Source organism: Thermobia domestica, chromosome 13 (assembly GCF_964235325.1).
Source record: "Thermobia domestica chromosome 13, izTheDome1.hap1.1, whole genome shotgun sequence".
NCBI classification, from domain to species: domain Eukaryota; kingdom Metazoa; phylum Arthropoda; class Insecta; order Zygentoma; family Lepismatidae; genus Thermobia; species Thermobia domestica.
The window spans coordinates 180122820-180240728 of NC_137466.1; the positions used below are offsets into that span (position 1 = coordinate 180122820).

General features: G+C 35.5%; 1 protein-coding gene across 1 annotated transcript; it reads left to right on the forward strand.

Moving 5' to 3' along the window:
• The first annotated feature begins 15365 nt into the window (after window positions 1–15365).
• Window positions 15366–93244, forward strand: Vps11 (vacuolar protein sorting 11). The gene is made up of 21 exons (XM_081736999.1): window positions 15366–15522; window positions 22951–23019; window positions 24903–25076; window positions 26321–26519; window positions 32247–32410; window positions 34608–34697; window positions 37563–37720; window positions 39465–39686; window positions 40588–40741; window positions 42161–42307; window positions 44380–44568; window positions 46405–46527; window positions 47030–47146; window positions 52045–52268; window positions 55054–55226; window positions 64387–64585; window positions 66272–66367; window positions 68493–68580; window positions 70429–70573; window positions 74935–75021; window positions 90389–93244. The coding sequence occupies exons 1-21, from the start codon at window positions 15508–15510 to the stop codon at window positions 90853–90855; spliced, it is 3300 nt and encodes a 1099-aa protein (XP_081593125.1). The 5' UTR covers window positions 15366–15507; the 3' UTR covers window positions 90856–93244.
• Window positions 93245–117909: the final 24665 nt, after the last annotated feature.

Sequence of the window (117909 nt, forward strand, 5' to 3'; positions counted from 1 at the left end):
TATCAAGTAAACTTCAGCATACTCCGAAAAAAGAAGTCAAGGGGAGGAAGGTATAGCGAACGAGGGAACCACTCTATATGACCTCCCATTCCAGTGAGGAATATTGTCATTCAACCAATCCCTTAACAGCTGCAGCAAAATGGGCAGGGACCCCATCTGGCGAAATCAGTCTGGAAGCCCCTCACCCAACACTCAATTTGGGGTTCAATTTGTCTCAGTATGTTCAGATAAGTCTCACCCATTACATGTTCATCAAAGAAGAAAGGTCCTAGCACATGAGCTTTCCATAAACCACACCACACCATCACTTTTTGGCAGCCCTGCTATTTGGATAAACTCATCCAATGTGGATTGCCTTGAGACCAATATCGAAAATTTTGTCTCTTCATTTCACCATTGACATAAAACACAGCTTCATCACTGAACAACACACAGTCTAGTAAAATTGATATTTTCATCCAATTTATCTGCAAATCATTCACATCTGGATGTGTCTATCGGTGTCATCTTCACTTAAGTGATGCAATATCTATAACTTGTACGGATGAAACTTCTCCTCTGCCAGGATTTTGTGGATGATTGACCTTGGAACACCCGACTCCGTGGATGTCCGACGAAGCGATTTCTTTGGGCCAGCATAAACCTTAGCCAAGACAGACTCTTTCGTTTCGTCTGAAGTCTTTGGTCGTCCGGAACGGGGTTTGTCCAATACACTGTCTGTTTCTTTAAACTTGGTGATTAATTTCCCTACGGCAGTAAAACAGGTTGACAATAAGGATATCGAAGGTTAAATTGTTCCGCAATTTTGCGATGCGACCATCCTTGTCCACTTAAGAGTACCAACTCGACTCGTTCTTCTTTAGACAGAGCTATTCAATCTGGAAAAACAAAAATTATTAGAATTCCCTATGTACCCAGACTTTATGGCCACACTGTATACTGGACATCTACTATTCTTTATTTCTTAGAAACCCTTTCAGAACATATTTTAGTGAAATGTGTTCCAGGAGGTCAATAAACCGAAGGGAGAAAAAGGAAAACTTGTCAATTGGAAGTAACTTCTCCCAAAATTCAAGCAGCAGTCGTACTCTGTATTGTTTATTACTAGTGTCGGTAAGTGTATCAATAGATCAGTGCCGTTAAGGCTTCGTATTCATGTTCTTTACTACAAGACAATTTCGTAGTTCAATCTAGACGGGTTTAGATGTGCTTTTGGTTTCGTCACGTCTTCATTTTTTTCCTTTGAGAAGCTTGCAAGAAATATAGGACGAAAAATAAAAAATATTAAAAAGAAAGACGCCTAAACATAATACCTAGGTAGACTAAGAGTTTTTGCTTGTTGGTCAACAACCATATTGGAAATGCATAATCGGTCGCTTTCGGTGTTTCACTGCTATGAGCGGCAGGCAAAGAGTGTTTTCTGGAACCGACATTTTACCTTCTCGTACTTATGGCCATAGGTGGAAAAGAGAAAAGAAGAAAGCAATGTGTCGTAGCATCTTGGAGCTAATTAGCATGTTCAATTTACATAGTCTTCGTACGAAGATCTAAAACAGATGGCCTACTTATTTAATAGGATAATTTTATCTTCCAGAAACACATAGATAATAATCAGTAGCAGCATTAGAAGTGGTTATTACGGTTTTTGTTTCAAAAATCTTATTTTCTGTAAGTTGGTCACTTTGCACTGGAACCGATGGTGGCTAATATATGCGGGTTTCACTGTACTTCTGAATCATCTTCGCAAGGTAAATATATGTGAAACTGCTTTCTCATCTCGCTTGTAGAAAGTTTATATACAGTGAAACCTGTCTTTAGCGGAATCGAACGGGACTTGCAAAAATTTCCGCTAAAGTCAGGTTTCCGCTTAGTGGAGGTAGACCTTTCCTCTTAAAAAAAAAAAATACATGCTTATAAAGGGGCATACTGAGAAAATATATTGCTCTACGTACATTGTTCGATTACAGTACTTCTTTCTTCTACGAATAAATACACAAAAAAAATTAAAATGAATACAAAATATACTCTGCACACGTTTTCTTTATTCTTCTAATAGCCAAGCCGGGTTTTCTGTGTACATTGCTGCTTGGCTGCTTGACTTTTCGCATACACTTTAGCCTGAGAAATTATACTAAGTGAATCAGAATCATTTTTCCGTAAGACAAATTTTTCAGTTCCTTTAAACTTCTGAGAGCATCTTGATATGTATTTATTCTACACTCTTCTTTGAACTCGGTATCGTATTCCTCTTCTTCCTCTATCTCGTTTTCTTCTTTCCGACATTCCGTATGATTTTTGATTAAGTTGCGGGGATTAAGGACAATTTGTGGGGTTGAATATGAGTAGTGGTTGGGGAAGGTAAACACTGTCCAGAAATATTTAACAAAAGAACTAACATTTTATCGCAGACAGTGTAATGTATATATATATCTCACAAAATGTCTAAACATCTTCTAAACGCTGTAGTCCGGAACTCAGAATTTTCCGTTAAATGTTTATTTTTCTTTCCGTTGTCCGCGTAACACAGTTTCCGCTTAATGAAGGGACTTTTTACACGTTTTGTTCTCCAAAATTCATGGGACCGTGAAATATTTCCGTTTAAGACAGTTTTCCGTTTAATAAAGGGTCCGTTGAAGACAGGTTTTACTGTATTTTCGTTTTATTCAAAATGAACAATATTGTGATCAGTTTTTGAAAGGATGAGCTCTGCAAGCAAAGAAAGGACAAGACCAGACAGACAAGGTAAAAATTGGGAATGTTACATAAGGTATTACACATTGAAGGGAATGAAAGTTTTTGTTTGTTTGTTTGTGTTTGTGTTTGTGTGTGTGTGTAAGTAAGTAAGTACGTACGTAAGAGAAAGAAAGAAAAAATGAATGAATGTGTCTCAGTGTACAGATAAAAGCATTGTTCTCAACGTTTATAGAGCATTTTTAACAGCGTACTCTGACTGGAAATCGAATTCGGACGTCTTGGTGGGCATCTACCAGATGAATATGCTTCGATACTTTAACTAAACTAATAGAGCACTAGCAGGCAGTCAGTCTTCCGATCAAAATACTGAGAATTCTATGCATTTCCCAATAATAATACGGATCGGCAGTAGCTCAGCCTGTAGACCGTAGACTTCGCATTCAGATCATGTGATCATATCTCGTGGCAGGTTATCTTGAATTTTTTTTTCCTCATTAACACCAAATGAATACTGGGACAGTACTTTAAAATATAGACCCTGGCATTGGCGCCGAAAGAAAATTTTCTAGAGAGCATCTCCATGGTTGCAGCGTGCATATTAGTCTGGTATTTAATATAATGGTTTGCTATAGACTATTACGTTTACATTTCGAGGGCCAGAGGGGTCCGGACCCCTGCCCCTCCCGTTCGAGCGCCCATGTAACCTGGGCTACATTACGAAAAATGAATGGATATTTGTAATTGGACATCTGAAGTCAGTTTCGGAATGTTCAAAGAAATTTATCTTGCATGTATTTATGTTGAATGAATTCTACTGAAGTGTTGGCTGAAAGAAAATATCTCGTTTTTTTGCCTCAAAATGGATTTCATTCTCCCTTTTACAGAAAGCGAATGAAATGTACGGATATGGGCAAACACTATGACGTGTTAAAAAACAGATCAGATTTAATTAAACTTATGCATCGTGGAAAAGGGAATTGTTGGACGAGTGTGGTGACGTTGGAAAGGTCGGGAACGTCTGGGTACAGCGGTAATGTCAGAAATGGAGCCCTGACCTCGGAGTTTCAGAAATAGGGTCCCGGAGTTTTGGGCTCGAATCCTTTCTATTTCTTTTTTAAAATGTTGTTGTTGAACACGGGTGGTGGTGTTCAAAAGGTCCGGGTGCCAAGAGCACAGTGATGTGTCAGAAATCGAGCCCAGGCATTGAAGCCCCCAAAATGGGGTTACCTCAAAAATTCTTTGGTGTGTCTACAACTCACAGTCGAAACGTGAAGTTGTTGGCTGCCATACAAAGACCAAAATAAATAAATAAAATCTAATCGTACACACGAAATTTTGATATTTTTTGCGCCTCGGAAGCAAAAATCAACAGTTGTGCAGGAGCTGAAGCTTCTCTAATAATTACTTCTATAGGACAAAGATGAGGTTTTCAGATACTGCTACGTTTGTTCCAATGTACCCAACAAGAGGGAAGATGGGAAATTTTCCGAAATTTTAATTAAAATCAAAAATTAAAATTGTCTGTGGCTAGAAACACTGCTATCAGACAGATACAACCTATCTTAAACTTTGGTATCCCACTAATATAGTGTAGAAGTCTCATGATGATATTTAATAAACTAAGCATGTAATTAAAGAAATATCTCATTCTACCTTAAAAATTCAAAATTATATTTCCACTTACGTTAGAAAACAAGGTCTACTGTAAATCTCAACTATACTTCCCCTAATTCTCCAAGTGAAACTTTCTATGGAGCGTTGTGTAGGCCGAAGAAGAGGCTTTCAGATACTGGTACTTTTGTTACAATGTAGCCAACAAGAGCGGAAAATTGGATATTTTTCGAATTTCCCCCCTAAAATAAGGAATTAAAATTTTCTATGGCTTGAAATACTGCCACCAGACAGACGCGAACTATCTTAAAATAAACTTTGGTATCCCACTAATATATCACAGAAGAACCATGTCGATATCTAAGAAGCGAAGCTTGTAATTTAAAAAAATGATTGTCATAAACAGAAAAGTTATAAAATGAAGTTTTAGAACCTATATTCGAATTTTTCGTTCGTCTAGTGGCTGACTTACCATTAAGCACACTAGGCATGTGCCTAGGGGCGGCAGTCGGAAGAAGTGTTTTTTACCGGTAAATTATAGGAACATTGATACAGTTTATCAATGTGATGCTCAATTTAATTTCATTGGGAGGGTTTTTTTTTTTAATTCATTAATGAAATATTCTGTGCTAGCCTTTAATATATTAATATTCTATAGCATAGCCTTCTATATAGTTCCTAGCCACAAAGTGAATTGGGCAACGTCGCATTTTGTGACGTAGCCTAAGTAGTCAGATGGTTTTACTGCCTAGTAGTTGTAGTCTACTATGAGTCTGCAGAAACCACAATAAAGTTGTAAAATTTATCAGTCTTACTGCACAGTTTGTGATGTTTTGTGATTATTTACGATTTTATTTCTTTGAAACATATACTTTTGGAAAATAATAGGAGCGTGAAGTGTAGGAATATTAAAAATTTACTTGTAGAATACATGGACTCCCTTGGTGATATGTTTGACGTATACGAGAAGGCAGTGGATCGATGCATGGGCGACCGAAGAATTTCTAGGGGGGGGGCTCAAATCCCTGGTTGCTATATTACATTTGGAATTTTTTTATTTGTATTAAGAAAATCTTATGAAATTTAATACATGTTTGTGAGCCAGAGGGGAGACTGGGGCCCCCACCTTACCCTCCCAGTCGGGCGCCCATGGATCGATGTGAATGTTGTGATAGTGATTATAACACTTCGTTTAAACGCTTGCAGAAGATAAAACATTCTCCAGATGAAGAGGGTGGAAATGAAGTCATTCTTAAAGGAGAGAAAAGTTTAAAAGTGGAAATCTTTTAAGTTATTATTGACAGAATTAAAAGTGAACTACTAAAAAAAGAAGAAGAAGAAGGAGCATATTCTATAGTGGCTGATAGATTTTCAGTCTTTTCTGACCTTTCAGACACGCAATCATCAGTAATTTTAGAACACGCAGCAGAACTCCGAAACCTTTATAATACTAATCTAGAGTCATCATTTGGAAGTGAATGCGTGCATTTATCAAAGTTAATGAAGTGTAATAATATCAAATGCACACCTCTTTCTATGAGCAAGTTCTTCAGACAAGAGAACTTGTAGGGTACATTTCCTAAAGTAGATATAAGTCTGAGAATGTATTTGTGTGCTGCGGTTAGCAACTGTTCCGCAGAAAGATCATTTTTGTCATTAAAGAGGATTAAGTCATATCTACGTTCAACCCTAAAGGAAGACAAATTGAATTCTCTTGCAATTCTTATCACTGAAGCCGAGATCCTCAATGGCGAAAAATTTAAATTAGAAAAGTTTATAGAGTTTTCTGTTATGAAAGCAAGGTGTAAACATTTATAGTTCAGTGCAATTAGACCAAAAAAGGCCAAATCCGAACATTCAAAAAAGAAAGAAAGAAAAAGAAAGAAAAGTAAAAAGCCGAAACCTTTTCTAAAATGATCATGATACTCTGTACAGTAACTCAAAGAAAGTCGCAAAAAATCCCGCGAGCCTAACCATATTGGATAGGCTATTTCCAATAACAAAGGTTTTCGAGGAGACTTAGCACTCATTTTAACTGACTAAAATACAGGTTGAAAACACAGCAGAGGTATGAACCATACCTCGTTGAAAAGATATTTAATTAGTTGTTCTTATTGTGTAAAGATTTTGGAAATTTACATTTTCCCGACAGGGAAATTTTACAAAATTTCCCAGAACAGAAGTGAAAATTTGAGTTTTGAGATTTTTATTACAACATTGTAGGGAGAAGAAACAAAAAAACAATCCAAAACCTTTTCTAAAATCATCATGATACTCTATTCAGTAACTCAGAGGAAGTCAAAAAAAAAAAAAAAAAAAAAAAAACGCGTCGGGTTTGGTCACTATAGCCGGCATATTGCTTAGCCTATTTCCAATGCCAAAGTTTTCGTGAAAACCATAGCATACACTTCAACTGACTATAGTACAGGTTGTAAACACAGTAGACACATAAACCATACCTCATTAAAAAGATAATTAATTAGTAATTCTTATTGTGTAAAAATTGAGGGTATTTACATTTTTCGGAAAAGGAAAGAAAGGGAAATTCTACGAAAATCCCCAGAACAGAAGTGAAAAACTGAGTTTTGAGATTTTTATTACAACATTGTGGGGAGAAGAAATAAAAAAAAAAAACAATCCCAAACCTTTTCTAAAATCATTATGATACTCTATTCAGTAACTCAGAGAAAGTTTAAAAAAAAAAATCCGTGTCGGGTTTGGTCACTATGGCCGGCATATTGGGTAGCCTATTTCCAATGCCAAAGTTTTTGTGAAAACCATAGCATACACTTTAACTGACTATAATATAGGTTGTAAACACAGTTGAGATATGAACCATACCTCATTGAAAACATATTTAATTAGTTGTTCTTATTGTGTAAACATTTTGGAAATTTACATTTTCCCGAAAGGGAAATTCAACAAAATTTCCCAGAACAGAAGTGAAATTTTGAGTTTTGAGATTTTTATTACAACATTGTAGGGAGAAGAAACAAAAAAAAAGAAAGAAAAAAGAAAAGAAAAAGAAAAAAGAAAGAAAGAAAAAGAAAAAACAATCCAAAACCTTTTCTAAAATGATCATGATACTCTATTCAGTAACTCAGAAGAAGTCCCAAAAAATCCCGCGTCGGGTTTGGTCATTATGGCAGGCATATTGCTTAGCCTATTTCCAATGCCAAAGTTTTCGAGGAGACCTAGCATTCACTTTAACTGACTATAATACAGATTGTAAACACAGTTGAGATATGAACCATACCTCGTTGAAAACATATTTAATTAGTTGTTTTCGTGTAAAAATTGAGGAAATTTACATATTCCCAAAAGGAAAGAAAGGTTAAATTCAACAAAATTTCCCAGAACAAAAGTGAAAAATTGAGTTTTTGGATTTTTATTACAACATTATAGGAAGAAGAAACATAAAATATATACAAAATTGTTGGCTACACCTTTCTTAGTAAAACATTAAAAATATATAATATAATGTCTCCTAAAAGCTGAGATTTTGAAGATTCATGTAATGCATTAAATTCTCTCTTGATCCATATTGTAAGATTTTCACCTTTGCATACACAAGTTTTGAGTGAAGTTATCAGTGGGTAGGTATTTGCAGAGACTTCAATAACCTCTACAAACTTAAACATTAGCTTGTTTGGAGAAATGAAGAACAGGAAATTTCCGATAATTTGGGGGAAATTTTAATATATACGTATATAGCCCTTGCATGTAGGAATAGTCGGAAGAAATTAACATGTATCCGCAAGCATTGGTTAATTCTTCTTTAGTCAGAAAGTCAATCCAATTCCCAGGTTGAAACTTTTTCTAGTGGTTGTAATATTAATTACATTTTTAAATAGCACATACTTATTCATCCACTTAGTTGTCATCGTCCTATGGAAGGCAATGGCAAACTACCATGGGTTTACTTTGTCCTTGGAACCTTCGGGTCAAAGACCTGCATTCAAGCAGAACACTACATTATCGTTATCATCAATTCGCCAACTAGATAGTGTCTGATGAAGCCAAAATGTTAGTTGGCGAAACTGTAACACCCATGTAGTTTTTTATGTGAATATATTGTTTTGCTCAGCAAATAGTTTGTTTGGGTTTCAAAATAAGAAAGTTTCCTCTTCTGGGGGGCGATCGCCCCGATCGCCCCTGCTTCATAGTTAGACAAAGTGAAAAGTTTTGGTGCGGAATTTGGAGTGACCTGACAATTGAACAGACTTTGATGAGAGCTATGAAAAGTAGTGGTAGCCTCATGTGTGTGTGTGTGGGGGGGGGGGGGGATTTTGCTTCAACTACATGAGTTCCGTGGCTGCATATTCAAGAATAGTGGAAGCTGTGGAGAAATCCACTGCTGTTCCCCCGCCTCCTCCAAAAAACGTGTTGACTTGCGAGAGTCTCATCAAATTCGTGACGCCGAAGATATGTCTGTTTTATCAACCGGCTTCGAGAACATAAACCATTCGAAAATCATCCCAACTTACATCAATATTTACTGATTTGCTAGCTGATGAAAATATAAATTGTGCAAAGCATTAGAAGTTAAACTTGCTGTGATGAAGAAGATTAAGAAATTCAGTGAAATTCATCTGAAACGCAAGTCAAGTGTGAAGTTTTTGGGCAGCTTAACAAGATCAGTAACTGTGCGTAATGAAGCAATGTGTATAAACCCAAACAAGCTTCTGCACTCCATGGTATGCAAAGTTAGCTCTGAAGAACAGTTGTCTGAGATCTTCAAATATGAACTATCTGCGTATCCTCTCTCCTTATTTTATGAAGTAGGTCTAATGAGAAAAGGTAGAAAATCATTGACAATATCCGTTTTGTCCTGAACTTCGACCCAGAAAACAACAAGTGGTGACGCAAAAGAGAGTGTATCCCACATAGTTGATGGTGGGCATCTCTTGCATCGTGTTGTATTGCAGTGTCCAGCCACGTTCAAAGAAATATGTCAGCAATATACTGGATGCATTGTTGCACATTGCGGAAAAAGCCTCGTCGTTTTGATGGAAATAACGAAGGTATAAGGACAAAAGATGAGGAGCATCTGTGACGTGCAGGAAAGACTTGCCACGTAGACATAGAATTAGAAGATAATATTACTGTTATTGAAGGGCAGACTGAATTTCTCCTATATCACAGCAACAAAATGAGATTCAGCCATCTTTGGAGTAAGCATCTCCACAAATCAGGATACAAGGTACTCCAGGTCAAGGTAGATGTTGATATGCTATTATGGAGGCCAAGAAAGGCCTTAGAGTTATTTTGATTGATGAAGACAAAGATTTATTAGTTCTAGTTGCCCTTGCTTCACCAGACACATCTTTAAAAATGATTATGCCAGTCCAAGATTTGTCCAGACAAGATTCACCATATTGGAACTATTCAAGATGATATAGGTGATATGCAGGACTTTCTTCTAATTGCACACGGCTTCACAGGATGCGATTCAGTTTCGTCAATTTATCGAAAAGGCAAAATCTCTGCTTACAAAAAGTTAGAGTAATAAGAAACCTAGAGAGAAACTAAGTATTTTTAATAATTTTCGAATGTCAGCTGAAACTGTGGCTTAAGCTGGTGAATCTTTTTTTCTGTCACTGTATGCTTCAAAAGATATCGGGAACTTGGACGTTTTATGCCACCAACTATATGAGAAGACAATTGCCAAATAGCCTATACATGTGCAGTTTAACTTAGCTGTGCTTCCTATAACAGGAGCCGCTTGTGATCATTCACTCCGAGTCTTTTGTCAAGTGCAGCAATGGCGTGGTGTTAACATGAACACTTTACGCTAGGGTTTGAAGATAGTCAATAGTTATCTATATCCCATACCAACTTCGAAGTCCGCTGCTCCTGAAGACTTATTACATCTTACCTCATGTTCCTTACACCAACGACTGTGAATGTAATTCTGAGTACTGGAGAGGGATGTTAAAATGCTCAATCATGTATATGTACTTCGTAAGGTATGGACGTACCAACTGAAACATAGAAGATGAAGTGGAAATGGATGGAAATTTGCTAGTTCCCGAAAAGGATATCGAAGAAGAGACATTCCAAGATGCCAAATATCCTCGTCTGGAATAGATCCAAATAAATGTAAGTTACTTTCAAATCAAAATTATCTAAGTTGGAAACCTTTACATAATAAAAAATTACTTTTTATGCCTTTTTCTAACCTCAAACATTACGATTTTTTATACGTTACTAAACATGATTTTTTCAACAATTTGGTACACATGTCGAATTCTTCCGACTAATCTGGAATGCTAAGAATAAAGCATTTTTCAAAAATCCCTCAAATTATTGGATTTTTCCCTTTTTTCCCTTCCCCAAACAGTCAACATCGGGTTTTGTAAGACATATTGCAGCTTTTTCAAATGCCTATCCATTGATAACTTCAGTCAAAATTTGTGGATGCACAGGTGAAAATTTTACAATATTTGGACAAGAGTGAAATTTAACGTGAATCTAAGTTTAAAATCCCAGCTTTAGAAGGCAATTATGTTGTGTATTTTTAATTTTTTTTACTGAGAAAGGTTTAGCCAACAATTTGCACATATTTTATGTTTCTTATCCCTACCATATTGTATTATAATAAGGGTCAAAAAACAAAAATTTTCACTTATGTTTTGAGAAAGTTTGTGGAATTTCCCTTTTTCCCTCTAGGGAAGTGAAATGAAAAATGAAATGAAATCTTTGAGTTTTACGTCCCACGATTATGCCGGTTAGGCTAAAGGAGACGGTGATCATGAGTAATGAATGAAATGGTGGAATGAAGAAAGTGGGAGGAAACGGGAGAACCCCGAGAAAATCCACGCACACTGTGTTTGTCCACCACAAAGTTCACTTGGCGGGGGCTCGGATCGAACCCGCGACCCCAAGCACCAGAGGTGAACGCTCTACCACTGAGCCACCGCGGCCCTGTATAGGGAAAGTGAAAATTTCCTCAATTTTCATACAATTAGAACAACTAGTTAAATATATTTTCAATGAGGTATAGTTGATTTATCTTCTGTGTTTACAACGTGTATTATAGTGAATTAAAGTGAATGCTAGGTCTCCTCAAAAACTTTTGGCTTTGGAAATTGGCCATCCAATATGCCGGCCATAGTGACCAAACCCAACGCGGGATTTTTTTGACTTTCTCTGAGTTACTGAAGAGAGTATCATGATCATTTTAGAAAAGGTCTCGGATTGTTTCCATGTTTCTTCTCCCTACAATGTTGTAATAAAAAGCCTAAAAACTCAATTTTTCAGTTCTGTTCGGAGTAATTTTGTAGAATTTCCCCCTTTTCCCTTTCGGGAAAATGTAAATTTCCTCAATTTTTACACAATAAGAACAACTAATTAAATATGTTTTCAATGAGGTATGGTTCATATTTTTACTGTGTTTACAACCTGTATTATAGCCAGTTAAACTGAATGCTATGATTTCCACGAAAATTTTTGGTGTTGGAAATAGACTATCCAATATGGCGGCCATAGTGACCAAACCCGACGCGGGATCTTTTTGGACTTTCTCTGAGTTACTGTATAGAGTATCATGATCATTTTAGAAAAGGTTTCGGCTTGTTTTTTTGAATGTCCGAGTTCAGTCCTAATCGCACTGTACTATTAATGTAACAATTGATTTTCATAATACCTTAACAGTTTTGTTTTAGTAGTAACTATTAAAGAACACTTTATGTTCTACATACAAAGAATATTAATGATAATTTTTACACTATCATTATAAACAATTAATGTTATATCAAAAGGGGAAAATTATGAGTTTAAGTTAATTTCTCCTGTTTGTGTTTTAAAAAGTAGGCCTATCACTTCTAAGCAAATTTTAATGGAATTTTGCAAAGAACGGTATTGCGTCTAGCGATTAATTTATTCATATTTACTCTCGCCTAAATGACAAAATATTGTTTTCATCTAAAAAAGTATTATTACAAATTCAAAACAATTTATTTCACTATGTCTATCTTGGACAAACCCATGAATAAAAGCGTGCCAATGACGGAAAATTAAAAATCGCCTATTACGTTGAGACGTTTCTTACACGAACACAAAAAGGGTGACCGGCCCAATCGTGCCTAGGGACGGCACCATAGGTAAGTGCCACTGCGTTCGTCCCCATATTACCCGATTGTAACGATCTGTACTTGCTTTTGTTTAGTAAGGACTGATATTCGACTATCGTAAGTTGACCTGCGTTCGTTCGTACGTTTAGGTACGGATCTATAAATATAAATTTTGACAATTTCGATTTTTCTTTACCGAAAATAGGAAAATTTTAATTTCTCTAGTTGGTAACACTGATTGTGAATTGGTCATATTGGTCTAAAAATTAGGTATCCATGTGAGGTATATGCCTGGCAGGTCCTAAGAAGATCTCTCTAAAACGAAGGCAGTTATATTTAAAAAAAAGAAAGAAACTAAAAAACTAAATTCGACAATTCACGATTTGTTTGAGAAGGAAATTCGACACTCAGAAAAAAAAAAAAAACAGTCAGGATAAACTATGGACCAACCATATTTGACACAGGAAAAATCACCCCGATATCTTAATTAAGGTTCACACAGCCGAGGATTAAATGACAGACCCGAATGTGTCACTTTTGCCATTAGGTCTCGAAATGGTTAGACATTGAGTTGTTGAACGCAGGAATGTATCGGATGAGTATTTTTCAATTGGCAAAATTTATTTTCCTAATAACTCAACAATAAATTAACATTTTAGAGTACCGATTTTGGCAAGCTATCAAATTATAACTATTCAAAGGATAACAACAAAAATATCCATATTGTAGAGGTATATGGTTTTGGGTTATGTTATTTTGGGTGATGGAAAATCACATTTATTCAAAGTTAAATTAAAAGACTGAATTATAGCAATAATGAAATATTGTCATGTTGTACAAACACGTGCGTTTGTTTATTTGTTGACTTACGTCAATAATTTGTAAATGTGTTAAATGTAGTGAGTGAATAAGAGTGAACCATAGTGAGTGAATAAGACGATGAGCAACCTGCTCAGCCCATTCCTAAACCAATTGAACCTCATGTGGGTGATTTCTCAGCGAGCCGCAAAGTTCTAGTCATTCATCATGCACATTCGGATGCTAGGTTCGAAGCAATAACCAAAAGTCACTGTTTCCCTTGTCCAACGAATGCTGGTTTTTGTTGATTATCGCTTCTTTGTGAATTACGATTCGCTCATCTACTTCTCGCAAAGGACATCATGAACTGGAGCCAACTCATTACTGGCTCATATAGGCGACCAACTCAGCCAGCAAGATCTCCTGGCCATGAACAAACTTCATTGCTATTATTTTTTTTTCTGTATCATGTACTTATAAGCCAGGGGCAGGAAGTGCTAACTCGATGTTGATCTCAAGCATGGGCGGAGTTAGGAATTGTCTTCTGGGGGCAGACTTTTTGTCTGCTGGGGGCACGGTAAATGCAAATGAGAACTGAAGGATCTTATAGCTGGCATTTTTAATTTTTGTCAAAAAGTTGGGGGGTTGCCTCCTATTCCCCACTATAGCTCCGCCTATGATCTCAAGGATGATGAAACTTGTGAAATCTGCTCAAGGCTCAGTTTTAGGATATCTTAGAAAGATATCGCCCCTCATTGCATCCGCCGCCTGCTAGTTGTGTTCCTATGCAAGATCAGGACTGCCCCCGCTAACAGAAACCAGGTTTCTTGTGGGCTTAAAGTGGCAGTGGTGGGTCGGGAATTTTGTGCGGCAATCGCTACGATGCGCGAAGTGATGGTTGAGCTATACAATACACCTGATCGAACAACATTGCTTGGGAAAAACCAGCATCCATGTCCAACTTCTGTTTCAAATCAGTAAACATCGGCTGCTAGTTATTGCGAATAGTGAATATCGAGAATGCGAGAGCTCGGAAAAGTAAGCCTTTCAGAGCAAAACCTGGTCCGTGTAGAAAAAGTGCAGCTTAAAAAAGTTTATGACATTTATCCTATCTAACCAGCGACTGGTGGTTTTGCTTTGCCTTTATCCTTCAACTCAGAATGATACCTCTATTCTCAATAATATTCACCCGAAAATCCACCCGCCTTTCAACTGGCTTTCGGGATACCAGGACAAGTGTACTTCGAATTGGTTTGTACACAATTGATGTTAGATGTCATTGCACCAAACCCAAATCTTCGAAACACCATTTCTGGGACCTCCGAGACCGATTACTGACAATATTGCTGTGCTCAGGGTACCCAGACCTTTCCAACGTTCCCACCCTCGTTCAGCAACTTCATGTTTAATAGGAAAATAGAAGGGGCCCGAGTCAAAAGCTTTGGAACCCCATTTCTGGGGTCTCGGGACTCGAACCCAATTTTTGACATCATCGATGTACTCAAGGTACGTGGATCTTTCCAACACCATCATTCGGGTCAAACAATTTCATATTTAATAATCAAATAGAAGGAATCCGAGCCCAAAACAATCAGGATTCCACTTATGTGCCCAGGCTCGATTCCTGACCACCATTGCGCTTAGCGGATCCACACTTTTCCAACGCCACCATTCTCACCCAACAACTCCATGTTTAATAGGAAAATAGATAGAGTTCGAGCCAAAAGCTTTGGAAGCATCTAATTTCTCTTGCGGTGCTGCCTTGGTTTCACCCACCAGCACTATGTCATCCGCAAATAGCATAAGGTTAGTAACTAAGAAATTTAATGCGAAACATTTCACCTACAAGGGAAGAAGGAGGTAAGTCAGTGAAAAACATGGCAATTATGTAAAATTATAACAAACTGATTTGCCTCCTTTCCCCCCCTGTAATCTTCAATTGCAAAAAGGTATGGTCAAAGACTAGCTCCCTAACTCTTCTGGTATTTCGCAAGCGTTCTTCACTCCTGTCCTACCTCCATTATACGCATCTTGAATTATAGAGATGTATGTGTTCGGAACAAACTTGCCCACCAAACAAGATCCCGTGACACTCAATCATATGCTCTCTAGGTCGATGAAAACCTTATGAAGATCCTGGAATCCTAGAGCAAATATTGCATTCATTGTCGTTGGTCCTGGCATGGTTATTTTTAATTTTATGTCTGGTACTATTGGAAACAATAGAGTGCTAAAATTCGCATCGCTTATGCTAGAGAGATTTTCGTGGATAAATATGCAGAAAATTGTTATTTGATGAAATTTTTTTCAGATAAAAAAGTAATAGGAAATGGCCTTTTTAGAGGTATGGTTTACAAGTAATTTTTGTGCTACTATATGAAGGTTTGCATCTTAGTTTTAACTAATATTGTATATTTAAGGTAAAAAATAAGTTGTAGAAACATATCGCAATAGTGTAAATAGTGATAACGCCTCATATATTGTCATAGATTTACCACGTTATATTCATTGAGTTAGATGTTTACATTTGTAATCAAATATATGTCTGAATAAGAAAAAAAAATATTTAAGTAATAGTAGTAATAATGACTGCTTATATATTCAATTAGTTCAAATTACACGAGTTTAATGACGTTATCGGCAAGTTTTATGAATGTTTACATGTAATAATTTTCGAGCAGTTCTACGAGATGTCCAAGAAAAAGTGAACTTCACAGTGCCTTCCAGAGATGAGAAATTACACTCGATAAATTTTAACAAAATGGGTCCAAAGTTAATCCGACCCTATTTATCCCTACCCGATTGTAGACGATTCTCTTTATTGATGTACAGATGGAGCGTAAGTTTAGCCCCTCCCCCAAATTAAGTTGTAATTTCACGATTAAAATGACTGAGTGCCTATGAGAGGAGTGTATAAGATTAATTTCCACCGGCACTGTTTTTCCATAAAACCGGACTACTGTACCATAAAGAAAAAAGGGCAAATTTTTACTTTGAGCCAAACAGTGACTTCAACCGATTCATGTGATCCGATTCCGGGAGCAGTTTAGGAATCATTCCTAAACTGCTCCCGGAACCGGATCACATGAATCGATTACGATTACTAACACAGTGAAAGTAATGTACGATGTTAAGAATTATACTATAAGTACAAGGGCCACAATGTTACTATACAATGTTAAGAATTATACTATAAGTACAAGGGCCACAATGTTACTATACGATGTTAAGAATTATACTATAAGTACAAGGGCCACAATGTTACTAAACATCAATTCAGGTGAAGCGGTGGATATGAATTTTCAGATCAAAATGGGGGGGGGCCACCGGCCCCCAAACCCCCCGCTCAAGTACCATAAAAACATCCAAAATAATAATGAATAAGGCATTTATTCCGAAGTTGGGCGTCCGCTTTCGATACGTTTTTTCGGTGTTATCTCCTTTACACACATTTTACAATTTGTTATTAAGTTCATTAATCCGTGCTCTTCACAAACTTTTAAAAGATTTTGCTCGTTATCAACGTATTGCTTCACAAATGTTAAAACTGTTAGTTCATTGTCCTTGTACATTCGCCATGTTGATAGCATAAATGCTCGTTTCTTTCCCACAATGCAACTGTTCGGTTACCTTGCGCCAAGTAGTTCCCTCTGCTCGCCGTATAGTCTCATGTTTATAACCGCTTATATATAACAAATAAACCGATTTTTCGATACTCTTATATATTATCAAGCACACAAACGATCAAAATATTCATATCTTTCCTGTAAATTTTTAAAATTTTGCTGGAAATGGACGCCCAACTTTGGAACTTAACCCATAAATAATCACACCACTACTATAAAGCTAAGATAAGAAGGGAAAAATTAAAAAAAAAAAAAACACTCGTTTCTAATCATAAATCAGTGCATGACAAAGAAAAAAAAAATACATCTCAACAAGACAATAGGACAAGCAGCAGCAAACCAAATACTTTGCCTAATACTTAAATGCAAAACAAATCAAGAATAAAAATAATATGAATTAAAAAAAGAAAACACTCACCATTTCGCCATAGGAGAACACTCATGAATAATGAACTCATAACTGCTGATTCCACACACGAAAAAATAAGATACCAAGAACACATGCGCAATACTCAACATTACTCAAAAATGTTCCTTTCCGCACACACGTCGTTTTATTAAACCGAGCACACTTGCTATTATTACAAACAAGAAACCAATAAACGTCCACTTTCACAATAGGTCGAAAATATCTTCAGCTTTAGACCACAACTATGATAGGTTTTCTCTAACTCAATTCAACCAATTCAATTACGCGCTTCCCGCATGCAGCACACACATGCATGCACACAGAACATGTGACCACAGATCACATAGCATGTGACATCACACTAACAAACTACCATATGACTACACAAACACCTAGTGGGAAAAATATTAACTAAGACGTCACACCAAAGGCACGAACAGATCCAACAAGTGACTCACGCACATACAGTTCCAGGAAGTAACTGAACCTATAAGAACCGATTAAAGTCACAGTTGGAGTCAAAGTAAAGACTTACCGAAAAAAGAGATATTGAAGATGTTACGGTTGATCTGTGGAGTTATTTATGAATGTTTCAAATTAAGCAAATATTATTGCGTAGCTTATATCGCAATTCATATCTACCAATGTAATAAAGGGACTAAATACATTATTTCTGTTCTCATTTGCAGTAAATTAGTTTGACGTGTCGAATATTTATTGTTGCCAAACTAGGATATAGTACAGATTTACAGTAGGAGTCCCAGCCTTTGTGCAACAGAGTAAGTCCAGGATAAGGCTTAGGTTAACTTACGGTATTCTGGGGCATTTAACCCGGCTCCCACTACAGATTCACGGCACGGTTCTAGAACACAGGTCCCCCTTCTCATCTAGCTATAATAAAGACAGAAAACAACGTGCCCTGCGGGGCTCTAACCCACCTTCACTCGCTCGGCAATACTATGTGAATCAAATATTAAACTTCGGTACAGAAAGGAACTGACCTAGCTACTAACCTATATGGGGGGACCTGTGCTAGAACCTTCCCCAGATTCACTATATATATATATATACTCTTCCTTTTTAGCATAATCGACTCTTAGTACCTTCAGAAATTGTATTTTATAGGTGACATATTCCTCGGTGCATGTTAACTGTAAGGGGGAACATCTGTTACAACTATAAATAAAGCGTATTTTATATATAAAAATATGTTCGTCGACCATACGCGTCAATTAGAAATTCATTACAAAAAAAAAAAAAAAAGTACTGAAAACTAGCACCAACCTGTGCTTAGGTGGTTACTACAAGCCAGATTTGTATATATTTAGATTCAGAGCAGGGCGAAGATGTTGGCCAACGCAAAGACGGGTGAATACAGTAGTATTGACATCGTTACATGAGATGTAGACCTGTAGTCGTAGTGGAATCCGAAAACCCATAATACATTCAAGTTTCAATGCTCTCCCACCGGAAATCAAACCGGGGACCACGTGTACCGAGGGCGACTCTAACCTCTAGACAAGCAGGGAAAGTTTTGCGAATGATGCTGCATATATATATATATATACGAGGTGGTACTGGTATCAAAAAGTTACGAGACTAGTTCTGTTTAAAGAAAATACTACTTTATTCGTGAACGTTTACACACTATCACCTTTAGAATTGTCATCTTGTACAGTAATACAGCGCTCCCAGCGTTTCTACCACTGCTGGAATGTGATGTGTCTTGGAAGTCTTCGAAGCGTGTCAAGCACCTTCTGCGATTTGTGCTGGATTTCCGCAGTGGTGTCCCAACTGTGACCCTTGAGCTAGATCTTCAACTTCGGGAAGATGGCTAAGTCCACAGGAGCGAAATCTGGCGAGTAGGGTGAGTGCGAAACAGGGTGGAAAAAAATCATGATTTTTTTCAAAAAAATCATTTTTGTTGATTTTTTTTTATTTAAATCGATTTTTTTGATTTAAATCAAATCTTTTTCTTCGTATGATACAAGTCGCGAACTGAAGAAAAAACATTAGGAATTAGTATTAAATGTTAATTATGTCATTTAAGTGAAAGTACCGGTATTGAGTTTTAATTTTGAATTAAACCTCAATCGTTAACCTATTTCAATCCCAAACAATGTTTCTTAAGCATTAAGGAAAAAGTACAGCAATGTATATCAACATGACACTTTTCTTTTCACGAAAGTTACTGACATTTGGCAGGGACATATTTTTAAACAATTGGAACTAGCTAGCGGCAGAAATACATATAAAGTATTAATACATAAATTTCGCCTAAAATTAACTAACTCACTCTATGACCTATGGAACCCGGAGGTTCAATGCCATGTTCACAAAAGTTCTCCTGACTTCTATCCTTAGTCAACTGAATCCAGTTTCTATTTTGTATTCTTATTTCTGCGAGATCCATCTTAATATTGCCCTCCCATGTGCGACTAGGTCTTCCTAATGGTCGTTTTCCGATTGGACTTCCAGTTAAAACTTTGAAAGCGTTCCTACTTTCTTCCATTCTCGCTACAGTCCTGCCCACCTGAACCTCCAAGATTTGATGACCCTAACAATGTTTGGTGAATGGTATAAATTATGCAGTTTCTCATCATGAAGTTTTCGCCATTTCTCATTTCCGTTCCTTTTGGTTCCGAATATTCGTTTCAGGATTTTATTCTCAAATACTTTCAGTCTGCGTTCTTCCCTCAGCGTAAGCGACCATGTTTCACAACCATACAGCACAACAGGCATAATTATCGTTTTATATATTTTAAAGCTTCAAATTCCTCGACACAATTCGCGATGATAAGAGATTTTGAACTGAATAATAACACGAATTCCCTGCAGGAATTCCAAAATAAAAAAAATTAAGATGATCAGTTCCAGAAGAAGAAACACTTGTGATTGTTAAAAATATGCTTTATGTGACGTGAAAAACAGTTCAAATGCGAGTTGTCCGTGCATTTAAGACATCTATACATAGCAGGCACGTTTTTATACTTTTCTGTTGGCTATTTTATTTACTCTTACAATTCTTCCTGCACAGGCGCGGCAGATTTTCTGCGATCACATCGCAGATCGCGGCATGTTCTGCAATGGGGTCAAGTATCCACTTTATCAAAAGTATTATTCGATATTTTAACGCATCCAAAATTTGTCGTATTACGATCCCGAGGAACTTCTATGTATTTAGTACATAAATTTCGCCCAAAATTTTAAAATCTAATTTTTTTTTCTGTTTCGGAGAGGGGATCGAACCCTCTAAATACGCCCCTATTATCTGGAAACAAACAAATAGACATGAACACAAAAGAGCTTTCATCTTAAATGTCCATGGTGATTTCCCCGTTGGAACAGAAATTTTAAAACCCTGTGTTACAAAGAGAAGAAAGCAGGGTTCACCCGTAACCCGTTCAAACGGGATTTTCCCTGATAGTTCCCACATGATACTCGTTTCATGCTGTGCTTACATACATTTGAGTCTCACTGTATTATGATTATTATTTTCCATAATCGGAATAACAGAAGAGAAACGGGATTTTACTTAGTTTCACTTTAAATTAATTCATTTCGGAATTTGATTTAAATCAACGATTTTTATTAAAAAAATCAAGTGATTTAAATCTTGATTAAAATCGTGATTTAAATCAGACTGATTTAAATCAATCCACCCTGGTGCGAAAGTACGGTCACCTCATTTATGGTGAAAAACTCACATGTGAAGAGAGCACGGTAACAGTGTGCATTATCATCGTGGAGCAGCCAGTTTTTCACACACCATAGATCCAGTCGCATTCGCCGAATAGGGCCTACCCTCTCTCAGTCACTTTAAAACCTGGCAGTAGAACTCGCTGTGGATCGTGTGGCAATTGGGGACAAATTCATGATGCAGAGTACTGCAAATGTTGTAAAAAGATGATGAATATGCACTTGATCAAGCTCCAGACCTACTTCACTTTCTTCGGTCGTGAAAATGATAGGCTCTTCCACTGTGTAGACTGTTGCTGTGTCTCAGGGTCGTACCCGTACACCCAAGTTTCGTCATCGGTGATCATCGTCAACATGGAGGACGGTTCATTCACGGTACGCTGACGGAGTTCTTGGCAGACTTCCACGCGGTGTTCCTTCTGCTCCTGGGTCAGCAGCCTGGGAACGAACTTGGCAGCAATACAGCGCATGTTCAAATCACATTTGAGGATTGCTTACACTGTTCCGTATGGCATACCGACAATAGCAACAATATTGTGGATTGTTCTCTCGACGATCCCCGTGCATATATTGCCGAATGGTTTCGACATTTACAGGTGTTGTGTTCGTTGAAGAAGGTCTTCCTGATCTCTCGTCCTTTTCCAGTGATGTTCCTTCGCTTTTTGAGCGGATGTGTCACTCGCATCACTCCGAACGACTCATTGCAGCATCGCTGTACACTTGCCGAATCATATCACGTGTCCCTGTGACGAATTTACCTTGCTTCACTCAGGATTTCACGTTCGTTCGTTGTTCTAACTTGGTTTTATGATGAAATCACAAGACGTGGAAACGCATGGGTCAGAATAGCACCAGCTGCACAGTTCCCGATGTACACAGAATGCTGCCTCTTAGCACGCTGACTTATGAAGGTCGGTGCTCCCTGTGTCTGTGCGTGCAGCCTTGCGCTGCCTTCTGTTAATATGTTACAGAACTAGTCTCGAAACTTTTTGATACCACCTCGTATATATTTGATTTTGACATAATAACACGCGTATATACATTTTGTTGCTTTCTAATTATTCCTTCTGCTTCGGTTTTAAATCGATCGAAATAGTATCGTGTCTTTAACTTCATGGTCTTCCCGTTTTTAGAAACATTCCGCGATAACTCATAAAAATTACTGCATGATAGTGCTTATACTGTTTAAAGTTTTCACACAATCCTAATTACTTATGATTGGGAGGATAGGGGGGTAGGAGTGAATTACCCCTTTCCTCCCGATTTAAAAATATGTTTTGAAATAATTTTAGTTTCAGGTGATAACAACATTTAATTGAGAAAGAATGCTTCGCTTGCACAACATCACTAATAGGATAATAATTTTAAATTCATTTGGAGCTGATCGCTTATGTACAGCCATCGTGACGGGTCTCTTTTGTTCAACACTCAGTTCCGGAAACAATAATCCTTTGTGTCGCGTGAAGATCATCAAATGGAAAAGGCGATTAAAATTATTATGTACCGTAGGTGCATGAGGAGAAGATTCAAAATAACAAAAGAAAAAAAAGTTATCAATAAATCCTCCCGTGGGGAAACTAAACACTTTCTATACGTAGCGGAAAAGACGATTACTTACTTCTTAAAGGAATATTTCGACAAAATCTATTGTTCCGCTGCATTGATGAACGCCTTCGGAATTTGCGTCAATGTTATAAGTAATAGACCTGATTGACATGTTTCATTTTGACGAAGTGAGATTCGTTTAAATAGAGTTGAAAAGGAAACCAGTAAAATCGTTGTGGATTTCAAAGGAAAATGAAAATATCTTCTCCATATATTTAAAAAAAAAAAATCCTTAACGTTGAAAAGATGTTAGAAAACAAATTTCTCCCTCTTAGGGAACTGACAAAGAGAAGCGTGAACGGTACAAAGACCCATTTTGAAAGGAACTTACACTGTACATAAGCTGTATTTGCTTTGATGTCTTGGAAAACTCATTGTTTGTGAATCGCGGAATTCAGCTTTAGATTTCTGTAAATATTCCTTTTTCTTCCAGTGGAGGCGATTCAACTTTTTTGAATTGAACAAGGATGTGGATGGTGGACAGATAGCATCTGCGTTGAAGGTAAGACTTATTTAATTTGTTTTAATGATATTTTTATGTCGCCTTGAAAATTAACTAATTCAATGAAAGTTTCATAAATTTGCAGAAACTATGGAATTAATTCTGTTCAACAGCAGAAACTAATAAAACTGATATAGCTGAGTGCTATGATCTAGTTGGAATAAGTTCTGATTTTATCAGTTCATAAATGCCCCTATAGTTTGAAATGTCGCAAAGACTTAATAGTCGCGAATGGTTTCGAGGCAATTCTTGCCTTCTTCTCAGCGCATCTAAGGAAAACTTCTTGATACATAAAAGTTACGACACATTCAGGCTCGCCCTTACTAGTCTGAATGAGACTCACACTATCTCAGGCCAACACTCGCTCAAGCTCAGGCTCACTCTTTCGTGTCTGTTTACCTCATTGGACTCGCGCTCGTTCGAACTTAGACTTTGGCTCCGCTATTAGTGAACTCTAGGTTGATTGAACCCGAGAACTTGATTCTGGAACTTGAACAGCTGTTACTTTGATATCTAGCTTTAAAAAAAAAAAAAAAAAAAAAAAAAAAAAAAAAAAAAAAAAAAAAAAAAAATAAGTGTACGTTAACCTTTTATTTTTATTATTTTCTCAAAGAAAAGTGCTTGTAAAATGTGCGACAACGCCAGTGTCAACATTAAGTATTTGTGCTATCGAGTGTAGTCACTTAGAACTTGTGATTAATTGCTCACTGGTAAAGCAGCCATCATTAATTGTAAAATAAAGTTCAGTATTAGTGAGCCATGTTTTGGGATATTATTCTTCAAGGACTCTTCTTAATCAAAAATGTCTTTATCCATAAGAGCTTCGCGAAGTCCCAATTCAATAAAAGATATAAGTATTTGAAACTACTTCTGTAAACCATTCATGCCTGAAAAGGAAAACATAAATCTGGTCTTGAGTAGGTTTCATCTAAAAGGTTGAACATCCATCTTTAATGAGTTTTCATGGTTAGTTACCACCTCCAGTGAGGTTCTGTAAAATTAATATAGAGCTGCATAGTTCGTAGGTAGTGTGTGTCTAGGTGGCTTTCGGCTATAAGAGATTATATTGCCTCATATACCAGAGAAATATTAAGAAAAGTATGCAAGAGAATGTCTCTACAGCATAATAAAGCCATGATTACTGAGTTTCTGTCGTATGTTTCATCTTAAATCTTACTGTTAGTTTGTTTCCTCACTCCAGTACCTATTTCCCAGTTTTCCCATACAGGCTTTTCAGCAATAGAGGGAGGAACTAGCCTCTCCACATGATTCTTTGCTTCTCCTACCTACTTCCGTTAAATGCTTCGGTTACAATGCTTAGAGAACAAAGTAACAGTTTAGTATTTTCGTTAGTCATATTGAAAGTCGACTTGCACTGCTCCCCTGAATACGCTTCTTTGGTGAAAAACGCATGCGAGATCAGTGCGTTTTCCTGTGCTTATTTTGCAGGAAACAAAGTTTACAATGAACAATAAATACTTATTGATGGAGAAACCTTTACCTACCTTTTTGGTTGCTTGATTTGAAGTTTAGGGTCCTGCTCAGCACCGAGACCGTACGAGACATACACCTACAGCTTGACGGATACGAATCACATGTACTTCCGCCGGAAATCAAACCCGGATTTCCCGCGCCTGGCGCGAATGCTAACCGGGGCTCATCTATCCTTTTGTATATAAGGAGATACAGACGTTCTGCTGAAGAAGCTGGTGATTGTACGAGTGTATAGATTATTGGGGTAAACTAAATAAACGCAAAGTGTAAAACATTCTGAAATATATGTTATTTAAAATAGTTGACAATAATCGCCTGGAAGGTTTAAAACAATATTTAACGTTAATGGTATTCTTGTAATATATGGGTGTTCTCATTCTTGTTTTCAGGAGGCCAAAGTAACAGCTGCGACTAGCGGACGAGGTCAGTTGGTGTTTGGAGATTCCGAGGGCAATATTCACCTGATCAGTCGCCAGTATCAAATCACAACTTTTCGTGCATATGAGCTTCATGTTACGTTGGCTGAACAGTTGAGACAGGCTGCCTTATTAATTACAATTGGTGTAAGTGAATGAACTTGGGTGTATTGTTATTTTTATAACGTCTTACAAATATGATGATTGTTTTGCAACTAATTGTAACTAGGATCAAAAATTGAACCAAAAAAAAAAAAAAAAAAAAAAAAAAAAAAATTGAGGGTCTGTTGCCTAATTACAATCTTCATTCAAATATCTCTCTACATGTTTGTTATTGATGTAAGCGTTTAATTTCCTTCAAGTTTTATCGTGTTTAATTACGTTGCGAGTAATCGACCATCTACCAATTATCTTGTCATTCACATTACTTTTTTAAAATACCATGATAGGGTTCTTACAAAAGTAGGGACAGGATAAAATCTGGAAAAATCAAGGAAAGTGGTATTTAAACTGGAAATCGCGGAAAATTTGGAAATTTTTGCTTAGGAAATGAAAAAAAAAATCCGTTTTGCTTATTTCTTGAGATAAGCCGATGATTCAAACGCAGGGGGTTGGGGGGTCAGTGCTAGAGCGTTCACCTCTTGTGGGTCCCTGGTTCGATCCCAGCTCGCGCCAAGTGAACTTTGTGATGAACAAACACCGTGTGCGTGGATTTTCTCAGGGTTCTTCCGTTTCCTCCCACTTTCTTCATTCCACCGTTTCCTTCATTTATCATCATCACTGTCTCCTTAGCTAACTGACATATCCGTAAGACGTAAAACTCAAAGATTTCATTTCATTTTCAAACGCGGGGGCCTGTTCAAGCAAACTGAGAGCAAACTGCTTCAGTGTGCCGTAACACACACTGTTGTTAGCGTTTTCTGTCAGGAGCTCCTTTTTCCTGATCCGAATTTCCAATATATTATATCGTGATATTAAGATGGTAACTTATAGTATCGTTTAGGTATCATGTTCCTTAGTGACAGAACCTGATAGCATCACAACACAGATTTACAGCAGATAGATAAAGGAGTTGCTAAAATTAACTTTTTGTTTTGAATTTTCCAATTAATTGTATTTTTCCAAAATATGTAGTATACATAATAACATTTCCATTTAATTATGGATTACTTTACAAGTTTAGTTCTGATGCCAATTATATCTAGAAATTCTCTTGATACTCCTACATTATAAGAAAATTACAATTACAAACTAAAGAGTTTAAGAGAGAAATTGAAATGTAAATGATTTCAATCGATCATTGAATAAATTTGAACATTGTTAAATACATAAGATGCTAATTTTGAGGGCTTATTGTGATTTTTGTCCAATGTATTAATCTCGTTTTGTAGGAAGACGAACCAGGAATTAATCCAGTTATCAAAGTCTGGAATCTCGAAAAGCCTGATAAGAATGGCCATCCAATGTGTGTCAGAATTTCCAGAGCCATTCCTGGAAATAAACCAACTCACGCAACAGCTTTGTGTGTTCATGAAAACTTAAATGTAATGGCAGTTGGGTTTGCCAATGGAGCTATTGTTCTTTATCGAGGTAAGTTCCTGCACATTTCAGTCTGACATGTCTTGGTTGTCAATATTATTATTAAAAATAAAATTTGAGTTTCTTAACAGAATTTTCTCGCTCTTTCAAAATATCCTAAAAATCTATGTTTATTTGTATTTCTGGAATTTGTGCTGCAGTGAATCACTAAAGGAGTTTTTTTTTTTTTTTTTTAAAAAAAAAAAAGAAGTGTAACAGATCATGATAATGGTGTAATTGAAAGTGGGAGAACCCTGAGAAAACTCATGTACACGTGTTTGTTCTCCATAAAGTACACTTGGATGAGATAGAACCAGGAACTCTACGCGTCAGAAATTCTCTACTACTGAGCTACAACTAACCTTATCGATAGGTCGTATTAAGTGAACAAAATTATATGAGTGAGTAAAAGCTCATGTGTGATTGGAAAATATTAAATTTCTTCGTAAACCTAAAAATTGATGCTGTAATGCTGCCTGTAGACGATCCAAGAAAGCTTGAACAAGACCATTCAATACCTCAAATTTACACGTTCAAAGGATTATTGTTCGAGACACTTGAACAAGAGTCTCGAACGGACTTGAAACACCTTTTACACGATCATCGAGGTATTGAATCTGTTTTATATTCTTGTTAATAGATGGCAGTCCAAAACGAGAGACTGTAACTATGAAAACAAATGAAAGCGAAACTGCGAACTGATTTAGTTCAGACCTGCGCATGAATAGCTATAATATTAGCATGTTTTTCGTAACTTTCTGCAGGCATTTGTAATTTAATAGATTATATTAAATAATTTAGAAAACAGGTCAATTGATTTTGCACCAATCCCATCGAATTTTCACTAAGTAGTTTGTCCCTTTTACATTAAATGCGAGTTACGTTAGGTGACGTTAAAAAAAAGTAAAGTGCTGCTTAGGTATAAAATCGTTCCCTATACTAAGCTTTATTTTTTTTTTTAAAAAAAATCTGATTCTTCAAATGGCGTGCTGATGACAGAACCACACTCAAAAAGAAAAAAAAATCGAATTGTTTCCTAAAATTGTGTGTATCACGAGGCAATGACTGCCTTTCGATGTTATTTATGCTTTGGCATCGAAGACTTTTTAAAGAAAAGGCTGAAATCACAGAAAACCAAACGAAACAATGATAATATTTTTCAGCTACAGGACTTACCGCCCATATCTGCATCAGACTTTCTTCACATAGCTATCCCTGTTTTGGTACTGGTTAAGAATAATCCGTCAAACGAATAGTAATTTTACTGTTGAAATGTGTGAGTGTGTATGGAGGAGAATTATCTGAGGTACCGTAATAATTCCCACTGTCGAAACATGCCTGCATAATGCAGGAAACCAGTATTTTATGTTTAGAAGTTTAATGTTACCAGTATCAAATTATTACAAGAGTATAGTTCAGTTCAAATGACTGAATACGATGTCAAGAGTTTGTTGCACTATTCTAATTTATACATGATTCTTATTCTTGTACTATAACCTCCGTCGATGACGCCCTGCTCCGTACGGACTACTTTCCCATGGACCCCCTTCAATGCTCCTGCCCCGACACTGTTAAATAGCATCTCGATTTCATTTATTATTATTTGCACAGTCTTGTATATAGCATATGTTAGGATGCACATTTGTACCTTACGGGAAAGCACTAGTAAAATTAATCTGCACACGTGAAAGCAACCTCAACCTTAAGAAATAACTTCTCAGATAATACGTGTGGATTTCGTGATAAAATAATTAGATTACAGTAGGATAACATGTATTCTGTTTGCGAGCATATTATCAATCTGTACGCAATTATTTGATATTATCAGAGATTAATAACAGTACAAAACGTATTATTAAATCAAGAAAAGTCAGTTATATATATATATATATATATATATATATATATATATATATATATATATATGGGCATGCAAGGATTATAACTATATAAATCGTGAATATTATTAAAAAAATACTAGCAATATCATCTGGCGGAAATATTAGCTTTGTTTATTATAATGCACACTTAGAATATCAGATAATTATGGAAAAGTGCAACGAAAAGATATTTATTCAACTGCAGCTCTGTCTCACGACGCCATAATACTTGTTTTGTATTTTCCTGCATTCAAACTCGAACGGTGATTGGCTGTTGAATGCTCTTGAATTGGATTGTTTAGAACAGGACCGAAACGAAATTTCTTGAACGAAATTATTGAATTCAAGACAAAAATGACGTCAGTGCTGACGTCTTTTTCATCAAATAGTCTTGAATGGTCTTGAACAAGAGTCTTGTTCAAGCTTTCTTGGATCGTCTACAAGCAGTATAAGAGGAACCATGCTACTTAATGAGACATGATATTAAAATACGCCATCATTATGCTCTAAAAAGGAACCAAAGTAGTATCAAATAAACATACGGAAAACGTGAAATATTGCAATTTACTTATTACATTCTTTCCTTTACATATTTAAGAACAGGTATTGAAAAAGTTTAAGCATTGAATGTGATAAAATATACAAAATACACTTAATTTTGAGTTGACGGAAACAACAAATTTTACGTTATCTCCTTTACAGTTCCAAGGACGTCATTTTGTGGCAGTGTTCGCAAAAATTGCGGAGCACAACGCAATCCAATATATGCACAAATCAGTTATAACTACTATACTCATTATTACAAACAAAAGCAGAGATTTTTTGTTGCGCTGGTGCAAACTGTTACCGAATGGGGCCCCAAGTATTTTCCAGGTGCCATCTCTATACGATTAAGCAGAAAGCTTGGAAGTTCTCGCACATGCAAACATTTATCGGGAAACTCGCCTGCTTCTCAACGTCGTTTTTCCATAGCTCGTGCATTGGTACGGATAGGAGGTTGCTCGCCGTGTTGTAGCGATATACTTGGATGTTTTGTTTTATCCGCAAGTCGGTGCTGATGCTGTTTGTCTTGGACTGAAGCACAAAGGCAAGATGGAAATGTTTAAGCTGTATTTTGAGGAATTTGCATAACAAACGCGTTAACATATAGAAATCGTCACTGGTTCCATGCTCTATTTGTCATTTTTTTAAAAAAAAGCCTGTTTTTTTAGGATAAATAATATCGATTTTTGAAAATAATATCCACCATTACTACTTCTCCTCCTTCTCTAACTCTGAAGTCAATCTTTTTATACGTTGTAGCGCAAAGTAGTTATAGATGCGATAATCTACAATATCAGGTAATCTAAAAACTAGTAAACCTGAGTCGCAGTAGGTCCGGCCTAAATAATTTGACAGCTGACAGTTGAAGCTAGTAGATGTGCAAAAAAATATTGGGAATTCTTATAATTAGACGTAACGTATTTCGCTCTGAAAATAAGTGAACTATCCGCAAAACTGTGCTACATTTTATAATTTTATTTCAATAAAAATGCGAATGCTATGCAGGTATGTAAAGAAATTTGAACTATGTATGGGCAAGATGCGTTATCAAAAGCAACAGTCAAAGGATTTTTCGGGCACTATCGTTGTGGAAATGTCGATGTCCAAGATGTTCCTCGCAGTGGGTGACCAATCACAGCAAAGTGGGCGATATTCTGGGAAAAGTCGAGCAAGACCGGGATATGAGCAGTCAGACATCGCCAATAACCTAAACATCCATCAACAAACAATGTTAAACCATTTAGAGAAAGCTGGCTATAAAATGAAGCTCGACGTTTGGGTGCTACATGATCTGATTTAAAAATAAACTAGGAATGCAATGGATATACCCGATTGCAATGAAATGAGCTGAGCGAGCTTAAACTACGTAATCAGGAAGCGTTTTTCGGTGATTATTCCTCGATGGTACATCGGATTTTTGATTTCGACCTATGTTGTCACTCAGCACGACATACTCTATCAGCGTGCTAAGTTTGGTTGAGATCGGCCAAACGGTCTAGGAGGAAGCGTTTTTCGGTGATTATTCCTCGATGGTACATCGGATTTTTGATTTCGACCTATGTTGTCACTCAGCACGACATACTCTATCAGCGTGCTAAGTTTGGTTGAGATCGGCCAAACGGTCTAGGAGGAGTTCGCGGACAACCAAACGGCTAACCCGAGTATAAGAGCTTCGCTTCGCTCAGCTCAATAAATACTCGATCGCAATGCTGTTTGCGAATCTCTACGGAAAGGTAACGAACTCGAACCATTTCTGAAGCGGTTGATCACGAGCGTTGAAAAGTGGATAACCTACAATAACAGTGTGCGAGAAAGATTATGCTTACAACGAGGAAAGCATGAAAGAACGTCTTGCATCGCGAGCCATTGCTCCCGAGCAAAATGACAAACTCAGACTTGTACTTTCGACAATTAGCGCGAATGTACCTAGCATTTCAAAAGAAACTGCCCGAACCGCTCAATAAAAAGAGTCTCGCATATCACGCTGAGAAAACCGGACCGTATACACCTTTAGCGAACCGTTAGAGATTGACGGAACTTGGCTGGCTGGGATGTTTTACGGCATCCACCGGATAGCGCGGACCTGGGACCATCCAATTTGTTTCGGTCTTTACAGAGCTCGATGAAAGGCGTTTAGTTAATATCAAAAAAGGCCTGTAGAAACAATATATTGCAAATTTTTTGATCAGAAACCACGTAAGTTCTATAACGACTTGATTTTGACAGAAAAATGATAAAAGGTCATGAAAGAAAATAGTTCGTATATGGTTTTATAATGTTATTTTCATATAACAGTAAATGTATTCTCAATTTTAACCTTCAAAAGCTCAACACGTTTTAGACAACCTGATGTAAATGGATTGAGATATTAAATATGCGAGTTAAGCTCCTGGTTATACTTATTCAAATCTTGATTATTTTACTCGTTTTGCTTGACGAGGTTGATTATGTATAAAATAAATATAGGGTTTACACAAAAAAGAACTTTAAAATGAAACAGAATGGAAACTACAGTGATAATAAAATAATTCTTGTTTCATTGTGAAAAGCAACAATGGCATTATGTTTTAAAGATAATGTCGTTCAAATGTTTTCCTTGACTTCAGGGAATGGTGGCTTCGTGATAGAGCGCTTGCTTCTGGTGCGTGATGTTCCTGGCTCGATCCCCATCCAAGTAAGTTTGTGGTGGACATTCTGTTCGTGGGTTTTCTCGGATATTCCCGTTTCCTCCCACTTTCTCATTCCACCATTATTCACTGGCTTTACTCATCGTCTCCTTTAGCTGAAAAAAGGCATAATCGTGGGACGTTAAGCTGAAAGATTAATTTCATTTCATTTTTTTCTTCTTCAGTGGGTGGAATGGAGTCTGAGGATTCAATTTTAAACCATTCTTCTGTGGTAAATTTGCAGTGGTACATTGAATGTTTCTTTCAGTTTACGAAGTGTTCGTGACATTCCCATAGACCTTAGATTTTAGATAATCCCAGAGGAAAAGAATCCATGGGAATAGAAATAAAACGTCAGCTCACATCACTAATTCTCGACAGAATGCGAGCGATTCTGTTGCATTTTGATGGTAAATTTGTATAATTTCTGTGCGTTGTTGGATTGCGTATCTGCCCATCCTAATTTTCCACAGACTACTGCACATTGTGTCACAGTTTAGTCTCGCTAATACAGTCAGTGTTGTCAGATCACGATTTCAAAGTTCTGTAGTTTTTATTAGTAAACCTTATAAAACTAGTTATTTCGTTTGTTATTATTCTTTAATTTTCTGACGTGATTAACTCATTTGTTTTTAAAATTTCTGTTATAGGTGACATAACAAGAGAACGAACAGTGAAGCAAAAGTTGTTGAAAGAGGAGAGTTCGATTGTTACTGGCCTGGCATTTAGTGCAGGGAAACCGGCTCATCTCTTTGTGTCTACTAAGAAAAATGTTTTCCTTTACAACATTGCTGTTAAAGATAAGGAACGTAAGGTACGGTCTGTTTTATTGTTCTTGTGTCATTATGCAAATAAAGATTACCTTCTTTGGTGTATGATAATTCTTTATGAACGATATGAAAATAAAATGTCAGGAATTTTTTCTGCGTCCATAGCTCAAGAAGAACTTCATTTTTATTGTGTTATACACTTTTCTAGATAGCGCGTGTGTGCTAGTAACTTGAAGTAGGTCACTTAGGAGCAACCTGTTAAATAATAACCATACCAATTTACTTATAGAAGCTATGTAAGATGTATATTGAATATTAGAGGACAAAAAACATTTCTTACGTTATGTATATTGAATATTTAGAGGAGAAAAACATTTCTTATGTTGCGTAATTGAAAATTTAGAGGAGGAAAATATTTCTTAGTTATGTATATTGAATATTTGGAGGAGACGAACATTTCTTACGTTACATCCATGAAATGACAATATCATAACAGATGGTTTCAAAGTATCACGGTCCCTTTCTCAATACGCTCTCAGGACATGGTTATGGCTATTTTCCTTCCGTAAAATTCCATACTTCAAAAATACGTTGATTAAAGATGTGGACACTACATCAATAGAAATCTGTTACTACATACTAAGGTAGTTCCACATTTCGATGTTAAAAAATTTTCTTGCGATTAATAGTGAAATGTCAGTGTAGAACGTGTTGTCACCAACAAGGTTAGATTATCAAGTTTGTTCTGTTATATTTACAATTTGAGCTTAGGAATAAGAAATCAACAGTAGTAGATGTGCAACAGTTTGGTACGTTAGGATAAGATTTGTTTTTGGTTGACGAAATCCTTAGTTCAAATTCTGCCTGAAACAGTTTGTAATAGCGGTCAATTCAAGTAAAATAAATAAATAAAAGATATCAAATATACATAGTGATGCCGGATAAAGATAAAAATTGCTTTAATATAGAAATGAATTTTAAAAATTTTACTAATAATGGAGTTATGTATTTATTTATGTAGTGTGAAGTATATTTTACTCTAACAAAAAGTCACAAGTAATGACGATGAGAGAAAAATGCTGACTATACATCACTCAAAGCCGTCCGGTCGCCGTGCATTGTAAAGTCATGTGACATATACGTTGACAAATCTTAGAGCTGATAATCTTATATATAAAAGAGAACGCACAAATCCTTTGTTCCCTCATCACGCTAATACGGCTGAACCAATTTCTTTCATTTTTGGGGGGTTATTAGGATTTGGACCCTAGATGGTTTTTATCATATCACTTTAATTTTTAATTACCAGTGTCTTGAGATAATTGACCATTCAAGTGTCCATAACGTACAAATCCTTTGTTAGTTCATCATAGGTAAAAATAAACGCATTTATATGCAACCCGCATGACCGTGTCACTCGGCGGGTTAACATAAATGACAGGCGATATAATGTTAACATTTACTGCAATCTTCTATGGTTTTTATCATATCACTTGAAAGCGAAAAAGTAAAAATTATCTAAGTAACAAAGTTTATTGCGTTCCGGGGTGACCGCAGCGAAGCGGGGTGAACGCTGCTAGTGTGAAATAAAGTATTTCACCGGAAAATTGCAAAAGCTGAAATGATTCTAAATATGCTTCAAACTGTATCTTAGGTTTACATATTAAGGATGCAAAAATAAAATAATGGGAACTCATTTCGTGTTCGTGATCAAGGTTGAAGATTTTCAACGAAATATTGAAGTAGATACTTTACTCACATGCAGAAGATAAAGTGAAGTAAGAGTATTTACTTATGGAAAACATAGGATGCATATCTACTATTCATCGTCTTAATATTATAAATTTCTTTTCTAAATATGAAGACTCATGATTGCAAATATTCATTTGGATATGTCTATCATATGAGAATTCCCATTAAAAATTTCAGCAATGACAGACATATACCAAGATTAGTCTAAATGAATGCAAGAATGTATTAAGTAAGGATGTTTTAATGACTAATATTATTGTGATTTTCTTTTTTACTTTACTTTACAAGTAATTATTTTTGAGCTGTATATTAACTAAATATGTAGGTAAAAAAAAATCGTTGTAAAGTTAATGTAAATTCGTAGTTTTAAAGCTCCAAATCATAGCCGCAAGGAGGAATTTTAAGACTGATTCAAGTGAATGATAGGAACTCAATTATCTGCAAATGTTTGTTTCTTTGTAAGTTTTAGAAGATGCTTTTTATCCTCAGGTTGACCTAGATAGCATGGGCTGTTCTCCTGGTTGCTTCGTCCTGGCAGACTCCATTCCTGATAGCCATTTTATGATAGGAAGAAATGATGTAAGTTTCGTCCACTTTTTTCTTCTTCATTTTGAGTTGATATTACGAGGGCGAGTCAAAAATTATCTACAGTTTACTTCATGAAGCTAGGGTTATACTATGCACATCATTTTGCTACGTAGTCTCCCTCCTTATCAATGCACTTGGCCCAACTGTCAATGAACTTACGTATTCCTTCCAAATAAAAGGTTTTTCGTTTGTCGTGAAGCCACTTTTGCACCGCATTTTGCACGTCTAAATCTGACTTTACAAGTATGAAAACCGAGCTCGTCGTGGATGATTTGATGGGCAGAGCCATGACTGGTGTTCAAAGCAGCTGCAACCTCATCGATGGTGATTCGCCTATTCGCCAGAACCATCTCTCGAGCTTGCTGAATGTTGGCATCTGTAGTGGAGGGTGACGGCCGTCGTGCTCCCTCTTCATGCGTTACACTTATTCGACCATTTTTAAACTTCTCGAGCCACAAAAACATAGTTTTACGTGATAGTGCACTTCTCCCATATTGCGATGATAGTCTGCGATGAATGTCTGCCCTTTGACATCCTCCGACCAGAGGAATCGGATCACTGCTCGTTGTTTCTCTTTTCTGCAAACTTCCAATGGAGCAGCCATAATATATCTGCAACAGAAAGAAGCAAAATGGGGGAATTAAGATCACACTTTCACAGCACTGCCACAACAGTATAACAATAAAATATGCGAGGACAGAAGACAAAATGCGCAATATAAGAAAAGTTATGACAAAAGTGTAGATATTTTTTGACTCGCCCTCGTATATTCGAAAATAACCAAGACTGCGAAAAGTTCCGTATTGTTGAGAGATACATTTATAAGTAAATTGTGATTTCATAAGCTTGGTGACGTTGCTCAAAAGGACGAATTTGATTTAGAGGAATATTATGTAATCTAATTTAACCTGATACGTGTTCAATGACCAGGTATTGGACAATGGAAGCACTTGTGGAAGTCTTGTATTAATACGGTGTTGGTCCAACTTTAGCTTGCAATACAGCTTGAATTCTGGACAGAATAGATCGATACAAATTCTGAAGAGTGAGGAGTATATTTGAAACCATTCTTCTTGCAGCACATTCTCTAGCTCACGTGGAGATGAAGGCAGTGGAAATCGATGCCGATCCCTGTTTCTAAAGCAGCCCACAGGGGGTAGATGATATTCAGGTCGGGGAAGGACGGACGGGGGGTGGGGGGGTGGAAATGTTGAACTTCATCAGTGGTGTGAATGGGGGCATTACTATTCAAGAATGTGGCATTTCCATCTGGAAGTAAAGTTTGAACCATTAGGGGACCTGATTTCCCAAGAATTCTCTATGCACTAATCCTGTGACCTGACCGTGCAGTGTGACAAAGGGGCTACCGAATACCATGATATAGCGCCCGAGACTGCAATAGACCTGTCACCATATTTAACAGTCGGACAAAGGCAGTCTGCATCGTATGCTCAGTGTTCGCCAGACAAACACGCGTCCAGTAGTAGAGAAGAGAGTAAACTCGTTCAAACAAGCGACATGTTGCTACTTCTCCAACGTCCAGTTTTGTGGACAATGTAACATGTACGTCGTCTTTACGCATTCGTGTTGTCGTTTATTAGAGGCTTGGTAATAGCTGCATGCCCATGGATACCTATTTTATGTAGTTCCCACTTCACTGTTTAGGATGAACTTGGGAATTTAGGTGCTGATTAAGATCTGCAGACACATTTTCGGCCGTTATTTTCTTTCGCCTTGTCGGGCCGCGGTGGCTCAGTGGTAGAGCGTTCACCTCTGGTACTTGGGGTCCCGGGTTCGATCCCAGCCCCCGCCAAGTGAACTTTGTGGTGGACAAACACCGTGTGCGTGGGTTTTCTCGGGGTTCTCCCGTTTCCTCCCACTTTCTTCATTCCACCATTTCATTCATCACTCATTATCACCGTCTCCTTTAGCCTAACCGGCATAACCGTGGGACGTAAAACTCAAAGATTTCATTTTTTTCTTTCGCCTTGTCAAAATATGTTTCAAGGCCCGGCGATCCCTTATCCTGCAGTTTCATTTTTCGATCACTGTTGGGTTTTGCCCACTCTGTTCTGCCATACACTGTATATGCAGTCGTGACTTTCTAGACCTTGCCTTGTGTTACATCGCATAACATCACTGTTTTGCTCACCGATGGTCCAGATAGACGGGTCTGTAACTATTAGTCCTCTTTAAAACTCCATCAGGTCAGACAGACTGGACACTTATCACAGTTCCAATTACACTGCCCAAATCAACTATTTCTGCATAGTTCATGTGGTTTACACAGTGTCCAATGTTAGCAGACATAGTGAAAATGTGTCCTACTTTCGACAGGTGTTCCCATTATTTTGTTCAGTGCCTGTTTGTATAGACACTGGGTTGTCCAAGTACAGAGGAAGTCTGAATAGCTGAACGCAGACCTCAAGAGTGAAACATATTAACTGGTCCAAAAAGCCAATCAGTTAACATAGTATTAACGCACCGATAAAGAAGCTGTAGGCCCTAGTTTGTTATCGGTCCAGTCGCGAATATTTTTCATTCTTCGTATTTCATTATTCATTTTATTTTTTTTTCTTTCTTTTTTTTCTGTAAATTTATCTTTTATGTCGTAGGTTCGTCTGTGACACTTGACTAAAACATCTTCACTGGTTTCAATTTGGAAAGCGAACGTAATGTATCCATTCACGAGGTTATTTATAACTTGTAATAATGTTCTGACAGGAATTCGATTAAAAATATGTTGTAAGTAACGATTATCCTTCCCTTCAATATTTAGTTTGTACTTTTAAAAGCTGCATGTGACTTCAATGTTAATTTATGATCTTTCTTTTTCATTATGCGATGATATCACAGGCTGTGTATTGTTACACATCTGATGGCAGAGGTCCATGTTATGCTGTGGACGGGGAGAAGGTGATGCTTCAGTGGTTTCGCAGTTATTTAGTCATTGTAGCTCGAGATACGAAAGGCACTCCCCGAACGTCAACTGCAGTCTCAGCGACATCGCCGAGGTAAATTCATTTTATCGACTTTGTATCTGTTTTACGTTTCTATTAATGGGCATGTATAATGGTTTCAGGAAGTTTTAATTTGAAGAGATTAAATTCATTAATATTTTTTTTTTTTTTTTAATTTCCTCTTTTGCTAACCATATTTAAATAAATAAACACTCTCTGCTTTAGTTACTGCCTGCTACCATGCAATTCCGCTAATATGCAACCAACTGACAATATACATCCGCCAGTTGATAATCATAAAACTTTCTTCTTCCACGATATTTATTCATCTCACCAATAGTTACAAATCATCCATTGTAATAATCAGTGTTTCTCAAGTTACACACTTTCTGACCATGTATGAATTCCAGAAACATCTACATTTACTCATCATCACTACGCAGAACAACAACGACAACTACGTATTTTCAAACTTAGTTTTCTTCCACACGGCACTGTCATTAATTATAAATATCTATATCCCGTCCTACATCCAATATACGAGAGTGATTCAGAAAGTAATGTCTCCAAGGTGATACCTTTATTTGTGTTTGGCAGATAGCACCGATACAAGTATCAGTGGAAAGCTTGAAATGTCAGCTAGAAATGGTGGCATCATTTTTCAACATAGTCCCCATTTCGGGTAACACGTTTGCGCCAACGCGAGACAAGGTTTTTCATGCAGTCGGCGAATAATTGTGGTGGCTTCTGGCGACACATTACCGAACTGCTATTTCCACCTCCGCGTCACAACTGAAACATTGGTCCTTAAGGTTATCCCTAAGTTTGGGGAAGAGCTAAATGTCACAGGGTGCAAGATCCGGACTATAGGCAGGATGAGGGAGAATGTCCGTGAAGCTCAGGCACTGCAGTGCTTCCTGAGTTTTGTGGCTTGTGTGTCGACGAGCATTGTCGTGGTGCAAAATTGCCTGTTTATCTTTGTGAGTGCGCTGCAATCTGGCCCGCAGTTGCTTTAGGGTGTCAACGTAGCAATCTGAGTTTGTCTGACCGTTTCGCAGATTTTCAATACGCACAACACCATGCCAATCCCAGAAGAGGGTCAATAACACTTTGCCAACAGATGGGATAACTTTGATTTTTTTTCGGGAGGAGAGGACGTGTGGCGGCACTCCATCGACTGACAATGCTGACGTCAATACAGGCATTCCCGTAAACTGCAGTCATACGACGATGAATGTTCCTGGGCACACAACCTTCCGCAATCAGAAATTCAGTGGTTCAACCGGACGTTACCACTGGATGCCATGGATTGCTCCATTACTCTGGAACGAGAAGGTGAAAGAAGTGACATTCCATAGATTATACATCGGTACATTAATGATAAACAGTTCAGAATGTTTGCAGTACTATTAGTCAAGTAGTGGGCTTGGAGGTATTACTTTCTGAATGCTCCTCGTATTTTATCATCCTCCCAACAGTGCGTTCTCGTAACAGTATTTATTCTGGTAACGTAAAAGATACATACTTGAAGACATACTATTCTGGTGAAGTCACCGACTAAAAGCATATCAGGATGATGTGCACTAGTCAAACTGGTTTTTTCGATTATAATAATGTATGGCCTGCTTGGTATTATTTGCTCATAATTTTAAAGTTCAAACTAAGAAACTATCACAGGTTGAGATTATTACAGTATGCAAATTACCACCAGATTTTTTTGCACTAGTGAATATATATATATATTATGACAGGGGTACTAATCATATCTAATATTTATGTTTTTTTTTTTTTTTTTCAGTGAAGAAGCGAGCTTAGAGAAGCACATGGTAACTGTTCTTGATATCCAAAACAAATTTATTGTATTCTCGGCTCCTATGAGAGAAGTTCAAGCTGTACTGGCAGAATGGGGTTCTTTTTATGTCTTAGGTGGAGACAAGAAACTTTATCATTTGTCAGAAAAAGATCTGCAGTCAAAACTAGCACTTTTGTTCAAGAAAAATTTATACGACGTATCTATCAGGTGAGTGAACTGAAACATTTAAAACTGTATATGTGTATTAGTAAAATTTTTATAGTTTATTTTATTAGTATTTCGTTAACTATTATAACTTTCAGTTTTACGTCCCACAGTTATACCATGTTATAGTTGCCGAATAATAATGATACTTCTAGTGTATTTTTATGTTCATGTAATGTGCAACACATTCGGTGATGGATTTTGAAGGAAGTCACATTGATAAAAATTACCTTTCTGTAGCTACAAGCTATGGGAAGAGAAGTTATTAATGTAATTGCACATTAGTAAGTTTTCTTACCTTAGTTTGTATGGATATTTAATTGGACTTCCCTCAAGAACCGCCACTGTTGAAGATTATGATTGATCTTAGAGATGGAGAGTGTTGAGTATATATTTGTGTATTCAGAATAAATATTAAAAATAGCTATTTTCGTTAAACATTCGACAATACTCAGTAGTCATAGGGAAAATAAGGGATAGACTTTAACTCTTCCGTTATAATGAACCAATGTATGACGGTTAAAATTCTCATTCCGAATCGGGAGATCTTGGGTTGTAATCCGGATGCCAACTATCCTGACAGAGATTTTCCAGGCTTTTATCTGAAGTTTTACTACGTGAGTGGTACCACGATCATTTCCGATTCACTTTAAAATTTTTTTCCCATATTTCATCGTTTTTTTTTTTTTTTTCGTTAGTGCTGTGTTTAGAACTATGTTAATAAGAATTTTACTTTAAAATATCTTATTACAAACAAGAGTGTTACATTATGCTGTTATCAAAGAACTACTCTATTTAATTGTAGTGTATGTTACAAAATACAGTACGCTGTTGTATTCTACATAAGTTACCATTTTCGTATAATCAGTTTCCTACGTTTGTCTTCATATGTATTTTCTTTTAGGATCGCAAAAAGTCACCAGTATGATTCAGATGGTCTAATTGATATATTTCGGCAGTATGGAGACCATTTATACACCAAGGGTGATCACAACGCAGCTATTGAACAATATATCAAAACGATTGGTAAATTGGAACCATCATATGTTATAAGAAAGGTAATTTATTCAGTATATTTGTTACTGTGTGACGTATGTCATTATGATTTCAAGTTATAAAGTAAAATAAAATATTAACTTCTGGTAAAGTTATCTTGCTTACATATGTATACATACACAAATATGCCGTCTTTTTTTTTTTTTTTTTTTTTTCATTTTTATACTATGTTAAATTCAGCTCTATTCCTTACGGTATAAAGTTATTCAACATTGAAAAGAATGTTACTGTAATATAAGAAAAAATAATATGAAAGAAAATTACAAAAAAAAAAAAAAAAAATGTAGGATGACACACAGAGTGAAAAAGTGACTAACTGGCCACGACTCGAACTCGAGACTTCCGGCATACCGTGCCGATGCGCTAAACATTACACCACCCAGTCCGCTTCTCAGAACAGCGACTTTCTCATTCTCGAAGTCGGTGCTCTCCACTCGGATCAGTGAGAGTGAGTGGTTGTTCTGGGAAGCCGACTGGGTGGTGTATTGTTATAGAATTCACATCTACAGAGGATCTGGCGTGTGTAAAAATCAGTTGTTTTCTCTTTTATTAATATATTTCGTAGGATAGTTTTAATTATTTTAACTTCCAAGTAAGAAATGTCGATGGAAAGCAAACGGAAAGGCACAGCAGAAACTAACAGAGTCCAAAGAAATGAACCTTTGTAGGGGGAATATTTCTAGAGTATTTCAGCTGACTTTGACTTAAACAGCGTTTTCCACGAAGTAAAAATAAAGTTTCAAAGGGTAAGAATAATAAAGTGGAAATCAAAATAATTGCTATAACAAAGGACTCACAAGCAGAGGGTACGATATCAGGACTCAAGTTGCGCAATATCCTTAAAGAGCATCAAGTAATTAGTTAATTACCAAGTTATTAGCTGCAGTCCGCCAATAGGGAAAAAGTCATGGGACTTCAAAAGGAATATGGAGGCCTGTGACTAACACAAGAAAGAAAGCTTTTCTTCTGTCTCTCCTATGTATTTGGGAAGGTGAGATAGCGATCCAAATGACATGTTCAAGCCACACAGTTGAATGTGGAGAGGAAAAGGATTGAATGATAAAAACAAAAACAGTCTGATGTGCACATTGTACAAACTGCTTTTGTTTGGGACATGTTATTCATTTATTTATTTTTAGGCTCTGTTGGGTTTGACACGTACTTGCTTGAACTTGAATGGTATTCTCAACATTAAAATTTTATGTAAAATGTTTCTACATCCAAGAAATAATATCTGCTACATTTTAATCAGTTTACAGATCTTGTCAGTTCCTTGAAATGTCTGATTTTGAAGATTGAATTAACCAGAGTTTTTCATAGTTAATACTCAAATTGAATGCAATTGAATGTATTCAATTTTTATTCTGAATTTTTGTGATCGCACTGTATGAAGTCCTAAATTGTATAATTATCTCTTTCAGTTCCTTGATTCTCAGCACATTGATAATCTGACAACATACTTACAAGCTTTACATAAACAAGGCCTAGCGACAGAAGACCATACAACTTTATTATTAAATTGTTACACCAAACTAAATAAGACTGATAAACTAAAAGAGTTTATAATGGTAAGTAATGAATGACTGAATGTGAAACAGTCATTCTTGCGATACATTTAAATATAATGTCTCATACACAAGGTGTAATGGCCGTCTGATCATGCATGATAGGTTGCCCCGCACTTCTCTCTCCATTTTTCCTTAACTTTCCAGTGGCACATACTAATGGTAATTTTCAATATATTGTATATGTTTCATGTTTCTGTTGTAAGTAAACTTAAATGAATCGATTTAAATTTTGTATGATTACCAATTGATACGATAGGGTATTTATCTGTTAACTTAAATAAAAGTTCTCATAACACTCAAAGAGTGAAAAGTGAATGGCTGGACCGAGACTGGAACCCGGGATCTACGCCATACCGTGCCGATACGTTAACCACTACGCCACCCAATCCGCTTCCCAGAACAACCATACACTCGCGCACTCGTGAAGTCGGTGCTCTCCACTCAGGCCATATGGTTTGCACCACAGCCTAACTGTTATGTTTGGACAATCCAGTGTTCATATATTGAGAACACCTTTTGACGGTTGTAATTTCGTCTATTCTCATACCTTGAAATCTGCGTACAGTTTGAAGGCACTCCTTGCTCTTCCTCGGTGCATCTAAAGAAAAACTTAACCACTTCCTGGTCCACTTTATCCAGAGTAACCAGGTCCTGACGGACCAACCCGAGCTGTTACGTTTTCCGAATTTGTTTCAATTTAGACCAGCACAAGTAAATTCGCACTTGCTTCCTCGATCGTTGTTTCCTAATTTATTGCGAGATATTTCTTGTACAACATACTCACGTTTGGGAAGAAATTCGACCAGAAGTGACCTACTTAGTAAATCGAAATAACTCGGGTTAAACCGGGAAGCGGTGCTTCGTACAAGACATGATGTATGAAATATTCTGCTTGTCCATCACGTAGAACTAAAATGATGGAATAAGTTTAAAATTCCATAGCAAGATGTCCTTCTCTTCCTGATTTATGAATAATGAAAAGCTTTTGATATATAGTTCTATGTAAGATCACAAGTAATGAATATTTAAATGATGAATCATTCAGCAGTCTTGTAACATACATGACACTTAAAAAAATAAATAAATAAATAATAAAAAAATTGAAATATTTAAACACGCTTAAGAAGTAGTTGCTTTGTAACAAGATTTACAACTGTGAACCAACTCATTACTGTTGTGTAGAATTCAACTTTTCCATAGCCCTCCCTGTTGGTCTAGTGGCTAGCGCATGTCTTTGATGCACGGGATCCCAGATTCGATTCCCAGTAGGAGAGTACAAAAATTTAATTTCACAATCATTCACTTCTCACTAATCATCCGTCTCCTTCATCCTAAGGGCGTAATTTTATTGGACATTAAACTAAAAAATGTCATTTCATTTTTACGAAACATTTTAAAAAGCACGATAGCTTAGTAATAGAGAGCTCATCTCTGATGCTAGAGGTCTCTAATTCGTTCCCAGATCATTTGAACTTGTGGTAGACAATACGGGGTTTTCTCCGAGTTTTCCCGTATACTTCCATATTCTCACTTCATCAATTCACCATTCCACCATCTTCATTAATCTAAAGATCATAGTCTTGGAAGTAAAACTAGAATTTCCTTTCACGAAACATATTTTTAAACTTCTTTTGAGACTGTTCTTTCGACGATGGAATAAAATGTACGTTTCTAAACGCTTTGATTTCCTTGGTTTTATTTCCATCTTACATTTAAGAGCTTGACTGAATAATACTGTCTAGGCATCGAAAACCAGCCACGTGTTGTCTTTTTCTTCTTCAGGTTTTATAGCTGACACATTTCTTCTTTCCAGTTACCGTTGCTTTTGTTTTTATTTTCATCTCGAATTCTTCACAGCTTTTTCTGAAACTAATTCACATTCAATTATTTATTCAATTAGTGGTAACTTTTTTGACTATAATTTTAAATCAAAATCTCGATGCTGCGTAAAAGACAAGAATGACTCGTAAAGTTCAGTGCGATTTGTAGATAGCAAATTTGGAAGTTAAATAATATTCAAAATGTTTATATGTGTTTAGGATTGTAATACAGATGTTTACCTTTCTTTCTAGACGAAAGATCGTGAAGTTGACTTTGATGTAGAAATCGCTATTAAAGTATGCCGTCAGGCGTCGTCTGAAGATGCATTGTCATTAGCAAAGAAGCATCATAAACATGACTGGTATCTAAAAATTCAAATAGAAGACCATAAGAAGTTTAAGGAAGCGCTAGATTATATTGGAAAACTGGAATTCGAAGAGGTGGGTAGATGTGTTTAACAATTTCACATTTAATGCAATAAGGAGGATATCTAGCACATCTTTCAGTAAGTAAAGAAGGTACTTATCTATTTTGTGCCAAAAGAATATAAGTTCTTGATGTATATATATATATATATATATATATATATATATCACTTTTTTATTTTTATAGTGGTGTTTGCCATATGGGATGATGGTCTAGTTAGGGACGAGGATTCCGGAGTATGATTAGGTTGAAAATAAAATTCAAGAATCTCAGAATATTATTAAATACGTTGAAAATGTATTCCCTTTAATCCATATACAAAAAGAGGCAGTTCTTGTCCACACTTTGATATATGTGGTCTGTGGGTCAGAAATTTTATAGATTGTTTGGTTGTATCTCAATAATAGTCATGATAGTTTGCAACAGTATAGATACTGTTAAACTGGAGTTAGTGTCATCATATTGGATGAAATTGGTTTGGGAGTTTTGATTATGTTTCTGCGTTTTCAAAGGAAAACTCAAATGATTCATGGAGAAATGTTCTGTATATGGAAGGAATGTTCATCATATTATCAAATTAGGGAAGAGAAAATTCAAATATTGACTCACAAGTATATGCAATGACTTAAGAGAATTCCAGCCACATCCTCAATCGTGGTGGCAGAAATGGAACAGCTGATGCTTAAAAGATAGGTGAATGACGGTTAGTTCCTTTATTAGGAAGGTGCATTAGTAAGGGATCAGTGTATAATATAATACCTTGCATGTGAACAAGATGGCTGCAAGGTAAATCCAAGGCCATTGACATCTTTTCAAAATAGCAACGTATGAAATATAATTTTTTGTCAACATAGATATATCATTCGTTTTTTTTTTCTCTCTCTCTCTTTCTTTCTTTCTTTCTTAATTTGTAAATTAATTCAGTTTTCTTACTTAAATCGTCATCTTAAGATACTAATCTCTTTATGCTCTCATGAAAAGTTAATCGAAACATTCGATTTTTTAAAATTTGAATGAGCATTTTTTCATATCTATACTAGAGCTTAAATAGATAAAATAAATTGATTGTTTTTCTGAAAAGGCTTATCTAAACAATTCAACGAATCGTCGCTTTCTAACTCTACCGTAACTCTAATTTTTGAGTCAGTTTTATTCAACCCTGAAAGAATAAATTGCAATTGTTTTTCACTTTAGATAATTAACGTGTCATCTACATAACGGCAATTTTTGTGACTTTCTTCTCTTTTTTTGTGTCAAAATAGTTTCTAATGATGGTTTACTAACAAAGGCAATAAAAGATTCCTCATGAACTAATCATTCCTGTTGTTTATAATTTTATTTCCAAATTAAAGTAATTAGTTTTTCTCTAAAAATAGATCTAGAATTTTTATAATTTCATCAATTTTCTCATCTGTGAATTCGTTAATTTTTGTAGCCAGTTTGTGAGTACAAGTGACTGATAAATTTAAAGGTATTTTTGGCAGATAAATTTGAAAGCATTATGAGTTTGACATGTCTGCTACAACTATTTGACGCCGTTATTAGTTTGTTTTACATTGATCAGAGAGCAAATTTCTGTTTGTATTGATACTAACAAATAGGCTGAATGGCTTTTGCCTGACACAGTAAGTCAAGACATAGTAAGGTATAACCATAATAGTGATAGATCAATAAAACAAAGAGGTTTAAGAAGAAATTCTTTACTATTTAAATGCTAGTAATTAATTTTAGGATACTGTAATTGCCTTAATGTACCTTTCAATTAAAAGAGAAGGAAGCAGATGAAAATAATGAAAACGCTTAGTCTGAAAGGTATCAATTTTGTAATGCCATTAAATGTATTCTAATAGGCCGAAGAAAACATGAAGAAGTATGGAAGGATTCTTCTTGAAAATGCTCCAGAAGAAACTACGGCGTTGTTAAAAACACTGTGTACACAGTATAGGCCCAGTGACAAGCCACTTGTTGAAGTAGTAAGTATTAATTTGCTCGTTAATATCACATTAAAGAAAAATATTGTCTGATTATTAGAAAAGTAATTTTGTTTATAATAAAAGTTTACTGTATTCGTCTAATGTTTTGGTAATATTAATGCATAAAATTTAATTTTTTTACAGTCAACGGAAGTAGTACCGTTACTTAATTGTTTAACTTTAAAAAATGATTATGATAAAGTTTATCTTGAAGTGATATAAACTCTTTGAATGAACACATTTTCAGTTAAAAATTGACTATTTAATGTAAGGCCCTTAGGCTGCCTTAAAAGCACTATTTAAAGAAAAAAAAGTTGAGATTTTTTAAAAATAAAATAATCAATGAATACAATTGTATTTTAATTTAGCTATTAAAATATCCTATATAACCTCAACGAGTGTTCTGTATTGCTTTTAATACTCTTGCAATACTTTAGAATTAATAAGTATGTAATTTTGGTTGTATGAATTGTTTCCTGAAAATCGATATTATTTTTTTCAGAATATGTTGGAGTCATATAACACTCCAAAATATCATAAGGCTAATCCGGAAGAATTTATTCACTTGTTTTTAAATAAACCTGAGAGGTTAGTTGAGTTCTTGGAACACTTAGTTAAGGTAAGTTTGTGTGTTTTATGGGCAGTGTATTGTACAAGGAGAATTAAATAAATGAACAAATTGGTTACAGATTTTTGTTTTAGCAGTCCGATGACAAAACTCTTTTTTTAATTTTTAAAGTATCTGTAGAATTGATTTGGAACACGGGTAAAGATATATATCTATTCATTAAATGTGACAGTAAGGTAGGACCGTATGAGACATTGAGAAACTGTCGACCTGACAAATTATGGGAACATAATTTATATATTTTCCAATAAATAAGAATCAATTTGCGTAATATATAAATTAAAATCACAGTGCTTAGTTAATAGAATTAATATACTATATCAAATTTATAAATAATTTCATTTTTGGATCAAAAGGTCCAATATATTTTAATGAAAAATTTTCTTGTAGGCCTTATATCTGAAGAACTACATATAGTGTAGCCAAACCCAAACTGGCATTAATATACTATATCATATTTGTAAATAATTTAGTTCTTGGATCAAAAGATCCAATATATTACATTAAAAATTATCTTGTAGGCCTTATATCTGGAGAACTACATATAGTGTAGCCAAACCCAAACTATCACTTAACTCAGTATGATGTGCTTGTTCCGTAAAAAAATATGTAAACTCGATTTAGGGGCCGTTCAAAAATTTGGTAGCCCCTGATCCAAAAACTAATTATTGGCGAAGATCGCAATTTTTTCATGCATTTTTTGGAGCATTCCTAAAATTCTTATTCAGGATTGAGAAAAAAAATTCTTTTCTATATCAAAACCTGTAGCGAGACTCATCTCAATGCGACTGAAAGAACGCAATTGAACGCTTATAAATGATGCACGTACAGCTTTGGTAGCTTCTCACTCTGAATAAAGCTGGCACACATTTGGAGTAATGTTACATTAATAATGCCATACTTACTGGAATGATACTACTTAAATCCAGTATTCATATCATTGTTTCTCTTAGACATTCATCCATATCTCAATATTAATAAGGAATGTGCTATTTGAATCCAGCATTCATTTCATTTTTTCTCCTAGATATTTGTCCATATCTCAAGGAATCTTAATAAGGAATGCAACAAAAACAGAGAACTTAAACTTATTCTTTCTTAATACCGCAAAAATCGTTGAAAGTTTTTTAAGATTCCAGTGATTCTGTAAATCTTTTATGATCTATGTGTTAAGACTTCGCCTAATCGTGAACCCTTAATATGATAGTGCTGATATTAAGTTGTCCAAGAGGCTAAGGCCAGGGGTTTTACGATCTGCTGCTCCGTTGCCATTAACAATAATAATAATCGTTAGATGAATTCACGTGTATTTGAATGGGAATGTCTATTATATTGTGTGGAAATCAAAAGGTCAGTTCTTGATTAACGAACCGTCTACACTATTGCATTAATAAATTTCCAAGTTTACATTTAGTTGACTCAAATGCTGCTTCCCCAAAGGGCAGTGAAGGAGATTCACATACAGTTTACTTTTAGGGGCGTAACAATTAGAACTCACAAGAGGCATTGTCATTGCCTAAAGAGGTTTTACAACCTCTGACCATTTAAAAAAAAAAATCTCTGCTTTTCTATGGTGCAAACAACTAAGGGCGTTGCCAGATTGTTTCAACTAACCTTCATATTCAACAGCCTGTGTTAACATGTCAAAGCATGTGTCTTCCTTTAGCGGAAGTTTGAAATACGTGAGTGTTCTCTTTGTGGAATACTGTAAATTTGAGGTTATTTTTTGAAACACCCTAGATATACAATAAAGAGTGTGATCTAGTGGAAATAGCAATTTCTAACGAAAATGTGTTTGATTATTTGGACTTTAACGCCCCCTTTTCAACGCTGATTATATATTAGACTTAAATCTACAACTTAGGGGCCGCGGTGGCTCAGTGGTAGAGCGTTCACCTCTGGTGCTTGGGGCCCCGGGCTCGATCTCAGCCCCCGCCAAGTGAACTTTGTGTTGGACAAACACCGTGTGCGTGGGTTTTCTTGGGGCTCTCCCGTTTCCTCCCACTTTCTTCATTCCACCATTTTATTCATTCTCATCTTCACCGTCTCCTTTAGCCTAACCGGCATAATCGTGGGACGTAAAACTCAAAGATTTTGAATCTACTACTTAAAATGAATCCTGAGCCCCAGGGATTCCCACCGGAATTAAACCCGTTCTCTCCTACCAAAGGTGAGAATGCTAGACATGCCTATGGATTAATTATGCATGATACTAAAGATCTCACTCTGGCAAAATCATTGGAAATTATAGAAATTATTCTACAAAATGATGTAGTCACCAAGAAGAAAATTATCGTCGCATTAAATTGACTATGTGACATATAAGAAACATTAAAGAATTATCAATATATATTTTGTACTTCTACTAAAGAATAATAGTAAACTCCAATAATTTAATGCAATCAGATGTTTAAGTCAGGGAATACATATCTTAATCGTACAGATTTCGATGCGATGTCCTTTCTTTCTAATGTACAGGATAGTGGCGTACGCAAAGAAGGTCGGATGTAGCCTTTTTCCCTTTTGAGCAAAATATTGTGGAATAATAAACATTTACTATAGTAACACACACACACACACACACACACACACACACACACATATATATATATATATATATATATATATATATATATATATATATATTCAATAATCACTCATGTTTTGGAAAGATATAAGATTATGTGCTTGAACCCCCCTTTGATGAAATTCTGCATATGCCACTTGTACATGGTATCCCATAAGTCTGAAACAGAATGAGCATCTACACAATGCACTCGACATATAGGCTTTTCCGTTGCACGTATTCCCGGAGACTGATCACCAAAGATGGCGACGGATGTCACCCGTGGGCCACCATGCAGGGGCACTGCGTGGCTTCTCTACCACGAAACCTGTTTCCTTAATTTTCCACCAATTTTTGAACACAGGTAAATGTGATGATTGCACATTGAAGATGCGGTGTAGGGTTGTTCAATTTAGAACCCACCTCTCCCAGACTTCGTCCACTATAGAGCAGAATGAGTTGGATTCGTTCCTCCTTTATTAAAGTAATAGTTATCTGCACGGACACAAAAAACACAATGATTTTCCTTCGTTTGCAGACTTACAGGGCACTTTCTGTTTTATAATAGTTAATTTTCATAATGGAGGTCATGTGATTAGATTCCACGTTAAGCTGCATGGTCACGTCTCACGTGATCTTAATACTGAAAAGGGGCATTAAAATGCAAACAACTCCAAAGAAACAAAAAATAAAATATATTAAATCTGAAAACCCTAAAAAGATCTAATATTTATTGTAATTAAAGAATATAAATGGATAACTTTGTGATAATATTTATAAAGCACTTGTAGCTCAAATAAATTAGGCCTGTTAGGCTGTTAGTGTATATACAATTATGAAGTTTGATGTAGTACTACTGAATACTTACCATATATAGTAAATATTCAGCAGTATATATATATATATATATATATATATATACTTTTGGCAAATCTTCGATTCCGCTCTACAATCGTATATACATAGCTAATTAACATTGAAAATAAAACCTAAGAAAAAATAAGAAGAAATAAGAGAAACTAAAATTTCATGTTAAGGGCACGGTGGCTCAGTGGTAGAGCGCTTATCTCTGGTGTGTGGGGTCCTAGGTTCGATCCGCAACCAAGTAAGCTTGTGGCCACAACATCGTGTCCGTGGGTTTTCTCGGGGGTACTCCGTTTCCTGCCACTTTCTCATTCCATCGATTCCTCCATCATTATTCACTTGCTTTAATCATTGTCTCCCTTAGCCTAAAGGGGATAACATGAGACGTTAAACTAAGAGATTTCATTTTTCACTAAAATTTAATTATTTTTCCTGAGTTATTTTCTCCCGGTATTTCGAAAATGTCAATTAACATTCAATTTAGGATATTTGTTTCTAATAAAAATTATCACAATTTATTTTATTTTTGATGTTATTAATAACCTCACTTACGATTTTTAAAAATAAAAAAGTGAATTTGATCACGGCGTTCTCAATAACAAGCTGTTCCCACACCTCATGAAGTCCAAACAACATAAAAAACAGCTAAGTAGAAATTTTAGTTACCAGTATTTGGCTCATTATTAGCAATTACTTGTTTGCATAGAAGCAATTCAGCGGTGGTGATAATTTCGCAGTTTTAGAACATTCCTCCATAATATGAGTTATTCCATTAACACGCTCTCGCCTTCTGTACGAGCGGTCCCGAGTTCGATTCCCGGTGGGGGTACTCGGTCGAAAAAGTGTAAAAAGGTTTTTCAGGCCAGCCATCCTGAATGAGGTTTTCCTGGGTTTTCCTCATTCTCACCAGGCAAATGCTGGGATAGTACCTAACTTATAGGTCCCAGGCCGCTTCTTTCCTTTCTTTCCTTTCCTCGGATAGTGTGCTCGCCGAGGGACGTCATCCCTCATACGTTACGGTCTAAATGGCCATAGATGCCGAAAGCCCAGAAATCTAAAATCCTAAACTTTTGTTTATAATTTTTCCTGATATTGTATCAGTTATTCTATTCTATTTGGTTGAGTGAACAAGATATCTAGAACCGATTCGAAAATTTGCCATACTACCAAATGTTCAGTAAATTTCATTCAGTACAGATTCATTGTTTTCCTGTACATTAACAAATATATAAATTACACATTTTTTAAAAGAAGGAATTAGTAAATCATCTGAATTCAGTAGTGTTTATGTGTATGTAAATTGAAAAAAAAGAGAGAGAGAGAGGGAACAGATCATATTTTTATACCAAATCTATTGTTGGTATGCATACAACTATATTTCTACTCATTGGATTTCATTGCATTTGTGTTTACCTTGCTCTCAAGTAAAAAATTTTTGCTTTTGAAATTCTCCTTATAGGAACAACCAAATTCTAGCAGTCTAGTATACAATACATTAATAGAGCAGTATCTTCATGTATGGTCATCACTTGAAGATTCCGTAAAAAAGATGCAGTATGAGCAGAGGGTGGTAAAAATGTTGCAGAATCCAGACGCTAAGTATGATAAAGACCAAACGTTAATCTTGTGTCAGATACATAACTTTCGGAGTGGAATCTTGTATCTTTATGAAGAGAGAAAGTTGTAAGTATTCTGTAGGGAAATGTTAATGCTCAAAATCTTAAGTAGCTTAAAAACTTATTGTCTTGACATGTTTCCAAGACAACACGTAGATATATTTTCGAGCAACAAGCCTTTGCCCATCCATGGACAAAAGATAAATAGAACCGCTAAAATTACATTAGAAGTTATATACAGGGACACAAAAGAGGAAATTACCCAAAGTTCGTACGAACTTTCCTTCCGGTTTCCTTCCTGTTTCTATAGGAAGTTATTATGTTGTATAGTTTGTACAAAACTTTCATAATTGCTTTGTTCTGTCATTGTGTAAAATATTCAATATAGTTTCACTTGCTTTCTGTTTTAGCATCTGTTGTGAGGATAGGGTATGATTTGTTACACGAAATATATCAACGTGTTTTGTATATATCTTGGGAGGTTCATATGTTATGATTTAAGTAACTAGATTTCTCATGCTTCATCCCTACAATACAAGGTGTTCGAATTGAAACGTTCTAATTGCAAATGACTGTAACTCCATATGCATTTGATACATCTAAATGAACTGAATAAGTGATGTGTCAATGAATAGATGCACACATGAAGTTTCTGTAAACGTACATTTAGTAGTTTTCTGTATGTGACCCACGAGTTTCACAGACAATGCCCAGTCGATACTCAGGTTTACGCCAAGTTGCTTGTATCATGTGTGGTAGATCTGTCTTAATGTCTGTAATCCTTTCATGAAGCTTATTCATAGTTGTTACTTCGGTTAAATAAACTATCTCCTTGATATACTCCCAAAGAAAATGTTGAAAAGAATAGGGTCAGACGATCAGGGTGGCTAGGGAAGTGGACGACCTCTTCTAATCCTTCTGTTTAGGAATTCCGTACCCAATATAGCTCGGACAGCTAAATGCCAGTGTGAAGGTGCTCTATCGTGTCCTTGTGTATAAATTCTAATATGCGTGGATGTAAATGTATCTGAGAGAATATAAGATAATCTAACATGTTTAGATATGTGATACGAACCACATAAAAAAGTTGAATTTTGGGCAGACTCACTAATACTCGAATTTCAGAACCACAAATTCAACATGGTGATTCACCTGCCTTGATAACTGGAATGTTGTCGCATCTGAAATCAGTTCGTTAGCCTGAAAGTCATAGTCAATCCCAATGCATTCCAGAATGTCTTCGGCAGATGATCGTTGTGGCTTGTTATTGGTTTTCACCCCCTGTAGTAGTTACACCTTAATCGCTTGTGAACAACATCGTGGACAGTTGATTTTGGGATAGCAAATTCGCGTGATGGTTTTGAAATGGACTTCCTATGACTTCTCTGAAATTCTTCTGTAATGCACTGAACAGCTTCTTCACTTGCTATTGCTCGACCACTGCTATACTTCTTTGCTTCTGATACACTGCACAGAAACGTCGTTTAACTGCAACAATCAGGCCAGTTCTACATACAACGACACAGTTTTTGCCGTTAGCATTGGTTTCCATTTTCATCAGCTGAAATAGCAGAAAAGAACGTAATCTTATTTTCTTGTAACTGGTTAAAATTTCACCAGAAGCTACTGCCTAGCATACTACAAAACATTTATTATAAATATATCAAATTGAGGTGTTTCAATCCAGCCACCTTGTGTACCAGTACAGTAGTTACAAGAATAAGTAAATGATAAACTTTGAGGGCACATTCCTAATAACAAATGAACTCTCAAAATAATAAAATGGATTAAAAAAAAAAAAAAAAAAACTTTGTTTAGAAGTTAGAGGGTGGAAACTTTCATTGGCTCAACTTCAAGAAATTACTAGGTGCATTCAATTTATAACTTTTTTTTTTTTTGGTCAGGACTGGTAACAGATAGAAAAGTGCTGTGTTTCAAAATACGCGAGCACCCGTTGCCAATGCATGATAGAGATGGCAAAGCCGGATGGCACACAGAATTCTAGCGGCAGCGATGAGAGTAATGAATGTTTTTGAAAGGGAATTTCTTTTCCGACGCAGTGGATATAAAGGCAGGAACTTTGGTATATGAAGAGTTTTAATATACAGATTACACATTGTACATTCATTTAGAATGAATTTAAAAATTTCGTCACGAAAGGTTAGGGAAATGGTGAACTTAAAAATTGTAAAATTTCTTTGGAACCAGGGGCCGCGGTGGCTCAGTGGTAGAGCGTTCACCTCTGGTGCTTGGGGTCCTGGGTTCAAACCCTGCTCCCGCCAAGTGAACTTTGTGGTGGACAAACACCGTGTGCGTGGGTTTTCTCGGTGTTCTCCCGTTTCCTCCCACTTTCTTCATTCCACCATTTCATTCATCTCGTCATCACCGTCTCCTTTAGCCTAACCGGCATAATCGTGGGACGTAAAACTCAAAAATTTCATTTCATTTCTTTGGAACCACTGCAAGTAAGGCCACAAAGTTTTATTTGGATTCTTTCATACACAATACGAATACTTCATTCATTTGTGCGAATTGGAAATTCCATCTTAAATGTATTGGAAATTGGGTCAATATACGGATGAAGGTCTTAGAAAAGATTATGCCTTCCATTTGTTTCTAAATGCACATGCGTAGCTTCCTAGGGATTCCTCTTCTAGTTCTTTGCAAATACACCTGTATTTTCTGTAATTGATGAAGTCCATTCATTCGGTGTGCTGTAATTTCTTGAATAGAAGAAAGTACATTTAAGCAGCTTAATAAATGTAAAAAATTTGCGGAGCAGCGTGTATGTTCATAAAGTTGAATTACTGTTGCGAAATAAATCTCATGTTTTGTTTTTGATTTTTCCGTAGGTATCAGCAGATATTATTGTACCATATACGGCAGCAAGACTACAATTCAGTTCTAACATGTTGCAAAAGGTTCGGCCATCAAGATCCAAGCCTTTGGATACAAGCGTTATGGTCTTGTGCCAAGGACTTGAATACTCCGAGTGACATAATGTCTCATATTCTCAATGTGATAGGTATGTGCAAACGATAGCAGATAGATGCATACTGTTATAGTGTAGAAATGATGTACTCAAACCTCTTGTTCTTGTAATAAATAAATACAGTGAAACCTCTGAATAACGGACACCAATGGGACATGAATTTTTGTCCGTTACAGAGAGGTTACAGAAATTTAATTTCTCACAACAGTAATTGCATGCAGTTATTGTGTATGAGCGTAAATATGTAAAATTCAATATGAAAATATTCTATTTAGTACATATTTGAATTACTGGGAGGGTTGAAGGAGAAATTCATTTTTGTTAAATAATGTTATTGCTGGGGGATATGTTAATATATTCGTATACTACAAAAGATAGTGTATGTTTGGTAATTTTCTTAACTACATGTTGAGACGGACTGATTTTCCGCCTCAGTTATTATATATATTATTGTTCTCTGTACGGAAGAATGCATAAATATTCCAGTAACATTTACACCGAAATTTCCGAAGCTTGTAAATTCCGTTGCAAATATTGCGATTTGCGTTATCCAGAATGTGCGAAAGCACCCGGCGCGAGGCTAGCTTGCGTTAGTCAGAACTTGCGAAAGCGCACCTGGCGCGAGGCTAGCTGATCAAGAAGGACGTAACAATATGAGTGTTTGTACAATATGTTAGTCACAAAATATATGGAAAATTAGCATTAAATAGATTTAATGTGAAGAAACAATAATAGCAGGAGGAATTGCAAGTCTTACAGTGTTTATTGTGTGTTAAAGGAACTTCGTTATTTATGTAATTACAACAAGACTATAAACTCTAAAAAGCCGTGTAACATCAACTTGCTGATACACGTGTTTAAAACTGCTGAAGTGATGTATCAGTGGGAGCTTGAGTTCTTGGTGGCTTGTTTTACATTTTCCGTCTCTTCTGCTTCATATGCAGGTAAAGTTTAGATAATAAGTCTATTGATATCCAGGATGTTTTGGAAGAAACTCGTTTTATCTGCATGAACAGTGGGACGAACTGCATGGAAACACATTTCTAATTATATTTGAAATACTGTGGTCTTCATAGAAGTATAAACAAGGAAATTCATCATCGAATATTCAGAAAGTGATAGTTTATAGTGCATATCATCACCTGGAAATTCTTGAACCAAAAGCCAGCTCTCAGGGGGCTTGTGATTAAAATTTGTAAGGTCCGGGTACTGCTGATTTTTTTTTTTTCATATTAATCCAACGACTTCCTATTGGTGTATTGAGGTAATCTATTGCATGAATCACTGTAATTTAACAAGGGATCTATTTACATGTGAGCAGTCTCGTGGCAAAATATTACAATGAGTGCTTAATTACAAACGTGTTTTCCCGCAGTGAGCTCCCACAACTTCGATAATCTTCATTCCTATTAGCTTAAACGTCCGTCCTCAACCATTAAAAATTTAACAACAAAAAGTATTTGGAAGAAATTTACGTATGTTTCTTGATTGTGTATTGTAAGAATTTCTATATGTCTATTGGTACTTCTTGCTATTATTGGTATTTAATACAGTATATAATTTGCTTCGAAATATTTACGCTTTTATGTTAATAATGTTCTTTGATTTTGTGTTTATCATCACTACTATTCCGTAAACAAAAGTGTGGTATGTTATTGGAGATAATACCGAAGAGCAGTTCCTCTCAGATAATTTGTCAGGTTCATTCTACGTATTTCAGTGTAGTTTAATCAGAATTGGCTTCTGATAAAAGAACGTGTATCTCCTCGATGCTCTCTAGTCAAAAATAGGAAAGTAAGCGTTTACCATCAGTTTCGGCGAATCTACCTACTTCCATCTGAAAAGTAGTTACGAAATATTTCTATCACACCTGATAGTTTGTTAAAGTGCACCATCATAGTACAGTGGAGTCCGTCAAGGCTATGGGCATAAATAGATGTTAATACAGTGGAGTTCCGTCTACACAGGTTACATTTCAGATGTATGAAAGGTGAGTGACAGTTGCTGAGTAAATTGCACGTATCACCAGTGAAGATATTTGGGTGACGGTTGCTGAATAAATCGCACGTCCCGCTGTCAGAGTAATACTGACTTGTTTTGTATTTTAAAAGTGTAATCCCGTTCGTAGTGGTTCGGAACTAATTTCTGATAGTATTACTATTTATTGTAAGTCACGACGGCTGCGCTGATACATTAATAGTAAAGCAAAGAAGTAAATGTTATCACTCTTACTGCTAATTGTGTAATTAGAGCAAATTTGTAGGTGTATTGTTTCACGCTCTTATCAGAGAAAGCAAAGGTGTGTAAGGAAAATCATTAATATGTCCAAATTTGATAATTGAATGATGTAAAGCAGTATACTTGGCCGGTGCTATTATGTACGTCGTCCTTGTCTTGTGTCCCTGAGAGTGGGTTAGTGCGTCGTCTTTCTGAAGTTGGCTAGAGCTGCATATCATTTCCCAGATGTCAAATTTAGTCATTCATCACCTTGGATATAACAGACTTATCAGTTACAATTACGTGGAAGAAGATTAAAGGAAACTCAAAGTCTGAATACTGAGTTGATGTTTATGGACCGGTTTTTTTTAATAGTGTAAATTGACATTTTTCCTTTTCTTCGTTTTTATTTTCCTGTTTCTCCAAAGACATAACTTTGTATTATCGAAGATTTGTGAACAATAAACATATTCCAATTGATATATATATATGTTTCCAAAAATACCGATAGAATAGATAGACTGCCAACAGACTATCGAGGAATAATGTAGTAAGGTAAGATTAATTACATTTCTTATGATATTATTTATTATAAGTTAATAATTTCATTTGGTTGCACCAGAGTGCAAGAACCTTAAAAGGTTATCCAAGTCAAACACAACTTGTAGAACGTAAGAGAGAGTAAGTTACAATGTCATCACCCTGTAAAAAATACATTAAGATCCTATATTCATATAGACCCTACCGCGTACACCACATATCAACTGATGAAGAATAATATACCAAAGATGTTAAGATATATTTTCCTACATGGGTGGGGAAAGCGGAAGGAAAAGTGATTTTCATTTAAATTAAATAAGAATAATTTCAAGTTCAGCTTCAAGCTGTTCTGTTTGATGGTTCACCACGTCTAGACTAATGATATATACACTTGTGGGGAAAAGACTTTTCTGTCTAGTGTAATATATCGCAGAACTAAGAATAATTCCTGTCCGTTATGAAGAGGTTATGGAAACCTTTAGGGAAGAAAAGGACTGTCCGCGTCCGTATCTGAGAGCGTCCGTAAAAGGGAGGGTTTTGTTCCGTAAGAGAACCTATATTTTTGCCGGGACAAAAAAATCTGTCCGTATTATAGAGGTGGCCGTTAAGGGAGGTTTCACTGTAGTAGTAATATTCATTTAATATCGATTCTTTTGTTATAAATAGTATAGAGAAGGGCATGTATGTATGAACATATACTAATATACATAGCGGATCAGAGGGGCCGCGGTGGCTCAGTGGTAGAGCGTTCACCTCTGGTGCTTGGGGTCCCGGGTTCGATCTCAGCCCCCGCCAAGTGAGCTTTATGGTGGACAAACACCGTGTGCGTGGGTTTCCTCGGGGTTTTCCCGTTTCCTCCCACTTTCTTCATTCCACCATTTCATTCATTACTCATCATGACCGTCTCCTTTAGCCTAACCGTCATAACTGTGAGGCGTAAAACTCATAAAGATTTCATTTCATTTTACATAGCAGACCAGTAATTTTTTACACGTTATTATACTGATGTAGGACATGATAATTGAAAGAGAAGTATTTTGAAGTTCGCATTTGTCGGTGGTTGTTCGGTCAGGTATACCTCTAGAGGCAGAAGCGTGAACTGCTGAGCAAAGTTTGTGTATGTGTTACAGTCGTCTACTTGTGAAAAGCAGAGAGGCGTTTTTTGGTTGGTTGTTTGGATTAGAATTCATTGTCCAAAGCTATACGAGACGTTAACTTGCACCTTAACGAAGAGTCTGTACTACAGGAACTCTTGTCAGGAATCGAACTCTAGTTTCCCGCTCGTTTTTTGTGGACAAAAAGGACAAACTCCGAGTGTAATTCACATGGAAATGGCGTGTGTGTGTGTATGAGAAATGCTGTATGGACCGTAGCATCTCCAAGTGGTATACATTTTATGAAGAGGGCTGTGTGAACCTTGCGAATTTGCCATATGCCGGGCGTCCAACAACAGCATCAAGCAAACAGAACATCATAGCCATTGAAGAAGTCATTTCTAAATGAACGAAAAATTCACTTCCAATAATGTCGAATATGTTCGACGTATCACACATTGTTGAAATTTAATGACGAAGTCATATCGATTGTGCACAGATGGCTGTCCTCCCCAAAAGACAAACTTCTATGAACAGAGTATTTTGAAACTTGTGCCACATTGGGAGAAAAGTATTGAAATATTTGGCGGTCTTTTTTGAAAGTAGCTTTAATATGAGCTTTTTGTGTATACGTGATGTGTCTCCCGTTACACTTTCTTCGTAATACACTCCCGTTACACATACTAGAAAATGTACACTATAAACGTTTTCGCGAAATAGTGTATCAGTAGAGGAGTAAAATTAGCGAGAAACGCAAAGAAAAAATAAAGAACACAGAGAACTAGGCGTAAAGCGTTCACATGGACGCCATTTTGGAATGGAGGATCACATGGTTACATGGCAGTGTTATTACGCTGAAATTAGATTAAGTTTTCGAAGATAAAACTAGTGAGATGGGTAGGTCGGTAAAAGTTCAATAGAGCGAAGGGATAATAAGTGAAGAAAAAAGGATTGAAAAATAAAAATACGTAAGTTAATGGAGATATTAAGAAAATAAATTAAAAACAGGAAATAGTGAAAATTGAAAAGTATGTAGGAAAAATTACTGTGAAAATAAAAGAGAAATTGATAAAGACGAAAACAGAAAAAAAAAAGAAACTGATGGGAAATATCTGAGTGAATGTAATGGAGTGCACGGGTAAGACCGGGAGCGCGTTTTGTGGATAGATTATGCCTTCCCATCTCTTTCTGAGGTACATGAAAGAGTCTGGGGAAAGATTCTGGAGATGGAAGTGTTCGAATGCAGTGTTGTGATGGGATATGTGTTCTGGGACCAATAGATCGGAAATTTTAGCACCGTAGGGGTATCAGTGATGGTTGTTGCGAATCAGCGAAGAGTTGAGAGTTTCGTTTATATAGAAGACCTAGAAGATTACACATTGGGTGCAAGGATGTGAATATAATTCGAAGAATTGCAGCTACCGGAATGACGGAAAGTGTGTGTTACCTTCGTGATTGAAAAATAAATGTAACAAATATGGGACAAGTTTTACATTAGGGTTTTTGGCATTTAGTCAGTCGAGGCGCGGAGTCTTATCAATTCTTGGGACGAGGTTATGGAGGTCGGAGGATCTTCGGTAAGAAATTTTAGGAATGATGGGGGAACCTTTCCTGATACTAGGTGAAGTGCTTAGTATAAGATAAGCAAGATTCTTTAGTTTCTGTCTCTTTTTCTTATACAAATAATTTTTGTACTTTTCTCAACTTTACAGCAGGAAAAAGAATTATTTCGCACTTCTAGAATAAAGTAACTCAAAATGAAATTTCCAGATTAACGTCCAACGATAGGCTAAGGGAGACAGATGATTAAGGCAAGTGAATAATGATGGAAGAATTGGAATGAGCATGTGGAAGGAAACGGGAATAACCCGAGAAAACTTGCGGACTCGATCTTGTCAACCACAAACTAACTTGGCTGGGGGTCGAACCAGGGACCCCACGCACGAGAGGTAAGCGCTCTACCGCTGAGTCACCGTGCACTCCAAGGCAACTCAAAATCGGTTTTAAATTGTTATCGATTTTTAATGTGTTAGGATTGTAATTCGTATGTATTTAAGAAAAGTTTTCTCTACAGTAACTAATACTATATATATTGAAATAACAAAAATATAATAAAACTTTCTTCTTTAGGTACAACTTTTTTTTTGTACCTGTAAAATGGCATTTTAGAGTTACGACTGTCTTAAGGGACGGATATCATGCTTTATTATTGTTGTGTTATAATAATAATAATAATAATAATAATATTTTTTATTATTAATTGGAAAGTACAAACTAGTAGTCCATTTACAATTCCAAGTACAGTACATAAACAATAAAACAATCATACATACAATAATATTAAGTAGAGAAAAGGAATACATATAATAGCACAAACATATTACATAAAATACAACTAAAATTACAATCAAATTATAAAAATGAAAACAAAGCAAAAGGCATGCACAGACAGTGATGAAATTGTGATTATATAAAAAAAAAAAAAAAAAAAAGATTATGATGAGTGATAAGTCGTAAACTTTCTTTGGATAGAAGGAAAATCAGGTGTAAATAAATCAATGACATGCAAATAGTTGTTTGCATTTAACAGACATTTATATATAGGCACATCACTAAAATTCGAGTTATATTTGAAAATTTTGAAGTTTCTTCTAGCCATGTTAGGAACACCAAGACTAACGGCCTCAATCAGTAGCAACCCATCAGACAAAATGTTATGAAGCAGTTTAATGTCAAATAAAGTTCTTCTTTCAGATAATTTTAATAGGCCAAGATGGTACCTAATTTCATGAGCTTTTTCTGATAGAAATTTAAATTTCCATTTTAGCCATGAAAGAAACAAGTTTTGTACTACTTCTATATCCATTTGAAAATATTGGGTTCCTTTGTTCCAAATACTGGTGCAATATTCAAGTTGACTTCTAACATTTGCATAATATAAAATTAAACAAGTTTTTAAAGAGGAGAAGTCTCTAGAGATCCATTTTGTGATCCCCGGATTCTTTCTCGCTCTGGAAACTACTTTTTCCAAATGTTTATTGAATAACAATTTGGCATCAAAAGTAACGCCTAGATCTTTTATAGAAACAAGCTTTTTAACCAAGACCTTTTCGACCACATAGTTACAATAAACAGGATTTGTTTGTAAGGTAAAAGATACCAAGCATGTTTTGTTAAAATTCAAGGTAAAGCGTTAGTCTTCGACCAATTAACAATGATACTAATATTATCTTGTAATTTAGCACAATCACTAGCGTCATTTATAGCACGATAAATCTTCAAGTCATCAGCATACATGAGAAATTGACAATTAATATTTTCTTTAAGGTCATTGACAAACAAAATAAACAAAAGTGGACCTAAATTAGATCCCTGAGGAACACCAGAAAAAATATTATATATATCAGAAATAATAATAATAATAATGAGGAAGACGGGATGGAGGAAGAGAAGGACAACAGCAAGAAGGGAGTTCGAGGTTTTTTAAATAAAATTTTCTCATATTTTCCTCAGTTCCTGAGATAAATATCAGAATAATGTCCTAATTTTTTCTTAGTATTTCTTACTCCAAAGCCTGAACTTACTGAAGAACATCTTTCCCCAAATTTATAATATATTGACACCAAGCCAAGTGGCGAAAATAGAACTTAAAAAACTTGATTTAACTAGAAAAGTACGTTGTATTATAAAGAAAGAGTTCGACTTATCTTCCGTTCTTGGCTTTTTAAACTTTTTTTATTATTATTATTATTATTATTATTATTATTATTATTATTATTATTATTATTATTATTATTATCATTATTATTATTATTATTATTATTATTATTATTATTATTATTATTATTATTATTATTATTATTAGTGCGGATTTAGACAAAATCGATCAACTATCAACCAAATATTTACCATCCGCCAAATACTCGAAAAAAAGTGGGAATACAATACCCCGGTACATCAACTATTTATTGATTTTAGAAAGGTTTAACGACTCGGTTAGGAGAGAAACATTATACATCGTTCTTACAGAACATGGAATACCGAGAAAGCTAATTAGATTTATTAAGATATGTTTAAATGAATCCCAAAGTAAAGTCCGGGTAGGAAAATTTTTATCCACGAGCTTTCACGTCGAAAATGTTCTGAAACAAGGAGATGCGTTGTCGCCATTATTATTTAACTTTGTGCTGGAATACGCTATAAGGAAAATCAAAGATAGCAACCAGGGCCTAGAGTTGAACGGTATTCACCAGATTATGGCATATGCTGATGATGTAAATTTAATAGGGGATGATAGGAGAACAATAGAAAGAAATGCAGAGATCTTATTAAACGCTGGCAGGGACATGGGTTTAGAAGTAAATGCAGAGAAAACTAAATACATGGAAGTACGTCGGGACCGTAATACGGCAAATTGTGGATGCGTTAAAATATTAAATAATACTTTTGATAAAGTGGATACTTTCAAATATCTAGGATCAATATTAACAGAGGAAAATCATATTCACGAAGAAATTAGATGTCGACTAAAAGCAGGGAATTCGTGTTATTATTCAGTTCAAAATCTCTTGTCGTCGCGAATTCTGTCAAGAAATTTGAAACTTAAAATATACAAAACGATAATCATGCCTGTTGTTCTGTATGGCTGCGAAACATGGTCGCTTACTCTGAGGGAAGAACATAGACTGAATGTATTTGAGAACAAGATCCTTAGACGAATATTCGGACCCAAGGGGAACGGGAATGGGGAATGGCGGAAACTTCATAACGAGGAACTACATAATTTATACGGTTTGCCCAACATTGTTAGGGTCGTCAAGTCTAGGAGGTTTAGGTGGACAGGTCATGTAGCTAGAATGGAAGAAAGTAGAAACGCTTTCAAAGTCTTGACTGGAAGACCACTCGGAAAACGACCATTAGGAAGACCTAGGCGCAGATGGGAGGACAATATTAAGATGGATCTCGCAGAGATAGGAATACAAAGTAGAAACTGGATCCAATTGACTAAGTAGAAACTGGATCCAATTGGCTAAGGATAGAAGTTAAAGGAGAGCTTTTGTGAACGCGGCATTGAACCTCCGGGTTCCATAGGCCATAGAGTTAGTTTACTATTACTATTATTATTATTATTATTATTATTATTATTATTATTATTATTATTATTATTATTATTATTATTATTATTATTATTATATCGGCGAAGACTTTAACATGCAAGGAAAAAGAGGAAATGTTCTTGTTCAATGTCATTTTTACGTGTAAATTAGAAGGTAGAAATATTTAAAAATTTGGAAGAACATGTTGAAGACAATATTACAAATGTTGCTTTTTAATCCTTTCAGAGAAAGAGAAACTGTTGTCCCCTCTTCTTGTTGTGGATGCCTTAGCCGAATCGTCTGCAACACTTGGTGTAGTTCGCAGTTACTTGCTTAGTGTTCTTCAGGCAGAAAGTGAACTCACAGCACAAGAACAGCAGCTAATTTCCAAATATAGGCAGGAAACTGAGAAAATTAGGGCACAAATACAAGCTATACAGACCAGGTAAGGAAAAATAACGTATGGAAATCTTGTCTTGTGCTTGACTAAAGTAATTCAAAACATCTCCTTCTTCAATTTCATGGCACGTCTTATGCAATGGGAGATTTTTATTTGCGTATGTATTTCGTAGATATATTGTTTATGTTGCCAATATTGTAACGGTATTATTTTGTTCCCATAATGAGTCATTCAGTAAAACTATATGAATGATTAGGTGAACACGTGGATTTGCAGTAAAATTATTCGCGCACAATGTTTGTTGAGAATTTTGAAATGAAAGGCTGAGGACTAAGCAGGATGAAGGAAATCTGTTCAAACACCAGAGGCTGTAGAAGCTGTGTTTTTATACAATGATTTAATCGAAATTCACATTGTTCGCCTGACAATTCATCCATATGTAACAAATGGGGTTACTGTGGGAACGTAATATGAGCGTAATTGCTGCATCACACTCTGAATAATCATAAAATAATGTTAATTTTCTTTTATCCTTGTAAAATCTGAAGCAAGGAAAGAAAGTATCAATACATCATATTTGTCGGCGTGTAAGACGCACGACACACTTTCTTCTCTTTGAGGATAAATAAAATGAATGAAATGCGTGTTATACAAAGAAATATATGAAATTAAAATAAATCGGTTTCCCGATTCTGTGTTATTTGATGTCGTTATTGCTTCCTTACGGTGTACGTTCAACAACATGCCAGTTATGTACATTTCAGGGACTCAGTAATTGCACTTTGGATACAATCGCTGTATTTACCATTTCGCAATGGTATGTATTCTCTCTGGACGTACATACGCTATAGACATTCCTAGATGCGCTTTCAATTTTACATTTAGTTAAGCATTTGTAACTCCATATACGTTCTATATCAAACATATCACTTTATGTATTTATTTATTTATTTATTTTTAATTTTCATAATATACAGGGAAACTACTTTTTTTCCTTAAGATTGAATGCAGAAAACGGGGTGCATTTTATAGCCGGCAGTTACGGTATGTTCTATCTTGTCAATAATTTGTACTTATTGTTAGCATTATGTTTTGAAGTTTTCGCTTAGAGACGAATGATTATTTGCGTGATACATAATTAGATTTCGAAGAAATATACAGAATTTTTGTGGATAAGCGAGCGTCGCAAGGTAGTTGCGAAGCTGCTTGAATAGTAGTAGATATCGATATCCGGTCTAGAAATCGAAGAGTAACGATATGGTAGGCTCGATGGACAGGCCACACATCCCTTAAACTCATTTCATTGTTACTGCTGGTTTCCCATTCACAGACTGGGGGGGGGGGGGGGCTTACGGTGTCACAGTGGTAGCCTCTCACTTTTTCATTCCGCCAATTCTTCCATTATAATTCATTTGCTTTAATCATCGTCTCCCTTAGTCTAACGACCATAAACGTGGGACGTTAAACTCAAAGATTTCATTTCATATCCCATTACAGACTGATGAAACATCAATCAAAGTGCTTAAGAATTTTTCTTTGTTTGTGGTTTAGCGTTAGTTTATAACAATCCTCTAGTAAAGAAAATTATATGTATATATTATATTAATAGTCTTTTTAAGAATTGAAGTGATTCATCGGATATGTTTTTAATTTAGATCATATGGTGCATGTAAAATATTTTCGGTAATTGAATTAAATGTAGTAATATATTTTTCTTTCTTTTTCGTGTAGCACAATCATATTTCAAGGCTCACGGTGCAGCGCATGCCATCATCAACTTGAACTGCCATCTGTTCATTTTCTGTGTCAACACTCGTATCATCAGCAGTAAGTTTTAGTAAATTGATGTTTATCGTAGAACATCCAAAATGCTAATGAATTTTCATAACAAATAAAGAAAAAGATTGGAACAATGTACTTTACAGATTTAATTAAGAATATAATATCTATTTTGATATAGTGTGTATTTATTTAGTCTTATTTTACATTGGCGAAGTTAAGACTAATCATGCCTTGTCTCCCACTTGACCGTGCAATGATCAGGATTAATATGACAGTATAAGTATTTATAGAATAATAATTGAAAAGACACACATTGAAATGACAACAGAAATTCGTATATAATATATTCAGATACATTTAGGGAATAAGAAAAACAAGTAAAAGGTAAGAAGAATAAAAATCAGCGTTTTTGTCAGCTATCAGCCATCAGCGTTTTTGTCATGGATGGTCTGCTCAACCGACTTCTTGAATAGATTGAATAGTATCATGTCTTTATACTTTATTCTCGAGGATGCAATGTCATGCCAAAATAACTACATGAAATCCTTAATTAAATTCGTAAGTAATCTGCTTTCAATCGATGTCAGATTTTGACCGCAAGAATTGCTATTCACAGTAGATTATATATATATATATATATATATATATATATATATATATATATATATATATCCAAAATATCTTCACACTTTGAACCACAATGGGTTTCGGGAGGTGATAGAAAGAAAAAAAGAAATAAAATTAAAAGGCAAAACCTGCGGCTTATATTATAGGCCCCCGGATTAAAAATATTACTTTTTCCAGTTACAGAGAGAGCCATGTCAAAGTTATCACTTCTGTTTGCCATGCATCAAATTTCGTACAATATCTATTTCGGTTCAGCGCATCCATTCGAGATGAAAGTCAATATCTGGAAAAAGTTTTTCTTTTTGTAAAACGTCTTTACTGAAAAGATTAAAAAAAAAATCAGTGACATATTTGAAATAATAAAATAAAATAAATAATAGACGAACTTATACCACTGTTATGTAAGTATTTTTCTACGGAAGCTAAAGTTGTTTTCTCCTCCTTCCCAAGAAAAGAACAGATTATAAACTCAAAATAAATTTTTAGAGCGCTGATAATCGTCTGCGTAATGTTTTAGAATAAATATGGTTTGCAAAGTACCGCTAGGAAATTGAAAATATATCTGACTAATTACAAAAGTGTTTTTACTCATCAATTGTAAAATAAAGGATACAAGATGAATCTTATATTGGTAAAACGAAGAAGAATATTGCCACCGTCCGGGTAGAACAAGCAACTTTGCGGAAAGGCATGTTTGGTGTCGAGCAGATAGAAACGGTAACATCGGTGCGGCTGTGTGAGATAAAAGTGGATCTTTAATCATTTGGATAAGGTTATGATACTTCGTTTTTACCTCTTATCTCTCTACTTTATACATGTCACCTGTCAAAGAAACCTGTTGTTAAGTTGAATGGTGAGCTTGTGTTCCTTTCAATTGATTATTCGTATCAAGTTTATTTTGAATACACTCATATGTGTTCCTGAATTACTTGTACTTCCTTATCATCCTACTTTCGCTTAAATATATATACGATTGAAAAAAAAAAAAAAAACTTGTAACAGTCATATTTTCGTACCCGGCGTAATATTGAGTGTATTTAGATATTCTGTGAGTCAATTAGTTTAGCAGGATAACAGACTCATGTTTTTCTTTTTTTTTTTTCCATGGTTTCCATATATATACTTTTTTTCCATGGTTTTAAAATTTACATAGCAAATTTAATATTGTTGATATTTTTTAATATTTAATTTGGGAGCGCGGTGGCTCAGTGGTAGAGCGTTCACCTCCGGTGCTTGGGGTCCCTTGTTCGATCCCAGCTCGCGCCGTGTGGATTTTGTGGTGGACAAACACCGTGTTCGTGGGTTTTCTCGGGGTTCTCCCGTTTCCTCCCACTTTCTTCATTCCACCATTTCACTCATCTCTCATCATCATCGTCTCCTTTAGCCTAACCGGCATAACCATGGGACGTAAAACTTAAAGATTTCATTTTTTTTCATTTAATTAATTTTGATATTAGTGCTTTGTTACTAGTGTCACGCGTAGTAGACGATTAGTATGTTTAGTATTGTTTTACTGAATTCAGAATTTCTTTCCCTCCTGTAGTTGTTTTCAAAGCTTTGCTGAAAATGAAAATGAGTGTCCAGCCTGTTTGCCTAATAATAAGAAGATACTGGATATCATTCGTTCACAGGTAAGCAAATACTACATTAACCTTATACTTCAGACTAAGTAAAAATGCATGAGACTGCGCAGACATATCAGTAATGTGCTTTATCTCAATGATAGTTGAAATACTGCTATTATCTCGGACATCAATGGAAAGATAAAGTAGAAGTTACGAAATTAACAAAAAAATTGGCTACTTACCAATGACTCCTCCCTTGAAAAATTTAAAGATTTTGACGTTTCGGAACTCTCAGCTGGTTCCTTCCTCAGTGGCAAGTTAAAAAGGATTAAAACGGAAAGGAGATAAAAGGAGTAAAACCAGGAATACATACCACTATATAAAGGTAACGTACAGAAAAGATCCTGAGATGAACAGAGCAAAGTAAAAGAAAAGAATGAACTGACACGTTCTTTTTATTCAGTTCATTCTTTTTTTTTTTTTTTTTTTTTTCACTCTGCTCTGTTCATCTCAGGATCTTTTTTGTACGTTACTTATATATAGTGGTATGTATTCCTGGTTTTACTCCTTCTATGTCCTTTTCCGTTTTAATCCTTTTTACCTTGCCACTGAGGAAGAAACCAGCTGAGCGTTCCGAAACGTCAAAATCTTTAAATTTTTCAAGGGAGGATTCATTGGTAAGTAGCCAATTCTTTGTTAATTTTGAATTTCCCCTCATGCGCCCATGTAATTATAGAAGTTACGAAATTTATATCGAAGAGAAGACTTCCATCATGTAAACTTTTTTCCTTCACAAAACTCCGTTTTGTCCTATTCTTGCATTTTCTGCTTCGAAGAAAGACATGTCTATAGTGCCCTAAATTTCTGTAGTATTTCAACAAAAATGGAGTAGGTGGGTACTCCTGATACCAAAACTAAAAGCAAATATAATACTAAAAAGGTTAATTGTATTGATAGTGTCTCTGGGTTTCAGGTATTATAATATAAATGGTATTTTATTTTTAATTTTGTTTATAGTTGAACTCCCTTAAAAACAAATTATTTTCAAATGCTAACAACGATAGAAATAAGAATACTTTCCTATCAAAGGGAGCTCTCAATGAGAAGTACCCACAATCACTGCGGAGCCATTTTTGAATGCATTGTAGTATTCACAGCCGTATTTCACATGTTGATCTCATCACATCAGTTGTTCAATTGTTTTAACTGCGTAGTGTTATTTCACTAAATAGTAGACACTGTGGATTGAGTAATTATTTACATCCCTGTAGTTTACATGTTCGGATTCTCTCGTGTATATAGTGGAACAGAACCACGTGTTTAGCAGAATTGAACAATTGATGATGTAGGACTGACATGGGAATACTATAAACACGAAAATTCACCGATTAATAGTAATGGTAGTATTCATCCGAATAGTTTCAGAATAAATTAAATTATAATGACGCACTAAGGTAACCACTTTATTTTAATCAGTAACAGCAGTGTTAGTTGCGTATTCTGCCTTATTATTTGTCGTATTTTCACCAAATGCTATTAATGTCATTTAGGATAAGTTGTGCAGAATTCACCAGTTGAAATTCATGAAGGAAAACTACTCTTTCTTTGGGAGTTTTCCATATTCCATGTTGATACAGTGTTGTTCAGTAGCGGTATATCTACTGATAAGACTAATATATCTGCGTATTGTGTGATACTATGGGATCGTAACGTAGCACAAGTGAAAGTTTTGAGCCAATCTGCCCTAAAGTATGTCTTTCTAGTCTGCGAAGCGTTGGACATGTCAGTTTCAGATATTTATGACAACGATCAGCAAAATATTGTGAATTTGTGTTCGGTTATTTGTTTTGTTTGTCAGTCTGTCTGTTCAATATCATGTTCCCTCATAAACTATTGGTTGTGTTATTTTTTCAGGAACAAAGTCGTGATCTCCACGAAACATTCCACAGCCAGCTTGAGCGAGCCGAGGATGGGTTTTCTTTGGTTGCCGACTATTTTGGTCGAGGCATTTTTAATAAATTGACTGTGATAACTGACACCCCAGCCAAAGAAAAACCAAGTAAGGATCTACTTTTTTTTTCTCTCTTCGCTTTGAATTCGTAGAGCTAAAATTATAACTCAAATAAAGAAAAGGTTTTTTTTTAGAGCTTATCAATCTTTTTCTTCTTTCACATATATCAGATTGTCTAAAAAGTATTGAGACTTAGGAGATCAAAATTGAGAATGCATTTTTGTAATTTTAAAATAACATTATGAAACCACATACACGTACGTAGATACATACATATAAATATATATACATATATATATGTATGTGTGTGGTTTCATAATGTTATTTTAAAATTACAAAAATGCATTCTCCTAAGTCTCAATATTTATTTATTTATTTATTTATTTTCTGACTTTCTGCCATTTTCCGGTAATACCATGATCTCGTTATAAAACTTCTGTGGTTTCTTTATTTAAAAAAAAAAAAAAAATGTCACACCTGTTTTTACAGATTTCTTTCGAAACTAACTTCACACCATTCACGAAAGTCTGCAGAGACCGAAACAAATGATAGTCTGATGGTGCCAGGTCCTGGCTATACGATGAACATACCAGACAAGTCCTCTCAGTTTCTAATGGGTCGTTAAAGAGGTATGTCGTGTGGCGTTGTCAGCGTAGTATAAGACAACCTTCCTGTTGACCAGTTCCGGACGTTTCTTTTAAATTTCTAGGTGTACTTGCGCTAACTGTCTACCGCACAGATTCGAGTCTATCGTTGTGCTCGGAGCAGCAACTCAAAATGCGCAATACACTTTCAATCCCAGCAAATACATAGCATAATCTTCTTGGGTGCAAGTGTGGGCTTTACCATAAACTGTGGAGCTTGTTCTAGCTTCAAGTACAATTTTTTTCGACATCGTTGTAGGTTATTCAGTTTTCATCAGTCGTATCAACCGCTTAAGAAATGGCTCGAGTTCGTTACGTTTCAGTTGAGATTTGCAGAGAAATTCTAACGAGTAAAAATGTTTTTGAGTCATATCATGTGGCACCAACACTGAGTTTCTTTTAATAGTCATCTTTCTGTAAATAGTTTAACATTAATTTAACACTGTTTGGTGATAGATGTTTGGGTTCTTGGCACTCATGACTGCCTACATGCCGATATTGGTTTATATTTGCCAGGATATTATGTTTTTATTGTGATTAGTCGCACTTTAACGAACATCTTGGACTTTGAAATTTCCAGAACTAAAACAAATGAACCATGTTTTGACAACGTATCGTGCTCATAAACAACATACATATCTTCGTGGGGCTGCACAGCGTTTGCGCCTTTATCAAGGTAAAATTGTAAAGTGTAGCGCAATTTTGGGAAAAGTTCATTTATCTCCACGCGCAATATTTTGCCTCTGATTATAAGAATTCCACCACTTTGTTTGCATATCTGCACTGTCAAATGACGCTAGGTATGACAAGCTGCGACTCATATTCTGAGATGTGGGACACTAACGCCATCTCGTGCGCAAGAAGCTCAATACTTTTTTAGACAATCTAATATGTTCAAATGTTCTTCTTTGAAGTCTTTATGCGATTTCGAAATGTTATAACGTTAAAATAGCTAATCATATTTGAATGAAACACCTGTAGTTCGAAAGAGGGAGTATTCAAGTTTCGTTTAGTTGCGGGAGATGTTACCAGTTTACAGAAGCGACACACGCTAATGATATCTTCCAATAGTCATCAGTCAATTAGCCAAGTATGGTCAGTGTTCAAGACAGGGGAAGATTGATTGATTTGGAGTTCAGCGTCCCGATCAGCACCAAAAATATGGGAAGTATTCGATTGTTAACTGAATGTGTGCCTTGGATATTTAAGAGCTGAAAATGTAATGTAATTACAATTATTTTGCAGTTTGTAACTATTTTTTTTTTTATTTTAAAGCCAATACAACACTTTGAAATCGGATAATGTGTGTATACGTGTATGAACAATCTCTCTTCGAACTATAGACGTTTGATTAAAGTACTTTGATTAGCTATAGTACTGGGTTATTCAAAGAGAAAAAACAGATTTCAAACATTTTTTTCTTCCAAATATAAAAGAGAGAAACATGATTCGAACGTTACTTGATTAAGAAAAGTTTACAATTTATTGTGAGTAATTATGGTGTGATGAGCACCATGTGTTACACGACAAATGTCAAAACGGTGGCTCATTTCTTGCCAACACGAATCAGCTGGTCTCTAGTTATCGAGTTCACTGCTTCAACAGTTCGATGTCGTAGACCTTCAAGAGTGTCAGGCATACGAGGGATAAAAACACGGTCTTTTACGTAACCCCATAGATAACAAACGTTGAGCAAAATTGTCTTCTTCCATATCATCTAACATGCTAATGCAAAATTCGTACCTTTTGTTCTGGTCGTCAGGATGCAATGCTTGCAATAACTGCAGTTTGTATGGCTTCATGTGCAGACGATGTTTTAGAACTCGCCATACCGTTGGTTGAGGAATGTTAAGTTCTTTGCTTGCTCGTGATGTGGATTTCTTCGGGCTCCTTTCGTAAAGTGTACGAATACGCTTGACATTCTCGTTCGATGTGCGTGGACGTCCCGTGCTTTTCCCTATGCAGATGCACCATCTACGAATTTTCGATGCCACTCGTAAATTTGTTTATGATGCGGCGGTTGTTTATTAAATTGACGGCGAAATGCTCGCTGAACTGCAACAATGGACTCAAGTTTTGCCAATTGTAGCATACAAAAAGACCTCCTGTGGTGATGCCGCCATTTCACTACAGACAAACAACAACAAACAACAGCGCCAATGCGGCCGTAATTGCAACTTCTATCCGGGCTGTTTAAATTGTAAACTTTTCTTAATCAAGTAACGTTCGAATCATGTTTCTATCTTTTGTAGTTCGGAAGAAATAAATGTTTGAAATCTGTTCTTTCTTTTTGAATAACTCTGTACTTTGAAATCGGACGAAGACTTCAGAGACACGTTCTGTATTCACTTTCACGTCACCAAAGTTGCTTCTTTTGTGACTTCTATGCTAAACTGTGTTTCTTCATTTGTCATTTTGTGTGTGTGTGTGTGTGTGTGTGTGTGTGTGTGTGTGTGTGTGTGTGTGTGTGTGTGTGTAAGGTATGGGATAATTTATAATTTAACACATATTTCGTGTAGTAAATTGGAAGAGATTGTTTTTTATTAATATTATTGAAACTATCGATATTTTAAAATTGAAAGTGACTATGTTTGTGACTCTTAATCTCTTGAACCACGAACTTGTTTTCTAGATCAAATTTTCAGCATAGATGAAGTTCGGGCCTGTAAAATTTCTTATCATTTCACTTTGACGTTATAACTTAGGGGAGGGGGATATATATAAGATGAAAGTGACTGTCTTTGTGACTTAATAACTCTTGAACCACCTGGCCGATCTCGATCAAATTTTCAGCATAGATGGGATTCGGAACTGGAATGTTTTTTATATCACATTGACAGTGCAACTTAGGGGAGGGGAAGATATTTAAAAATGATCGAAAGTGATCGATATTAGTGTTGAATCCTAGTTTTGGGGGTCACTGAGATGAACATTGACACTTCCGATGCCGTTTAAATCCAGATTCAGTTCCGCAACTTGAAGGAGGGGAAGATGTATAAAAAGGATTGAAAATGAGCGATATTAGTGTCGAGTCCCTAGTTTTCGGGGTCGCTGAGATGAACAGTGGTACTTCCGATGCCGTTTGAACCCATGCCACTAAAAACAAGAACGGCATATTTCACGATTACCAAATACATGAGATAAGGAGTAGTGCATTTGAAATTTTTATTTTAACCCAGTGAAGTGGGTAATCGATGCTAATTTATTATAAATAACAATATTTGGCGACACTGTAGCGATTATCTTGCAATGTCAGTTTCCTGAGCAGTCAGTCTAGATATTATCGTTCGACTTGCTAAGTATACTGTATATGTGGAACATTAAATTCAACTAAACGAAGGTTGTTTGTAATACGTGAATTTATTGATATCCATATATTCGAAGAGGAAGGAGAGAACTCAGTCGCTCAGTAGTAGCGTATTCTCACTTTGTCAGAGGATTTCGGGCTTTATGCAAGACTGCGTGAGTATGTAGTGAACAACGACGTGACTGTGAATTTTCTCGGAGTTCTTCCGTTTCATTCAAGTTTATTATCCCAGCGTCCGTGTCCGTTAGCCTATAGGACATAAGCGAGGGATGTTAAATTAAAGATATCATTTCGTTTCATTTCTTATGTATCAGTTAGGTGTTAGTTTAAAGGACGAAGTAATTGTTTTTAAAACTTCATTTCGTCATATATTAGTATTCAATTATTTCTTTCATAATTTGTAATATTTTTTTATTTTTTGCCTTTACACTTGTGTAATCCTTAATTTGTATTAATAGAAGTCGCTGCTGTACCTAAACCATTGGAATCTAGTCAAAACCTCACTTATGGACGTGGTGCTGAAGCACGATTGAGACTTGGGGAAGGTAAGATTTTGTTTATTATCCAAACTTTGTACATACTAAAATTAAATGCACCTTACCTCTTTCGTATTTCTCATATATTAAACTAACTTACCGATAAATACATCACAACAATTAGTTCTAAATTATGAAGATCCCAGCTGCTTACTTGAATGAGAAAAGCAGCCAATTCTGTAGTGAAACATTTCAAGAATAGTCGCGCATGATTTCGAAGGTTACTGTTTCTGTCTTGCAATACTTCTGAACCTGCAGTTGTTCCTGTACATACATTTGGGATGTGAGAAAAATTTAGCAAAAAGTTTCGACCTAGTGAAGAAAACAGGTGTCACTGTTGGAAATCTTTATGATCAAGATGACGCATTTACCGGAAAGTTTGTTTAATTATTTAACACTGTGAGTTAGTTCTTTTCTTTAACTCACTATTTCCCGTATGTTCTACTCAGTGTCTTTAAAACTTGTTTTAATATCTTGAATTCATTCATAGTACATTTATTTTATGTCGATATAATAATATGTATGTTATTTTAATATCTTTTGTGTGCAACATAATACGTTTTCTGTAAATAAAGTTATATTATAATATGTATTATAGATTTATATCTTTCAATTAGAATTTATATTTTCTGTAAAGGTTTTCGTTTTAATTTCGGGGTATTTGTCCTGTGCAATCCAAAAGTCTTGGTATAATTGTAATAAAACGCAGATAAATTGTGACAACCCAGCCACTCAGTGCCTAATTGGGGATGCAAAGTTGAGTGTAACTGGATGCCTTCCACTCACCATCTAGAATGAGTGGGACAAACTCTGATATTAATTTGCGAGAGGTTTTCCATTTGGGGATAATTTAAATAAAGATACGTCCACTTCATTAAAATAAAAACACTGTATTTCGTTATGCTTATGAGTGTACTGTAAGATTTCAGAATGTTAGTAATGACGGATATTAAGATTCATTTGCCAGACGGGTACAGAAACGATCAAGTATTGAGCTTTTGAATCCTGAATCGGTGCTACACATACCTGGATAAAACTGATGTATTTCCCTCGTTGCTCCGGCGTTGAACTCGGCTCCTTTAAGCTGAATCTCCTTGCTGGTGGAAGACGAAAATGAGCATTGAGGTATGGCTCCTCTCAAATGCTACTCTCTGCGTGATGTCCTACGATGTTAGAATGATTTGGAATATGAAGTCTTTTCTCCTCCTGTCATCTGGCTGATTCTCGAATAGAACTTGGTTCTCCAAACTCGAACCATAGAATGATCACTGTAACTTGATCATAGACTCTACTATAGACTTCCTATCGAATCTCGAAGTACTGTCCCCTGTCGAATCTCTACGAACCGTCCAAAACCTTCTCGTCCTCCAGTTTTGTTTCGCCTTGTCCAACCTCCGTCGTCTGCTTGTCGTCTGCTGCAGCACGTGCAACACCGTTTTCACATGGAGAGACAAATTCCTTCCATGTGTCAAAACTCAAAATTGCAACCCTCGACACGTTCTGATTTCCCGATTCTAAGCAATTCTCCGAACATCCGTAATCTCATGAAATTCGTGAAATCTTACAGATTCACCTTATACAATTTCTAGAATCTGGCTAATGTGAGGATAGACACATTGTCAACATTTCCTTCCTACATTGCCAGACTCTCAACGATGACATTCTTGTACACATGTGTTTACAATAAACTGCTGACACAAACATTAGCAACTTTGTGCAGCTTGCATTTACTCGCATATACAACATTTAATTCCCATAACCTTAATAAATGATTTTGTGACATAAACATAAAATAGAATCAAAATATACAAATTACTTTCCTCGAAAATCGAGTCCTGCTACATGGCCCCCCTTAAAAACTTGGTTGCTCCGCAAACCAAATTAGACCTCGTAAGAGGGCGATTTTCCATAAACACCCTGTACATGATATATACTGAATCCATATTGAAAAATAAATATAAACTTAAACTTGAAATAAAATAAAATAAAACATGTATTATTATGCAGAATAATTATATAAATTGTAATCAATATTCCTTCACCTAAAATTATTCAAAAATATATATATTTGAATTTTTAATTTTTTCTTAATTCCTATAATTATAAAATACAAAAACTTCAAATGTAATGTAGCAAAGTATATCCTCACGACATCTAGTGAGTTTGCGCTGAAATACATGCTCATCACATTTGGTCAAGAGTGATTGTGCATAATTACATATATGTTAGTTTGCAAGTACTCTTGAATTATCTTCTCTTAGCGACAACGCTTTTAGAATCTCAAGTTACCAAAAACTTCCACTACTCTGTCTGTCCATACGTGCCAACCAATGAATTTATTGGCCGTATCAGTAATGGTTCAACTTCATTTATTTCCACCTCTATGTGAATGGAAATCTAAAACAAAAGCTTGTAACATAGTTTGTAAAACATAGTTAGTTAATATATTCACATTTGCACTGTAAAAACTTGAAAATATAATTGTTTTATTTTCATCAAAATTTTATTCACTGACATTTTAGCATGAACGGAAATATAATCTTGCCGCAGGGCGTTGGATATCCTGTAGATACTTCCAGCATAGTAACTGCAAGATCAACAGTTTTCAATCAAGTGCGTCAAGGTTAACCTGACTTCCTTTTCCTGCCTTTCTGTTCGCGCGTCACTGTTGACTGGATAACATCGAGTGTTAATATTCCGTAGCAACTATTGCGTTATTAGTTTTAAAACACTGTAATTTATAATACCACGACGTCACACGGATAAAAATATTCACTTTTCATGTTTTTCGGGCACTCAGTTTTTCCGTGTCTGTCGGAATTTTCGTTGAAAACGTCGGTTTTCGTGAATTTATAGTGTCCCATTGATGTATTAGTGTATCTCTCATCTTCTGTAGTGATGTGGTGCAAGTGTGTGTTTTTCCGTTCAGTTTCAGTGCTCTTACTACAATCCGCTATGCTACCATCTGGCAAATTCTTAAAAATAGTGATATCAGTGGTTTGTGGGATAGTTTTTAGTGTAGATTTGCTCTTATTAAAAATAGTGGCATAAATTGGTGATACTTGGGAAACTGCGTAAGTCTCAGACTCATCTCTACCATTTGCTTCTACATCTATGTTTGATCTTACATTATTTTTACTATTTCTTACACTATTTTCGTATTTTCTCTCTATCCTATTTAATCTTAACAAAATATAACATGTGATAATTACTATTACAACTAATACACTTCCTAAAACTAACGCTGATATTAATAATAATATTGTATTGATGTCCATTTCCTTCGCTTTTGGATATTATCTGAAATAGACGAGAAATAGATAAAGTCGGGATAGGCCTACTTAAAATTCGTAGAAAATTACATTTATTATAGTTAATTAAATAATTAAAACACCTAACTTGTGTCTGCCTATACTTTTTGCGTTCTAAAAGTCGCATATTTTGAAGCAGTCTTATTTTGTTCTTTCTGTGTCGAGCACCCTTGTTACTTTCCTAGTAATCTTTGTGCATGACCGTTAAAACTTTAGCTATGTGTGAAGTTCGTGTAACTATAACTTGGAGACTATGTTTCACACTTAAAAACTCGTGTTTTCACGCTTTTTCTATCATAAATATAGCATTAAATTACACTCGCTATATCTCTCTATATTTAAGTTTTTATTACTTATTTCATACGTATTTATGTAGTTTAAACTTTATTTTAATCATTTACGTGGTTAAATATCATTAATTTTATTAAATACTAATTTTTCTAGAATTTCTAAAAACATATTATATGAATTTACGCTCGGAGTAGGATACATCTTCACGCTTTACGGAACTTCAGCGAGGCTGGATAGAGCGACTCCTGTTCGTGTCCGCTTCGAGTTCACTCGGAATCTTTCGTATTTACCATGTGCTCGAGACCTGGAGTGGAGACTAGCGTAGCCTCTCGCGGAGATACTCTCTCGCGCGGGTCTCACTTCTCATTCTTACCTCTAGCTGCTCAGAGTATTCAAAGCTGTTTGACGCAAATCCATACAGAATAATATGTGAGCTTTGCTCATATCGTTTACAACTTACGTTCCACAATAAAATTAATAATTCTAATGATTCTTTTCAATCAATATTGATTGATTATTACTAATTATAATAAAATACATTAATTTCTTTTCTTTTCTTTTCTAAAACTTACAAAAATTTTCGGACTTTAAAAATAATGAATAAATACGTTATTACTACATACACTAAACATTCTTTAACACTATTTGTGAATTATTTCTAGCTTTATCTATGCTTATTTGCATCTTTTAACCTTTTAATTCACCATTTACATACACTATAAAATTCATTATTCGCTATTTTATAAAACACTTGTAGTAATTATACATATATACTACCTAGTATTACTATAATAGTAACCTATTACTAATTCGTCTATTTTTATCTATTGTTAACTATTTTCTATTGTTGTTATTACTAATATTATTACTTTCTACATTTATTTTCCTTATCCCTTCTTGAATGTTTGAATGTTTTTAGACTTTATCTATCCTTGATTGATGTCACTATCCTAGATTTGTCTAGGTTATCTATTCTCATCTATTTCTATCCTTATTTCACAATTTTCTTTTTCATTTCGTTCATACTTTATACGGAAATGGGACATCGTTTGGTACACCGTATTACAATACAACCTATCCGGTTTGGGTAGTATGACTATTATGGACTATCATAGACTATAGACTTTGTTTACTTAACCTTATACCTTCATATGGTGATGGTGTTTACTATTGGTGATGGCTGTTTGGTGAGTATGGAATGCATGATTTGAATACACTTTGACACATTTACATGTTTGTTTACATTCGATTTCCTAGTTTTTTTTTTCAAAATTACCAATACTTAATTTCAATGTTTACGAACTGGTTTACAACCTCTTCTAGACTTTTCTCGTTCTAGTTCACAGAATACAAACAATTTTTATACAATATGATCCTAAATAATATTATTATTATTGTTATTATTATTATTATTATTATTATGACTATTATGGTTCACTATTTTCTACTTTATATTTTCTTATCGATTTATACAGTCTGCAGTACAACGTTATTAATGCAATGACTGAAATAATTAATACAACTATGATTGCTGCTATTACGTACATTATGTAATTCGTTCTAATTATTAGTAGTGGTACAGTGGTATCCACTTTCAGTTTTAATAAATTTTCAGCTAGATTGTTGAGTTCCTCATGGTGTATACTAAAATTTAATTGCTTTAGCGTCCAATTCCCTATCAAACTTAGATGCTTATTATTTACACTTATTACTTTTCTTGTTGGAATCGCCAATTCTCCAAAAATTAGGTTATCAAATAAACTGTAATCAATGAAGTACGAACAATTGTTCCCAGAATTTACCTTCGTCGATGAAACTTCGTGATGTTTACCTAACTTAGTTATATATCCTTCTACCAATGATGAGTATAATACTCCAGCATGAGTATATTTGTACACTACCTTGCCTAGGTATTTCTCGGTTTGTTGTTCGCAACCACTTAACGATCCATTGAACACAATGTTGTTCAAGCATTTAGCTGCATCATCTAGTGATATCTGCTCGCAAAAATACAAGAAACTCTTGAATTCACATTTCGATCGATCTAGTGTGTGATATATTCCATTAGCTAAGTATACCACTTCCGGTAACTTATAGTACGTTCGAAAATTGTTAGTTAGATAACCCATTGAAATTACATTAAACATTTTTGATACAGTATTTTCATAAACAATAGGCGTTTTTAGTAATAAGTCGATGTTGTTTTCATTATAGTCATATTTCATTAAATAAATGGACGATACTCGATAGAACATTCCTATATCAGAACGATAAATTGAATACTTCAAAATATCATGACTATTTATAAATTTATTCACATCTAAATTCGACAAAATATGATAGGATAATTGGTTGCTAAGTATGTCGTTGAATATTTTAGTCACTCTTTCTCTAGCTAAATGAGAAAATAGATTAGTCAAAATTTTCCTTTGAGCTTGCTGCAAGTAGCAATACATCTCTTGCAGTTTATTCCTTACATTCTGAAGAACATGATGTACCTTAACTACCACACCATGCATTATTGAAATTTCTTCGTTATGCGATATTTTTAATTTGTGAATTTCCTCAGCCAATACATTTTCGTGTTCAGACAATTTTTGAATTGAGGTCGACAACTGTTGTGTGTGTATCAGGTTATAGGTTGACAACCCTATAGACCCAAATCCTAATAGCATAGACCAAATTGAACGTTTAGTCCTTGTTGACTCCATACATTTAGAACTACCATTTATGAATACAAACTGACATGGTATTGAATTTATTATATTAATTCTAAATTGTCTTTCCCTTTCTGCGTACTCTTCTAGAATATCATATGATTCACTACACACTTTGTGCATCGGCACCGCTTCGTGAAAATTAACATGTAATCGAATAGTTGTATAGACCATATTTGACGCATGAACAGCCAACGAATCTTGCGTTAGGGCTATCCCTACATCCTTCATAGTTACTTGATGATGATCGTCTGATTTTCCAAAATGAACCATAACTATCAACTTTATATAGATCACCCACATTGTTGTTTCCATATTCTAATGTTTCCTTTTCAGTCTCGAATAAAATTCTGGAATTAGTAAAACCTAATATTAATTTCCTGTTACTATTCATTTATTTATTTATTTGTGTTTTAGCCTACTGTCAACAATTTATTTAATCCTATGTATTTTATATTTTATTTTTATTTTCTAGGTGTCACCTGATTTTAATTAATAATTTTAATTTTACATTCCATACATTTATTATTTATTCACAATTCTAGTAACTATAATTCAAAAAGTGTCTATCGATTCGGGAATTTCCTGATGGAGATTAGCATTTCCTCCAATCTCGGGATTAGGGTTTGGTTGAGAAAGTGCCCCCTTTCTGACACTTCATCGGTAGACCCAATTTGTACCATAGTTACATTAGACCCTATGTTAAAACTTTTTTTTTTCACCAAATCAAAATTTATTCATCACCATCTGATGTTTGATCTGTCTCACCATACTTTTCACCATTTTTACTTTCTACAAATAATTTTAATCGTCTTAAGTCTATAGTGTCACTCTTCACCATTTTTAGTTTCATACTGTACTTTGTATGAATTATTGTTTATCTTGTCCACAATTACCCCTTTAGTATTGTAACGGTTACCAAAACATGCGGGCAAACCTGCTCTTGGCATTTCCCTAATTAACACTTTTTGACCAATTTCAAAAGTCGGTTGATCAAACTTTTTCTCTATTTGCTTCTTCTGAGATCTAAATCTTCTCTGCAAATTTTTGTACGCTAGCTGGCGTGCCTCTTTTATGCTCTGAAGTCTCACCTCATTGTCGACGTATTCGCAAGGAATGTCTAGGTCCTGCTCAAGAAACGTTCTTGGGTCGACTCCATGCAATAGATAGTATGGCGAAAAACCAGTACCATCATGCACTTGCGTATTAATAGTAAATATCAAACTTGGCAAGATCTCGTCCCAGTTTGAAAAATCCTTGTCAATGTAATGCTTCATTACTTGCTGTAATGAGCCAATGGCCCTCTCTGCACTCCCTATCGAATAATGGGCGCTTGTATTCGCAAAATGCAATTGCATTCCAAATTTCTCTGCCATTTCTTCCACTATTCTGCTGCGATGAGATGATAGGCTGTCCAGATGGAGCTGAGATGGAACTCCATGTTTCGTAATCAGATCTTCGAAAATTACCTGCGCAACGATCTCTGCCGTTACTGCGGGTACCGCTCTAGCGATAACAAATCTAGTTGCATTATCTACAAACACTAGAATGTACTTATTTCTATTGTTACGAGACAATTTAAAAGGACCAACCTCATCCATCACAACTGACTGAAATGGAACATAAGAGGGGTACGTCTGCGCGTGAAATGGTACTCTTCCTGTCTTTCTTTTCTGTATCTGGCAACTTATGCATTCTCCTATCTTCTCCATGAAGAATTTCTTCATGTTCGGAAAATATATTAACTTTAATGCACGTCTATAGCATTTCGTGTAAGAAAAATGTCCGCCACCATATACCGAACAATGTAGGTTCTTGAATACCTGTTCTCTTAACGCATAAGGAATACATAATAATAATTTGGTACCACCTGCCATTCGTTGTGTTCTATAAAGCCTATCGTCCTTTACCGTATACCATCGGGCTTGCTTTTCGGCCTTTACATCAGCATCCTCTGGGTGTTCAATTGCATGCATAATCGGTCCGAAAAATGAATCTTTTCTCTGTAACTCGCCAACATCAATGTCCTTATCGAAAGTCAAATTAACTTGGAGATCTTCGGAATTCACTTTCAACGTTTCTAACTCAATATCGTCTACTGTTGGTTCAATGTCTGTGTTCCTGGACAAAATATCACTAGGATTCTTTTCTCCAGGACAATGCACCGGTGTGTACTTATACTGGGCTAAGTCTAAACTCCATCTCACCAATTTCGGAGCTAATTTAGGTGATGTTTGCAAATACTTTAATGCCTTACAATCGGTGTACAGCTCAAATTCTTTATTAAACAAGTAATAATTAAATGCTCTTAAAGAACTTATCACTGCCAATATTTCTAATTCCACTATGTGTCTGGTCTTCTCTTGTGGACGTAACACATGACTGTAGTACGCTACTGGTGTCCATTCACCATTAGCCTGTTTTTGCATTAAAACTCCACCAATCGAACTAGTCGATGCGTCTGTGTACACTCTCGTGTCCAAGTCTTCCCTAAATGGAGCAAGTAATGGTGCATTCATTAGTGCTGATTTTAATTGATCGAACGCCTGCTGGTGTGATTCATTCCATTCGAACTTGTGACCCTTTTTCAAAATTGGTTGAAACGTTGATGTAATTTTGGCATAATCCTTACAGAATTTTCTAACGTAATTTGTTAAACCAAGAAAAGATTTTAACTGCTTTACATTATTCGGGGCGGCCTTACATGCTTTTATCGCCTGAATTATCTTCGGGCTAACCTCGTATCCTGCGTCACTGACAATGTGTCCGAGAGCCAAAATTTTCCTTTCTATGAACTGACATTTTTCTACAGATAGTTTGAGTCCGTAATGTCTCAATCTTTTAAAAACTGATTGTAGTACGTCTACCATTTTCTCCTGATTATTCGTATATATAAATACATCATCCATATAATAGGAAACTGACTCCGGATTTACATTTGCCACGGTCATCGCCATTATTTTTGTGTATATGGCGGGCGATTGTAAATATCCCATCGGAAGAACACGATACTGATAAGCTCCTACGCCTGGTATATTGAATGAGGTATACTCCCGTGACTCCTCAGAAATAGGCACTTGATGGTAAGCTGATTTTACATCCAAAATACTAAAATATTTATGTCCTCCCATACACGTTAAAATTTGATGGATCGGAGGCAGCGCAATGCTATGCAATTTGACGCATTTATTCAAAAACCGGCAGTCCAAAACTGCACGAATACCCCCTGACGGTTTTTGTATAAACAACATCGGAGAGTTGTAAGCACTTGAACTTTCTTCAATTATTCCTTGTCTTAACAAAATGTTAATTTGTTCCTTAACTTTATCTCTTAACGCTATGGGAATAGGATATTGGTGTCGTCTAAATGGTACTTTCGTTTCTAACTCGATGTGGTGCTCAAAATGTTTTACTTGGCCTAATTCGTCGTCCTGCCATGCAAAAACATCCGCAAAATCATAGCACAAACTCTCAATTCTATTCCTAATTTCCGGTTTCGTTTCGGTCCCAAATTTCAATCGAGATTTATCAAAATTTCTACGAGATCTTAAAATACTATCTATATCTTCGGTTGATAATCCTTCGTTCTTCAATTGTTCTTCATCCACACATTCTTCAGCTTTTCCTAGCGTTACATTTGGTCTTAATAAAATTGCTCTATTAGATGGATTAATAATTTCGATCTTGTTATTTTCAGCCGATAAAAGTGCACGCGGAATCAACACATTGTATTGGGCTTCTATCTTCCTGTCCGGCTCTAACAAGTATTCCCTGTTATTCCAAGAACTAACCAAATTCACTTCCACAGTAGTCTTAGTCCTAGGTAACAACCGTACCTTATGACCTAATACCCATTTTGGTCTAATACAATGTTTTATTCCTAAAGCTGCATTATCAGACACAGTCACAGATTCCTGTTCTTCCCTTTTCCTTAATCTTGGCTTTCCAAATCTCTGCAATGTCAATTTATTCTGACCGTAATTTATTTGGCAATTCTGACTCTGTAGAAAATCATTCCCGATCAAAACTTGATACGGAAAATCCTTCACTACGCGAAATTCCAAATGAAATGTCTGTCCGGCCATTTTAAATCTAATCACAGCGATCTTATTTACTACTAACACATTCTGTGTTATTCCACGAATCCGTGTTGGTCTAGGGGTTACCTTCGCACTAGGTGGGACTAGCTTTTCATTTACAATAGATATCTGCGATCCTGTATCAATCAATGCCTTATGACTTCTACCATTTACTTCTATCGGAACATAGAGCATATTATTATCAGTTAACGTAGAGGCTACTATTTCTCTAACTTTTAATTTACCACCTGTAAATGTGCCTCTGTCATTTACAGTTTGACTTAGTTTAAATTATTTGAACTTGTAGCCTGATAATAAGTTGTACCATTTATCTGGTTCGGTACCACTGGAACATACTGTACTGAACTATTTACTTGGCTATGATTTTGGCACCATGATGGACCATTAACATCATTCGCACAACTATTCCCTCTTTGTTGCCAAAAACTTTTCTTCCTTCCACCTCTGTTATTACGCCAATTATTTCTAAATCCTCTTCCATTATTGTATCCGCTAGAACCTCTATTCCTATTATAACTATTATTATTACTATTCCGATTCCAGTTCCTATTTCCATTATTCTTGTAAAAATTTCGTCCTCCATTCCGAAAATTTTTATTTCCTCTAAAATTATTACTATTATTCTTCTGTTGCTTCGAATCACTACCGCTTTTATCTTCTCTACTATTTCGGTCTTGAAAATTAGCAGCTAATGTCAACTGTAATTTCTCTATTTTCTTCTCTAGCTCACTCAATTGAGTGATACTTGTTGGTTCTTGCTTTATTTTTACGTCTTCCCTATTTTTAATCTCTTTCTTTAACAACAACTTGTCAATTTCCACATCGCTATCTTCCTCTTCTACTTGTTCTCTCATTTTCTTTAAAAGGTCTTTGACAGTAACCTTTCCGTTTTTTCGTTTAACCCGTTTCTCTACTTTGCACTTATTCTTCTCTATTTTCTGAAGATCCTCTACAAATTTATCAATTGTGGAATACGAGTTAGTACCTACTCGTTCCATGAAATATGGCTGAAGACCACCTACAATTATCCCTATTTTCTTTTTGTCATCCATACTAGCGTCTAATCTTTCGCACAAAACTAGCATATCATACACATAATTTATTATAGGTTCATCCTCGAGATGCAACCTTTCTCTTATACGTTCCTCTATATCTAATGTTACATTTGTACGTGTAAATTCTTCTATTATGCTTTTCTGTAGTTGCTTATAACTAGTTTCGCTAACATTCCTTCTCTTTAAAAATACCTTCATCCATTGTCTACCATTCCCTTTAAATACACTAGGTAATAGCTCTTTTCTTTTTTCCTCACTTACGCCTGCCATTTGACACGCGTCGTCAAACTCATCAAAGAAACCAATTATATCGCTATCTATCTTCAAGTCAAACTTCGGAAGTTTGTTTACATCGGAATAAAATGTTACTCCTGTCGCCATTTTATCTTCTTTTGTACTACTCGACTGCTTATTACTAATTTCGCTACTTTCAAATGGAAAAATTGATGTAAAATCTTCCGTATAAGATTTTGCTATAGGACTGGACGGAAAATTCTCGACGGGTCCTAATTTCAAATTTGGTTTCGCACTTTCTTTCTTTTTCTTACTCGAACTTGCAATATTAAACAAACTTCCGACCTGTACTCCTTTTGCCGCTTTTTGTGCTCTCGTACGAATACTTTCGTTACTCATTTACTTATTAATTACTTAAACTTATTATTATAACACGTATATTCGAGCTACTTAATTAACTTGTCGGGAGAGTCGGATAACTATTTTCTTATTGCAAAACCTTAAATTCACACTATCAATTAACACATTATAACTTAATACCTTAACCTAATTCGAGAAAATACGATCACAATACTTAAAATTACACTTCATCGTAGAGAGGGTGGGAAGGGTGGGTTTTATTTACGTAATATAATATCATTAAAAATATGGGTGGTTAAAGGAGGGTTTAATTATTTAAATTTACTGTCTGAAACGCAAAACATCTCCTACCATGGGTGGGAAGGGAGGGAATTAATCGTGTCTACTGGGAACGATACAATTGCAAAAGCAAACCAGCATCTACAACCATGGATGAATTACTACTGGAATCGTACCTTGATCTAAAAGATCTTAAGACCAGCATCTCACCACCATGCTGTCTAATTACTACTGATCTACTACTGGGACGTTTACAAGCCAGCAATCTCCAACCATGACAACCCAGCCACTCAGTGCCTAATTGGGGATGCAAAGTTGAGTGTAACTGGATGCCTTCCACTCACCATCTAGAATGAGTGGGACAAACTCTGATATTAATTTGCGAGAGGTTTTCCATTTGGGGATAATTTAAATAAAGATACGTCCACTTCATTAAAATAAAAACACTGTATTTCGTTATGCTTATGAGTGTACTGTAAGATTTCAGAACGTTAGTAATGACGGATATTAAGATTCATTTGCCAGACGGGTACAGAAACGATCAAGTATTGAGCTTTTGAATCCTGAATCGGTGCTACACATACCTGGATAAAACTGATGTATTTCCCTCGTTGCTCCGGCGTTGAACTCGGCTCCTTTAAGCTGAATCTCCTTGCTGGTGGAAGACGAAAATGAGCATTGAGGTATGGCTCCTCTCAAATGCTACTCTCTGCGTGATGTCCTACGATGTTAGAATGATTTGGAATATGAAGTCTTTTCTCCTCCTGTCATCTGGCTGATTCTCGAATAGAACTTGGTTCTCCAAACTCGAACCAAAGAATGATCACTGTAACTTGATCATAGACTCTACTATAGACTTCCTATCGAATCTCGAAGTACTGTCCCCTGTCGAATCTCTACGAACCGTCCAAAACCTTCTCGTCCTCCAGTTTTGTTTCGCCTTGTCCAACCTCCGTCGTCTGCTTGTCGTCTGCTGCAGCACGTGCAACACCGTTTTCACATGGAGAGACAAATTCCTTCCATGTGTCAAAACTCAAAATTGCAACCCTCGACACGTTCTGATTTCCCGATTCTAAGCAATTCTCCGAACATCCGTAATCTCATGAAATTCGTGAAATCTTACAGATTCACCTTATACAATTTCTAGAATCTGGCTAATGTGAGGATAGACACATTGTCAACATTTCCTTCCTACATTGCCAGACTCTCAACGATGACATTCTTGTACACATGTGTTTACAATAAAATGCTGACACAAACATTAGCAACTTTGTGCAGCTTGCATTTACTCGCATATACAACATTTAATTCCCATAACCTTAATAAATGATTTTATGACATAAACATAAAATAGAATCAAAATATACAAATTACTTTCCTCGAAAATCGAGTCCTGCTACAATTGTGATGTGAATATAACTTATTTTTTATTCTTCAAATACATTTCTCTTTGATCAATGCACTTGTTTCTTCGTTCCATGCAACTTCTTCATGGCCTGTAGTAAAGCAGTTTTAGGATGTTCCGAATCTCGTTTGTCACGGTGACCCATGAGTATTGAGACGACTTGTTTTAAAAAGTTACTATGCGTGTTATCTAGCAGCTAGCATAGGAACTACGTAGCCCAATTTCTGGTAACACGTGACTGTGTTTCATTCTTTTCATTCATTAGTCTGTAAACACGGGCGTGGTTTGCAAGTGAAGAGTTTTCGCCTTGTCGTCATCATCATGGATGATCAGATTGGCAATTAAATTTTGTGTTAAATTTACGTTTCTGCTCCTGCCGGTTACCTTCTCTTCCCGACATTGAAATTTGCCTTAAATGGACGTCATTTTCAACCATTGGATAACATTCAAAGCGCTGTGACAAAAGAGCTTCTCAACATCCCAAGAACTGCCTTTCTACTGGACATGAACGTGCGAACAAGTATATCGATCAAGGGTGGATATATTTTAAAAAATAAAAATAAATTATGCCCATATCAAAATTTATTTGTGTTATATTACAGCTAGTATTTCGTGGCCTCCGGCAGCAGACACAGCTTTAACCGTGTTCTCACGATATCCAGTAAAGACATCGATTACATCCTGTCACAGGTGGTACCATTCGTCACAGTGTTCCTTAAGTAACTGTCATTTGTGGGTCTGTCTGGTCGTTTCTCGAATTTAGTTACGTAAGATACCAACCATTTTCTATAAAATTCACGTCAGGAGATCCAGGCTACGACAGAATTTTAACCTCATTGTACCTTTTCCAGAGAGTGGTCACTTTTATTAAATAATGCCCTATTGTTCATTAATTTCGTGGCGTCCCGCGACAGTTCGCCTCTCAAAAATGGGTGGAAATCCAGCTTGTAACACCTCTCTATATTCAGCAGCATTCATGTGCACATTGCTAACAATAAAGTTACTACGACCACCTTTCGAGATGGCAGTGCACATCACTACATTTACGTCGCAGTATTTCACAGTAGGTCTGACGAATCGCTTCCACACCCACTTTTGAACGTTGTCCGAGAGTCGGTAAAATAGGCTTTCTACGGAGAATGCAGTGTTTGTTTCAAAAGTGTTGTGGCCTGTTGGACATGCTGGTGACCCAGTTGTGTCACTGGTTTATTCGTGGTTTTGTAAGGAGAGGCCTCTTTTCGCCGATGTTTCAACAGAATAGTTATAGAATAGGATAACACTCAGCATTAAAAGAAAAAATGCAATTGGTCCGATAATGGAATCTGTGTCTCCAACTTACTACTCCGGTATGTTAACCACTACGGCTAGCTAGTCTATTTCCTCACAAGCCATACATTCTTACTCGCGAGGTTGCTCGGCCAGTCAGTGGCATGATTTGTTGGAAACCAAGATTCAATTCCTGTCAACTTACACATTTTTCACTCTTAAAATACAATTGAATTCACGTTTATAAGAGAGTATGAAGAGAAAAAATGGATTCCCCCCCCCCATTTATCAATTGATGACATGTAATTCATATAGATAGTTCTGATTATCTAAAAACATGTTTTGTTTCTCTTGACAGTTGCTCCAGCCCCAATTTCTGTTGAAAGCAGAACTCTGGTTCGAGACACAACGAAAATAACTGGAGGCATAGTTCCTGCCGCGGAAGGTAGGTTACGTCTTGATGAAGGTTCACGAGTTGTCCCAGCATCTGTTCCATCGGTATCTAAAGGAATCAGTTCTTCGCCATATAACACGTCCTTAGAGTCAAACCTTGGGAGAAACACAGAATCAGGAACTCGTACAGCTTCATCTCGCAGCTCTCCTACTATACAAAGACTACACCATTCGCCTGCTCAATCAAGGAATAGATCTCCTGATATCAGCCAAAGTCACAAACCAAAACTGAAGTCATCAAAAAATCCATTTGAAGATGATTATGACGAAAGTAAAAACCCATTCGCGGATGATGAGGACTATGATTCCACAAAAAATCCATTTGCTGAAGACGATGATTATGATAAGAATTTAAACCCATTTGCCACGTAATTGTTGTGAGCGTTTGCTTCTGAATGCTTATAAACTATTTACTGTTACGAGCACATATTGTGATGAGCTGTAAAAGTGGACGGTTTTAAGGGAGGGGCCAGGTTATGGTATAACACATTGGGATTGCGAAGTTATGCATTGGAACAAAGTATGCTTCAGTTTCGGTATATTAATATTCAGACTTCATAATAACGTACTAGAAGTATGTATTGTACAGCAGAATGATCCCGTGTAAAGAATAGATTATATGTACAGTGTGCTTCAATTATAAACTGTATAGACTTTTACGACACCAGTTATTGTGTTTATAAGACACGCGTAGGACAATTTTATACGAGAGAAAGGTTCTTTTAAACAATGCAATTATCTGTTTCTGTGTAATGCTAACTGTCTTGTAAGTACATTTTCTCTGTTAATGTATGATTTGGCATCTAGTTGAACGTATCTTATTGTTGTAATATTGAGTTCTTTCCTATAAGTTAATAAGAGGACATAAGCAAGTATAATGTTACTTTAACTCAAAGATTATAATACTGTCTCTATCTGTGCATATACGAGGGGGAGTCCTAAAATAAGTTTCCCCAGGCGACTGTGGACAGAGGTGGGGATGCAAGACCAAAAATAGCAGACTTTAAATATCAGACGTACCCTTGTTGTTCCACATAAGTACCACGTACATTGAGACATTTGTCATAACGGTGTATAAGCTTAAAAAACTCTTCCAGGAAAAATTCAGGGCGTTACATACAGAAAAAGCGTCCAACAGCTTCTGTGACTTCAGCATTGCTTCCAAAGCGCCTGCCGCTGAGAGTTCTCTTCAAAGCCGGAAACAGATGGAAGTCACTGGGCACGAGATTCGGACTGATAGCAGATGGGCAAGGCGCTCCCACCCAAGAGTTGCAATATGTTTTTGCGTTGCCGTCGCTGAGTGTGGCCTCGCATTGTCATCCAGCAACATAACACCACAGGTGAGAAGGCCAGGCCAATTGTTCCGAATTGCCTCCTTCAGCTTCGACAGTTTGACAGTGCCGCGCAGCAGTGATGGTTCCTTCTCTCCATAGCTACCAGGTTCAAACTGAGAGACTCGTATCCGCTTTGGGCAGGCGCTGCGGCGGCGCCATCTGCAGGATCGTGGGCGAACGATACCCACTTGTGTTTGGGTGTGTTGCGTGTGCAACCACTGTCTTGTTTCCCGCATTCCTGTTTGCTTCCCTGGGGTAAATAAGAGGAGAAACTTATTTTCGGACTCCCCCTCGTATAAAGAAAGACTCAATATTATCTTTTCTAGAGATTAAACTAATATTGTGCGTACATATATTTTCTTACTAACTACATACAGTGTATGTAAAAAGATTGAGGCGATATAGCTTACATCAACAAACATTTATTTTTATTATTACTTTTTAAAAAAATACTTCCCGTTTTCTTTATAGCCTATATTAATTGTTATGATAGAAAATATGCAATGAATTTATTATGTTATGCAAATTAAGATATGGTTTTGAAGCAGACTGCCTTGAATACACAAAATAGTTTTCGAAAATGTAGTTGTCTCCGGACAAAAGGTGAAAAATTTGGTTTTAAGGTGCATTCAAGTCGAGCTACACTAGAGATCGGAAGCTGTAAAACATTAGTTTTTTTTTTTTTTTTTTTTTTTTTTTTTTTTTTTTTTTTACTGCTTCACTTGTTAGAAGCAAAAAGACTACATACTGTTTTACCAATTTCTAGGGTAGTCCAGCTTTCATGTTACCGTCTGTAACATATATTGAAACACATTTATTTCTGTATTTTGTAATGCCATTCTGAAACGAAAATGTATCTTATGATATCAATATTGATTTTCTCAGCAGGAAAGATTTTGTGAGAAACAAAATAAGGGAAAGCGTTTTGTGGAGTCAACGTGAAAACTTATGTTCCCAAATACAAATGATTGAAAGAAGAAATTTCATACCTCATTCAACAGATTGAAGTTTTAGGAATGCGTTAGTATTGTCCTCTCTTAATATTAAAAGATTAAAGCGATTTCCTCTAATATTTCTCTTCGATCATTCTTACTAGTACAATTATAATACATTCAGTCTCCTTTATACTTCATTCCCCCTTTGCTATTTTTACTGATGCAATACTATTAACAAATCCAAAGGTACATTTTAAACATGTACGGCTAATGTAAAAGGTTTTTTGAAGCTGATATCGTGTGCATAATATTGAATTATATTGTTGTATATATTATATATTTATGTATACATGAGAGATTTATACCTGCAAAAGAAATATATTTATACGATGAAGAGCTTGTTGTAGATGAATTTAAATTTTGTGGTTCTGTTTTAGTATATTTCAAGATTCAATAAATCTTGAAAAATAAAATTGCGTTAATAATATTCTATATCTTGTAGTATTTTTTTTATTTTTATGCACAATTCGCCAATAAATGAAACAGAGCATAAATTTGGCCAACAGCATTAATTCCGAGATCTCTTTTCTGGAAGAATTATCCAGAAATACGTTGCAAAAAATATTATCAATCCTCTCCCATAAGATTTTTTAACATTTCAGATAAGAAGATTGCCCATTTTATGTTCCGTCGTTGCGAGATTATTCTTCGAGGCTAAGATTGATATGATGATAATTAAGAAAATAGTGGGAAGAGAAAGAGGGAGGAAATGAGGGAACTTCGAGAAAACCCATGTATATAGTCCACCATAAAGCCTATTTGCAGCGAGCTAGGATCAAAGCAGGAACCCTAGAGGTGAGTGATCTACACTGAGCTACCGCGACTCCCTTTTCTCATCATATAGCGTCTGCACATATGCAAGGCCTGTCCGAAAAGTAGCATCATCAAGTCTACAAAAAACATTGTCCTCCTGCGTCAACATCTTTGCCAGAGGGATTTCTAGTCTGCGAAAGCATCCTAAAGAGCCTATGCAGGAAGTGCTTTTAAAGCCATTTCACAAGTTGTTTTCACGTCATCAATTGTACTATGTCAATCTCCTTTAAGCGGGGAATTCAGACGGGGGAAACAAAAAGGAAGTCTGCGGGAGCCAAGTCGGGATGTAAAGTGGCCCGGGCAGCGTTGCCACGTTAGATTTGGCCAAGTAGCTTGTCACGACAATGGCAGTGTGAGCTGGCGCGTTGGTCGTGATGAAGTTTTCAATCGCTGCAGATGTCTGGTCTGACGCCCCGGATCCTTGCTCTTAGTTTCTTGAGGACTTGTACGTAAAATTGAGAGTTAACGTCTCCGAGGAAAATTATCTTGAAGAAAGTCTGGGTTCTCGATCAATTCGTGTAACATTCTTTCCTTTCTTCTAGTTTCTCCAGACGTTATGCTACAGTTAAATGATCAACATTGTGTTCCTCCGCAACTGTTAGTATCTTCATCGCTTAACTGCTTTTGTGGTGATAGTCTTCAGCTTATCATCAACAGCAGCATGAAATTCTTGGTGACCTTTCTTTTATTCCAAACCAGAATTCTCGGAACTAGGAAGGCTGCACTGTGTGTTTGTTCACACTACATTTACTCGTTACTTCATTAATTGTTGAAGTAAACTTCGCGAAAATTATGGTTTGATATTGTATCTTTTCAGGTTTGAATAAACGAAATCACGAAGACATTTCGGCGTATATAGCCCGAAATTTCAAAACATGACTTGTACAAATATCACAAAGCATAAGACATGTATCAACTCATGTTTTGTGTCATGTATTAACATGAAAAACCCAAAATCTTGCATTAATTTTGCAACAATCCAATGCACTACAATACCCTTAGTTATGCAATCCATCACATTTTTTTTTTTTTTCAGGAAGCCTTCAGGAAAACATAATTTTATTTTTCTACGTGTGAGTCTGATTTTAGTCACGCGTCACCATTGGTCTCCAGGTATCAATTATTTCTTATGCTCTCCAACTAAATAAGAATGTGATGGGAACCCATATCCTTTAATTGCAGACATTTTTTTGAATCGATCAATATATTGGAGTACTCCAGCCCAGAATTTTTTGACATTCGCTCAGACGCGTAACTCTCAGCCGGTGCCTTGAGCATTCAAAGCCGACGAGGTATCATAATTGCGAATGTTTCTTTATTTTTTTCCTTTTATTTCTTAAGTAAATGAAAAGGGCGAGAAAAAAGGAAGGGAAGGTCTTGGACAAGCACACACAAGGGATTAACAAACAAAACAAAACAAAACAAAACGTAATGATATCTTGACTTTGGTTTTAAGGTGTTACTATGTACAGCCCAGAAATAAGACAATCAAGTTAAATAAATGGATGTTTGAAAGAAGAATCTGCATCCCCTGGTTTGAGTATAAAACCTCGAGGTCTGGCGTGGCTAAAACCTCATCACCTAAAATGACGCGTGACCAAAACCTCACGGGCCAAAATTTGGCCTGCCAAAATCTCGCGGGTCGAAATTTTCACCTAGGACAATAGCTCGTCCAAAATCTTGCGGGACGAAATTTCGCCAAGGTGATTTCTTTAGTGTAGAATGTTCAAAATATCGTTGTATGAATATACACTAAGATATGATGTGTGTTCAAAAAATATCGGACCTTAATTTTCCCGCTTAAACCAATAAAGCGCGGGAGACTTTTTTCAGTGTAGATGTAGAGGGGACACTTGCGCAGTCGTGACTTTTTCCCCGCTCGCACAAAGCGTCAGTCGTTGGCAGTCGGCCAACGAGTGAAGATGTGTAGTGAGCGGTGGAACGGATTCCAGTTTTTTTTCTTTTTTTTTCTAAATGACAGAGCAACTTGAACAGCAATATTGCATGAAATTTTGCCAAACGTTTGGAGATACCCAAGCGGAAACATTCAATCGGATCGGTACATTCAATTTTGAACGAGAATTTGGTCATAAGGAAAGTGTCTGCAAAATTTAATTCAGGCTTTCATCGCCAAACACAACATTCCTGTGGGTCTTCAGCCTCCTTACTCCCCCGACATGGCTTCGTGTAACTTTTGGTTATTTCCCAAGCTGAAAATGCCAATAAAAGAGTCCCGATTTGAATTAAGATATCATGCGGAATGCGATGGCATGGTTGCTTACCATTCTATAAACTGCGTTTCGGAAGTGTTTCCAACAATTGCGGGAGCGCTGGGAGAAGTGTGAGCATTACCAAAGAGGCTATTTTAAAGGGAATTAGTATTTCGGATTTCCAAATCAATAAATGTAATTTTGCTAACCAAAGATTCAATACTTTTTAACGCACCTCGTATATTAGTGTTGTTAAAAGTATTCGCATATTTTACTTGTTATTCAAATATCCGAATATTTGACTTGAATATTGAACAATTATTCGTCATTCGAACAATTGTTCGAATAACCAATTTTGTTCTAATATTCGAAGAATCCATTATTCGAATTTTAGCACTAATATACACCAGTTAAACCTCCATCCATAATATGGACAGATTTTTTTTGTTTCGGTTATGACGGGATTACGGGACAGAGTTGAGTTTTGAGTTTAACGTCTCGTTCAGCAGCGAGGCTATATGAGACGTAGGATTAGAAGAAGATGATTAATGATAGGTTTATATGCAGAGTTTCGACATTTTAACTTAAAGTGTACGTGATATGCTAGATTTTTGTTATAAAATTTCAAGCCCCGGTGGGATTCGCAGTACGTTCTCACCAAATAATTTAGCTAAAATAGATTTGACGGATAAGATTTCTTCTAATTAGTGTTTATTTTAGATTATATGTTTATTTATTTTGAACCACCATTTTCCCCCGCTTCTAGTGTCTTAAATTAAGCATTTCCTGCTTCGTCATTTGTTACTATCATTATTTTGACCGCAGAAGCTATATACAGAATTGTTCTTTATTGCTATGGCGAGGTTTTGTTCATACGATATTTCGACCGGCGAGTTTTGGTCCAGCGAGATTTGGATCACACAGTTGTGGTATATATATATACACGAGGTGTGGTAATTAAATAACGAGACTGGTGACATAAATGTGATGTATTGCAAAGAAAGTTACAATCGACTGTTATCCCCTTCAGTATACTCCCCTCTCCTATCTATACACACCTGCATAGTCCCTTCCATTGTTCAAAACAATGCTGTAGGTCATCAGATGTCACACTGTTCAACAACTGCATTTATAGTTTCACCTTTTCCACAGACTGAAAACGTGTTCCCTTTAATGCACTTTCCACTTTTGGGAATAGATAAAAGTCACAGGAAGCCAGGTCTGGGGAATATAGAGGATGGTCGAGTACATGAATGCGCTTGGCTGCTAAAAACTGCTTCACAGAAAGGGTATTATGGGCAGGCGCATTGTCTTGGTGGAGGATCCATGCATCGTTCTTCCACAAATCCGGTCCCTTCTTCCTTATTCTTTCCCTCAGCGTGATTAGGACTTCTTTGTAGTAGGTCTGATTTACCGTTTGACCCTGAGGCACCCATTCACTCATGATGATACCCCTGATATCGAAAAAGAACGATGAGAATTGCCTTCACTTTCAACTTGCTCATTCGTGCTTTTTTCATTCTTGGCGATGTGGGAGTCTTCCAGTGCATGAATTCGGGGTCATACTGGAAAATCCATGTTTCATCACATGTGATGACACGTGTTAGCAAGTCTGGTTCTGCTTTGAGTCGTTCCATGACTTCACAGCACATGGTCTTTTGTTCCTGAGAGGTTTTTCGGGACAATTTTTGCACAAACTTTTGTCATGGTTAAATTGCCATGCAGAATTTGTCTTACTGTCTCTTTGTTAATGTTCGTCGTGTTTGCGATCATCCGAATGCTCAGACGTCTGTCTTTCCGCAAAAGTTCATTAATTTTTGGAACATTTTCATTCGTTCTTGAATTCAAAGGGCGGCCGGGTCGTTCATCATCTTCAACCTCCTCCCTATCTTCTGAAAATCGTTTGTGCCATTTGAAAACTCGCGCACGTGACATAGCATTATCACCATACACTTCTTTTAACATTGCACAACATTCCGTCGGTGATTTGTTTAATTTCACGAGAAATTTGATGTTAATGCGCTGCTCAACTTTACTACTCACCATGATTCCGGCACTACTACAGAACACTGTCCTCTACATGCAAGCCTGCAAAGAAAAGAAAAGCTGTCAGAATCATAAAACAAACAGTGGCTGCTCGTGAAGGTTCAAGATCAACAACACATCATTAGCTACCTCTTCCCCCTCCACGATTCTGCGCGACAGGAGTCTGTTATTTAATTGCCACACCTCGTATTTACGACTATGCATATTTACCTTTATAGTTTTGAAATAAACTTTTCTTTCTGTAAAAGTTACCTGTGACGCTTAATGACACCGGGCACTAAAAGAATGGTCAGAATGGAGTTTTATCATATAGGGGACTTCAAAAGGAGGAAGAAAATGTCTTAATAAACATAAGACGGAGTATGCATCCTTCTAAAGTTAGACTATAAGCTTGTTAAAACCTGGCTTACACAGTGACGTAACTAGGAGGGAGAGCAAACGGGGCTTGTGTTGGTCAGGGGGACGCTAAGGTGAGTTCTTGCCCCGGGCGACAACTAGCGTAGTTGCGTCGCTGAGCTTACAAAATATATATATTTACACTTTGGGGAATCACTTTTGCTTAACAATCCACATATTGTATGTATTGATTGCTTAACAATCAATAAATGTATTTCTGCCACAAGAAAATAAAATAATTTGGGCTTTCGGAAGTCACCGCTTTAATCTGTGTTAATTCTTCATGTTACCACTTATTCTACATTAATTGATCGCCGAAAAAAATCACTCAAGATTTAAGATCAAATCCAAATTCAGGGAGATACATAAAGAAAGAAAAAATCAAAATGAAAACTACAAAGTCTATCCAGAAAGTTCGGTGAATGTGTCTATATTTCGAATGGATTGTTGTATGTACTTGAATGTGCTTGAATCAGGATTTACTGTCCTTCGAATTAATCCCTGCTTATGGTAATGCATTTCTCGGAACGTCTGTACAAGTCCTGGAAATTCCTGGTATACTCATCTTAGTGATGACCTTCAGCTGGGTTGTAACATTACGTTGGATATCCGAAAACTCTTTGGTCCCTTAGAGACAACTCCCCTGTTGACCAGGAATGCTGCACCAGAAAGGCAGTATGTGGCCGGGTATTGTCTTGGAGCTCCGGAGCAAGTTGTCAGTTGGTGTAGAACTTACTCAATTTATATTTTAAGATTTTTCACACAATTTTGCTGAAATACAATCTATAGTCTTGTGTATCACTCTGTACCAAAATATGAAGGTGAAAGGTCAAATTTACAGTTACACAAGGTATATTAAGTAACACATTTAAATACCAGTTTTTCCACAAAAAGAAAGAAAGAAACAATAATTAATTTTATCTGCCGAAACCTACTAGGATCTTGGTGCATACAGCTGGTCTGGCGAGAGAAAGAGAGAGAGGGGGCGACACAGAAGAGATATCTGGAGTAGACGATTAGGAGGAAAGGACAACCGTTTATAACCAAAACAGGGGAGTAAAACTTGTGTCAAGTCTAGTTTAGGGTTCTGTTATTTTCAAAAGAAAGAAATATTACCTAGGTATTCTTTCACAGAATTATAACGAGATAGAGTAAACCAAATTAACTCTTATGAATAACAATTTTTGATAAGGGTATGCGTTCCAAATATAAATAACACTCACTACTACACTCATGTGATCTCAGTTCTCATTTTTGATAAACAAAGATAGTTAGACTAAAATTTACTTGTTCCTGTGTGTAACTGGGTAAAATTTACTGTTATGTCTGGATATAAGAAACGGTTCTGTGAACTCGAAATATTTCAACAACCGGTTCTAGCGCATCGAAAAAAAAAAAAAAAAATAGACGAAATTTTAGCTATGACAAGTTGCTGTTTCCCGTAATTATTATTCCTCCGCTTACCCCATCCAAGAAATTAAAGTCGTCATAGTTAAGAATCTTTCAGTGAGTTCCTATATGAATTTCTTCCGAATTTAAAGTATTTTTCATTGAATATTTTATAGGTTAAGAAATACGTTACTAACTCAACGAAGTAATTAGAGCTCCGTGACTAAGCGATTAGCGTGCGCGCTTTTGGCATGGAGATTCGGGCTCGATCACCCTTGAGGGCTCATGTGGTTCGGATTCCACGTTAATCAGTAGGTCCCGTTTCATATAGCCTTGCTGCTGAAAGGGACGTTAAAATCAACTCAACGAAGTAATCGATTCATCTTAGTCCACTCTTGTTGACTACGTGTCTTGTGGAAATGATTTTAAAACGCCTATTAAATCTTAATGTGATATATGCTAATACGAAAGTTTCCATAAGTACCCTCACATATTAATGTCTAGACTTTGTAAAATGTGAATTGAAATTACCCGTGCTATTTTTCGACGCAAAGTACCGAGAGACTTCGAGAAAATCATATTGGTCCCTATCCCGAAGAGAAAAGGGCACATAGAAATGCGAAGAACATAGAACATTAAGTTTGCTTTCGCATGCATCAGAAATACTGTGCAAAATTATCGCACAACGAATAGAAGAGAAATTCTGAGAACGGCTATCGGAAGACCAGTTTGGATTCCGAAGAAAAAGGGAACAAGTGAAGCAAAAGGGAACAAGGAAATATTGAGTCTACGATACGTTGATCGTGGAACAGTACATCGGAATAAACAAACCAATTGTGATAGCATTTGTAGATATAGAAAAGAATTTTGACAACGTAGATTGGAGTATCATGTTCAGAACGTTGAAGAATCTGTAGGTGGATTACAGAGACAGAAGAATAATATACCAACTTTAGAAGAATAATATACCAACTTTCTGCTGTTTAGGAAGAGATCAGAAGGAAGCAAGTATAGGCAAAGGAGTAAGGCAAGATGTGGACTTTCGTCTCTCCTGTTCAACGTCTATATAGAAGAGGCTATGAAAGAATTCTTTGATAAAAATGAGAAAGACGTAAAAGTAAATGACCAGGTTTTCAGCACAATAAGGTTTGCTGATGACATGGTACTGATAGCGAAGAGCGAAAAGGACTTGCAGGATTCACTTTCAAACTTGAACAACCAACTGGAAGAAACATGCAAAATGAAGATAAATAAGAAGAAAATCAAAGTGATAAAGCGCGCAAGAGCAGGGCAAGAAGGGGCAAACGTATGGCTAGATGAAGAGAAAATCGAAGACGTTAAGACGTTCCCCTATTTAGGAAGTCTAATATCCTCGAACGGAAAAAGTGCAAAAAATGTTAAGTTCAAGAATAGCACAGGCTAAATAAGCATTCAATAGGCAAAGAGAACTGCTAACATCAAGGAATATATCGTTGGAAGTTTGAAAACGATTTATTAAGACTTGTATGAACCGTGGCGCTTTACGGATCAGAGACGTGGACATTGAGAAAAGCTGAAATATCCATGATGGAAGCATTTGAAATATGACGTTAACGCAGAATGCTGCGCATATAATGGACCGAAAGGAAAAGAAATGAAGACGTACTAGAGGCAGCTAATGAAGGACGACAGATCATGAAGATAATAGGAAAAAGAAGAAACAGCATGCTTGACCATCATATTCGACACTCCGATTGGATCACTGTGCTGATAGAAGGAAAGGCAGAAGGAAAACCAGGAAGAGGAAGACCAAGAATAGAATATTTAGATGCAGTTAAGAAGAAGAGATCTTATCAAAGTATGAAACAGCTCTCCCAAGGGAGAGAAAAGTTTTAAAATTTCCATATTGCCCACCAACCTATGGTTGGGGTGAGAAAGAAGAACATTTATCGACGCATGCTGCTATTACGTTTTTATGATCTGGCTATGAGCTTCTTTGCTTAGTCATTGTAGAATTATTTTCCCCATCCTTCCATCAATAGAAAATTTTCTGAACCATTTGTTGTCCATAATGCAACTAATAATCCTAAAAAAAAAACTCACAAATAGAATCTAGTTCTTATCTTCAGCATCAATCTACAACAGTAGCTCTCAGTCTTTTGAAGACTATCATTCCCACTTTGCAAGCCCCATACAACCTCTTCTTCTATATAAATAATAGCAACAATAATGCAACGTATTAAAAACTACCTTAACGATGACCCACTGACAAGATGTCAGCAACCATTGAAAAATTAAATATTTCCATTCAACGTCCCACAATTATGCTCTTTAGGCTAATGGAGACGACGTATGCGGGAGGAAATTTGAGTACTCCGAGAAAACCCACAAACACGACCCAGACAGCACAATGCACGTACAGTACCCGTATAGTACATGTACAATTACACGGATGCAACATGTATATCATCTGTACAAATGCACGCCTGTACATGTGATGCACATATACGTCACAAGTTCTGTTCAACATCTTCACGTGCACAGGACATGTGCAATGCACACGTACACGTCCTGCACAAGTGATTTTCACCTACCGCGCAGGTGATTTACAACTAGCGCGTATTCGATTTACACGTAGTGCACAGGAGTAGTATAGCACGTACTTCTCACGAACTTGTTCCGAAAATCTCACGAAAATGGCCCTAAAATCCGCCATTTTGTACCAAAATTTACCCATGTTCCCAAAATCTCACGAAAATCGCCCTAAAATCCGCCATTTTCTACCAAAAATTATCCATGTTCCCAAAATCTCACGAAAATGAGGCTAAAATCCGCCATTTTGTACCAAAAAATTTACCCATGTTCCCAAAATCTCACGAAAATGGATGCAAATTTCCTCTTGAATGTTTTATCATATATTTTAATACAATTTTATATTAATTTATACAATTTATGCTGATTACTTACCATTTTTCCCCAAGCCTTTAAGAAACTTGTTTCTTTCTTGCTTATTCCTCCTTCAAATGCTGAAAATACCTAAAGGAACTTCAGAACATGTCCACACAAGTCTTTTTGTTAATCTTGAACGCAGTTGGTCTTGGTATTCAAGAAACTAATTCTAAAGAAAGAAGGCACATATAATGAAATAATGGCATGTCCTAAGGTGAGGTAACCAGTGGGGGAAAGTATCAGGAAGTGGGGGAGGCTGTAGGTCTATGGCTGAATCTATCCAAAACTGGGGGTGGTAATTACAATAGGAATGTTTTGTAAACGTATTAGTGAAGCTCTTATGTAGCTGTCACATAATTCCATCATTTTGTCAATTAAAGAAAGAACAAGCTGTCAATTTAATGTGACATATGGATGTTTGAAAATAGTCTAACCATGGGAGGTGAGAAAGAGATGTGAAATAACTTTTAGAAACATAGGAAACATGAAAGAAAAGGATACAATTTGAAATTGAGAAGCTTCTTGTAACTGTCTCGTAATTTGAACCTTGTGTCATTAAAAGAAAGAATATATTGTCACTTTAATGTAACATATAGATGTCGGAGAATACTTTAACAGCAGGAAGTGAGAAAGTCATGTAAGCTAAGAATGGCGCGGGTAGGGAGAGAACCCTTTGATGGAAAAGAGTAATGAAAGGAACATAGACACCTGCTTGTATGTGTGTGTTCCAAAATGCTGGAGGGGTGAACTGTGCTCTCCTATGGAGTAAAAGACATTGCTTAATTGGGGACTGTGACTTCTACTGCAGGGAAACTGAAAAATATGTGAAAAAAGAAATAGGAATTATTATTCTAAGGACAGAGAATGTAAGAAAGAGATAGTTACGTGTTACTTTTTAAAAGTTAATGTATTGCTTCCCATACTGAAAGACCGCACATAAGATTGGAGGGGCGAACTATGCTCTTGTTTTGTGTGCAAAGGACCAGTTTTTAAATTGGCGTGGGAATTGTTACGCATTTTGTTAAGACCTTGCCACATACGTAGAGGGGAGAGAAAGGATGGCTCTTCCTACCTGAGTTGCAAAGTGGAAAAAGACTGAATGAATTGTGTGCGTAAGGGAACTTTCACTTTTGTGCTTTTGGAAGAAGTTTTCAAACAAGATTTCTTTAGGTATTTCCGCATAAATGATTTTATCCTTTTAAAAACTAGATTATTGAATAATTATTTATGAATATTAATGAGATGATAATGAATATTAATGAGATGGTAATGAATATTAATGAGGGGGTATTTTATGTATTGATATTGTATTTTCAGTAGCTGAAATGTGATTTTAGCATAGAATATCATGTTTTGGATACTGTATGGGTCTAATGGTGTACGAAGCTTAGACGAATAAGAAATTGCATGTATATGTGATTAGTTTGTAAGTGGGTACATGTATGTGTAGCTGATATGTGATTTTAACATAGAATATCATGTTTTGGATACTGTATGGGTCTAATGGTGTACGAAGCTTAGACGAATAAGAAATTGCATGTATATGTGATTAGTTTGTAAGTGGGTACATGTATGTGTAGCTGATATGTGATTTTAACATAGAATATCATGTTTTGGATACTGTATGGGTCTAATGGTGTACGAAGCTTAGACGAATGACAAATTGCATGTATATATGAATAGTTTGTAAGTGGGTTGATGTACGTATGTATGTATGTATATTGGTTTTGATATCAGGACATGAATATATGTATCATATTGTAGACATATTATCTTTCGTTTGCATGTAAGTGATTTAAGCATGTGTTGTTGGTTGCGTAGCTTTAGGGGCTATACTAGGCTGGATGCAAACACCCAAAGTGTTTCTATTGTATTAATTTTGGATTGTAGCCTTATTTTATCGTATTGTAGAGCTGTATATGTTGTTGTGGTGATATGCTATGTGAATGCAAACACATGAACTGATTATATTGTAGGCTTATAATTTGATTGCTTATGTATATAGATTACCTTGAATACCATGTTAGAATGTATATATTGTGATTTTTTACGTACGCAGATACTTGTTAGACATGTTGTACGGATATTTTAACCACAAAGGATATCACTATGATATAAGGCATTTACATATACATATGTTTTCACTAGAGTATTCTAATGATATATATTTTGGTTTTTACGTACGCAGATACTTGTTAGACATGTTGTACGGATATTTTAACCACAAAGGATATCAGTGTGTTATAACCCATTTACATATAGATATGTTTTCAGTACAGTATTCTAATGTCTTATATTGCTACCTTTACTTACTTTTAAGATGCTTGTTTACCTTATAGAAGACATTGTGACATCAACATGGTTTTCAACTTGGGATAATTTATTATAGGAACATAAAATACGTATAAATAACCTTATATGAAGCATACGTATTTTTCCTTTATCTTATATAGAATACATATACTTCGTATTATAGGAATATTTGTTTGGAGAAATAAAACATATTATTATAAATTGTAACGCTTTATTGTATTTTCCAATATTGGCATATTGATATACATATATAGATATATTTAAATAAGATATTTACATTATATATACGCAGAAGTACCAACAGATAGGAAAACTTATGGACATATTTGATGATATTATGACCATGTTATAACATGATGCTACCTTTAGACAGTCTACTATTTACATGTATACAGAATACCAATCATTTAACACACTTAATACTTTGATAACCATATGGCAATGTTCTATAGTCAGTAATACTGTTATGATTTAATCGTCGTCTTTTATTTTGAACTTTCTGATGTGTTTTAGTTTCAGACTTGGATACGATGACAAACCCAGGCTTACGAACAATTCTTCCTGGATTGTGTAACTGTTTTTTGTCAGCTTTATCCCGAACTAGTTGATAAAAATGATCAAAGTTAATTTCTTGTCGTGTACGATGATTTAAAGTTATTCCTCTAATTTTAAATACATAATTTACTTTCCCTGTTTGAACTTCTTTCATTCTATAGGCATAATTTTTTGGCCCTAAGCCTATAAAGGCATCAATTTCCCAGCCATCAGGAACTTCATTAGTTAACTGACCTAAATAGAAACCCAAAGAAAGTGGAGGCTTTTCATTACGTTGCTGCACAAACATAATACTATCAGTGTCGCAGTACAATACACGCTCAGGATCTATAGCTGTTAGTAACTCGTAAAGTTTTAGACGCGCCCAAGAGGTGATGAAGGCTGCAAGGACAACATTGGAAAATTTCCATGGTTTGTTTTTGTTTTCAATGTTTTTATATGATACAATGAGATGTCGCTCTCCAATAGGCAATACAGTTTGCACCTCATATTGTGGTGCCCATAGATAACTTAAAAATTTTTCTGGAGTATCTACAATTACAGATTGAGATAAATCTGTTCTTTGTCCCCATTTTCCGTATAAAGAATTGAGAAATATTTTGGAAATATATCTTAGACCAGGATTTGATTCAATGTTATTTTCCGTTAACTGAATGCATTCATGTTCATAATAGTCTGCAATATATTTTTCTTGATCTTGTTTACTTTTGCACCAGTTAGGAAATCCTGAAGACTCCTGTTTCATTTTTAAGAAGGAATTGACATAATCTTTAAACAGTTTATCTTTTGATCCAGATAATTTGAATTCCCAAATTTCGATAATTTGTAGAATTTTGTATCCGAGATTTAAAGCTACATGAAGTTCAGGAGTACAGTATGTACCAGTAAGGACACGCTCAGTATCATTATGGATGCAATTGTTGTCACTTTGTTCCATACACGTACGACATAACCCAAACAAAAGGCGTTCATTACATGTATATGGTAAAATTGGAAAATATAAGTCTTTGGGAGGTAAGATACTACATTTGACTAATCCATGAATACTTTGCACTTGTGGAAATTCAGGCCCCTTGTATATTATAGGTTTACCTATAGGCAATGGCTTACGTGCCATTACCCACGGGTAAAGACTGGTAATATCATAATATGCCACAAACTCTTCGCTGGTACATTGGTACAAGGCATTAAAACATTCTGTACGTCCCCCATGAAAACTATCTTTAGGTATCAGATGGTCGACAAGATCATGACACTGTGTTTGAATAAACTGTTGTAATTTTTTATCATTTTTTACCATGAGGTCCCATTCACATTCCCACATTTCAATGACATTAAGATTTAATTTTTTAAGAAATGCTATTTTTGTGGTGGTGTTTTCATACCGATCTTGTAGTGATGTACATTGCTTAGAGGTTGAATCTAGGGACACGTGTCGTAGTGTAGGATAACAGTTTAAACACCCGTGATAGTAACATCCATGAAATTCGTAAACTGTATTTGTTTTAGTTTCAAATCCATCAACCTTATATCTCCCAAATCGTTTTTCCAAACCATTTCCAGAATGAAGAATTTTATTACCAGTAGTACGTTCTAAGTATCGTAGCCAATACATTGCCTTTAGACTTTGACGATCACGATGGTCAAACCTATAAGGTGGAATAATTGGAATAATTTCTTTGGGTAAATATAAGGTACGATATGTTAGTATTGCCAAACTAGCAATAGTTGGTGCAGCGATAAAACATTGAATACCATTTGTTTTGTCTTCAATTAAGTTTGAAAATTTAATGACAGCCTCTGCTAAAATTTTAACATCATTCCGACAATATTCAATCATTTCCTTTTGGAGATTATACTCCTCATTACTTGCAACACGTTCTTTGTGCCATATGATAAGTTGCTCTCGATCTTCAGTGCTCCTTGAATCAGGATCAAAATATTTTAGATCAGGAGTTTTGCCTATATAATTTTGGTTTTCTAATGTATTAAACAAGTACGGAAAATCTCCCTTTCGTAAATTTGCAGAAAGACCTAACGTCTTAGGTAATTTAGATAATTTAACTCCCATATACAAATATGTGTCACGAAAGTAAATCTTTTGTCCTAAACGCATTTCAATAATTTTTTGCCCTGACATTATTACTTCAGGTGTAAAATGATGGTTTATGATCAAAGTTTTAGCACAGAATTGCATATCATAATTACTGCCGTTATGGGAAAGCACAATGATTTTTTTAAACATTGGTCGAGTTATTAATACATGATTAACAAATTCTTCAATGTTGTGAAAATCAAACGAACGGAATCCATTTTTATCGCCGCATACAAAGCATGTATCATCAAGCTTCATGTCCTTACACTTGTAACAAGCATGAATACAATTTACGAAATTTACGCGATGTTCTTGTTCTCCTTGTTCATTTTTAGGAAGCAACATTGTTTCTACATCAAAGATAATGTACAAAAAGGTATTTACATGCTGCATCATAGCCATTTGAACAAAACAAATATGGTCATCTCTTACATATGAGTAACATGTTTTACAATAACGTTCACCACATTCATGTTGACACCTGCGTGAACGCATGTCAATCATATCACCACATTGCACACAAATTTTCTTTGTTTCGCATAAACTTTTTCCGGAAACATTTATTGTTTTATGATTAGCAAAACATTCTTCTGAAGAAAACAGTCTATGACAATCAATGCATTCGCGTTTAATATTATTATCATTATTACAAACATTGTGATACTTTTCACACATTGGACATTTGAAGTTACACTTATGATTTTCTGTACGATGATAACCTTCCAAACAATACTGACAATAATTTTTCTTGTTTAATAGTGTTGTAATACTAGTAATTAATTCATAGTGTCCCTCAGTATACAAAATTAAAATTTTCTTTGATGCATATATTCCAGGATAAATTACATTGTAGTTTCGAGTTAAACGATTTTTTTCGTAAACAACAATTTGATAATGAGGTGCTAGCTTATTTTGAAACTTTTTTACATCATCAATAGTACATCCATCATGGATTTCAATGTCAACTTTAGCACTGACACACAAATCCTTTGCTTGTTTCATCAATCGTTCAGAATGATTTTTCAATTCATATACGTAATTATAACGATGATCAGCCCTACCCATTCCAAGAATAATACTCTTGGGAAGACAATACACATCCTTTTGTACAGGAATAGTACATTGATGCATGTGTGTTACAAGATCAACATATTTTGATGAACCCATAGTTCGTCCCCTACCTTTACGTAAATCAACAATATGAATTTTGAAATTTACTTTATCACCTAATAAATAATTTTCATTACTATTTAAAACATTTTCAATTTTACGAAATAAAATGTCGGAGCTTAAATTTGACTTTTGACGCCACGAAATGTATATTGGTTTATTAATTGTGGAAGCAGAACTTTCTATTGTTATACCAACATACATATCATCATCGGCATCATTTAATACATGATCTTTTACAAATTCAAATAACAACTGAATATATTTTTCAGGATCATCTATTCCGCTAGTTTGCATACGTTCAATTGTAACTTCCTTTCCTGTAAGTCCAAAATAAGTATAATGTTTGGTTCTATTATTAACAATACGAAAATATTCATTTGTTTTACCACTCCCATGCATGGTAGGTTGTGATACATTATTAGTATTAGGACTTGGAAAGTTTATAAAATTTTCCATGAAAACGCTAAAATCATTTGTAGTTAAACTATTAGCTTTTCCTTCAGACACAAGTTCCATAAACTTCTCACGAGCTAAATTCTTTATATTATCTTGACGAAAGAAGCCTACATGATATAAATCAATAATATCTTTTGCAGACTTACATTTTTTCAAAACAACATGAGGATCACAACCAAAATGCATAAACAACGCCTGCAATAACTTGGAATAAGCTTCATTGCTTACCCTTGCACCCGTAGCATGACATTGTGTTATCACTTCCCATGTAAATAAAACTTCGTTTGGATTTTCATATCCACGTGCTTCTTGTGCCGACAACATGGTACAGATGGCAGACTGTCCTTCCATTGTGTGATTGACGCACTAAATATGTAATTGCAATTTGAATTTTTGTCTTATACAGTAAATATTTTACACAATGATGTACACAGAACTTTGATATTTCTTTTCACAGTTTTTTTAAATAACAAGGTTTCGTAAGTAGACTTTTATGATATAATTCACAATGTGTTGACCAAAGATTCACTTTTTAAGAATTTTTTTTTACACTTACCAGTAAATATAATAATAAAACTTTCCCGAACTTGTTTTAGTTCACAACAGATTTAGTTGTAAGTTTACCGACAGCACACTTGAAAGCTTGTCGGGAATTGCACTAACACTGGCCGTTAACTACAATGATAAAACTTCCCGTAACTTTTTTCAGTTTAGTATCGATGCACTACCACTTGTCACTCACTAAATATATTTTAGTTCACCAAAGATATACTTTTAAGTTTATCGGTTAATCCTTTAGCACTTTCCGATAATTGTAATTTACAAAGTGCCGTAATAAAATTGTTTTAGACTAATTACAGCACGCAAAGTACAAACAGGAAGTGTGTTTACTTTTTATTGATTGTTTATTATCAACACTAATAAATGGAAATTCCAAGAACTCCACACGAAGATTCCCGAAGATTGCCGAAGTTTCCCGAAGTTTTCCGAACATTGCCGAACCTAACCGACGATGAACATGAGAGTTTATACACAATTCCTGTACATGTTGGTTAATGTACCACACGAATGGTTCCGAAAATTGCCGAACTTAACCGAAGATGGACATAAAAATGTATGAACAATTCCTGTACACGTTTAGTAAATGTAACTTGCAAAAGTCTTGTAACTTTAAAGATCAGCAAAGATATATTTCAAAGTTTATTATTAGATGTAACTTTGTAACAAAATCGGTATTTTAAAATAAATGATTTAACAACAGAGAGTATACCAATGATTGGGTTTACTTTAACAGTAGTAATTGTATAGTGCGCGGCGCGGCTTGCTGCGAGGGATTTATAGTTTTAAAATTTAATCTCGTACCCAAACGCATTTCGTTTTGTACAAGATTACAAAACGAAATGCGTTTGGGTACGAGATTAAATTTTAAAACTATAAATCCCTCGCAGCAAGCCGCGCCGCGCACTATACAATTACTACTGTTAAAGTAAACCCAATCATTGGTATACTCTCTGTTGTTAAATCATTTATTTTAAAATACCGATTTTGTTACAAAGTTACATCTAATAATAAACTTTGAAATATATCTTTGCTGATCTTTAAAGTTACAAGACTTTTGCAAGTTACATTTACTAAACGTGTACAGGAATTGTTCATACATTTTTATGTCCATCTTCGGTTAAGTTCGGCAATTTTCGGAACCATTCGTGTGGTACATTAACCAACATGTACAGGAATTGTGTATAAACTCTCATGTTCATCGTCGGTTAGGTTCGGCAATGTTCGGAAAACTTCGGGAAACTTCGGCAATCTTCGGGAATCTTCGTGTGGAGTTCTTGGAATTTCCATTTATTAGTGTTGATAATAAACAATCAATAAAAAGTAAACACACTTCCTGTTTGTACTTTGCGTGCTGTAATTAGTCTAAAACAATTTTATTACGGCACTTTGTAAATTACAATTATCGGAAAGTGCTAAAGGATTAACCGATAAACTTAAAAGTATATCTTTGGTGAACTAAAATATATTTAGTGAGTGACAAGTGGTAGTGCATCGATACTAAACTGAAAAAAGTTACGGGAAGTTTTATCATTGTAGTTAACGGCCAGTGTTAGTGCAATTCCCGACAAGCTTTCAAGTGTGCTGTCGGTAAACTTACAACTAAATCTGTTGTGAACTAAAACAAGTTCGGGAAAGTTTTATTATTATATTTACTGGTAAGTGTAAAAAAAAATTCTTAAAAAGTGAATCTTTGGTCAACACATTGTGAATTATATCATAAAAGTCTACTTACGAAACCTTGTTATTTAAAAAAACAGTGAAAAGAAATATCAAAGTTCTGTGTACATCATTGTGTAAAATATTTACTGTATAAGACAAAAATTCAAATTGCAATTACATATTTAGTGCGTCAATCACACAATGGAAGGACAGTCTGCCATCTGTACCATGTTGTCGGCACAAGAAGCACGTGGATATGAAAATCCAAACGAAGTTTTATTTACATGGGAAGTGATAACACAATGTCATGCTACGGGTGCAAGGGTAAGCAATGAAGCTTATTCCAAGTTATTGCAGGCGTTGTTTATGCATTTTGGTTGTGATCCTCATGTTGTTTTGAAAAAATGTAAGTCTGCAAAAGATATTATTGATTTATATCATGTAGGCTTCTTTCGTCAAGATAATATAAAGAATTTAGCTCGTGAGAAGTTTATGGAACTTGTGTCTGAAGGAAAAGCTAATAGTTTAACTACAAATGATTTTAGCGTTTTCATGGAAAATTTTATAAACTTTCCAAGTCCTAATACTAATAATGTATCACAACCTACCATGCATGGGAGTGGTAAAACAAATGAATATTTTCGTATTGTTAATAATAGAACCAAACATTATACTTATTTTGGACTTACAGGAAAGGAAGTTACAATTGAACGTATGCAAACTAGCGGAATAGATGATCCTGAAAAATATATTCAGTTGTTATTTGAATTTGTAAAAGATCATGTATTAAATGATGCCGATGATGATATGTATGTTGGTATAACAATAGAAAGTTCTGCTTCCACAATTAATAAACCAATATACATTTCGTGGCGTCAAAAGTCAAATTTAAGCTCCGACATTTTATTTCGTAAAATTGAAAATGTTTTAAATAGTAATGAAAATTATTTATTAGGTGATAAAGTAAATTTCAAAATTCATATTGTTGATTTACGTAAAGGTAGGGGACGAACTATGGGTTCATCAAAATATGTTGATCTTGTAACACACATGCATCAATGTACTATTCCTGTACAAAAGGATGTGTATTGTCTTCCCAAGAGTATTATTCTTGGAATGGGTAGGGCTGATCATCGTTATAATTACGTATATGAATTGAAAAATCATTCTGAACGATTGATGAAACAAGCAAAGGATTTGTGTGTCAGTGCTAAAGTTGACATTGAAATCCATGATGGATGTACTATTGATGATGTAAAAAAGTTTCAAAATAAGCTAGCACCTCATTATCAAATTGTTGTTTACGAAAAAAATCGTTTAACTCGAAACTACAATGTAATTTATCCTGGAATATATGCATCAAAGAAAATTTTAATTTTGTATACTGAGGGACACTATGAATTAATTACTAGTATTACAACACTATTAAACAAGAAAAATTATTGTCAGTATTGTTTGGAAGGTTATCATCGTACAGAAAATCATAAGTGTAACTTCAAATGTCCAATGTGTGAAAAGTATCACAATGTTTGTAATAATGATAATAATATTAAACGCGAATGCATTGATTGTCATAGACTGTTTTCTTCAGAAGAATGTTTTGCTAATCATAAAACAATAAATGTTTCCGGAAAAAGTTTATGCGAAACAAAGAAAATTTGTGTGCAATGTGGTGATATGATTGACATGCGTTCACGCAGGTGTCAACATGAATGTGGTGAACGTTATTGTAAAACATGTTACTCATATGTAAGAGATGACCATATTTGTTTTGTTCAAATGGCTATGATGCAGCATGTAAATACCTTTTTGTACATTATCTTTGATGTAGAAACAATGTTGCTTCCTAAAAATGAACAAGGAGAACAAGAACATCGCGTAAATTTCGTAAATTGTATTCATGCTTGTTACAAGTGTAAGGACATGAAGCTTGATGATACATGCTTTGTATGCGGCGATAAAAATGGATTCCGTTCGTTTGATTTTCACAACATTGAAGAATTTGTTAATCATGTATTAATAACTCGACCAATGTTTAAAAAAATCATTGTGCTTTCCCATAACGGCAGTAATTATGATATGCAATTCTGTGCTAAAACTTTGATCATAAACCATCATTTTACACCTGAAGTAATAATGTCAGGGCAAAAAATTATTGAAATGCGTTTAGGACAAAAGATTTACTTTCGTGACACATATTTGTATATGGGAGTTAAATTATCTAAATTACCTAAGACGTTAGGTCTTTCTGCAAATTTACGAAAGGGAGATTTTCCGTACTTGTTTAATACATTAGAAAACCAAAATTATATAGGCAAAACTCCTGATCTAAAATATTTTGATCCTGATTCAAGGAGCACTGAAGATCGAGAGCAACTTATCATATGGCACAAAGAACGTGTTGCAAGTAATGAGGAGTATAATCTCCAAAAGGAAATGATTGAATATTGTCGGAATGATGTTAAAATTTTAGCAGAGGCTGTCATTAAATTTTCAAACTTAATTGAAGACAAAACAAATGGTATTCAATGTTTTATCGCTGCACCAACTATTGCTAGTTTGGCAATACTAACATATCGTACCTTATATTTACCCAAAGAAATTATTCCAATTATTCCACCTTATAGGTTTGACCATCGTGATCGTCAAAGTCTAAAGGCAATGTATTGGCTACGATACTTAGAACGTACTACTGGTAATAAAATTCTTCATTCTGGAAATGGTTTGGAAAAACGATTTGGGAGATATAAGGTTGATGGATTTGAAATTAAAACAAATACAGTTTACGAATTTCATGGATGTTACTATCACGGGTGTTTAAACTGTTATCCTACACTACGACACGTGTCCCTAGATTCAACCTCTAAGCAATGTACATCACTACAAGATCGGTATGAAAACACCACCACAAAAATAGCATTTCTTAAAAAATTAAATCTTAATGTCATTGAAATGTGGGAATGTGAATGGGACCTCATGGTAAAAAATGATAAAAAATTACAACAGTTTATTCAAACACAGTGTCATGATCTTGTCGACCATCTGATACCTAAAGATAGTTTTCATGGGGGACGTACAGAATGTTTTAATGCCTTGTACCAATGTACCAGCGAAGAGTTTGTGGCATATTATGATATTACCAGTCTTTACCCGTGGGTAATGGCACGTAAGCCATTGCCTATAGGTAAACCTATAATATACAAGGGGCCTGAATTTCCACAAGTGCAAAGTATTCATGGATTAGTCAAATGTAGTATCTTACCTCCCAAAGACTTATATTTTCCAATTTTACCATATACATGTAATGAACGCCTTTTGTTTGGGTTATGTCGTACGTGTATGGAACAAAGTGACAACAATTGCATCCATAATGATACTGAGCGTGTCCTTACTGGTACATACTGTACTCCTGAACTTCATGTAGCTTTAAATCTCGGATACAAAATTCTACAAATTATCGAAATTTGGGAATTCAAATTATCTGGATCAAAAGATAAACTGTTTAAAGATTATGTCAATTCCTTCTTAAAAATGAAACAGGAGTCTTCAGGATTTCCTAACTGGTGCAAAAGTAAACAAGATCAAGAAAAATATATTGCAGACTATTATGAACATGAATGCATTCAGTTAACGGAAAATAACATTGAATCAAATCCTGGTCTAAGATATATTTCCAAAATATTTCTCAATTCCTTATACGGAAAATGGGGACAAAGAACAGATTTATCTCAATCTGTAATTGTAGATACTCCAGAAAAATTTTTAAGTTATCTATGGGCACCACAATATGAGGTGCAAACTGTATTGCCTATTGGAGAGCGGCATCTCATTGTATCATATAAAAACATTGAAAACAAAAACAAACCATGGAAATTTTCCAATGTTGTCCTTGCAGCCTTCATCACCTCTTGGGCGCGTCTAAAACTTTACGAGTTACGAACAGCTATAGATCCTGAGCGTGTATTGTACTGCGACACTGATAGTATTATGTTTGTGCAGCAACGTAATGAAAAGCCTCCACTTTCTTTGGGTTTCTATTTAGGTCAGTTAACTAATGAAGTTCCTGATGGCTGGGAAATTGATGCCTTTATAGGCTTAGGGCCAAAAAATTATGCCTATAGAATGAAAGAAGTTCAAACAGGGAAAGTAAATTATGTATTTAAAATTAGAGGAATAACTTTAGATCATCGTACACGACAAGAAATTAACTTTGATCATTTTTATCAACTAGTTCGGGATAAAGCTGACAAAAAACAGTTACACAATCCAGGAAGAATTGTTCGTAAGCCTGGGTTTGTCATCGTATCCAAGTCTGAAACTAAAACACATCAGAAAGTTCAAAATAAAAGACGACGATTAAATCATAACAGTATTACTGACTATAGAACATTGCCATATGGTTATCAAAGTATTAAGTGTGTTAAATGATTGGTATTCTGTATACATGTAAATAGTAGACTGTCTAAAGGTAGCATCATGTTATAACATGGTCATAATATCATCAAATATGTCCATAAGTTTTCCTATCTGTTGGTACTTCTGCGTATATATAATGTAAATATCTTATTTAAATATATCTATATATGTATATCAATATGCCAATATTGGAAAATACAATAAAGCGTTACAATTTATAATAATATGTTTTATTTCTCCAAACAAATATTCCTATAATACGAAGTATATGTATTCTATATAAGATAAAGGAAAAATACGTATGCTTCATATAAGGTTATTTATACGTATTTTATGTTCCTATAATAAATTATCCCAAGTTGAAAACCATGTTGATGTCACAATGTCTTCTATAAGGTAAACAAGCATCTTAAAAGTAAGTAAAGGTAGCAATATAAGACATTAGAATACTGTACTGAAAACATATCTATATGTAAATGGGTTATAACACACTGATATCCTTTGTGGTTAAAATATCCGTACAACATGTCTAACAAGTATCTGCGTACGTAAAAACCAAAATATATATCATTAGAATACTCTAGTGAAAACATATGTATATGTAAATGCCTTATATCATAGTGATATCCTTTGTGGTTAAAATATCCGTACAACATGTCTAACAAGTATCTGCGTACGTAAAAAATCACAATATATACATTCTAACATGGTATTCAAGGTAATCTATATACATAAGCAATCAAATTATAAGCCTACAATATAATCAGTTCATGTGTTTGCATTCACATAGCATATCACCACAACAACATATACAGCTCTACAATACGATAAAATAAGGCTACAATCCAAAATTAATACAATAGAAACACTTTGGGTGTTTGCATCCAGCCTAGTATAGCCCCTAAAGCTACGCAACCAACAACACATGCTTAAATCACTTACATGCAAACGAAAGATAATATGTCTACAATATGATACATATATTCATGTCCTGATATCAAAACCAATATACATACATACATACATACATCAACCCACTTACAAACTATTCATATATACATGCAATTTGTCATTCGTCTAAGCTTCGTACACCATTAGACCCATACAGTATCCAAAACATGATATTCTATGTTAAAATCACATATCAGCTACACATACATGTACCCACTTACAAACTAATCACATATACATGCAATTTCTTATTCGTCTAAGCTTCGTACACCATTAGACCCATACAGTATCCAAAACATGATATTCTATGTTAAAATCACATATCAGCTACACATACATGTACCCACTTACAAACTAATCACATATACATGCAATTTCTTATTCGTCTAAGCTTCGTACACCATTAGACCCATACAGTATCTATGATATTCTATGCTAAATCACATTTCAGCTACTGAAAATACAATATCAATACATAAAATACCCCCTCATTAATATTCATTACCATCTCATTAATATTCATTATCATCTCATTAATATTCATAAATAATTATTCAATAATCTAGTTTTTAAAAGGATAAAATCATTTATGCGGAAATACCTAAAGAAATCTTGTTTGAAAACTTCTTCCAAAAGCACAAAAGTGAAAGTTCCCTTACGCACACAATTCATTCAGTCTTTTTCCACTTTGCAACTCAGGTAGGAAGAGCCATCCTTTCTCTCCCCTCTACGTATGTGGCAAGGTCTTAACAAAATGCGTAACAATTCCCACGCCAATTTAAAAACTGGTCCTTTGCACACAAAACAAGAGCATAGTTCGCCCCTCCAATCTTATGTGCGGTCTTTCAGTATGGGAAGCAATACATTAACTTTTAAAAAGTAACACGTAACTATCTCTTTCTTACATTCTCTGTCCTTAGAATAATAATTTCTATTTCTTTTTTCACATATTTTTCAGTTTCCCTGCAGTAGAAGTCACAGTCCCCAATTAAGCAATGTCTTTTACTCCATAGGAGAGCACAGTTCACCCCTCCAGCATTTTGGAACACACACATACAAGCAGGTGTCTATGTTCCTTTCATTACTCTTTTCCATCAAAGGGTTCTCTCCCTACCCGCGCCATTCTTAGCTTACAT

Bases quoted from the DNA above. Each gene is read 5' to 3' on its own strand.
- Vps11 (XM_081736999.1), top strand. The intron at 37,721-39,464 runs GTAAATTCATTT...TTTTTTTTTCAG, and splicing joins GTCTCAGCGACATCGCCGAG to TGAAGAAGCGAGCTTAGAGA. The intron at 44,569-46,404 runs GTGGGTAGATGT...GTATTCTAATAG, and splicing joins GAAAACTGGAATTCGAAGAG to GCCGAAGAAAACATGAAGAA.